This window comes from Cebus imitator, unplaced genomic scaffold, assembly GCF_001604975.1.
Source record: "Cebus imitator isolate Cc_AM_T3 unplaced genomic scaffold, Cebus_imitator-1.0 Scaffold501, whole genome shotgun sequence".
In the NCBI taxonomy this organism is placed as follows: domain Eukaryota; kingdom Metazoa; phylum Chordata; class Mammalia; order Primates; family Cebidae; genus Cebus; species Cebus imitator.
Window position 1 is genome coordinate 1,154,254 of NW_016107816.1, and position 131,735 is coordinate 1,285,988.

Genomic DNA, 131,735 nt, shown 5'->3' on the forward strand with positions numbered 1-131,735 from the left:
TTAACAGACCAGAAAATGGCCCAACCTATGTAGAATCTTGAACTAGGCAGAGTCCTCTGAGAATGGACAGAGGTGGAGCTAAAAAAGAATTTGTTGAAAGTTTGTATATGAAACAGTTCAATGTCCGTAGATCCTCTCCGTTCTCCGAGTAGAACACATTTCTTCTCTGGAGCTGCTGGTTTTGGGCAGCGGCATAGCTGAGGACAGGGTATCGTGCTGCATCAGGGATTGAGTGAGTCTATGTGCTGAATGGTGAGATCACTGGCCTCCTCCCCCAGCCCAGCTCCAAGAGCATTGGCAGCCAGGTTGATCTCTTCCAAGCAGGAGCCTCGAGGATTCCTTTCTAGGGAAGATGCCTGGCAGCTCAGGGCAAAGAACTTGAAATATGTTGAGGGTTGGGAGTTCCTTGGTGAAATTGCCTAGTGGGTTACCCTCTGGTGAATTCCATAATTGATGAATGCTACCCCCACACAAATGGCAGCCCATCAACTGTTGAGTGCCTCACTCTGAAATATGAGGGAACAGTTAAGAGTCAGCATTTGAGAGAAATCTCTAATATCAAAGACATAGACAAAAACAAAGAAAAAGCAAACAAAAATAAAAAACAAACAAAAACCCCAAGGAACCTTGGAAGAAACAAGCAATCTCGGCAGCAGAAATAAACCACTACCATAGCAACAACCACAAAGTCCTATGATTGATTAATCCTCAGAGATTATATACACAAGCACAGGAGGTTAGCATAAGGGAGCTCTCAGAGAAATGAAATGATCCTTGAAACTTCAAAGTTGAGAGCAGAAAGAAAAATGAAATGAAATGGTTAGAAAATGAGGGGAGTTAAAGTAATCATCCAGAAAGCTGAGTAATAACATAAATGAGATGAAAAGCAAGAGAGGAAACATCATAAAATTGAAGGATCAGTCCAAGGAGTTCCATAGACAGGGAACAGAAAACACGCAAGTGAGAAGGACTCAATTCAAGAAATTTCTCCATTTCTGAAAGATGTGAATGTATAGATGTAAAAGGTCCGCAGAGTGCCAAGCATAGGGCATGAAAAACGCCCACACCAATGCATGTGTGCAGCTCCCCTTTATCCCTGGGAAATGTGTCCCACGACCCCCAGTGGTGACCTGAAACCTCGGATAGTACCTGCTGTAGTTTGGAGGTTTGACCGCTCAAAATCTCATGTTAAAATTTGATCCCCAATGCTGGAGGTGGGGCCTATGGGAGATGTTTTGGCCATGGGGACAGATTACCCATGTGTAGATTAATTCCCTTCCTTGGGGGTGAGTGAGTGTTTACTCTATTAGTTCTTAATAGAGCTGGTTGTGAGAAAGAGCCTGGTACCTCCCCTCCTCTCTCTTGCTTCCTCTCTCGCTGTGTGATCTCTGCACGCGCCTGATCCCCTTCACCTTCCATTATGAGTGGAAGCAGCCTGAGGCCCTCACCAGAAGCAGTTTGCTGGTGCCAAGCTTGCACAGCTTCAAGGATCATGAACCAAATAAGCCTATTTTATTTATAAATTACCCAGTCTCAGGCATTACTTTCTGGCAACACAAAATGGACCAAGAGAATATAAAAACCTATATATACAATGTTTTTCCTATATGTACAAACCTATGGTAAAGTTTAATTTATAAATCAGACACAGTAAGAGACCAACAACAATAATAAAGTAGAATAAGTCTAACAATATGCCAGCATCACTACTCTTGTGCGTTGGGGCCATTACTAAGTAAAATAAGGGTTCCTTGAACACTAGCACTGAGACACTGTGATCATTAAATTGATAAGGGAGATGCTACTAGGTGACTAATGAGCAGGTAGCATACAGAGCTGGACAAAAGCATGACTCATGTCCTGGGCCGGTTGGAGTGGGACAGTCGGGATTTCATCATGCTACTGAGAATGGCATGCAATTTAAACTTGTGAGTTGTTTATTTCTGGAATTTTCCACTTATTATTTTTGAGCTGTGGTTGACCATAGGTAACAGAAACGGTAGATAAGAGGGACTACCATAGTTGTGAAACCTCAGACCGCTAGAGACAAAGAAAAGACCCGAAAATCCCCAGGACGAGGCAAGGAGAGATCAGGAATTGGGATGGTATCAGACTTCTTAAGAAAAGCAACATTAGATGCTAAAAATCCATGCAGCAATGCCTTCCAAATTCTGAGAGAGAATTACTTCTCCATCCCTAGAATCCTGTACATGTCCAAACTATCAATCAGGACAGTTTCAGAAATGCAATGTCTTGAAATCCTTAATTCCTATTTACCTTGGGTATGTTCCTCCAAAATGAGGGAATTATCCCAAAAAAGGACAGCATGAGATCACGGAAACAGGTGACCCATCCCAGGAGACAATGTCCAGAGGACCCCCAGGATGATGGCAAGCGAAGCCCCAGGATGGCACCATGGGGCTGGCTGGAGACCCATCAGTCCAGGCTGGAGCAGGAGTTTAGAGAGCTCTTCCAGGAAGTTGGGGTGGAGGCTGTCCCAGAAAAAAAAAAAACCACTGTTGACATATGACCAGATGAGTTTGCTCATGTCACTTCTGAAAGAAAGCTAGCGATAAGTTAGTAGCAAGTATTAAGACTTAAAAAGCTAAATAAATGGAGAAAGGGTGATAGTTGGTAGCTTCAGGAAAAACAAAAAGTTGTATAAGAAAGAAAATATTATTATAAAATGGACTTCATGGCCTGTGACTGATAATCATGTGGTCATAGGGTATAAGCACTGAATTTTGATTTAACCAAAATTATGGTATAGCTGTATTTGAAGAAACGGGGGGTAAAGGAGAGGGAGATTGAAGGGACCCAATCCTCAGTTTCCATTTTGAGCATCACTAGATAGGATCTAAAATTTATACAAAATCTAGATATGGCCGTGTAAGTGTGTAGATGAAATATATGGTGAATAAATACCAGAAGAAATAACTAAAAGGTTTAAAGGAGGTTGTGACTACACAGTGGGAATCAAGGGCCAAGAAGGTGCTAATTTTCATTATAAAGTTATAGAACCACTGGACTTTTAAAACCACGTATAATTTTGTCTTCTTTTTATTAAATGTTAACAGGTAATCGTTGTAGAATCAGCATTTGAACCCAGATTCTGGTCTGAATCCAAACCTTATTCTAGTATCTCAATTTTGCCTCTCAAAATAATTGCTTAATATTTGTTTACCTTTAGATTTTAATTTTTTTGGTCAATTTCTGATGTGTGCAGTTGACTCAACAATCTACAAACTCCTCATGTGTATGGTCTGTGGTTGTTTTGCTGACCATTGTATTCCCAGTGCCCAGTGGAGCACCTGGAAACAGCTAGGCTCTCAAAAAACATTTATTTGTCATTAGGCCCATTTTCTGAGTGTCTAAATTTAAATTTTTGAATATCCACATCCCTCTTAAATGCTGTTTCTGGGCCAGATGCGGTGGCTCACACCTGTAACCTCAGCACTTTGGGAGGGCAAGGGAAGCAGATTGCTTGAGCTCAGGAGTTTGAGGCCAGCCTGGGCAGCATGGTGAAACCCCATCTCTGCAAAAATTACAAGTATTAGTCAGGCATGGTGGTGTGTGCCTGTAGTCTCAGCTACACTGGAGGCTGAGGCAGGAGGATCACCTGAGCCTGGGGAGGTCAAGGCTGCAGTGAGCCGTGATTGAGCCACTGCACTGCTGCCTGGGCAACAGAGTGAGATCCCATCTCAAAACAAACAAACAAAAAACAGAACAAAAAAAGACTGTTTCTGGGCTGCTCTCAGATGTGGATGCCGTAATATATGCATATGCAGAAGTGAATTGTAGTTGCACGATCCCCTTAGAGCATTCAGGATCTGAATGATGGGAGCTCACTGCTTAAGCCCTTTTAATTTCCCCGAAAAAGGTGCCATTCCATGAAGGCTGCAATTCCCTTGCTGCCTGGCTCCCCTTGGTGAGGTTCTGCTGCCGGCAGTCTGGTCTAAAATTGAATTAGACTACATGTTAAGTTGCTTTAACCAACTGACTGAAGGGTCTTGTTCTTCCTCCCTTCACTTAACACATGTTGAGCACCTACTGCTTAGTAGGTACAAGGAAGGAGATGTATGGGAAGCAGCCTGAGAAAATAAAAGATGATTAATATTGTCCTTACCCACAACCAAGTGAGGAAGCTGGCCATGTAATCAGCTTTCCAGTGACAGTGAGGACAGAAGGAAATGGGAGCTTAACAGCTAAGCCTGGGATGCCTTAAGCGGTGTGGGGATGCCAAAGGAGCATGTGTTTCAACTGGAAATCAGAGAAAACTTGATGGGCAGCTTGGGGCTCACAGGAAGAGTCAGGACTGTGAATGTGGGGTAGACAGGACAGAGGCCCACAGGGGCCTTAGGTCCTTGATGGCAGGACCCCAATAAACTTGTAATGCAACTTAACAAAATCCTCAGAAATGCTGATGGAATGTGGGGTCAAACTGGGGTGGCCCTAATGCCATCTAGAAGAGAATGCAGAGATAAGGCCTCAGGCTTCTGCTCAACTAGAGCCCACTCCTGTTAGGCCCAATTGGCTGCCATCATCCAAAACTCAGTGAGATGACCTTAAGTGGCAGAAGGAACTTGTTCTATGGTTAAAGGGATGTCTCACAGAGCCCACAGGCAGGGCGTTTGAATAAGGGATGGCAGCATTGAAAGATCCTGCAAGCTCTTTCTCCCACTGGTTCCTCTGCTTCCCCTTCCTGTGTCAGGTTCTCCTCTGAATCCCAGTCTACATGGTAGAAAATAGCCGCTGAGTTTGCATCTGAATAGAGCAGCTAGACAGGAACGTGGGGAAGGAATAAGATACACCTATATTGAGTGCCAAGTTCTGGCTGGTCAGAGGGGAGGTCCTAGTGGGAAACATATGCTGCTTATGGTGCCAGAACTTGTCTAATTGAGTTGGAGTTTGTGAAACCCCGTCTCTGCTAAAAATACAAAAGCCCAGTATGATGGTATATGCCTGTAGTCCCAGCTACTTGGGAGGCTCAGGCAAGAGAATCACCTGATCCCAGGAAGGTCGAGTATGCATGAGCTGTGATTGAGCCACTGCGCTCTAGCCTGGGCGACAGAGTGAGTAGCCCTGATGTCTGTCATCTTGGCCCTGATGTCTTCCTTGAGCCACTTTATCTCGTGCTATGACGTTCCTGTGAACTCCAGGCCACATCAATAGGCCCTTCCACCTTGGGTGGGTGGGTGGCTGGCCTGGGTGACCTTTAAGGGTGTCTTCAGAGAAGCCATTTACTTGTGTTGGAACAAAAATAGGTCTTGTATAGCAGCAGGGACAGAACTGACTTGGAGGTCTGAACAGGGTCCCAATTCCCCCTTGAGGGGGTCCCAATTCCAGCTTCTCTTCTTATAAGCTTTGCAGCCACTAACCCCCTGCAGCTGTGGAGCACTCACATTGTTGCCAGTCCAAACTGAAGTGACTTGTGAGTGTAAAATACACAATGAATTTTGAAGATTTAGTACAAGCAAATGTAAAATATCTCATTACTATGTTAATAATAACATAATATTAATGTTAAATGATAATATTTCAATATGTTAGGTAAAATATGTGAGTAAAATTAAATTTACCTTATTCCTTTTACTGTCAATGAATATGGCTGTTGGGAAAATCAAAATAACAAGAATGGCTCACTTTCTTTTTCCACTGGTTATCACCTCCAGTCTCGGCACCTAATGGATTGCCTTTACTGAAAAGAACAAATCACACAGGCTTGGCACCACTTTAGAAAGTTGGGGAAAGATGTGTGTGAAAGCTCAATGCCTTAGCCTGTTTCATGTTAATTATCATGTTGACCTTCAGGGACCCAAATCCTGGCCCAACCCATAGCTGCCCGTCCCTCTGCTCTGCCTGCTGGCCATGGGAGAAAAGATGAGGCCAATGATTCCTGACACGAGGCTCTGTGCACCCTTTGGGTCTGGCGATGTTCTCATGGGGACCTACAGGCCATTCCACTACTCTGAAAAGCTTGACAAAAAGAAAATATACAGCTTCCCAAGCACTGTTGGCTTGGCTGATGGGGTCATTGCTTCTTGGCTTGAGGCCAATAGCAATCCCACCACGCAAGGTTGGTGGTCTTATCTCATTAGAAGCTCTAGTTGACAATTGTTAATCTCCTTGATTAATAGCAATGTTGAAAACAAAGTAATTACTCATTAAAATGCAATTGGGTAGACAAAAACTTTCCAAATATGTTTTTTTTTTTTTTTTTTTTTTGAGACAGAATCTCACTCTGTCACCAGGTGTCAGGCTGGAATGCAGTGGTGTGATCTCGGCTCACTGCAACCTCTGCCTTCCCTGTTCAAGCAATTCTCCTGCCTCAGCCTCCCAAGTAGCTGAGACTACAGGTGTGCACCACCATGCCAAGATAATTTTTATATTTTTTAGTAGAGACGGGGTTTCACCATGTTGGCCAGGATGGTTTTGATCTCTTGACCTCGTAATCTGCCCGCCTCAGCCTCCCAAAGTGCTGGGATTACAGGTGTGAGCCACCATGCCCGGCACCAAATGTGCTATTCTTAGCAAGTGTGACTGAAAGACGCCCTTGGTGATGGAAGGTTTGGGACCCCCTGACAGAAGCAATTGTATTCGTCAGGGTCCTGGTTCTTATGTGTTGCGTATCCACATTTGGTTGGTAGGTGACGGAGTTCCCCTTAACTTTCCTTCAGGGATGTATCCTTGACATGTACATACCCCTGAAATTCATAGAATTTTGAGATTTTGAAGACTTCCATCGTGTTGCCATTCGGGATGATGAGCAACCTATCATGGCTTGTCACAGCCCTGGGACCAAACTCCACACTCTGTCCAGCCCCATTTCTTCCACGCCTTGGAGGGCACCACGCTTCAAACTATCCCATCTCTGAGAAATCACAGTCAGAGTGGGAACCACTAATTCCTCAGCTTATGTGCAGCTCTGCAAGCCACTGCCCCACTCACAGAACCAGTTCTTCACCCTCCCTGAGACCACAGGTGCCTGGGTCCCTCCCTGCACATTAACATATCACTCTCCCTGACCTCTACTCAAGCCTCTGGCTCTAGCTCTTACACTTAGGGAGGCAACATTGACTTTATGAGAGGACCTACCTCGTTGGGAAGGATACAATAGAATATACATGTATATATGTACATAGACATTTGTAATGTAGACATAATGAGTTAATGTGGGGAAAGCTTTCTATAGTGCCTGGTCTATAGATGTTCTCAGCAACTGTTAACTCTTGTTGGTTGTTACTGACTTGTTCTTTTCACCTGCTCTTTCTCTTCAACCATTGAGACTCAGAGAAAACCAGAAGATCAGACTGATGGGCTGCACTACAAAGTCATGATACTTACTCCCCTGCTGGACTCCCCATGACCTGGCAATCATTGTGTGTGTGCGTGTGTGTGCGTGTGCGTGTGTGTGTGTGTGTAAAAGTTTTATCTACAAATATGTGTATCACTGTGTCTTTTTTTTGGTAACAGCTTTACTGAGCTGTAGTTCACATACACTACAATTCACTCATTTAAAATGTACAAACCAATGGTTTTTAGAAATTTTCAGAATTGTGCAACCATTACCACAATCAATTTTAGATCATGAATATGTATTCATGATTCTAAGAAGAAATTTCATACTTTTTAAGAGTCTTTCCAGACCTGGGCAACCACTAATATACTTTTTTTTCCTCTTTGGATCTGCCTATTACAGACAGTTTACGCAAGTGAAACCATGCAATATATAGTATTTTGTGACTGGCTTTTCTTTACTTAGCATAATGTTTTCAAGGTTCACCCATGTTGTAGAATGTATCAGTATTTCATTTCATAACTAAATGCCTTGGCGTTTTGTGAATATATTACATGTTGCTTATTCATTGATTAGTCAATGGGCTTTTGGGTTGTGTCTTCTTTTAGACCGTTGTGAATAATGCTGCTATGAGCATTTGTGTACAAATTTCTGAGGACCTATGTTTTTATTTCCTTTGGATATATATCTGGGAGTAAAAGTGCTGGTCCTATGTTAAGTCTACATGTAACCATTTCAGGAACTGCCACACTGTTTTCCAAAGTGGTTGGAATGTTTTATGTTCCCACTAGCACAAAGGAAGGTTCTTCTTCCTCCCTGATTTCTCCATATCTCACCAACACTTGTTATTATCTTTCTGATTATAGCTGTTAGTGTATGTAAAGTAGCGTTTCATTGTAGTTTTGATCTGCATATCCCTGATGACCAATAATGTTGATCAGCTTGGCAATCATTTCATCCATCATTTTCTTATTATCTGTTGAATTCTCATTGTGGTTGTTACAAACTTTTTTCAGACTTCAGAAGGTTCCACTCCCTCCTATCCTCTCATCTCTGGAAATTACATCTCCTCTGCTACTCTGAAACATCTTCATGCATTCTTTCATTCTTCAACAAATGTTTATGGAGACTTTGGTGCATGTTGATGCCTGGGTTATAAACTGGATAGACCATATTCTTTGCCTTCACCCCTTATTCATTCACAGTTTGGTGATACCACGTACAGTCTTGTCTCATGGGACTCTTCTGCTTAAAATGCTTCAGCGGCTTCCCAGCACTTTCGGGATAAAACGTAATGGCAAAATTCATGGCAACCGTAACTATGAGTGTGGGGCTAGCCCAACCCCGTCCCTGCCATTCTCTTTGCCTCACATTCTCTACTACACTCTTAGGTCTGCAAACACACAATTCTTTCATGTAGCCCTACCCCTCTTCCCAACGGGCCCCACCTCTGCCTCCGGCCCCCACCGGCCCCCACTCCCAACTCTAAGCTTCTCCAGGGCAGGGGGTGATTCTTACACATCCTTATATTTCCTACAGCCCTGGGACAGTGCTGGGCACATTGAAAGTACTCAGTAATTGGATGCCCATTGAGTTAGTAAATGAAGAGATGGACAAGTAAATGAATGAAGGAAGGAAGAGATGGGAATCTGCCAGTTAGTGCAATTTATTTCCCTGACTCCTTCTCCCCTTCCCATTCCTGGAAAAGAATAATCAGATCTTCCCTAATAGGCCAGTGAGAAAGGCTACAACTTTTTAGTTGGCTGAAGTTAGGGTCTATCCTGATACTGTCTGTCTATGATATGTGATATCTCTCACTTCAGACTGTCCAGACAGAATGATATGCCAAGCCAGCTGAACCGAGGAGGTTTGATCTTAGTCAAGTATTTATGACAAATGCTGCTACTCTCAGAAGTTTTAACTCATGGCATGTATGTATCTATTTGAGGCTCTTAAGCAAAATATCGTAACCTTTTAATATAAAATGAACTCATTCTGAACATAAATATAATCATGTTAAACAGATTGTGGAGGCTTCATTGTAATTTTCGAGGAAGGCTGAAGGGTTAGAAGGGCCCAGTCACAGGGTGTCTTTCCCTTTCACCATCATGTAGGCAGGACAAAGGCCTCTCTCCACTCCCAACAGGAAAATGTTTCTCTTCTGGATAGTTTTGTTGAGGAAGGGAATGGAGGAAGTGGAAGTGGGCTTGTAGTGGGGTGTCCAGCCACATAGGAGACAGGATGCAGGCTCCCGGGCTCCCTAGCCCCTTGAATGCAGGCTGTTTTCTATTTTCAGAAGTATATGTGGTGGCCCATATGATAAAATAGTGATAAATGCATTGTCCTGAAATCTAAATGGGAGAGGGAGGAAACGCCTGGCATTTATGATATGTCTGTCTGCTTATTCACGGAGAACGTTGTTTGGGGAGGATAATAAACACCGTGGAGAGAGAGTGTTCAGAGATCTTTGTGAAGATAATGTCTGATGAAGGGCAAAGACGATGATAACGTTCTAAAACAGGACACGGGCTCATGGCCAGGACTGATCCTGCCCTCAGGTCTTCCGTCAACTTCCCTCCCTCCCATGTTCAGATCTTCCCAGCTGTCCATTGTCAGGTGATCACACTCCCAGCCTATACTCCCCCGGGGGATTGGCCTCATTTCTCCCCCTGGCCCTACACTGCTAAGGACCCATGACTCCCCCAGGATGGCCATTCATGGTCATAGCTACCCACAGCTTCTTCCTCCCTGACTCCTCCTCCCCTTCCAGATCTTCCCTAATAGGCCACTGAGAAAAGGCTACAGGAGACAGCCTCTCTGCTCCTCTTCTTAATTAAGCACTTAATGTGCCAGGTGTCTAACTTATACCATTAATTTAATTCTAACCACCCTCAAAGACTGTGAAAATGACAATTTCCCCTATCTTACAGATTGAGAAACTGAGGCTCCGCAAAGGAAATTGATTACTCTCATAATGAGTAGCCATGGGACTTGAACCCATAGTCTGAGGCAGAGACCTCACCCCTATTCAGTATATTCAGTGTCCCTCTTGCTGCTTTCCAGATATAGAAGTCTGGTGCAACAGAGATGCATAAGACAGTCCTATCCGTGAGGACTTCCTGGTTGCACAAAAATAAGTGAAATGCTAGGAGAGGCACAACAGCAGTGACAGGAGGAAAAAGCAGCTGGGCATGGTGGAGGCAGGAGATGAGCAAAGACACTGCAATGGATGCTGCTGCATGTCGCCCACACCCCCTCTCCCAGCCACAGGGAGTGACAGAGGATGCCGATGGTCCGCAGGAATTGCCCTTGAGTGGAGTAAGCTGCCTCCCCAATCTTAGATCCCTTATCCAGGGCAAGCCTGATTGGTTAATAGGTGCGTACAAAGGCTTAGCTCCCTTCCCTGCATTGAGGAAAACTCGGAAGAGCCATCCAGCTTCAGAGCTCCCTGTGGGACTGGCCGAGGCCTCTGGTGTGGCTGCATCACAGTGCAGCTCCTCCCTCACTCCAGGACAGGGAGTCTCCCAAGAGTACTCCCCAGAAACCCTTCTGTACACAGGTCCCCACCGCAGAGTCTGTGTTCCAGGGAATGTGAGCCAAGACAGGCATGGAGACCCATCGCGCATTCTGGAAAGTCACAATCGTCCCAGTTGCTGGGGTGTAGGATGGAGATCCAGGTGGCTCCTCCTGTCTTTTGATGTGAACATCCAATACAGACCCTTTATCTAGCTTCCTCAGGAACCTAACCTGTACCTCTGCCCAGTGGCAGAAGCTTGACCTGTAATAAGAATAAACTGCTTAAGATTTGGTGGAAATAACAGTTAATAGATTGGCAAAGAAGAAATGTTTGGGAATCACTTTGTTTAGCAATGCTTTGGGAATGTCAAAGCTAAAAGGTAGCCTTGAAGAGCATCTGCTCCAAAGGCCCTCAGTTATCACAGGGGAGTGTAAAGCCCCAGAGAGGTGACGTGACTTTGGGTCAACACAGCTATGCCAGAGCCCAGGCTTCCTGCATTTGATGCTCTTTCCACTGCTCCTCGGTAGGTCTATAGGTCATGCCTGCTGAGAACAGTAACCCTAAGCCCTTGATGACCTTATCCATCTTTGTTCTCCTGCAGTGGCTTGTCTCTAGGCACACAAATCTGCTCTTGAAGAGGCTGCCATGCAGCTTCCCCAAAAGGCTCCAGCAACTCTCCTCGAGGTCCCACACTCAGTGAGCTAGCGCCTGGCGCTGGGCATGTCAAAGTTCAGTGTTGTTCCAGAATCCTCTGCGTCCTCTGTCTCCCCACCAGATCAGATCCAGCTGCTTCCCTCCAATTGAGATGATGATAAATGCAGAAGCCACAGAAATCACTATGAGGGCAGCACACCCTCTTCCTGCACCCATTCAGAGTTAATGCCAGCATGGGCTGGGGAAAATTACTTCTCCTAATCCCACTCCTGGGTTAGTTGGGCCCCTCCTTTCTCTGAATAGAGGGTCACCAGGTAAGCCGATGTTCAGTTGAGGCGTTTGGTATGACAATGACAGTCCTTAGCCTCAGTACTTCAATCTAAGATAAATGGGTGACTCCAGACCCGTCCCTCTGTTGGAGGCTGCACTGCTCCACTTTGGCCATGAGGTCTGAAATGGAGACTTTGTCCTTCCATCTGGCTCTCTAGCTTGACAATTATTAACCCAGCTAATCAGTCTCCGTGTGAATGAACTTCTCCTTCCAGATAAGGCACATTCCTGAAAGGCAGCTTTAGATCAGTGTCTCTCCCCATCTGGGCTTGCGTTTTGCTGGCTTCCTATGGGCTCTACTCTAGCAGATATTTCATGGGTTGGGAGGGCCCTGTGGTCAGATAAGTTGGAGAAACCATAATAGTTATTCTACTTTTGCAGACGCTCCATGCACGTTTGGGCAGTACGTCCTGTCTTAAACCTGCCTAGTTTTGTTTAACCTAGATTTTACCAATTTTGTTTGACTACAGAATTTTAAAAAAAGTAAATGGAATGCCTTTTAACCTTCTTGAAAGGACTTAATCTCTCCTCTTTTTAAGTCTAGTTCTGTGCTCTATCCTGTCCTCATACCTCGGCTTTCTGTCTGGGCCACTCTTCTGGAGTCAGTGTTCTGTATGTGTCCCCAGCGTCCCTTCTTCATATCGGAGTCTGGTCTTGCTCCTGTAGCTTTGCTCTCTGCTCTGATGTGGGGTGACCAACCATTCTGGTTTGCCTGGGACTGATGGGGTTTCCTGAGACACAGGACCCAGTACTAAAATAGAAAATCCAGGCAAACCGGACCGTGTTGGCCATCCTATCCTGAATCCTGCTCCATGCCTGAAGTCCCGCAGCTCCCTGGGAGCCCACCCTGGACTTCTTGGTGTCTCTTCTTGCTCTGTTGCAGGGCTCAGCCCACCTGTCAGAATTTGCAGCTGTTTAATCTTAAACTCCCTGTTCCTGGATGATGGTTGGAACTGTGGGAGTTGCTTAACTTTCTCTCTCCCATTTCTTAGCTAAACTCAGTTTCCCCATCAGCCTCCACAGCTGGGGTAGACCTTGAAGTTCCCTTCCTGCCTCTCTGAGCAGACCCTGGCCCTGTTCTATCTGTTCTGATGGGAGTAATCATAACACTAGGGTATCTTCCCTGCCTGACAGGAACAATGGGAGCTGAGTGGCTATCAGAAGAGGTCACAGTGAAGTGATGCTAGCTGAGAGGGTGCTGATGGGGTGTTTTCATGGTAAGACAGGGACAGAGCATGTATCTAGGAGACAGAAGCATACAGCCTCCCAGTCCCTCCTTCCACTCCTGCTCTGAGGTTTCAGTGAAGCAGGGTTTGGGGATTGGCACCTGGCAGTGATGACTGTGTGTCTCTGGCTGTACATGTGTTTGCTCTGATTAATGTGTAGTTCTAACATCAAGCATTCATTCAAATTAGAGGAGGGTGATGGGGACATGGGAATGAATGACTGCAATATAGTGTTAAGGTGTGTCACAACACAACTGATGGAGAGATTAAGGGGTCCCTTGTTTTTACTGCTGTAGATATTTTTCCCTACTCCTCTGTCTTTCTCCAAGCCATTCTGTTCCCTTGCTCCAGGGCCTTTTATGCAGGTCCAAATCAACAGTTCCTTTTGCTTTTTTTGAAACCCCCTTACTGAGAGATTTATGACGTTTGTTCTTGAAGAAGAAAGGATGAGATGACCTGCTGTTGAGTGAGGGAGGCAGAAATAGTTCGGTTAGAGGGAGGTTTGCACCAGAAGTAGATTTTTTTTCAGGTCTGGTGAGTAGTGAAGCCCATACAACCCCCTATGCAGAGGTGCTGGGATCTTGGATGGACTGATGTGAACATGCTGCAATACTGGGCATGTGGCAAAAGAACACTCATTCATTCATCCAAGAATGATTTACTGCATGTCCTGTGCCAGGCACTGACTGTTGCAGATGTTGATACTAGAGCAATGAACAAAACACACTAAAACCCTGTCTCATGCAACTTAGGTCTCACTTAGTGGATATAAACATAAACAAATGTCCAAGACTTGGGCTTTTGTATGAAGAGCTGTGAAGCCACTGGAGACTTTGGGCAGATCAGTGTGGGTTAACCTCTGTGTAGTGAATGGACTTTGGCGGGTAAGGGCAGAAGCCGTTGGATCAGTTAGGATTGCAAGGATCTAGGGCAGAGGTAATGGTGGCTTAAGCCCCCATGATTGAAAGGGCTTAGGTTCTGAATATATTTTGAAGGTAAAACAAATTGATAGTATGTAGAGTAAGAGAGTAATAGGAGGAAGCAAGAGTGATTCCAGGGATTTGGACCTAAAGAAAGGAGTCCCACTAACTGAGCTGGGGAAGGCTATGAGCAGGAACAGGATATTTTGTGTGAGGGGATCTTGCACAAAAATAACATAGCCCCACACATCCAGGGCAGGACCACCACCAGCCCCTATGACTTCGTGTGAATTAGAAATAGCATCCCTTCCTCTAGTGAGCATAGACCCAAGCTGGGGGTATTAAAGGACCAGCAAGTTCATATACTCACTGTAAAGTAGTAGACCAATATGCTGAGACAGCAGAGTTTGCAGCAGAGAAAGAGTTTAATGATTACAATGTTGAGTGAGGAGACGGGAAGAGACCCTCAAATCCATCTCCCTGAAGAGTTCTGGGCTGGGGCTTTTAAGGGGACCACGGAAGGTGAGGGGCTGGAAAATTGGGGTCATTGATGGGTTGGAGTAAGGGGGATGAAATCATCAGGACATGGAAACCACATTCTTTATGGGGTCCTTCAGACCAGCTGATGTCCATAGTCTCACTGGCATGCAGGACCTGAAGAATATCTCTAATGGAAAACTTAAGGTTGAATAATGTTCAGGTTATTATCTAGAGAGTCATGAGGAGGGACCATAATCTTGGAACAGGATCTACATGATTTTGAGGCCATAGGCACCAAACAACCATGAGGAAGCAGGTCAGACAGTGAGCTGGGCTCATGATGAATGCTGAGTGTGGTGTAAGCTTGGCTTATTCGTGTTCCTTCCCCTCCCTTCTTCCCAGATTAGTTTTATGGAGTTTATAGGGGTGGTGTGAGTGGCACAATTTGTCAGTGGGAACATTAGCTCTTATAGGCTGAAGGCTTTGTGGTATGAACAACCTTCATAGCCACAAGCAGAGGCCCTGCTGAGGCCACGACTGGCATATCAGGAAGACCCTTGTCAGCTGAAGTGGGGCCAGATAGGATCTTAGGACAGAGTAAATTGAACTTAGAGAAAAATGGTTCATATTCTGTTTTTTGGTAAACTTTATACTTGTTACAGAAGCTACAACGAAAACCTGTTTACATGAGTTCATTAGAGGCCTAAAGGCAGAAAAAATAATGTTAGGGAGGATTATTGGTCTTCTTAGGATGAAAAAACACATGCTGTTTTGTTTAAAAGTTATATGATTTTCTTCTTACTTGCTAAGAATAGATAGGTTCTCTGTATTAATTTGTCTTAATAGAGCAAACCAAGTAGAGGAAAAGAACGACTTTTATTCTTTTCCAAATGTCTTATATTAACACTGGTATGGAACACTCAATATTTTTGCTTTGAAGAAATTATTCCAAACTTAAAAGAGTATTCTGATTCTGTTATCTTTCATACTCAGCATTACCAAATAAATGCGCAGACAATTCCCGGTTTTCTTTAGAAGAGATTTCAGTTTTGCTGAGGACTATGACTTACTGGAGTCATACGGTTTATATTTTATGATCTCCTTCCAGCCTCACAACAGCCTTAGGAGGCACTACTGTTATCTCCCATTTCACAAGTGAGAAGATTCAGACTTGGAGAATGAAAAGAACTTGCCCAAGATTCCTCAGCCTGAATGTAAACCCAGGTTAGTATACCTCAAAAGCCCATGCTCTCTGTTACGCAGTATTCATCAGATGGACTCCTCTGGTGTGACAGCTAGAATCCCACAATCCCAGGGCCCCAGACCTCTGGAATGTGAAGGGAATAAATGTGTCTACTCTATGCCCCCTTCTCCACCTCAGCTGAGTCCTTTCTAGTCATCCTTGCTGAGTTGTCTTCTCTCTAGCCTGGTCTCACTCTGTTGCCCAGACTAGAGTGACATGACAGAATTATGGCTTACTGTAGCCTCAGCCTCCTGGCCTCAAGCAGTCCTCCCACCGTAGTCTCCTGAGTAGCTGGGACCACAGGTGCATGCCACCATGCAAGACTAATTTTTTAAATTTTTTTGCAGAAATGGGGGTCTTACTATGTTGCCCAGGCTGGTCTTGAACCCCTGAGCTCAAATGATTCACCAGCCTCAACCTCTCCTAGTGCTGGGATTACATGTGAACCACTGTGACGGGCCAGCATCTACATTTATATCTTGATTTGTATATAGAAATAACATATAGCTATAGGGGACAGAGTTGGTAGCCATGCATATCTCCTTGGCCATCTTTTGCCTGCTCTGTGTGTTCATTCCCTAGCTGTTGCATCCTTGGAGGCTAAATGTATGTACCTGTGACCTTCAGAGGATTTTCCAAGGATGTACAGGTTCCTTGCCCCTGTGGAGTGCTACAAGTACCTAAGAGTTTGTATACTTCCCTCACCCTCCACCCCCATATCCAGAGAACCTTTAGCCAATGATGGACTAGGATAGAGTACAAATGCCCCAATTCTTTTGTCTTGAGGCAGAAGTAGCTCTGAGGTGCAATTTATACTTCAGAGCTGCCCGTGGATCAGGCTGAGTCTGAAACTTTACCTAAGGTTGCATCCTTGCTTGTTTCTTCCCCTCCCTGGGTCCCTCACTCCCTTCCTGGTTTCTCCTGGGAGCACCTCCTTAGTGATCACCTACATAGGAGTCCTTGGCTCAGAAGCTGCTTCTAGGAGAGGGTGACCTAAGATGATAGTCATTGTATAAATAGACATATCACGTGCTCAACTGGAGTATGCACACACAAACATTTCAGGACTTTTTATTTTTAAAGAAAAGAGGAAAAAAGAATTTCCCGTTTATAGATTATTTCTTTTTTGGTATAGATTTAAATATGGTTACTACTCATATTTTAATTTGCCTAAATGACAATTACTGACCACACACTAGCTTTTGGGGTAAATTACTCAAGGAAGCACATGGGCTGCAAAAAAGAGACGCTTCTTGCTCCGTGCTGCTCAGGAAGACCTCAAATTCTTTTCACATGTCTCACCTGGCCGACTCCTTCCTTTTTGTTATTACTATTTTTTGACATTGGGTGGAGTCTACTTCCTCTTAAAGACAGTCATCAGTATATCTTCCTGAGAAAATAAATACATAAGCTTTCCGCCTTTGTAACGAAAGGTTTTCTCCGAGCTCGCAGTTGTAGCCACTCGGAAAAGTAAGAATTATGCAGCTGCCTTCTAGGTTTTGAGGTTTGTCCCGGTGGGTTTCACGCATGGTGAAGTCCCAAGGCTGAGAAGGAAATCACTCATCCTTTATTTCAACCATTTTCTTAGCTGATTCCCCATCCCTCAGGATACGTAGAGATATTTGATCACTCACTGGGGTGATCTACAATTCAAGAAAATTCTCCAGCTTCTGGTTGGTCATGAAGGTCTGTTGATTTTCTGCATTTTGAACCTATCCCCTCCTTTCCATGGCCACTGACTGCCCTAGTGCAGAGCCTCCTGATGTCATGGCAACACTTCCAGTGCACTCCAAAGCACTTGCCTCGCCGCCTCCGTCTTCCATCCCTACTCCTCTCTTCGCTGACTGCCACCTGTCTTAATACAAATCTGATCATATCACTATGCTAATTTCAAAACTTTAATAGCTCATCATCTGCTATGAAGTCTCAGCTTTATTCAAGACCATTTGCAATCTAACCCCACCCTTCTTGTCTCTGGCCATTTCCTCCTGCCCTGATGTTCAAGCTGGACTGGCTAACATGCGTTTCCCACACCCTCTGACCCACTATTTCTTCCAGCTCCTCTGCCTGGAAAGCGCTTACCTTTTCCTCCTCATTCTTCATGGAAAACTCCTATGCCACCTGGCCTGGGAAGCCTTTACTGATCTCTGCCCCAGCAGCTTCCCTGCTGCCCACCATAAGTGCTTTGACACCCCAAATCTGGCCCATATCCCAGTAGAGGAGGTGAGTTGTCAAGTACACAGAAGCTGGAGCCATCTTGCCTGGGGTTGAAGCTTAGCTCAACCACTTACTAGTGCTGGTACCATGGGCAAATCACTTAACTTCCCTGTCACTCCATTTTCTCATCTGCAAAGTAAAGGACATAATAACACTTTCCTCATTGAGTTGCTGTGACAGCTAAACGTGTTGATGCATTTTAAGCTTTGTGAGCACAGGAAGTGCAATATAAAAGGGTTAGCTACCATTTTATTTGCTTAGTGCTTATCTCCCTTCCCAGTTTGATTGTGAACTCCTAGAAGACAGGGGCTGGCTTACTTATCTGAGTCCCCAGTGCTCAGCACATAGTAGGTGCTTGGTACATATTTGTTCCGTGAATTGGCTTATGAGTACTCTGTCAGTTGCTTGTGTGTTCATTGGGTTAACTGGTGAGCCAACAAATGATTTCCAATGAGCTTGTATGCCCCAGGGTGGATCAGCAACTGGTTCCAGCCCTTGTGTCTAGACAGGCTTATAAATGCTGTGTATTTGGGTTACTTGGCTGGGGTTTTGGGTTCCTCTCTGTCTGCCTTCCTTATCTCTAGGCCCCGTTCCCTGTTTCTCAGACTCCCTGTGAATACGGGGTGTTTCTTGTTCTACTTTATCCAAAGGGGCTTTGTAGTTTATTATGCTTGTCCTTGGTTGGAAATGTGTCCTTTTTCTATTGTGAAAGTTTGGTCTGTTTGGCATGCAGAATGAGAGAATATGCCAGGACTTTGGGATGCTGTCACAGATGAGTGGGAGAGAAAGAAAGGAAAGCTTCAGAGACATGAGTGAAGAGAGCATAGAACATCAGGAAGGCCGCCTTTGCTTGGATTCTTCTACCATGTCCTCTTGTCCAGGGATTTAACTCTTGATCATTTCTGCAATGAGTCATTGCTGCTCAGGACTTTGCTGGACAAAAGGGTCCTATCATAAGCCTCTCAACTAAAGATGCCAGTGGCATTTGGAGAGGGTTTAGCAGAAAACAACAAAGACAGTTCAGAAAGCAGACACCTAGAGGATGTGAAAGAATTCTAGGAACTGAGATGGGAGAAGGAGGTAAAATTCAGTAACTGATTACAAGAAAATGAAGGGTGCTTATACAAACATCTGGAATTTTCTACACACCTGTGCTTTAGCAGAGAAACTTAGGACTGCTCTTAGGCATTTGTGGCTATTTCTGTGGATAGAAAAGGATGACAGCTAAGACAGTTTTGTCATAGCTTCTGTTCTCTCCAGCCAAAACACTGGCAGCCCCTCATCACCAGTGCCCACTGGAGTAGATGAGGCATGTTGCAAGGGATGTGGAGACCTTCCACTCCACACCCTTATCCCTGTCCCCCTCCCTTTGGCCCTCCTCCCCACTCTCTGTTCTGTAGTCTCCAGAGGACTCCTGGCTGGGCAGAAGTTCTGAGCTTTTGATTCCTCTTTTTAAGAGTTAATCCTTTTTTAAAAAGTATCTTCTTATAGAACTATTCATAGAAGCCAGTGACTGACTTCATTTTTCGCTTTTTTGTCTCCACTCTAGACCCACTTTCCCACTGCTTTCTTTCCTACTTGTCCTTGTCCTCCCATTTTCTTCTTTCCCCTTCTTTCCCACTTTTTGGGCTCCCCACTCTCCTCTCTCTTGCAGCTCCTTACGACCCCAGGTTCCCACTGCTGTCCTGGTAGTCAGGAGCTGTGGCATAAGCCAGGGCCTGGCATCTGCCTGGACATGCCACCCACAGCCCTTAGCAATTGTCAGCCAGCTTTGGAGAAATGGCCTGGCTGGGACAACCCTGGGGCTCTGATTGTTCCAGCTGCCAAATTGCTTGGAGTCCCTGACCCATGCTAGGAGCTGGGTTGGCAAGGATCTTAGTTTCTGTTTTGTGTGATCATGAGTGACTTGAAATCTTGCTTGTAATATCATTTCTTCAATCATTCCACATTTACTGTGCACTACCACATGTCAATTTCCTGCTCTAGACATTGGACAGGCAGAGATGTAAATGAAATCCAGTTCTTACACAGAGCTCACAAGCTGGTGAGCCATCTGTTGATTTTGTAAAGAACTGTAACACAGTGTGAAAAGGATTAAGTTAACAATATGAAAGAGACTTGGGTGGATGGAGGAAAAATGGATCCATGGACCATCCTTCCTCTCAAATGTTGACTCCATCTGTGTGGCCATTTGGGAGGTTTCCATGATGTAAATAAATATTGATGATGACAGTTTCTTTGACTCTGTCTGAACAACGGCCCATTTCCTTTCCACGCAGGGCAACATAAAGCAACAATCATCATTAGCCTCTTTCTACTGGGGTAACCATGCAGATGTCTCTCACCCATGGTGGCTTTCAACAGCCACATTTTGACAACTTTTTATTGAAAAGCAGACCCAGCTTTCAGTCTTATAAAATTCTCCCAAGATTAGAGGGCTTCATGGACGTGGAATGGGACGGAACCTTTCATGAATAATTCTCTTTTTGGAAGGGGTAGGTGGATGGGAGAAGGCAGAGAGGAGTGTAGCAAAAAAACAGAAGGACTTGGGTTAGAAGACTACATGTGTAGTCCTAGCTGTTTACCAGTTAACCTAATGTCTCTGGCTTCAGTTTCCTTATTTGCAAAACAGAGGTGATAACTATATCTACTTTGTGGGGCATTGTGAGAATTGGTCGAGAAAATGCATATGAAGCACCTAGGACACAGGCACAGGTGCTGTGAGGATGAGGATGGGAATGGTGAAGAACAGGCTGTGCAACTTTGGGAAAGTCACTTGTATACACTGGCCTCAGTTTCCTCATCTGCAAATGGAATGAGGTCCACAGGATCATCTGTACTTCTGTATGGCAACATTTTTTTTTTCCAGCATCTTCTCTGTTGGTGCCATTGGGCATTCAGAGAGGGTCAAGGCCTAGCTTCTGCCCTCCAGAGGAAAGGGGGACAGACACACACATAGATAACTCTAACAGAAGACATGGGCCCACCAAGCTGCTAAGTTCCTGAGCATGAGTGTTTGGGGCAGGAGTTTCTGAATAACTCAGTGGGGAGGTAGCACTTGACCTGGGCTTTAAAGGACCAGTAGACAGAGATTGTGTCTTTCCTTGCTGAAAAGCACTTTGTCCTCAGGATAAAGGCCAAATTTCCAGCTAAGCACACAGGTTCCTCATGATGTCCTCAGCCCCCTTCTGCTGCTTCTGCGCTGTTTTCCCTGTGCATGAATACTTCCAGTACTTGAAATATATTTTATACCTTCCCTTGCTTTCCTTCCATCTTTGTGCATGCTAGTTCTTTTGGCCTGGGACTCCCTCCTCCCTCTGCTAAGGGACAAGCAAAGCACTAGGTTTGGACTGGGGGATCCATATCCTGCCTTTGCCACTGACTGGCCAGTGGGGCCCCTGCTGTGTTGCTCAATCTTTTGGTGAGTCAACATCTTCATGTGCAAAATGGGGATACAGGATAACAATAGCGCCTCCCTCAAAGGGCACTCTTGAGGATTAAATGAAGTAACACATGTAAAGTACTCTCCAAGTAGGCCCACAGTAATCATTGAATAAATATGGGCACTTTGGCTCACTCCTATTTGCATTTCAGGTCTTAGCTTAGTCATCACCTCCTGAGACTGGCTGTGTGCTCCTGTAGTACACAGTGTCTCCTCTTCTACCATATCCCGATACCTGTCATCCCCACCAGACTGCAAACTCCTTGAGGCCAAGAGCCATTCTACTGTGTTGGCTGCCGGTGGGAACGCATAATAGACACTCAGGAAATGCTGAATGAATGACACGAGGTGAAGGTCCCAGTGATCCGAGGGCGTGCAGAGGCTGTAGGGGTCAACCCGGGCTGGGGGTCCGTCATGTGGACCTCAACAGGCAGGTGGACCTCAACTCTGCTGAGGACAGAGAGGGCTTGGGCTTCCAGGCTCCTTCTTCCTCCGGGACTGACCCTGGTAGGGCGTAGCGCCCTGGGAGTGGATGGTGTTCAACTTTAACCAGGTTGACGCACTCGGGAGAAAATGCAGCCTGACAGGTCGGGTGAGCCCGCCCCGCCCACGCCCCGCCCCTCCCCGGCCCCGCCCCCCAGGCCTTGTCTCCGGCCCCGCCCCCCGGGCCTCCGAGGTGCTGCCGGAGCTGCAAGCAGCCTGCGCCCGTTTCGCGTCGCCCCCGCTCAGGGCGGGTCCCGCGTGCTTATTCCGCCCGGGACGAGCGCCGGCGTCCAGCCCGCTACCGACCGCCACTGCGGGATGCTGCGCTCCACGTCCACCGTCACCCTGCTCTCGGGCGGCGCCGCCAGGACGCCCGGGGCGCCCAGCAGGAGGGTGAGTAGCTGGAGGCGGGAGCCGCGCCATCCTGTTCCCCCATCCCGGCTGCCCCCTCTAGAGGGGACTAGGGATGGGAACGCTCAGGAGCCTGCCCCTGGGCCCGACGCTGCACCCTGGGCTCAACTCCCCGGTCCTGTGCCGGCTCCGGCAGTGACCCTCCTCCTCAAGGTTTCAGGGGGCCGACCAGCTGGCAGGAGAGGGCTTAGGGGACTTTATGGAATTCCCAGAGATTTCCTCTCCTTCCTGCCTCTTCTGTCAAGCCAAGTTTATTGGTGGTACCAGTTTAAAAAGCAAGGAAGACATTTCTGCAGTGTCCCTACCTTGGGACCCAAAAGTAATGAATGTATTTAAAACTCAAACTTTCCTTTTCCACTGATCAAAAGAAAGACGGGGTCACTGTGTCCACTAGTTAGAGGGTAACACTAATTCTGGAGTGGGATTAGCTAAGGTGGGCACCGCTGTGCAAACCAGAACAGCAGCCAGCCGTCCAGGAGCCCAACTGTGTGGGACTTCGGTTTATACAAATCACTTTCTTCTTTCTGATTTAAATATTAGCACAGTGACAACAGTGGCAACGCTGAAAGCCGGAACACCATCTCCAGGGAAGGTTTCCCTTTGGAAGTGCTATTTCTCTTTGATCTTTGTGGCATCTCTTCCCACCTCTCCAGATGCTCTGTAAGAGAAGTGTTCCATCTTTCTAACAGGGTCGGCGCCTCAGGGCAACTGCCAGGGGCTTGGTTTGTGGCTTTTTAGTTCTTCCATTCATCATGGTATTCAATACTTATCATTTGGTACCCCTTTACTCTGATTAAGACTTTTGTAATCATGTTTCCTCAAGATTTAAACGGGTGGTTAAGCCCAAAGCACAACCCCCACTGGTCCTCCTGTCTTCATGCAGGCCTTGGACCTGCTTGTTTGCTTTTACATGCCTTAAGCAAGTGACAGTGGTCACTTTATACGCTGCCTTTCTTTAACTCTAGAAGAAAGATGTGTTACTCTTGGGCATGGGCCAACTGATGGATTCTGGTGTGTGTGTGTGTGTGTGTGTGTGTGTGTGTGTGTGTATATGTGTATGCACTCACCAGACACTTGTGGTTGTGTGTGTACATCCCCCATCCCTCCGGAATCCATCAGTTGGCTGACTCCCAAAGTTGACAGAACTCCAGTTATCCAATCATTAGCATCACAGAATAAAATCCACATTGGGCCCAAGGGGATTTCCAACCACAGTCCTGGCTTTGCTCTAAGTTGGATATTTGTATTTTTCTATGGAAATCTTTCTCAATTTGAACACAATTGCAATTGAGAAAGAATGAAGTCACTGAAAAGCTAACCCTGAGCCCTGACAGGATCATATATGTGACCAGATTGCATGAAATTCTCTGCAACTTCCCTTCCAGAGGTGGGGATTAGTTGGGGTACCTAACCTCATACGGTGAGTTGATACAAATGTGACTAGTATACTAGATAACATTTCTGAAGATTTCTGGTCAAGCATTTCCATTGGAGTATTTCTTTAGTTGTAGGTGCTTTGGCGTCAGACACATTGTGACACACTGTTGAAAATACTTTGCCTTTTGAATAAGATGGAAGACATGTTTTGGACTGGAGGACTCAGGGCTCAGGATCAGGCCATGCAGGGCTGCTCTGGGCACACTAGCACTTGTTTCTGGAAAGAAGCTATCTGAACCATAAACCTATCTTTATGGTTTCTAGCTCTGCTCAGGATTTGCATATGTCACGGGTACTATCTATGTGTGTGCTGAGGATTGTGTGCATGGTGGGAAGCTGTGAGATGTTGATTAATTGATTTATTGAACATTCATAGACCTTTTCCTGTGTGGTACAGGGCTGGCATTGGGGTCCACTCTACCTGTAGAGGCAGACATTATCAAACAAAGTGGTGATGGTTATAGTGGGGTGAAGAGTTTGCAAAGTTCTGTAGAAGCAAAATAAAGGTTCTTCCTGAGGCATCAGGGGAAGGCCTCTCGCTGTGGTGGTTTTTTTGAGATGGAGTCTCTCTCTGTCACCCAGGCTGGAGTGCAGTTATGTGATCTTGGCTCACTGCAGCCTCCAACTTCCGAGTTCAAACAATCCTCCTGCCTCAGCCTCCTGAGAATCTGTCACTACAGGCATGCACCACCATGCCCAGCTAATTTTTGTATTTTTAGTGGAGACGGGGTTTCATTATGTTGGCCAGGCTGGTCTCGAACTCCTGATCTCAAATGATCCACCTGCCTCAGCCTCCCAAGCTGCTGGGATTATAGGCATGAGCCACCCCACCCGGCCTACAAGTGATGTTTGAGTTTAATCTTGCAAGATGAGTAGAATTTGCAGGGGATTCAACATTATTGGGATACTGAAAGGGGCAATAATCATCTAAATGGAATACTTGGCATATATAGTCATGTACTGCATTACCACATTTCGGTCAACAACAGTCAGCATGTATGATGGTGGTTGGAACAGTAGGCTCTATCATATTGCCTAGGCGTGTGGTAGGCTATACCAGCTAGGTTTGTGTAAGTGCACTCTATGATGTTTCCGCAATGATAAAATCATCAAATGATGTATTTCTCAGAATGCATCTCCATGGTTAAGTGACACATGACTACTTTATGATGTTGGCAAATTGGACCTACTTTGGGACAAAATACCTATTTTTTAGAAAAACAGGAACAGGATGTCCTGAAAATAAAATTGTAGACAAAACAAATAATCCTGGGAAGTGTTCCTGCAGTTGAAAGTTGTTCGGTAAATACCGCATTGTTCTGTTATTCCTCTCTGATGGTGGACAAGTCATGGTCTTGAACAGTAACATGTTAGCCATCAAAATTGTATTTCTGTTTCATCCAAAGAGCTCATCATATTTGGGACTGCAGGGGAAACAAGGCTATGTAGGTCCAGATAATCAAGCCAATGAGAAGTGGTGGTGATAGCTGACACTGAGCAGGGACTCCTGTGAGTCTGCTGCCAAGGGTGATATGGCTGGCTGGATTGTCACCCGTTAGCCTTTGTTCAGTGGCTGCCACCTGTAATTTGTATTTCCTTCTTATCTGAAGTCATCTCTCAAGAAAAAAGAAAAAATGGAGAGAAAAATTTTTGTCATCTGATAAACAAAGCTCTGAAAGGCATTTATGGGTGTCAATCAGCAGAAGTTGTGAAATTAAAAAACTCCCTTCAAACCAGTTGTGCGCTAAAAATAGTTTTATCTATGGCAACAGCAGGAAGGCAAATTGGCTGGAGAATAACCACAGCCAGAAGATGACCTTAGGGAATGGGGGGAGAGAATTTTAAAAATATTGATCTTGCTTCATGCTTTTGAAAGGAACTTTATAACTGCCAGTTAGTTCTGCTAAATGGGCCTTTGAAATGAAAGGTTAGTTGTGTGGCTAGGTTGCGTGCTTTGCAGGGAAGGCATTATGTTGCTTTGTGTCTTCCCCCTAAAGCACACAACCTGGTCATACAACTGACCTTGCGGCACAATACTTTGTGCCGAGTATTTTTGGCTGAGCTGTTCAGCTCCCGAGCTGTGAGATAGATCTGTCAAGGATCTTCTCCAGCACCTTGCTCTCTTGATAATAAGAGACTGTTGGCTGTGTTGCTGGTATCGTGACCCCTCACTGGCACAGAATAAAACAAAACAAAACCCAACAAGGTCACAGGAACTATCTCTTAGCCTGCCGTTGCTGCTATTTCCTTCTATTTGGCAAAGGCTTCCTCTGTTAAACACTGGAATGGGCCTGCCAGCCATTGCTCCCTGACTAATACACCCCTCTCGTATGTCCCACTGCTGTCTGACTGGCTGAAAGTAAAGAATTCTCCTTAGCGGGCCTGTGAATGATCAGACAGGTGTTTACCGCACTTCCCTTTCCCAGGAGACAGGAACATCTGTGCACATAAGCTCTCTATCATCCCACGGGTTCTGTGGAAGGGAAACAGATGTTGTGGCACCCTTGGCATCAGGTGGAAGGAGGCTGGCTGCAGCATCCACTGGAGAAGGGGAAGTGGATTCTGCTGCACCCAGAAAACAGGCTGGCTGCTCACAGGGCCCTCCTGAGTGAGCCCCTGATGGGCTAAATTGTGAGGGTTTGGAACCATGGTGTCCTTTGGGCTAAGGGCAGGGCCGAAACCTCTGCTGCTTAAAAATGATGGTTGTAGGCTCAGAAAAAATGTGGCCAGCTCTATGCTTTTGTTCTTTCACCTTGCCTTGTTTGATAAAGGATGAACAGACCTGAATTCTGGAGACTCGTAAGGAAACTTGATTTCCCCTGGACATTTATGGAGATCGCATGGCTTTTCTACAAAGGGTATGGAGTGATTTTTGACTCATCTGTCTCTGGGGGCACTGTAGGAGTGCTGCAGATGAGGTCCCTGTTGTAGTTTATCTATGCTGTGGATCCACATCTGAACAAGAGTCCTGGAGGCTGGTGCCAGCAAGCCCTGGTCACTGGGGAAGCCCTTTCAAATCAGTTAGCCACAGATGTTTTTGTCTAATTGCGTTCAAGGAGTTGTGGGCCCAGGACTAACTAGAGACCATGTTAAATGTCTCAACCTAAGATACTTCTTAGCAGTTACCATGCCTTCTGCTCTTACGGAGTTCCAGTACTTTTCCAGCACACAGAAGAGCGATACAGTGGTGTTTACCTCTTTCTTTCTTTGGTGAGTGATAGTTCCTAAATGTCAGTCACACTCCTGACTTTTTTGTTTTTAAAGGCTAGAGAGATCTTTCCAAAATGCTAAATCTAGTCTCCTGACTCCTCTGCTTTAAGAGCCACCTCGGTACTGCCAGGAAAAGGTTCACACTCCTTAGTGCAGCATCCAGGCCCTCTGGTCTGGCCCGTGCCTGTCCTGTTTCCCCTCCCTACATGGACTCTTCTCAGCTTTTCCAAATGGTTTGCCATTCCCCCGAGTTTTTGACGCTGCTCCTTGCCTTTTTGCTTTTCTTCAGGTTTCTCGCCTGTTGAGGGTTGTCTTCTCCAGGAATCCTGCTCTGAACCTTAGACCCTCCTTCTCACGTTCCCCTAGAGGCCTGTGCATGCCACCATTACTTGCATCATCCATGATGACCTTCTGGAAGAGAGGGCTTAGGAACCACCCCTTCCCAGGCCTGGTGGAATAGGCATTTAAAAAGAGAAATCTCACCAGGTCCTACAGGAGTCATAATTAACATAGAATTGGCAAGTGGGAAAACAGGAAGTGAAGCCTTGGGTTAAAGCCATCCCATCACCTCTGACCCACCTGGGCAGGAAACAGCTGACGAATACATGGGAATGCTAGCCCAGGTGAGGAGTTTGACATTTCTGGGAAGTCCTCCAAATATTCGCGTTGCCTTGTCCTGCTGCATGGTTGGAGCCTCATCCCTTTGGTTCAGTCAGTGATACTCAGCTGGCTACACACAGATTCACTGGGAGGCTTAAAATAGCCACGCCCAGGCCTCATCCCAAACCAATTAAATGGGCACCTCTGAAAGTACACAATAGCGTGAGTATTTTTTTGGGAAGCTTCCTAGGCGATTCTAATGTGCAGCAAGGCTAAGAATGTTTCTTTAAGCACGACTCCCTTCTATAGCTTTCTTGGAAAAAAAAGCAGACATTCCTGGGACAGGAGTGCAGAACGTACAGGAGTGTAGAAAGATCCCTTGGGCCTGGTGGGATGAGGGGCAGGGTAGTGGTGGGGCGGGTTGGGGGAGTCCTCACACTCCAAGTCACACTGGTATCTTTGTGTGCTTTCATCCACCTGCGTTTTCTTTCTGGATCTTGGCATTTAAGGCACATTGTGTGCCTGCTAGAGAACACGGCCACAGAAAGCAGGAATGTTTTGTATGCCTCTGAGCTAAGAATGGTTTTTACAGGGGCCTGCAAAACCTAAATATTTACTGGGTGGCTCTCTACAGAAAAAGTTTGCCCCACCCTGATGTAGATAATTGGGCTGCAAGTTCAGGGCCAGGGCAGAGCCAAGAGGTCTAATCTAGATGGGGCATGCTCCGTTCCACACCCAACCTGCTTCAGACTCCTGGGATTTGATACTTGTGCTTAGCAGAGAGTGTGGGGTCTGTTCCCCAACCAGCCGCACCACAAGAGTCCCATTTTTTGTCACTAAGGGGACCTGGGCAGGGACCCACAATCACAAAGTGGAACAGGCCTGAGAGAAATGTAAATGCACTTGGCTAATTTCCTTAGGGAAATCCATCTTTGTAAACTCTTTAGCAAACTCCTGTCACCTCCTTGAGTCATCTTCTCCATCCCCTTTTTATTTGAGATGGATATTTTTCCCCTGGGTGAGCCCAGGTGCCTGAAGTTGAGAGCATGATGATACTGGATCTCATTTAGAGTACCCCCTAAATGAGACCCAGGCCCTCTGTCTCCACAAAAGGGGTCAGAAACAAGGCCTGAGGGGAACCATGTAGCTCCCCAGGGGCCCTGAGTTGCCAAAAAGGGTTTTGTTGTGCTTTTTCTTGTCGAGGAAACCTGAATGCTACCTTCCCCTCCCTTGCTGTCCCTCCCTGGGGTGCTGGTTTCAAGAAAGTGCAAGGCACTCCAGGAAGTTTCAGGTATATTCTTACTTTGTTTTAGTTCAGCCTAAAAGAACTATAAAACCCAGTACTGAGTGAGAACCCATAATGTGTTGATACTGTGCTAAGTACCATAGAAACTATAAAAGTGGTGACGGTACAAAGCTCGCTTGATCACTCCCCCTGTGTTTTCCCTTTCATCCATTTTCTGGTGCATGGAACACAGGAGGCACTGAAAAATAACCAGCTGCATTATTGAAATGAGCTCAGATTTGAATGTTAGTCTCTTCCTCCAAAGATTTGAATGGCTCTTCATTGTCTTCTGACTACAGCTAGTGCTTCTCCATCATGCATTTGTAGATTGATAGTTTGGGCCCTACCTATTTGTCCATTTTCCTGTCCTACCTAGGCTAGTCTACAGGTTCACTTATTCTCGGAACATGCTGACATATGTGCATTTGGCACGGACTAGAACGTGTTCCTGATAGCTTTCTGTTGTTGTTCTGGTGGGTTCTCCAGACCTCACTGACCCGAAAAGTCCTGTCTGTCCTTCTATACCCAGCTCAAATGTCATCCTGAGGGACCTTCCCATATACTCCCACCTCCCATTAGGGCTAGTGTTCTTCTTCCTATATTCCTATGATAATAAAGAATGCTTACAGAGTGCTTAATGTGTGCCAGAAACTGTCCTAAGCTCTTTACACACATTAGCTAATTTAATCCTCACAATATTCCTAAGAGGGTACAGTATTGTTAGCTCTGTTTTACAACTAAGGTAATGGAAGCCCTGAAGACTAAGTGGCTCTCCAAAGGTCTCAAAGCTAGTAGGTGTCAGAACCAATAGTGGAAGCCAGGAAGTGCATTTCCACCATGCTTTAATCACAAAGCTATCCTGGCTCTCTACACCTCATATTGGTTATTCCAAGTGTTTTTGGTTGCCTTGTTTTGGAGTTTTTCTAGATTATGCACTCCTGTGTGGTACAGCTGTTTCTTTGTCATCGTGGTACCCTCATAGCCCCTAAAGAGTATTTCGCAAGTAGTGGGTGCTTAGTAACTGAGTAATAAAGTATGGCTCAGTGTGAGAGCTTCATGTATAAGGTGTGCCCATCTCATCATAGGAAGTATGTTGAAGATTATAAAAACTCTACATGGGCAGCTGAAGAATGGACTCAAGCCAGGGGAGGGACCAACTCACTTTTGAGTGATTGGACCCATAGGGCCTCCTTTCTGAAAATTATGACTGTTAAGGATTATCCCTCTAGAATAATCAGCCAAACGAAAGTCATCACTTACAGTGTTAGCGTCTCTGATTCATTGACCAAATTGTTATTTTCCTGGAAACAGGGCTGTGAGGCTAAGCAGGTCTGATTATGAAGCATATAGGATAATGATAATATATAGATAACAGTAAAAATATCTGGCTGGGTGCAGTAGCTCATGCCTGTAATCCCAACACATTTGGAGGCTGAGACAGGAGGATCTCTTGAGCCCAGGATTCTGAGACCCACATGGGCAACATAGTAAGACTGTGTCTACAAAAAAATAAAAAAAACTTAGCCAGATTTGGTGATGTATGCCCGTGGTTCCAGCTACTTGGCGGGGCTGAGCTTGGAGAATCACTTGAGCCCAGGAGATTGATACTGCAGTGCTATGATTGCACCACTATACTCCAGCGTGGGTGACAGAGCAACACTCGGTCTCAAAATAAATAAATGATAAAAATAAAATATCTAATATTCATAGAGGCTTACTATGTGACACTTTCCTTTTATCCCATTTTACCCTTGAGATTCAGTGAGACTGACTTTCTCATAGACACACAGCTAGATGTTGTAACCTGTGTGTGTGCCTAGGCATATATGTACGTGTGTGCACTCGTGTGTATGATATGTGAAGCAGGAGAAAAGCACTTCCTTTTCCTTGTACAATTCTGCATGGACTAGACCCAGTGTAACAGGAGATTGTTGAGCACCACAATTTGGATTGTCTATGTGGTCTGAGTTATACTTTGATGCTTGTGCAAATGTCAGACTTCTTTCAACCAGTCTGAGGGGCCTGGAGCCAGAGGGTTACTTTTCTCAGGAGGGACTCAAGATTTCTATCAGTGTTGTTGCCTATCAGGAAAGAGAGCTACTGGTAGTATGGCTTGATTTTTTTTTGGCCAACATGATTGATGGTGAGCTTTGAAGGTTGCTTGCAAAGTTAGCCGCAGAAGAGGCAATGATAGCCCTGGGGGTCAGGCCACATCTGATTCTGGGGTCCTTGGGGGAAGATGCTTGACCAGAGGAGAATGATGATGGAGAGAGGTCTTGAAGCAAAGTCATGGGACTTAAAGAACTGGAGTTGTTTGGTTTGGAAGAAAGGAGGTTCAAGGGACAGGAGGACTGTCTAGAGAAAGGGGAATTCTTTTGCAGTCCGAGGACAACCCTGACTCCATTAGGTAGACATTCTGGTGTAAGCTCAGATCAGGAAGTTAGAGGTGCCTGGTGGCAAAATGGAATGCCTTGGAAGGAGGCAGTGATATATGTGGAAGTGGCTAATATCATTCCCAAACCTGGGCCCCCTAACCTGTTCATGGAAAATGAACAGGCTGGTGCCTACCTGTCAGGTGCATTTTGGGTGTCGGGTTCCTTCATAGTTGGGCAGGTTGAACCCAAGAGGTTTTTGACAATCCTGTCTAGATAGCCCTGGGCTTCCAGGCTGCAGGGTAGTGTTCCTCAGAGCCACCCTGTGAACCAGTGCACATTTGTGACCCCACCAACCAGACTGGGGTGAGGTGGAAAGGATTTTTTTCTAGGGCTGCCGTGAAAACTACCACAATGCCAGTGGCTTAGTAGAAATTCCTTGTCTCACTGTTCTGGAGGTTAGTGGCCCAAAATTAAGGTGTTGGCAAGGTTGGTTTCTTCCGAGGTCTCTGAAGGAACTATCTGTTCCAGGCACTTCTCCTTGGCTGTTGATGGGTCATCTTAATGTTCATATGACGTTCACCCTGTATATGTGTCTGTCCCCAATTTTCCCACTCTTATAAGTACAATAGTCATTTTGGATTAGAGCCACTCTTATGATCTCATTTTTACTTAATTACCTCTGTAACGACCCTGTCTCCAAATAAGGTCACATTCTGAGATGCCAGGGGTTAGGATTTTAACAGATGATTTTTAGGGGGATGCAATTCAACCCATACTAGGGAGCAAACAGCACTCCTGTGAATTGAGCCCATGTGGCACCTCAGGCATGTGGTGAGGGCCATGAGTATAAGAGCTAAGAATGCACGCCCTGGAGACTGCCTGGATTCAAACCTGAGCTCTGCCATTTCCCAGCCATGTAACCCTTCAGAGGCCTAGCTTCCTTACCTGTAAAATCGGGCAGGTTAGGGAACCTATTACCATAAGTTTGTGGGGAGAATTAAATGAATAAATACCCATAAAACACTTAGAAGGTGCCTGGCATACAGGAAGTGCTAAATACATGGTTAGCTATTACTATTATTACTGTTACTGTCCCCTCATACTGCAGATTACAGTAGTCTATTTTTCTCTCTGTTGGGTAGGAAAATGACTTTGCGCATCGTCAGCTTTTGTTAACAGAATATGATAAATCATACAAGTTGCAGCTTCTCTCACTGAATGCTGTAATGCTTTTTTGTTTTTAAAAGAAATGGTGCAGGCCGAGCGCGGTGGCTTATGCCTGTAATCCCAGCACTTTGGGAGGCTGAGGCAGGTGGATCATGAGGTCAGGAGTTCGAGACCAGCCTGGGCAACATGGTGAAACCCCATCGCTACTAACGGTACAAAAAATTAGTTGGGGTTGGTGGTGCATGCCTGTAATCCCAGCTCCTTGGGAGGCTGAGGCAGGAGAATTGCTTGAACCTGGGAGGCAAAGGTTGCAGTGAGCTGAAATCACGCCATTGCACTCCAGCCTGGGCAAGACTCCATCTCAAAAAAAAACAAAAAAAAAAAAAAGTGCAATTTAGACTTTAAAAGATCATTTAGGAACCTGTATTCCAATATTTCAATGAAGCTTGTTGGCAGCCTTTGATAAACTGACATGAGAATCTCAGTGGCTAGTGACAAAATATTCATGGTGGTATAGCTAATTAAGGAGTCAGCTGTCTTACTAACTCATAAGCATGATATTTTTTTATCCTATGCCTTTCTAGCTGTCTTACTTTTAGTCCGTATTCAGCAAACAGGGAGAGCTTTTTTGTTTTGCATTTAAATTGTAGCAATGTACTCATAAAATTTACTGTTTTAACCCTTTTTAAGTGTATAGTTCAGTGGCGTTAAGTGCATCCAGTCTGCTGTGCAGCTGGCACCAGCATCCATCTCTAGGACTTCTTCATCTTCCAAAACGGGGATCCCATGCCCATTAAATACAAACTTTCCCCATAAGCTTACCCCCTGGCAACCACAGTTCCACTTTCTGTCTCATGATTTTTCTTACTCCTGGTACCTCATCTAAGTACAATCGTACAATATTTGTCTTTTTTTGCCACTGGCTTATTTCACTTAGCATAGTGTCCTCAAGGTTTATCCATGTTGTAGAGTGTCAGAATTTCCTTCCTTTTTAATGTTGGGTAGTATTCCATTGTATGTATAAATTTATAAATTATGTTTTGTTTATCCGTTCATCTGACCGTGGACATTTGGGTTGCTTCCTTTTGGCTATTATGAATAATGCAGCTGTGAACATGAGTATATGGACTTTTTTGAAAAAACAGTTGCGATTAAGCATGTACATGTGTATTTGGAAAATTAAATACATAGGCAAGTAGAAAGCATCCTCCCATTTAAATAGAGATATTCACTGTGTATATTTTGGCTTCTGTCCCGCTAGCTATATTTTTGCCTGTACTTGTGAAATGAGATCTTTCCATATATATTGTTATGGAACCTGAGCCACTGGTAAAGAAATGTTTGAAATTGATCAAGTTGTTTGATAGTTTCCTTCTCTGAGCACCAGGGTGGTAGGTGCCTGTGCTGTACCAGGCTGGCCTGGGACTGTGAAGATAAGGCTGGCCATATCTTCAGAGGCCCCTGTGTGATCGGGGCAGTGGCCCCCACTGGAAGTAGGGGAAACAGGCTGTGAGAAGTCCAAGGTCACCTGGCTCCTTCTGCCCCAAATGCTGGCTCCTAACCGGCCTCTCTTTTCCCTTTCTTCTAGGCAAATGTTTGCAGACTACGGCTGACTGTACCTCCTGAGAATCCAGTTCCTGGGCAGAGTGAAAAAAAGATAGAGAGAAAAGAGCAGGTAAGATATCTCTGAGGCAAAGCCCCGATAAGTTCCAGTCTTTGTACCCTTAACCCACTCTCCCATCCCCTAACCAGGCCCTTCCCAGAAGCTGAGTGTCAGCACCTCTGTTGAGGAAAAGGCCCTCTCAACCTTCCCACCTCATCTCCCGTCTTTCCAGAAGACAGAGAGCTCTCCCTAGCTGGCTCTGCCAGCGACGTGCCCTGCTCTTGTTTCTTGGTGAACAGTGTGGCTCTGTGTTACCTTGAAGCTGCAGGGACACGGGCCTTAGTGACAGGTGCTGTGGCGGGGAACGTGGATTTTCCTGAAACGGCCTAATCCAGTTGCATCAAAGGGCCTATTGTGAGCGGTTGGCAGGGTTGGAACGTTTCTCAGCAGCTTGGAGTGGCCGCTGGGGCCCCTGCTCCCGCAGGAGACCGGAAAGCCTGGCAGGCAGCATGGTGTGGGGAAAGGGCACTTTCGTGGCTGGGGGTAGGAGGCATTCAGCAAACATTTTTATGCCAGCTCCTGTGCTAAGTGCTGAGGCCATGAAGATAAGTACGTCCTTACCCTGAAGGAATTTGCAGTTTTCTGGGTGAGACAATGATGATGCGATATTTTAGGTGTTAGGATCCAGCCCTGTAAGAAGGAATCTGGGAATACAGAGAAGGGAATAACTGACTGCTTGGGAGGTGACAGTGAAGTTGGAGCCTTGAAGGATAAAGAGGGGGTCCTTCTGACCTCTAGGCTTGTGGTCTTGGCTAACCTATTTGACTCACTCACGATGACGGAGCACCTACTGTATTCCAGGCACTGTTCTAGGCAGTAGGAATATAGTAGTGAACAAAGTAGTAAACCAATCCATGGAACTTCCATTCTAGTGGGACAAGAATGAAAGTAAGTGAAATAATTAAGTACATTTTATAGAGGTTAGGAGGTGGTAAGTGCTGATGGAGACAAAGCAAGAGGAGGGGATGGGGTGCCAGGAAGCAGGCAGTACTTTTTCTTGTGTACATATTTCATAGGATTATAAAATAAAATAAAATGGTATGATATTAGTTTCACAATTGGAATCATGACATAGTGTCCTCTTGAAATACGAGCTTTGCTTTGGAGTTAACCGCTAATATTGTCAACTATAAAAAAGAAAGCTTCTCATCGCTGCTACGTGTTTGATAATGTCCCTCCGTTTACCGTAGGTCTCTATCTCTCCTTGCCTTCTCCTCCCCACTTTCTCCCAAGGACAGAGAGCTCCCTGTGCTAATGCAAATGATGAGTGACAGGGAAGGGAAGTAGGGAGAAAGGAAATGAAGTTCGGACTAGAGAAAGGTGAGAAGATGTAAAATTGCCGATCTGCCTACAAAAAGTAGATGAGTTCCACTAAAAAGGATTCAGAAAAACAGCTGGTTCTGGGTTGGAGCAGGGAAAAGATGAGGTGGATCTGGGACCTCTGGAAAATAAAGTGTCACTCAGAGATGGATGGAGTCCTAGTAAAGGACGTGGCAGCCAGTTTAAAGGGCTTTCATTGGCCAAAATTGGAACAACGGGAGCATCAAAAAGAATAATGATAGTCATGGGTTATTACGCATCGAATATTAAAAAGATTCATATGTTTATAGTGATAATTGGAGAAGAAGAGGCATGAGATGAGAGGATAAAAAAGAGAAGGCTCTTTTTTATAGAACACTGGCTAATAAGTTTAGAAAATCTCTATTTTGTAACCTCCAGGTATATTCATCAATAGATGCAAAAATAAGTTGGGGAAGGATTATTATAGGATATTCATGTGGTCTCAAAGTATCACCCTAACGAATTACTGATTCTAAAGAGACAGTACCTTCACAGTGGAACAGTCAGGCAGCCAGCATTTCAACTGAGTGATGCAACCTAACTACATCAATGGTGGGACAAGCTGATGTTATGTAACTTCTGAGGTGATTCAGCTAAGAGGTGCACAACATCACATATGTAATACTCATGCCAAACTTGTTTAACTGAATCTAATAATAAGGAAACAGAAACCACCCACACAACAATTGGCCTGAATTTCTCAATACATTCAATGTTATTTTTAAAAAAGATGAGACTCTGTTGCAGACAAGAGACAAAAGAGACTTAATGTGAAATGTAATGGGTGAACCTGGATTAGATCTTGGCCAAAAAAAAAGCCTATAAAAGATACACTGGGATGACTATACAATTTTGTATATGAACGATACATGAAATATTATTGAATAAATGTTAATTTTCTTGTGATAATGATACTATGGTTATGTAGTTGAAGGCTCTTTCAGCTTCTCTGTAGCTTTGAACATTCTCCCAAGACAAAGTTAGGGAGTAAAGCTCCTGAACAGAGAGTGGGTGTGACCAGGCTTCCGCCGCTGCATCCCTGCTAATGAGCAGGCGTGAGTGGGGCTGTCTGTCACTAGGGATTGTCCTCATGTGTCCTCACTGCTCCTCTCCCTGCCAGTCCCTTCTAGAGCTGACGCCTTGGTCCGAGACATGGGGCTGGGCTGTGTCCAGGTGCTCAGACTGCTTAGAACACTTTTTGAAGAAGGGACCTAAGCTGGAGTGAGGGATAAGACAGGAGCCTGGTGGCTGTGCCTGTTGGTACAGATGGTAGAGGGACTGGGGAAATACAGTCTTTTGGAGTTAGACCCAAAGCTGCGTGGCTTGGGAGATGTTTGGGAAAGGTTTCTGAGTCCCAACACTGGGGAGGTAGATGCTGGAGGGCCCTGGAAGGTCTGTCACCATAGAAGAAGAATCAAGTATTCCCAAGGAAGGAGCCTCATGTGTTTATCTGTGTCAAGTAGAATCAATAACCAAATTGTGTGCCAATTTGCCTACTTGTCTTGAATAGTGCTTTTCAAACTTGTTAAGTCAACAGGAACCTCTTTTTTTTAAAAAAAAAAAAAAATCAAAATGTTTTACTGAACTCTCACATGCAAACCAAGCAAAAGTGGTGCTAATGGGGGCCCGAGTCTTCCCAGTCTCCCTTTACTCCTTAGCCCCCAGACACCCTCCTGTGGAAGGTTGAGAACTCCAAGGCCCTGAGGAGCACAGGACAGGCACTGCTGGGATAGTGTAGGCACCACAATAGTTCTTACACCAGGTGGACCAGGTGCAGTCTAAGTGCCTGTCTGTGACGTGTTGGTGACTCATTGCAGAAGAACTGGGGTAGAGGAGAGGAGGGTGGGACTGTTGTTTCCCCAGGGATGAAGTCTTGGGTGTTGGCAGCCCTTGAAGGATCTGGGGGTAAGTGGGAGGCTGCTCTGAGTGATTTCATCACCATGTCCTGGCCACATTCCTTGCATGAGTCACCGAGAGCCAGGGCCATGCACCAGTGAGGAAACTCTGGAGGGACCACTTCTTTGGATGTGGTTTCATCGTGGCTTCCCTTCCTTGGAACCCATGGAATTGCAAGATGTCAAAACTCTCGATGACCTTCCTTGGTCATATAACTTTGGTTCCTTTGAAGGGGGGTCTTTTGTGTGCAAAGGCCATGGGATTGGAGCTGGCTCAGATGTGTGAGTAGAAAGATGTAAATGGCCCGATTGACTTCTCTTGAAGTGAGACTTCTCAAAAATTTCCAGGGTCCTGTTAGAGCTGCAGGTGACTGAGGGCAGCCTGGGCCTTCCTTAGTCTTTCACACTGTTGTGGGAGGTGTTTAATGTTGCGGGGATGCCATGATGCCATGAGACAGCTGGCCAGGCATGGAGGCTGCCGCCTGGTGGGCCGTTCTTCAATCCACTGTCTCCAATCATAGAGAGAGGAATTACTGAAAATGGAGGTGGTTTGAGGATGGCCCGTTTTGCCCAGTTCCACCAAAGTGTGTTTGGAAGCTGCTGGATGCAATTACAACAGAGTCAGCACCATTTTATGGAGTCAAGGGTCTGTGGGGTGTATTTGGAGGTTTCCCACCCCTAAGACAGATGCCTTGGCACCTGTTCCTTTTAGTCCTTCAGAAGACATCAACTGCCTGGAGACTACTTTCTGCAGACCACAGATGAGCTCCCAAGTGCACAGCTTCCTCCTCTTTAAAGTAGACACAGCCATGCCTGGTTTCAAAGAGTAAATGAGCTAATATATCAAAGTGCCCCCCACAGTGTCTGGTTTTTAATATGGATTAGAGAGGTAATGAGGAAATGCTGAATTTCTTCCCTTTGAAAGCCAAGCCCAGTGGCCCTGGGTCATTGTTTTTACCCCCTTAGAGCTTCCTGGCATCATTCTCCTGCCTGAAGCTGCCTGTCCTGCCTCTCCTCCTTCCTGCCTTTATTTTTCAAACATATGACATCTCTTCCCTCTTCATAACCCTTGCTGAGGCCCTAGCCATGCTTGGAGGCCCTTACCTGCCATGTCTCAGTTTATCCAAGTCTTATGTGTCCTTCAGGGCTCAGCTCAGGGCCCACTTCCCTTCTGATAACTTCCCTGACTTCCATGTGCTGTGGTGGTCACTCCTGTCTTGACCTGCAGGACATCCAGGCTGCCCCTTTCACTTGGGACCTAGACATCTGCTGCTAAGAACTTCACGTAGGTATAAATATATATTTTTGCAAAATTTGTATAACATATAGGCACATCCACAGACACATAGAGAAATGAGGTTGAGTCTTTTTATTCTTTCTTCCCAAAGCCTAGGTCTCTGCCTTGAACATAGTAGGTGCTTAATGAATGCTTGCTGATTATGATGATTGAGTTTTATATTAGCTTCCTAGGGCTGCCACAGCAAAGAGTGAAAAATGAGATGGGTTCAAGAACTGAATGTATTCCATCACAGTTCTGGAGTCCAGACATCTGGGATGAAGTTACTGGCGGTGCCCCCTCTGAAGGCTCTGGGGGAGAATCCCTTTTGCCTCTTCCAGCTGCTGGTAGCTCTTGGTAATCCTTGCCTTGTGGCAGCATCATTCCAGTCTTTACATGGCATTTTTATGTCTCTGTGTCCAGATTTTCTGCTGTTTATAAGGATACCAATAGGGCCCAGTCTACTGACCTTCTCTTAACTTGATCTGCTCTCCATGTAAGGTCAGATTCCTGGGTACTGAGGCATAGGACTCTAGCATATCTTTTTTGGGGACACCATTCAATCCATAACAAGTTTCTCTGAAGAAATCACTTTAAATTATATTAACAACCCAGATGAATTAGCCATGGGCTTTTATGTGAGTATTAAAAATCAGTAATAATATGGGAGGGAGGATGCTGGTTGGTTTGTGGGCAGAAATTACATGTTGAGAAATTGATAAATGTAGAACACAATGTTTATAAACATGCCATTCAAATCAGAGTTGGTAATAAATAGTTCTGAAATTAGGTACCTGTTGTTTTCAAAGAACTCTGTGACTTTATGTATCCATATTCTTATCATAGTCATGTGCAACAGATTTCTGTGTGTATATGCAGGAACACACACACACACACACACACACACACATACACACACGCACACACACACAGAGAAATAGAGACAGAACCCACACCAGCTACTGCAGACTTAGCACACTAAATCAGGGCCTCACTGCACAGTTGAATTTTAGGCAATTTGAGTTGATTCTGAGTCTTTATGATGGCAAATTCCTTTGCAAATAGATAAAAAAGAGATAAAATAGCTTGAAGCAGATACTCTTTGAAAGAGCTATTAACGTCCCAGCTTCCAGCTTCGGAGGTGTCCTTCAGTGACCTGCTGTTTTTAGAGAAGCTGTTTTCTCTCCAGACCTTTGAGAATGTTGAGTGAGAGAGAGCAGATGCGTGGGTATGGATGTAGAATTGGAAACTTTCATAACCCAGTAAAATGCTGAAAAGAAGGAAGTCCTTGCCAGTAGGTTTTATAGCCCTCTTTCCTTTAAAAGCCCTGGATGAATAAGCCTGCTGGGTTCTCATCCTTGGTGTGACTGTTTATACAACATCACAGGCTGTTGCCAAGTGAGAGAGTGTGGTGCCATGATTCAGAGCTTCAGGTGGGGGCTGGGCCGCCCTTTGTGACGGCACACCAGGGACTCTGTCCTTCTCAGAGATAACAGCCCCTGGAGGATGGGGAGAGACCTCGGGTTTGAGTCCCAGCTTCTTCATGAGCCCCTGTGGTGGTTGGGCCAATCAGATCATCTCTAGTGGCCTTAGTTCCTTCTTCTAGCAAATGGAAATGAGCCAGTGTTTTTCCAAACATTTCTGTATTCATGTTAATAAATGTGGAAATGCTATTGGTAAAGCAGCCAAGGTTTAGTGGGTGGAGCTGAAATAAGATGAGGCCTATGTTGGCTGCCTCCAGCAGGCCCCCAGCTCTTCACCCCACAACCTTATCAGACACTGAGGAGGAGCTGGGAATCGTGCCTGCAAACCAACTGGACTGTACAACTCTTTTCAGTTTTTGTAACCTTCTGAGACCTTGTGATTCGCTCCCTGTGAAGAAAAACCAAGGCCAGTTTGGGGGTAACTAATTCTCTGTCAGAGCCAATTTGATGACTGTAATGAGAACAGCAAAAAGACGAAGAAGAGAGGGTGGACAGACAGACAGACTGATTCAGATGGACATGTAGAGTTGAGTAGGAACCCAGATACTCAAAAATGTAAGGAAACCACACCAGCGATTCTAAAATCTCCTAGTATCTACTAGTATGTTGTCAGGACGCTAGGTGTTTTGTGTATTTCATTTTGTATATTCCTTAGGCTGCCCATTGGAATTGGTGGTGGTTTTCCCATTTTATTGTTAAGGACCCTGAAGATCTGTAAAGTACAGTAAATAACTTTCCTAGGGCCACACAGCTAGTAGATAGTGGATTTGTAATTCCAACTCAGGTCTGAGATGGGCCATGCTGCCATGGGAACATTGACTTGTGTGCTTCCTCCTATCAGAGAAACTCTGTTTAGGATATTTACATTTTATCGGTCAAGGTTACCTAAGGTGTGTACTGTACCCTTGGGTTCCAGAAAAGCAGTTCCTGATTTTTTTTCCTCCCATGTATTCTTCCTTTTTCCACTGGGGTTATTGGGCCTAAGCAACTATTGCCTGCACTGAAGCTGCACAGTAGCACTCCTGTCAGGGTGCTGGCATCACAAACGACGCTCTCTCTGGCCCTTCTGCTTGGCTAGAAGTTTTCCTTCTCCCTCTCATCTTAAGCATTTAAAGTGATCTTTTCTCCTGAGTTTATTTGGGAAGTGGGCCCTATTCAGTTCGTGAGATGGTCAGAAACAACTAATTCAGGGTTATTTTTTAGAAACGGGGTCTCACTACGTCATCCAGGAAGGAGTGCAGTAGCTATTCACAGGTGCGATCATAGCACACGATTGCCTTGAACTGCTGGGCTCAAGTATTGCCTCTGTCTCAGCCTCTCAAGTAGCTGGGACTACAAGCATACACCACTGCACCTGGCCAAGTATTTTGATGAGCCAAAGGTTTCAGTTTTTCTGAGAATATGGGGCTGCTCATTTCTCCCTGTTTCTTTTCCAGGCTGTGGAAAGGCTCAGGGGTAATATTCACTTTTGTCAAAGAAAGCAAAACAGTGTCAAGTATGAGTGATGACTTGGGACAAATAATTTGCTGAGTTAGACACACAGGTTGGACAAGCCAGAGCACATTCCTGAAGTGCCAGCCTCTGCCTGCAAGACGGACAGGGAACCCAGTGGCCCTGTGCCTAGCAGTCCCGGGTTGGCTGCTGCCCTCTGGCTGGAGAAAAGAGGCCTGAAGTAAGAAGTTTTGGACATATCTTGGCTTCTAGTCTGCAAGTCACACAAGTCACATTATGGCCCTTCTCAATCGTATTGGCAGCCAGGATGTGTGCCCAGCTGCGCTTCCTGGCTGGTGGGGCAGTGAACTGGCTGTGGCAGTCTGCTATTGTCAGTTCTGACGTATGTTGAGAAAATCCAAGGGATTTTCTTTTTTTTGCACAGGTTAATCCTCAGTGTCAAATACTCTAAATATTCCATCTTTCTTTTTCCCTTCAAAATGTATTTTTGGAACCTTTATTTATGCTGGGTACCAGAGATAGAGCAGTGGATAAGGCAGATGTAGTCCTGCCTTTGTGGAGCTTGTTGCATTGTAGGATCCTATATTCTTATCTAAGATTTGGACAGTATCATTGGCCTTGTTAATCTAGACTTTCCGATGGCCAGTAAATCCCTTAGGACGGGAATTTAGGCTAAGTTAGTTTTCTGAAGTTGCTCTTTCTTTCTTTCTAAGAAAGAGATGTCACATGTATCTATAGGGAGGTCAGCCATAGTATGGACCTGTAGGTAGATTTGTGAGTATTCACAGCGAACAGCTTAATCCAGAGATTCTCTGTATGTGTTGGGAGTATGGAATGTCCTTTCAGTCAATTTTCCTTCTTTGTAATAACTTTCTTTTTATTCTGCACATTTATTAGGCCTTTTATGTTCAAGCGGACTTTGTCTAGTATTGTTTCATACCCAGGAGGCTTTTAATAGATTTAGAGTGTATTTTTTAAAACTCTATTTTTAATCCCAAGTAGCATTAGAAGGAGGCTTTTAATTTTTTAATTTAAATTTATTTTAATTTAATTTTCTTGAGACAGGGTCTTGCTCCGTTGCCCAGGTTGAAGTGTAGTGATGTGATCACAGCTCACTGCAGCCTCAACCTCCTCGGCTCAAGCGATCCTCCTACCTTAGCCTCCCAAGTAGCTGGGACTACAGACACACACCACCACATCCAGCTAATTTTTGCATTTTTTGCAGGCAGAGTTTCACCATGTTGCCCAGGCTGGTCTCAAACTCTTGGGGTCAAGCGATCTGCTTGCCTTGGCCTCCCAAAGTGCTAGGATTATAAGCATGAGCCAGTGTGCCTGGCCATGCGGAGGCTTTAAAAAACTTAATTTTGGAGAGTTTCAAACATACAGAATGAGACTGGATCATGTAATGTGTCATTGGCCCTTTCACCAGCACTAGCAACCTCAATACATGGCCAGTCCTGCCTCATCTGCATCCACCGTGTATAAGGAAATAAATACACGTCATCAGTATCTCAGCATGTTTCTCTAAAAGAGACTGTTTCTTAATATCATCATGATGCTCTTCTGCCTAAAAATTAATATTTATCTTATTGGGAGGTATTTTAAAGGATACAGGAGGAAAGAAATTTAGCCACAAACATCTTGCTTAACATGTCAACTTTTTTCTTTTTTTCCTGTGTTCAGGTTTTGACCGAAAGCATACTGACATTCAGTAAAAATGTTAGCCATCTCTGCTCCTAAGCTTTTCTGGGTATACATGTTGTGATTGGGGTAAACATCGACTCTCTGTTCCTCCATCTAAGAGGAATAATAGGTGTTCCCTTCATTTGGACCGTATTTGTGTACCCTGAGTAATTTCCAGACCTCTCCCAGCTTCTAAAGTTCCCAGTTCATTCAGCAAATATTTATTGAGAGACTCACTGATGTCAGTCACCATTAGAACTGGGAGTTATGGTGGAAAAGAAGACAAGCTAGGCGCCGGACTTGTTGGAATTCACAGTTGTTAGGGAAGTGGGCCTTCCCCACACAAAGATGCTGACATATGCCAACAGTCGCTGGGCTGCAGCTGTGGCGAGTGTTGTGGGGAAGGGCTGGGAGAGTGGACCAAGAAGACCTCAGGGGTCTGAAGGGTCAGGAAACGTGTTCTTGACTCCTGAGGAAGCGACATTTCAGCCCAGCAGTGCAGACTGAGGGAACAGCACGTGTGACTACCTTGAAACAAGGAGATTGGTCCCTAAAGGAACAGAAGGGAGGCAGTGATGCAGGTGTGGGGTTGGGGATGGGCTGGGGAAGTAGAAGGAGCCCCACATCCTGGGCCTGCCTCTTCCAAATGGCCCTGGGACCTGAGGGCAGGCCCTTGGCTTCCCTACAGCTGGAGACCCTGGGATGCCACATGGAGATATGAGTTCTACATCCTCTCCTGACTGTAGCCTTGTAGTTAAGGAAAGAACTCCAATTTGTAAAGACGTAAGCAGGTACTTGCAGGCTATCACCCTGGAAGAAGAGAAGTCATACTATTTACGCAGTAGGGTCATTTTGAGGATTAAAGAAAATATTATATATCACATAATCAAATCACCTGAGACCAAATCTCTTCCCCTCCTCTTGCTTCATTAACTTTCTTCTTCACTTTTTCTGTCAGGGCCCAGTAGCTCCTCGGCTGCCGCAGGAGTCCTCTCCCCTGGAGTGGCTGGTGCTGATGGCCCTGCTCCCCCAAGAGTAGAGTCTGGGGTTGTGCCCCTCCCATGGGCCTTTTATTTAGACCCTGACATTTACACACCTGATCAGTTCAAAAATAATGCTTTTCTCTTTTTGCCAAAAAATTTCAAAGTCTACAAAAGGACATAAAGGAAAAAGTAAAATCTCATTTTCCTGAGGAAACTGTCGTTAGAGATCTGGATTCCATCTTTCTAGATGTTTTCCACAGACAAACACACAGCCTGAAAACAAAAAATGAACATGTGAGATTTATGGTTATTCACTTAGTGTATCTTGATCTGTTTTTGTGTGTAGAGCTTTGAGACCCAGGCCCCTCAGCCATAGACCTCATTCTTCCTGGCATTGCTTGTGTTTTCCTCACTCCATGGCTGCCCAATCTCCCTCCCTGGGCCAGGGGCAGAATCCTCTGTGTCCGGCCACCTGAGTTTTCCTGCAAGCCAGTCCACCTCTGAAAGGCTTTGCTTTGCAGAAAGGCATTTCACCAAAGCCTTATGTTGTTGTCGGCTCATTTTTTAGGAAGTGGGTGGAGTCCGTGACTGAAAGATTTTGCTTTTGTTTCCTGGTATGTGGGGAGTTTCATTAGAGCTTTTCCTCTTCCTGGTCATGTGTCCAGTAAACTGGGGATAACTTAATGCCCGTTCATGACTCTACTGCGCACTGTTTAACTGCTCAGTTGCCCAAACTTAAGCACAAATTTCAGGGTAGCATCAGTGCCTTTGGGCCCAGCTGTAAGGGACTCAGGGGAAGCATTTGCTAGAAGCAAATACAAACAATCACAGCCCCTTGCATCCCATCTCTTCCCTAATGTGTGAGGAAGGGTGAGAAGCAATGGATGTTGTGTTTTCTTACTTTTTAAAAAGCTTGCATTGAAACAAAACAAAACAAAACAAAAACAAGCAATACAGAAAGGGATAAAGGAAAAAGCAAAAGTCATACTGATCCCCAGCGCCCCTACCCCACACATGGTTCCCCTCTTAGTAACCTGTAAGATTAATCATCATCATGTACCTTTCTAGACGTTCCTTTGATTTTGCAGACTTTGAATGAATAGGATCATAAAGTACTTACCGTTCTGCCGCAATGAACGATTTTCAAATGCAAATTAAATTTTTATGTGTTAAAAAATATTTTGTGGGCTGAGCACTGTGGTTCACTCCTGTAATCCCAGCGCTTTGGAAGGCCGAGGCAGGCAAGTCACCTAAGGTCAGGAATTCAAGACCAGCCTGACCAACATGGTGAAACCCCGTCTCTACCAAAAATTAAAAAAATTAGCTAGGTGTGGTGGCAGGTATCTGTAATCTCAGCTACTTGGGAGGCTGAGGCAGGAGAATCACTTGAACCTGGGAGGCGGAGGTTGCAGTGAGCCGAGATTATGCCACTGCACTCCTGCCTGGGTGACAAGAGCGACACTCTACCTCAAAAAAAAAAAAAAATTATATGTGTGTGTGTGTGTGTGTATTTATATATATATATAATATATTGGGCTGGCATATATTACAAGCATAGCATGGTGGCTCATGCTTGTAATCCCAGCACTTTGGGAGGCTAAGGCAAGCAGATCACTTGAGGTCAGGAATTCGAGACTAACCTGGCCAAGATGGTGAAACCTCATCTCTACTAAAAATACAAAAATTAGCTGGGTGCGGGGGTAGACACTTGCAATTCCAATTGCTAGGAAGACTGAGGCAGGAGAATCACTTGAACCGGGGAGGTAGAGGTTGCAATGAGCCAATGTCCAGTACACTCCACTCCACTCCAGCCTGGATGACAGAGTAAGACTTTGTCTGAAAAAAAATTTGTATGTGTGTGTGTGAATACATCAAAGGCAGTTGAAAAATGAGCAGGAGAGCAGAGTTACCCTTTATAGAATTTGGGTTTCTGTGTCTTGAGGTTGTCGAGGTACCAGTGTCAGCCCCATGGAAAATTGGGAGAAGGCCAGTTTGTCTGAAGTCTTAGTCCTTGACCTTGGCTTTTTTCCTTGCTTCTGTCCCTTCCATGTTGTGGAGGCTCCTACTCTGTCCCCCTACCTCTAAATAGAGCCTGCAATATGGGGAGGGACTTAATGAAAGACAGAACCACAGAGCCAGGCTTGATGTAGATGTGTGTCCATAAAAAAGTTGCCTAACCTCTCTGAACTTGTTTTCTTAGCTTTGAACTGGAGAGGACAGAAAGGACAATTGCTATGTCACAGAGTGGTTGTAGTTTAGGTGCTTAACAAATCAAGTTCCCCCTTTCCTGCTTGCTAAACCTTCGTTCTATAAAAGTGCGGTAAGACATGTTACTCTTTCTCAAGCGGATTTGCATTTCAACAATGACCAAAGCTTTAACTGAAGGATTTAAGAACCAGCCAACAGGACGGGGAGCATCCTTTTGGGCTGAGGTCACGCCACCTCTGCCTGGCTTTTCAGAAATATTTTATGAATGGTCACAACAGGTTGTATACTAACGCCACCCCCTTTTCTCAGAACTTGGCCGTGGGACTAGCCCTGCCCTCAGAGGACAGTTTAGCTGCCAGATGACCACCAATCTCAACCTCGTGCATTTTAGGCCATATATGTAGGGATGAGGTTGAAGTCGTACGGAGAAGCTGGAATAAGAGGAAAGACGGCATTACTAAGAGCATGAAGTTCCAAAACCTTGTTCTTGTTACCAGAAACAAAACAAGTCCATCTGGTATCTTTGTGGGAATTATTGCTAGGTGAGTAGACCGGTCCTTATAGACATTAGCAAAAGGTGCTCTTTCTCCAGGGTAAATGCAGCTCAAGCCTATGCCAAATGCAACTTGGTGAACAGAGACCAGGTGGGGAGTCTGCTCCCTCCATCTTCACTGCCAGGCAACAAATGCTGGGCACAAGTTGCATCATCATACATATGGGCCCGTTATTACAACTGTTCGCGTGAGGCCTAAAGAGTCATTATTCTTTTTCTCTTTTCCTACCTTCTTGTAGCATCTTGACCTGAGCAATGGAGAACCTACCAGGAAGCTTCCTCAGGGTGTTGTTTATGGTGTGGTGCGAAGATCAGATCAAAATCAGCAGAAAGAAATGGTGGTGTATGGGTGGTCCACCAGTCAGCTGAAAGAAGAGATGAACTACATCAAAGATGTGAGCCATTTAAGAGTTTTTGCTCCTCATCTGTATTCGTTTTGTAGCATGTAAAAGGATGGAGTTGGAAGCATTGAATTGAATGTATTAAGGGATTTTGAAAGAATTCTTAGCGTTATCACTTTGACTGGAAATGTTTCTGTGCATCTTCATGGTACTGTTGAAGTCCAGATGTAAATCTGTAAGGAAGGAAGGGTTGAACTTCTGCTGGCTGGATGTTACTAGGTAAGTATACTCGGGAGAGCAGATGACTTCTTTCCAGGTAGGATTTGGAGGCTCTTGTGTGGTCTTTATTACACTTACTAGTCCCAAATCCATCCCTGGCAAGGGGAATAGGAAGACTGTGGCTGGTTCAGATCAATCAGTTGGGTTGAAACAAATGCTAGGAAGTCAACCATAATAGACGCTGTCCAACCAAGCCAATCAGTGCCATTTCCTTGTATTTAATAGTTTATTTCCTATCTTTTAAATTACATGTTCTTTTGAGAAAATTTGGGGAAGACAAAAATATATAAAGAATAAAATAAAATCACTCATAACCTCGCCATTCAACGAGAGCAATTGTTAACATTTTGGAGTGTTTTCTTCTTCTTCTATCTCTCTTTTTGTCTCTCCATTTCTTTTTGTTCCATCCTGCGTTTCCCCAGATTGACTGATTCCACTGTTGCCCAAACCACCCAGATTATGTGGAAGAGGAAATGAGCTGCTCTGACATTGATGGGCTCACGGGACAGACCAGTGGCTTCGAAAATGCTTGTCAGAAGCCGAGGCAGCGTGGGGCCAGGGAGTCACCCAGGCCTGTCAGCTCACAGACCTTGCTTCACTCTCCAGCTCTGTCTCTGACCCAGCAAGTCACTTTTGTCCTGCACTGGCTTCAGTTCTCATGTTGAGATTATGGGGGACTGGGCTTTGATACATAAGGTTAAAACCACAGCTCTGTGAGCCCTGTTTTCTTTTGTGGGTTTTCAGATAAGGTGCAAACTCGTGATGTCTTAGCTTTTGTGTGAGTTTTTAAAAGGAACATTTCTTGTTGAATTTAAATAAGAATAAATGCTTAGCAGAAGATAGAAAAACTAACACACATATACATAATGTATATGACAGCAACCGACCTCAAACTCCTGGATCTCACCTTTCAAACATGATTATTAAAATTTATTTTATTACATAATTTTGAGGCAGGGTCTCATTCTGTCATCCAAGCTGGAGCACAGTGGCCCAGTCACAGCTCACTGCAGCCTCCACCTCCGCAGCCTCATGTCATCCTCCTGCCTTAGCCTCCCAAGTAACTGGGACTGCAGGTGTGTGCCAGTACCTGCAGATAATTTTTTGTAGAGACGGGGCTTTGCCATGATGCCCAGGCTGGTCTTGAACTCCTGGACTCAAGTGAACCTCCCACCTCAGCTTCCCAAAGTGCTGCTATTACAGGTATGAGCCACCGTGCCCAGCCTCCAAACATACTTTTTAACCATTCAGAATATTCAATTGCTGAATTTCCTGTTCAGAATAGTTCAGACATTCTAAGTTTCTTGTGTTTTTTTTTCTCAAGGAAATACATGGACCTTCCTCATTTAAATACTCCAGAGGTATGGCTCCTCCCTTAGTAACCTTCTAAACAGAGTCCAGAGTTCCAAATTGCCTAACACAAGGACAGGAGGAAATGTTGGCTAATCCTGAGCCCTGGATGAGATGTGGCAAAGTCACATGACTTGGAGTTACCACCCTCCACTGTGATGTGCAACTTCAGGAGGGACCTGAAATTAGTTTCCCTCCTTGCCGTAGTAGCTTCAGTTCCATCCCCGGCCTGGTCATTGCAGTGTTTGCCTTTGGGAGGGACATGCAGCTCTAGATTCCACCCACTCACCACTGGGAGCAGCACAAGAGCCAGCTCAGGGCCACACGTGAAAGCCATTCTGCCTGCCTAGAATGAAAAGTTGTACTTTTAACCTCATTTTCCCCAAATGTTTGAGCTTAATGGCAAGAAAGTAGACTCTATTCTTAGAATTCATATGGGGAAGTCTTGGGGTCTTGATTCTCCCTTCCCCCAAATCTCCACCAATATCCAGTAACCCCTAATAAACATGCTATCTAATTTAAAACAGTGTGCTTCAAAATTAAGACTTCCAATACTATGTCCTAAACTCGTAAATTCTAACCAAACTGCTGCCTTTAGGCCCTTCGTAAAGCTGAAATTCTAGAGTGTGCTGGGGAAAACTCCCTTGAGACTTCCTGTCCTACGGTATTTGAGGATTCCTGAGTACTTTGCCCATCCTAGGGACACCAGAAGAAGGGAGGAGACAGGGACTGTTTGTTAGGTTTTTTGTTGTGTTTTTAGAGTTTTTAAGGTCCTGTTATTCCTCTGAAAGTAGTACCACAGAGAAACTTTAACAGCATTTGTGTAAACGAGTGCTTTGCGGAATCACTTGAACTTCTGTTGCATTTACTGCCTTGTGTACTATTGGTGATTACTTAGGAACTGACTTTCAAATTTATGGGCTCTCCAGGGTTCATATTTTACTTCCTTCGATTCTAGACCTTTAATTGCTCTTTGGCAGTCAGGGCAGATAGAGGGAAAAGCAGAGGTTGGTTTTTGGTTTTTCGGTCTTTTTAGCCATGAGTCTGTTAAAACACATTCTACTTGTTAAAATATGTGACTGGAAAAGGGCAAAACCTTGCCCAAATGTAATTTGAGGGTGATAGGTAGATTTCAACACCATTTTCTCTTCACTGTTTATTTGGCTAGTTAATATTTATTATTATGATTATGTGTAATTGCTATATATATAATTATATGTAATTAATATATTAACCCATATTTTATTATATTCTATATTAATATATGCCTATTTTATTACATACAAAATATATACACAATAAAATTATATATAAATTATTTGGATAATTCCTAACTAGTTTTTAACTACTTGTTGGGGGTGACCTTCTCCCTTAATTTCCTGTCTTGTTCTTAAGGTTATTTTTATGTAGCGTCCTTCTTTCTTTAGAATTTCTTAAAAGTTTTGGAAATCTTATATGAACATGTCATAGCTTGATCTCTAACTAGAATATTTGTGGGCTGCAGGTAAGAGCCACTTTGGAAAAAGTGAGGAAGCGAATGTATGGAGACTATGATGAGATGAGACAGAAGATTCGGCAGCTCACCCAGGAGCTATCCGTAAGTCATTATCTCAGTTGCTTGGAGATAGGGAGGCATGGCAGAGCTCAGGGTGGTCTCTCAGTGGCTAGTGGCTGAAGAGAGTATACAGTGTTCTTTATGAACAAAATCATATTTAAATAAACTGAAGCGATTTTATTACAGAATGAAATGTATTACCTAAAGGTAAGTTTTTGTGGCAAGATAACCTCTTCTTTATATTCAAAGCGTTCCCACCAAAGTCAGGAAGAAAACAAGGATGTCGGCTATCAGCATTATTATTTAACACTGTTCTTGACATACTAGCCAAACAAGAGAAATAAGCATATTGGTTTAAAAATGGGATAGGTAGATATAAAACTGTCACTGTTTACAAACTATATGATTGTATATCTGGAAAGCCCGAGTGAACGTGAGCTTAGAAAGAAAAACTACTACAAACAAACAAAAGATTTGTTCTTTGTAGCAGGGTATAAGATTATATATGCACACACACATAAACATACACAGGATATAAAATTAATATATACAAATAGGTTTCAATATACAAAAACCTCTAAAATATTATCAACTGAAAAATACTAGCTACCTAGGAGTCAACTATAGTAAGTGAAAAGAAATAGCATGTGCTTAGAAAGGAAGATTCAGCATCATAAGATCCAAGTGACTGTACCAATTTAATATGACCCAATAAAAAAGACCTATAGATTTTGTTTTTTATAAGTGGAGTAGGTGATTCTAAGGTTTATATAGAAAATAAATAAAAAGAGTTGGGAAAATAATGGGAAAAGAGCAGTGAGAGGGACTAGCCTTATTAAATGTTAAAAGAAAGTGAAAAAGCCTCAGAGATTAACGCAGTCTAGTAATGGCACATAAATAGGCAAACATCAATAAAAAATAGTCCAGAAATGTACCCCAATACATGACAAATGTAGCATCTCACATAAAGTACGGAAAATGGACTAGTCAGTATGTGCTGTTGGGAAAACTCATGTGCTGTTGGAAATCTTACACCTGGATAAATTCCAAATGGATCAAACATTTAAACGCGAAAAACAAAACCCAAAAGTGCCAGAAGAAAATGTGCGAATTTGTTTATACCCATGGGGTAAGGGAATGCCTTTTCTTATTATGACATAAAATCCCAAAACCATGAAAGGAAAGGCTGATAACTTTGAGAACTTTAAAATGAGAAACTCCTGCTGCTAACAATGTCAAAGTCAAATGACTGGGAAAAATCATTTGTCCTTCATATCATAGATAAGAGGCTCATTTTCTGAATATTGAAAGATCCCCTATGAATCAAGAAGAAAAAGGCCACAACTCATAAAAACAGGCAAAAGGTTTCTAACAGACTGTAATGTATACTAAAGGAAAGACTGGGAGCTCTTATGTGTGTGCCAGGATGCTCTGCCTCACCTCATAGTAAGAGAAATGCAGGTTAAAACTACCCTGCGGGCTGGGTGTGGTGGCTCATGCCTGTAATCCCAGGACTTTGGGAGGCCGAGGCGGGTGGATCACGAGGTCAAGAGATCGAGACCATCCTGGTCAACATGGTGAAACCCTGTCTCTACTAAAAAATACAAAAAATCAGCTGGGCATGGTGGCGCGTGCCTGTAATCCCAGCTACTCAGGAGGCTGAGGCAGGAGAATTGCCTGAACCCAGGAGGCGGAGGTTGCGGTGAGCCGAGATTGCGCCATTGCACTCCAGCCTGGATAACAAGAGCGAAACTCGTCTCAAAGAAAAAAAAGAAAAAAAAAAAACCTACCCCGTGATATAATTTTTATCTATTAGACCCGCCAAAGTACAAGAGTAGTGCAGGACATCGTTCACAGGCCTGTGGGCAAACAGGGGGTTGCTGATGAAAATAAAATTTGGTATTACTCTTAGAGAGAGCAATTTGGCATTATCTGTCAAAATTACAGATGCTTAGATCCTTTGACCCAGCCCGTCTATTCCTAGCATTTATTCTACAGACAGACTCTTACATATGAGGAATGACATATGGATGGACTTATTTATTGCAGCATTGTTTGTAATAGTAAAGTGATTAGAAACCTAAATGTCCATCATGAAGGGGAAAGCGGCCAGGTGCAGTGGCTTACACTTGTAATCCCAGCACTTTGGGAAGCCGAGGCAGGTGGATCATTTGAGGTCAGGAGTTCAAGACCAGCCTGGCCAGCATGGTGAAACCCTGTCTCTACTAAAAATACAAAAATTGGCCGACCGTGATGGCACAGGCCTGTAATTCCAGCTACTCAGGAGGCTGAGGCAGGAGCATTGCTTGAGCCTGGGAGGCGGAGGTTGCAGTGATCCAAGATGGTGCCACTGCATTCCAGTCTAGGTGACAGAGTGAGAGCCTGTCTCAAAAAGAGAAAAGGAAAGTAAACTAAATTATGTATTTCTACAATAGAATACATGCATTTGTAAAAGAAAAAAAAAAAAGCAAGTAAGTCCTTGAAGGGGAGACCCAGAAAGATGTAGATGGTGAAAAAAAACCAAGATGCAGGAAAATACATAGGAAAATTTTGCTGCCGTTTGTATAAAACAGGAAGAGAAAATAAACACATCAGGGTTGTTGTGTGTATGTGCACAAAAAATTACTAGAAGGTTAGTCCAGAGGATAATTAACAACTGTTTCTAATAGGGAGGCAGGGATGGGCAGGGTGGTAATTGAGCAGCATGGTAATATTTTATAAAAGTATAAAAGTAACTTTATACTTTTTAAATGTTTGCACCATGTGAGTGTATTACATACTCAAAACTTGAAGAAAAATAACTTTCCTCTAGTTTAGTCAAGCTAATGCTTGAGGACATTTTAAAAATTTATTAATAATCCCAAAGATAAAAACCCCTCTCTGTATGACACAGCTTCCATAAGAGTTAATATCGGCAGGAAAGAAGGGCAGTTCCAACAGACGAACAGACAGGCATTGGAGTTCAGTTTATGGCAGAGCTGTGAGATTAACTGCTTAAGCAACACCTACTACCTTGATTACAGGAGTGGGGCTATGCCAATGTATCCACCTAGCCCATTCCTTGATTATAGGGGTAGGGCTATATAAACATATCTACCCAGCCCATTCCCACTGGCATGTCAATGTGTGAAATTCTCACCTGCTTATGGAAAGTTATTCTGCCATGACTGTCAGACACTAATAACTGTTGTCAAAGCCAAAGAATTGGATTTGCAATAGATGCATAAACAAGACTCTGCTCCTCGCTTTCCATCACCATCTCCTACACACCCTCATTTTCTCATGCTAGAACCGTCCCAGAAACCCTGCCTACAAGTCTCCTCCTTCTCCAAGTCATCCTACGTACTGCAGCCAGATTAAGATCGCTAAATTACTGCTATTGAGACACAGTGAGGAACACAAAGCTGCCACATACTCCTGCGCCTGGCCTGCTTTAATTCGCTCTCCACTCCCCAGAGCGTGCCTCCTGCTCTGTGGCTCCCAGAGGCCACCTGGGGAGCCTTCCTGGGGACTTCTATCTCCAATCCTACCTGTATCTAGCCTCTTGCCAATATCTAGGTGAAGACTGGCCTCTGATGAAACTTTCTTAGACATGTTGAACACACACACCCAACAAAGACAGCAGCAAGAACAACAGCGACAAAACAACTCTTGAGAATTGAGTGAGCCCTAAGTATATTCTCTGTATGGTGAGTGCAAAGAGCAAGGTGGCTGCAGAAGTGATTTCAATTGAGTTCTAGTTCTAGGCATGCCACTTCTGAGCTGTTTGACTGTGAGCAAATCACATAACGTCTCTGATGGTTTTTTCCTCGTAAAGCACAACGTTCTGACTCTGCACATTGTTGTTGAGAGGACTAAGCCAGGGTTTGTGAGTAAACACTATCCAAAGGAAGACAATTCCTGCCTTCCACTCTCTGGGTCACGCAGATGTTGACTCTTAAAATTAAAGCTTTACTTTAGATATTGAAGTAGAAATGGCTTCTAACAAAAGAAAGTTCCAGCCTAACTGAAGATTGTTGAGAGCGTGTAGGTATTGATTTTGTGTGTCTGTCTCCTCAATCTGTCCAGGTTTCCCATGCTCAGCAGGAGTATCTGGAGAATCACATCCAAACCCAGTCATCTGCTTTGGATAGTTTCAATGCCATGAACTCGGCCTTGGCATCAGACTCCATTGGCCTGCAGGTACGCGTCTCTTTACTGGTATGACAGGGCAACCCAGCTTAATCAAGAGTGGGGCCTGTCCCTTTGTAGAAAAATAAGTCACAGAACATTCTCAGCCCATCATTCAGGATCTTTAAGCAGAACCACTGCAAAGACTTTGCCCAGAAGACGGTCAAGAAAACTAAAGGAAGCATTTCCAAGCTGAGACTCTAAGGCTTTGTTTTTGCTTTAACTGAAAAGGGAATTGAGACCCTGAGTTTAGCGTGAGAGATGTCGCTTTCTCCGCTAGATACTCGAGTGGTCCTCAGCATCAGTGCCTAACCCCATGCATCGGCCCTCTCCCTCCAGCCCCAGTGCCACTGGAAGTGCCACCTAATCACAGGTTAACACAGATGTCACCAAAGACAACCTGTACTCTTTCACAACAAGCAATATAAAAAAAGCTTGTAAACAGTTTTTTATACTTGGAAATTATTTTGTATCAGAAAGAATCATGGGGCTGGGTGCAGTGGCTCACGCCTATAATCCCAGCACTTTGGGAGGCTGAGGTGGGTGGATCACAGCGTCAGGAGATTGAGACCAGCCTGGCTAACATGGTGAAACCCTTTTTCTACTAAGAATACAAAAAATTAGCCAGGCATGTTGGCACATACCTGTAGTCCGAGCTATTTGGGAGGCTGAGGCAGGAGAATCATTTGAATCCCAGAGGCAGGGGTTGCAGTGAGCCAAGACTGTGCCACTGCACTCTGGCCTGGGCGACAGAGTGAGACTATTTAAAAAAAAAAAAAAGTATATTCATGTCTTGTAGTAGCAGAGAAGGAAGCAGAAAGACCCAGTATCTTATATTTGTGAAAATGCATGTTGTTAACTCACTTTGAGGGATTGTTTTCTTGGTTGATTTGGTTTACTAGGAGCTAACCATTCACGTGCTTCCCATTCTTATCTTACAAGTCCTTTAACATGCAAATTAACTTGAAGACGTTCAAAACAAATAATTACATATATTTGAAATAAGTTCCCATAGTCTTCATTTCCAATAAATGAACAATAGTTTTTACTCTTCCTCCAACTTTATTTGGGTCATTTTATCCTCTTCTCAAAAGTTCCCAAAGCTATTTCAAATCCTTTCTAGTCCTATATGAGTAATTAATTAGATAAACAAACAAATGTTCATGCTGGGATTCTCCACTTCCCCTAATTCTCTGATAACAGCTGGTATGGCAGCAGTGACAACAGCAAAGCTCAGCCACTGTCCTGGAGTGGGTCCAGGCGGCCTCAGGTTTGGGTTTGGGTTTTTCCGGGATGCCCATTTCTGGTGGGCCTCTGAGTCCCACCCTTTTCCTGGCTCCCTTGAGTGTATACCAGCTTTCCCCTGGCCTCAGGCCAAGCCCCACTCTGGGTCTGGTTTGCCTCGTGGCCTTTGTTTTCCCTTCCTCCTGTGGTCAGAGGGGATTGCCAAGGCTTCTTTTCCTCCCTTTTCCGATGCCGTCTTATTCCCAGCCCACCAGGAAGGGCTTTGTCTCCCCTGAATTCAGGCTTAGTTGGCATTTGTACTACATCTCTGGTTTTTGTTACCAGAAAAAAAATGTATTTGCAAGTATTTTCTGGAAATTCTTCTGCTTTGCCATCTAGCCAGCACTCTGGCATTTATTGCAGGGGTCAGCTGTTCTAGTTGGGCCAGCCCTAACCCAGGCACCTTGACTGATTCCTACTTATCGTGCAGGCTATTAGTCCTGGACAGCCGAAGGAGCCTTATAGCTAAAACATTAAACAGGAGAGAGACAGAGAGAAGAAGAAGAAGGAGGAGAAGGAGGAGAAGGAGGAGGAGGAGGAGGAGGAGAAGGAGGAGGAGGGGGGAGGAGGGAGAGGATCGGGAGGAGGAGGAAGGGAGAGGGAGGAGGAGAAAGGGAGAGGGGGAAGGGGGAGGAGGAGAAAGGAAGGGGGGAGGGGGAGGAGGAGAAAGGGAGACGGGGGAGGAGGAGGAGGAGGAGGTGCCATCTCGCAGCAGGAAACTCAGCCTGCTAGAGGAAGAGGACTGACTTACTGTGATGTTGGGGGCCACCCGGGTACCTGGTGGACCAAATCTGAAGGTAGCTGGCTTCTTCCTTATGCAGAATCCCAGCCCCTTCCACTGGCCTACTCTACCCAATTTCATTATTACTGACAGGGAGACCAGACCCTTGGTTTGATTCCATAGAATATCAGAGCTAGAAAGAATTGAGAGGATCTCTAATCCCTTTGTTTTATGGATAAACAAACTGAGACCAACAGACAGAAATGATATAAACAAGATACTTACCTAGTGGCAGAGCTAGGATTAGAAGAATCCTAGTCTCTTGGGCCAGAGTGTAGGTTTTTATATAGATACGAGAGTAGAATCTGTGAAGCCCGTGGGGCTGGGGGAGTGGGTGGTTGGCCTAGGTAGTTTCTAAAGCCCCTTGAAACTCGTGTTCTGTGACCCCATCTTCCAGAGGGCTTCAGTATTTTCTTTAATAGCGAGTGACCTCCTTCAAAAATTCCTTTTCTGGATTCAAGTAGGTTTAGGAGTGAGCAGCTTATTATTATCCAAAGTAGAGGCTGAGGAATTGAAGAAGCTTCAGAGATGGATCATCTGTTCCTAACAGAGGTGTTAGAAACGGTGCCCACCACCAGGGTTTCCATATCTCCTAATGTGAAGCTGTAGATGATTGGGGCCATAAGAGAATGTGCCTTTCCAACGGCAGGGATTCTGTGGAGGCCATTTATCTTTAAGGAGAGTTAACCAAGTAGAAACCAAATCGGTAAATAGCAAAACCATTTTTTTTCCTTCTTTTTTTTTTTGAGTCGGAGTCTCACTCTGTCCCCCAGGCTGGAGTATGCAGTGGCGTAATCTTGCGTCACTCTAACCTCTGTATCCTGGGTTCAAGCAATTCTCTGCCTCAGCCTCCCGAATAGCTGAAATTACAGCCACCTGCCACCATGCCCGGCTAATTTTTTTTTGTATTTTTAGTAGAGACGGGGTTTCGCCATGTTGGCCAGGCTGGTCTTGAATTTCTGAGGTTGTGATCCAGCCACCTCGGCCTTCCAAAGTGCTGGGATTACAGGAATGCACCACTGTGCCAGGCCTTTTTCTTCTTCTTTTTGATTATTTTTTTAGAGATGGGGTCTTGCTCTATTGCCCAGGCTAGGGTGCAGTGGTGTGATCATAGTTCACTGCATCCTCAACCTCCTAGGGTCAAGTCATCCTGCTGCCTCAGCCTCCTGAGTAACTGGGACGACAGGCACACACCACCATGTCTAGTTTTTTATAGTTGCCCCAGGCTGGTCTTGAACTCCTGGCTCAAGTGCTCTTCCCACCTTGGCCTCCCAAAGTGCTGGAATTACAGCCATGAGCCACCATGCCTGGCCAACACTATTGATTTAAACATCCTTGCCTCAGTGTGGCCTGGTGCAAAAATCAATAGGCTTTTGACATTTCTCTACATTACCAAATTCTGTTCCTTAGTACTTCTTTATTACTTCTCTGCCTAAGGGAAGAAGGTGAAGCATTTGCAGGCAGGGGAGTATTCTCAGTCATGTTGTCACTATTATCTTGGTGGGCAATCTAGAAACACAGAAGGGACAGCTCTTTAAGAAAAAGAGGAATATCTCTATTCTAGAAAGCTAGTATTTTGTTTACTGATTTCATTATGGGAATTTGGAAAATATAGAAAAAACAAAGAAGAAAATAGACATCCATAGCCCTACCACATAGTGAAAACTCTATTTGGATTTCCTCCTAGCCTTTTTTCTCCCTGTGCATAAACATATATTTGAACCAATGTTTACACATATTTTTCAAAATGGGATTGTACTGTACTTAATGATTTTCAAAAGCTGTTTTTTTTTCCATGTGAAATGATGTGTTAGGAACACTTTAGCTCGGAAGGACTCCATTTTAATTCATTTCCATCCATCATAAGCAGAGGCAAGTGGTGTTGGCAGCAGCTATGGGATGGTATGGGAAAGGCTTTCTGTCCTACCAAACTACAGGGGCAGACCTCTCGGCCACCATGGGGGACCTGCAGTCCCTCACAGCACAGGGTCCCAGACTGGTAGCTGCTGTGACCTGACACCTACCTCAGTGGCTAATGATAAGGGGATGTCCCAGGGCTTGGTGCAGCCCATGTGTTTTCACACCACCAGATATGGTTTTGTTTTTATTTTCATCCTAACAGAAAACCCTTGTGGATGTGACTTTGGAAAACAGCAACATTAAGGATCAAATCAGAAATCTGCAGCAGACGTATGAAGCATCCATGGACAAGCTGAGAGAGAAGCAGAGGCAGTTGGAGGTAGCACAAGTTGAAAACCAGCTGCTGAAAATGAAGGTGGAGTATACGAGCCTAGGTTTATTTTCCACAAACCTTTCTCCTCTCTTCTCACCTTCGTTGTCCCATCCTCAACTTTAACATTTCCTTTTCTCCATTCTCTTCTTCATTGGATATATATTTTTTGAGACAGAGTCTTGCTCTGTTACCCAGGCTAGAGTGCAGTGGCGTGATCATGGCTCACTGCAACCTCCGCCTCCCAGTTTCAAGCAATTCTCATGCCTCAGTCTCTTCCCTCAGTAGCTGGAATTACAGGTGTGTGCCACCATGCCCAGCTAATTTTTGTATTTTTAGTAGAGAAGGGGTTTCACCATGTTGGCCAGGCTGGTCTCGACCTCCTGACCTCAGATGATTTGCCTGCCTTGGCCTCCCAAAGTGCTGGGATTATAGGCATGAGCCATAGCACTCAGCCCAGATTGAGAGTGCTCCATAAACGCCTCCATCAGGCATGCCTTTCTTGGCCCCAAGTAGCCTCAAGGGCTCTGTAGACACTCACCATGGTGCTACCGTTAAGTTACTAAGGAGACACTTGGGATGTCCATAGATCTGGGACTTCAGAGGCCTTGGACATCTCTCCCTTCACTGTTTAAATTTTCTTTGAGGTCACAAGGCCTTTCTGTTTGGCTTGACAATAAAGAGCTGAGGGGCACACAGTTAGCCAGTACCTGGGCTGTGACCCCTTCTCAAGAAGAAAATTGGTGGGTGACTAAATTGGAAATGTCCCATTTGGCTCCCTAGGGTGGGTGCATTCCTTAGCTGGACTTCTAAACTTCTAATGCCCTAGATACATTAGTGTCCCTCCCAAATGTAAACCGTGAATAGACTTCCTACCCAGTGATAGAAGTTCCATGAATGACTCCTGGAAGGCACTTAATAAATTATATCCTGGATGAATTCCTTTTATGTAAGTCTGTAGTTTTAAAATTTTGCTCAGCACAGATTTAGGCAGCCTTCTTTCCTCCCTCCCCTCCCCTCTCTCTCTTCTTTCTTTCCTTTCTCTCTCTCTTTCTGTCTTTTCTTTTCTTTGCAATGGAGTTTTGCTCTTGTTGCCCAGGCTGGAGTACCATAGTGCGATCTCGGCCCACCTCAACCTCCACCTCCTGGGTTCAGGCGATTCTCCTGCCTCAGCTGGGATTACAGGCATGCACCACCACGCCTGGCTAATTTTTGTGTTTTTAGTAGAGATGGGGTTTCTCCAGCTTGGTCAGACTGCTCTCAAACTCCCAACCTCAAGTGATCCAGCTGCCTCAACCTTGCAAAGTGCTGGGATTACAGGTGTGAGCCACTGCACCTGGCTGACTTAGGCTTTCTTACGGGGAGCGTATCCACATAGTTTATTGCTCAACCAGAATATGTGAGGGAGTGAAAGGTGGTACTATTGGTAATTAAGTTGGGGAGACAAACTGGGACGGGTGGGCCCCTCCATGAAGGCTGCAACAGGCGTGGGCTGGGTGGGGCGGAGGGACTGCCAGTGCACTGCCCGGTCTCTGTATTGCTGCCCTGGGGCTCTGCTGCCAGTTCACCTGGCCTGCCACAGCCAAGGAACAGATCTCCTCTCTACGTTCACTTCTAATAGGCAGCTCTTCTTTTCCATATATTGTCTTTCTGAGTAAGTGCTACTTTGAGGGGGAAAAGGTTTGTATTGCCAAAAAAGCCCGAAATTACTGACTTAGGTCTTTTTTCTCAGCTTAGGAGCTTTATTCTATCATTCATTCCACAAATACTCATTGAGTGTCTACTCTACGTGTGTGTCCTGTTCAGTCCTGTTGCTTCTAGAGGTGGCCTGTCACCAGGCATCTGGGGACGTCATTAGGCTGCTTGGCAGTCTGGCTGCTTCCCTGGAGTCCAGGCCTTTAACGACGGCCCACAGTGGATTGCCTGTGGTGGAGCCTGGTGCTGGTTTTCATCCTGACAGTGGAGTTAACAAGGTTTTTCCTACACCCTCCTCTTATTTTACTCCCCAAATTGAAAAAAAAATAGCTTCAGGAACTCAGGGTATGTTACATGAACTGGATGCAGAGTGCATGGGCCTCCACGGACAGAACCCTTGCGGCAAGCTATGCATGCAAATGCAGCAATGCAGCACACGGCACATAGGGTCTCTCTCAGCTGGTGATAAGCTCTGCTCAGGATTTCCCACTTTGGGACTTCTTGGTACCAACACTTGCCCAGTGGGGAGAAGGGAGAAGTCAAGGGCATCAAGAGAGACTTGTCACATCTTGGAAATACACATCATCTAACCTACTGAGGTTGAAAAATGCCTCCCTTTTCCAGAGTTTGGGTATGCAGCAAACTTGGCTCTCTGGAATAGGCAATAACCTGGAAGGCGGGGAGGAGAGCAAACCTTCTGCAGCGTAAAATCAACGGCGGGAAGTCTGTGTGTGAGGACGCAGCCTGGCAAACAGGAGGCCCCAGCCGCCCCCAACCTAAGCCCTGCCCACCCACAACTCCACTGACTTTTTCTCACCTCCTAAGCCAGGCCTGCTTCAGCACTAGGGGTGCCAGCTTAGTGTTCCCCACGCTAGGCTGGAATGTTTCCAAAAGCAGCATTTAGGAAAGCACAAAGGTGTGGAAAGGGTGAGATTTCTTGTTTGAGCTTAGCTGGTCTTACCTAAAAACTGGCTTGGCCAATGCACCTAATGAGATTGCTTAGAGAAGTAAGTTTCTACCTTTTGAAAAAGAAGTCACTCATGTGAATCAAAACTTTGTCCTGATAATGCCCCCAAAACTCGTGGGAAATGCCGCTTTTTATTTTTCTGTGGCTCTGCTCGCCCCTCTTCCTCCCTTGCCCTATAAGTTTCTGCTGCTTCTGTCTGCCGCAGGACCCAGTGGATGGGCTCACTATCTCTGCGAGTCCCCACATGAGATGGCACGGAGTGGAAGCTGCCAGCTCCCCGGGCCCTGCGAAAGCTGTCATTCTGAAATGAGTCTCTTTGTAGGTGGAATCGTCCCAAGAAGCCAATGCCGAGGTGATGCGAGAGATGACCAAGAAGCTGTACAGCCAGTACCAAGAGAAGCTGCAGGAAGAACAGAGGAAGCACAGTGCCGAGAAGGAGGCACTTCTGGTGTGTATGTTGCAGCTGCTGTAAACTAACCGGGAATTGTTGGTTCATTATTTTTGGTGATGCTTACATGGTAGTTTCTTCTTAGAGGTGGGTTAGTGGGCTCAGCCATAGGTAAGGAATCAAGGATTTATTCCCTCTACTTTTATTCATCCTCCTCCCACTCAGAATAGCCCTTGGTTCCTGTCTGTTAATACACACGTTTTTCTAGCTCATCTGACAGTTTCCCAGCATCTAAGCAGATCCTGGGCTTGCCTGCAGCTGTGCCCTCCCTTCCATTTGCTTCTCTCTACCTGAAATTTCCTCCTTTCCTGTCCTTGATCCTGCCTAAGCTCCGTAAAAGCCTGAAATGCCACTTTCTCCATGCATGAAGTCTCTCTCAGTCACGGAACCAGAGTATTATCTGTCTTTAGGAAGCTCACTCTCTCTACCTCTGCTTTTACTGTGGAATTCTTTTATACCTGCCATTTGACTGGGGCTGTGCTTCTCACATCTTAGCTTTTCCAGGAGATTATAAGTTCCTGAAGGCAGGGACTCCATTTCTGGCTCATCTGTGTCCTTAGAAGCTTAATACATGCGCCGATGATTGACTGGGTTTTCTTCTTAGTAGTGAGCTGATGCATTGCATTATGGGAGAAGAATCTGGGAAGTCTGCATTCAATTCCAAATCTGGTCCTAATTGCCTTTACACTTCTGGCAAATGGAGTGACATTCTGAGTACTTACTCGATGTTATTAAATGTTTTTAGGCCTCTTTTATACCTTTTGGACATAAAGTCAAGGGAAAAAAGAAAACTAGTGAGGCGCATTAACAAGCCACGCCATATATCTTTATTCATAGGTAAGAATCAGAATCATGGAGGTTGAGTTCATGATCTGTGAGACACTGTCAGGTTCCAAAGTCAGGTTTTAAAGAGAAATAATGATACGGCAAGGCCAGAGCTGCTTGGAGGCTGGTGAGTAGCCTAGGTACCCCATGCTTGTACTTAGGAGAGTCTATTTCTTTTGCAGGAAGAAACCAATAGTTTTCTGAAAGCCATTGAAGAAGCCAATAAAAAGATGCAAGCGGCAGAGATCAGCCTAGAGGAGAAGGACCAGAGGATCGGGGAGCTGGACAGGCTGATTGAGCGCATGGAAAAGGTAGGACATAGTGTCGGGCCTGTTGCCCACTTGCCCAAACTTTTCCCTGCAGGCCCATCTGAAGATACGAGAAGCCCTGAATATGGATCCCTCTCACCTCCCACATTTGCGATTAAACAAACAAAAAGACAAAGCTATAAAATAAACTATAAGAAAGCTCAACAAAGTTCTAATTTTTCCCATGGTCACGATTTTGATGCTTTAAAAAATATTTCTTGTGAAATTCTGTAGAAAAAATTAATATTTTAGTAGCCTTGCTCTGCTGGTGCCCCAGGCGTGAACTTAGTTTATCCATTGAATGGTCAAGCTCTATTTAGTTGTTGCATCAGTACCACAGTCCTGTTGTTTCTGGGTCATGTGTCCCAAGGGTTGGCTTTTCCTTGACACGCCAGGGACTTGGGGGAATGGAGGCCCCATTTCTCTGGGTGTGGTAAGCAGGCCGATGAGTGGAGTGGAGGGACATGGGAAAGGCAGGATCTCAGCTGGGATAATGAAGCCTGTTTAGAGAAAGGGAAGAGGCCAAGAATTATGTAGGAAATAGAGGAAAAGGAGGAAGTGGTGGGAGAAGGGAAAGAGGAAAGGAGGGAAGGGAAGGAAGAGAAAGGATGGGCGACCTTTAGCAGGTGACGGCTGACTTCTTGGCCTAGGAGTTCAGGGCGAAGGCTCTGGCTGGCTTCTGGAAATGGCTCCCTGGCTGCATCTGAATTTGGAGAGAGTGGTGACCTGCCAAGACCGTAACATTATTAGCACCTTGTGACTCATTCAGGATGCCAAGAATCTCCAATCTGATCATGGAGACAGAGAAGGGACAGGGAAAGCAAGGTCGCTGTCAGGCTTCATGTGATTCTGAGAAGAGGTCTCTTAACCCCATGGATTTTGCAGCATAAGCTCCTCTGCTGTCCCCTAACAAGGTGAGGTGTCACCACCATGGGAACTGCATTAAGTTCAGTGCTTTGGAGCTTCAGAGCTTACCAGGTGCTTCTTTTTTAGCTCTTTAGCTTTTTACTTGGGAGAGAATTGGACAAACTAAAGAGTCAATTGCAATCTCACTTCTCCCCCCTGGGAAAACAGAATCCCATCTTTTATTGAAGAATAGATGATTGGCTTAATCAGGACTAACTTTAGTACTGACCAGAGGGGATGGTGGTGAAGATTGGGCAACAAGGGGGCTTTCTAGAACTAGATGAGCTTCCTCCCACATTACTATTCTCCTACAACAGCAGAAGATGCCAGTTAACTCAAATGCTCTTTCTCTGGGTGGCAGGTTTTCCTGCAGCATAAAGAAGCAAGGTGAGCAGGCAGCATAGCAGGTGGTTTGGGCGAGAGGCTGTCCTAGAGAGACCGTGTGTAGTAGTTACCGACATAGGCTTTGGAATCACACAGCCTGGGGGGTTGAATCTTGTGTCTCTTCCTAGCTGTTTGCAGTTGCTTGATTTTTCCAAACTCTGTCTCCACTTTTGTAAAATGCTGGTTATGGTACTCCTTATTCTTAGAGCTTTTGTGAGCAATGAATGAGAAAAATCCATGCCAAGTGCTAAGCATGGTTCCTCGTGTGTAGTAAGGGTTCAGTCATTTGTGGCTGTGACTTTTACTTTGTTCCAAGGTTGCCTGTGTCTACTCTCACAGTCAGCTTGTTTTTACCCCGACCCATTTTCACGCTTATCTTCACTGTACTCTTGAGGTTCGGAAAGTTTCTTGTCTTTCCCCACGGATTTTCATATGGAGCCCTCATGTGGGGTGAATGGGTGGGGCCTAGGAGCTGGTAAGTCCTGCCCTCCCTGACAGCATTTAGGAAAGCACAAAACCTCCCCCAAGTGGTGTTGGCGTCCTCTTTAGTGATTGGAAATTTATGGTCCTTTCTCTAAATCTCCCTTTCCATTTGGCTAGAGAAAGGCTGTATTTATTTAGATGAGATTAGATAGACGAATTTCCACTGTTTCCTTTTCAGGGATAAATCTTTGAGAGCAGGAATCTGGCCAAATCCCCGTCTCACACTACGTGAACGGCATGTCCCTCGCCAGGGCTGTGGCAGCATCTGTATCCCGCTCTCTGTTTTGGATTTTGCTCAAGGACAAACCATGTGCTTTTGACCGGCTTCTCTGCCGTATATCTTAGTTTACTGTCTCTCTTGTTGAGCATTGTATTTGAAACACCTTTTTTTCTCATCGGTAAAAATCTTTCAAGGAGTGTTCTCTACCAGGGACCCTACTGGGAACAGGTAACAGTCTATGCCTTAATCTGGGCAGGGATCTCACAGGTACTTACAAATGTAAGAAATAATTAAGCAGTGTACACTTAAGATTTATTGTACCTCAATTTAAAAAAACTGAATTTTAAAAGTGTGCTGTAAGTTAGTTAGACCTTGCTCTACTTTATGACAGCTTTTTTTTTTTTTTTTTTTTTTTTTTTTGAGGTGTGTTTTTTTTTTTTTTTTTATTTTTTTTTTTTTTTTTTTTTTTTTTTTTTTTTTTGAGGGAGGCATTCACTTGTGAAAGCTTTTATCACTGTTATGTCAGGGCTAATGTGAAACTTTCAACCACATGGGGGAGGAAGGAACGTTCAGCTCAGGCCAGGCCATAAGATTGTGCGTTTGCTATAGACGTTTAAAAACAGTAACAAAACCCCAGTCAAAGTTTGTCTACATTTGCTGTTATACATTTTTCTGTGATAATATACTCTTCCTGTTTGAGGTAGACTGCTTCCGCATGCCTTTGGCCTACCTCTTGGTATACCACAGCTTACAGCTTCAAAAGTTGTGGCAGTTAAATTTTCAAATATTTGCTTTTAATAATTTGGTAGAAAAGAGGTTTGGAATCTATGTAATTAGTAAGAACTTGCTGGGTAGAATTTCTGAACATGAAGATGAGGAACATTAGTTCTCAGAAAAGCACCTAAAGTAAAATAATCTCAGTTAGTGAGCAGGATTTGATCAACATCCATTTTAAGGAAATTTATTACACTCATGTCTGTAATATATTTTTAGTGCAATTTCAGTTATGATGGGCACCATGTTTTTATGAACATTCTTCAGCTTTGTCCACAGAAATGATTCCTGACTCCTCCTTTTTTGGGTAAACTTATAAATGTCCATATGTATATAGCAGAGTGTACAAAATGCACAGCTTGATGTATGTATGTTTCCTATTGCTGCCATAGCAAATTTCCACAAGGTTAGTGGCTTAAAACAACACAAATGTATTATTTTACATTCCTAGAGGTCAGAAGTCCTAAAATCCAGGTGTTGGCAGGGCTGGATTCCTTTTGGAAGCTCTAGAAGGGAATGCATTTCCCTGCATTCTCTAACTTCTGAAGACCACCTGCACTCCTCAGCTTGTAGTCCCCTCCTGCAGCTTCAGAGGCAGTAGCAGAGCATCTTCCAGGCTCTTTCCCTCTGATTCTCACCCCACTGCCTCCTCCTTATAAGGGCCCAACTCTATAACCTGGGAACTCCCCATTTTGAGATCCTTAATTTAATCACATCTGCAGAGTTCCTTTCTCCATGTAAGATAACACATAGGTTTCAGGAATTAGGACATGGACATTTTTGGAGGACCATTATTCTGACCACAACACATTTTTACAAGTGAATACACTTGTATAAACACCACTCAGGTTAGAAAAGAGGATATAGCCAGAATTCCAGAGCCTCTTTTCTTGATGATTTGGAAAATAACAAAGAATTTTGCAGTATCACAAGCTACCAATTTAAAGTATTGATTATCATTATTTGGAACTATTAATTTTCTCTGAGCCTGGGCTGATGGAATACTTTTGGAAAATAAATCTTGAATGGTTTCATTTGGGATGTTTGTCTCTGATCTGTAAATGTTTCTATAAATACACAACAACAGATTTGGCGGTTTTGAGCCTTGTTTGGGGTTTGCTGAGCCCAAAAAAGGGTTTTACACACTTGGACTTCCTAGTGCTAGAATTGTTAAATAGACATTTTCTGTTGAACTTGGGACCCATTGATTAAAATATCAGTTTCCGTTTGTTTTAGGAACGTCATCAACTGCAACTTGAACTCCTAGAACATGAAACAGAAATGTCTGGGGAGATAACTGGTTCTGACAAGGAAAGGTAAGATGTAATGCCTTTCGTCATGTAATGGGTTTAGGTTGTAGACACACTGTGTTTTTATGGCCTCATTTGACCCTTGCCTTTTCATTTGTGTGATTGTCCCTTATTACGGACTTAAGCATGTATAACATTGGGCTGAGAGCTTCCAATATGGAGCAAGTTTCCTTGGAAGCCTCCAGCCACATCTTGCAGACCATGGCTGGTCATTAGTGTAGTGACACATCAAATACTTTCACAAGTGCAAAAGTCCAGTCTATTAATGATGTCCAACACCTTGAATGCCACAGGATACGCCTTGTTGATGAGAAAACTCATCAACTGTGACTGATACCCTTTGCTTTGCAAACCAATTTTGAAACATCTTTCTTTGTTTCCAAACGTTGCTGAGTAAAACCTTCCGTGTCCCTTGGCTATAAGTACATTAAACCCTGCATGGAAAACACAGTATATACACCGTCTCTTCTAAAAATTAAAAGGCACAGAGGCCATTCGGGGGTCTCTAGTGATGGAAAACACAGTTGAGATGATTTGAGTGTTTTGGCAAGTGACTTAACCTCCCTGAGAATTGCTTGTGCAACATGGAAATTCATCTTTAAAGGGGGAGAGGATTATGATGGTGATAACAGTGCCCATCTCACTAGGTTACTATTGTTAAGAGGACCGTTGGGCTTGCTGCTTGCCAAATAGTATGTGCTGAAAGAATACCCATTTTTCCTTCCTCATTTGCAATTTCAGAGTGTTCAGAGCTATAGGAAGCTTACTAGTCTTTAACATAATGCTGAGGCAAAGATGGGGTGCGGGAAATAGACCACCAGACCCTTCCTCCAGTGTCCAGCCCCAGCGGCCCCAGAGAACTGGAGAGTGTAAGCAACGTCGGAGAATAATTTGTGCTGTTTTAAAACAAAAGTATGAAATGTTTTGTGATGTGGCTTCCTCTATTTTGATGTTGAGAAGGTCTTTCAACTTTTCCCCATTTGCCAAAATTAAAGGATATGTAGAGCGACTGTAATTCCAGACTTTTCGGTACTCTGCCATTGATTTCAGATATTTTGTGTTGCTGGACCCCTTCTTCCCTGTCCCCCCATCAAAGTAATTTACTGAATCTTCCAGTATTTTATTAACCCCAAAACAGAGAGCTTCTCATATCTGTAAATGGTGCAAAAAATTCTCTCTGAGTCCCTGGAAAAGAACTGTCCTTATATGGGATAAAACTTGGAAATGGGAATGTAAAAACGAGTCCTGTGCTCCTCTGGTTTGGTCGTTTGTTGGTAATCACTGAGGTGGTTTGCTGGTAAACACACCTCTTTGTGTGGTCATCATACAAAGCAAAAAGAACGCATCCTGGGATTTGATTTCTTGTTCTTGGCAGAATTTTTTTATTTTTTAAAATTTACATTTATTTTTTTACCAACGCTTCCCCCAAAGATGCATTCTTTCTATTTTTATTTTATTTTTGTGGATATGGGGATCTCACCATGCTGCCCAGGCTGGTCTCAAACTCCCGGCTTCAAGCAGTCCTCCTGCCTTGGCCTCTCTCAGAGTGTTGGGGTTACAGGCATGAGCCGCCATGCCTGGCCCTCTTGGCAATATTCTTTAAAGCTGTGGCCTGTTGCTACTGCTGTTGCTGCTTTGCTTCAGGGCTCATTTCCTTTTTTCTCCTATTCGTGTTAGGTATCAGCAGTTGGAGGAGGCATCAGCCAGCCTACGTGAGCGGATCAGACACCTAGATGACATGGTGCATTGCCAGCAGAAGAAAGTCAAGCAGATGGTTGAGGAGGTAAGCATCTGGAAAAGGCCACAGGCCTGGGATTGCTTCTTGTGGTGAGGAAACAGCCCCAGAACAAATCCTGTGGCCCACAAGCCAAGGTGCTCAGGCCACTGCCATTTAGACCCAGAGTAGGATTTCCTCCATGTCCCCCATGGGCTGATGATGATGATGCCCCTAAAAGAGGAGTTTCCCCCAGTCAAAGGGTTACAGTTAGGAAAGCTGGAAAGTGCAGTTCATAAGCTCACCCACTGTCAAAGGACAGTGATCATCTGCGTGGGAACCCACAGCTCAGGAGACCAAAGAGGGTGATGGGAAGGGTGAATTTAGCCCAGGTCCCTGCACTGCCTCCACAGCTGTCCGTTTCTCTCTCCCTGCTACCATTCTTGTCCTTTATCCTTTTCTGGGCGTGTCTTTCTTTCCCTTGTATGTTTCTCTCTTTTTTTCTCCCTCCTTCCTCATTCTCTTCTCCCACTCCTGTTTTTTCTTCCTTTTCCTTTGCCACCATCCTTTCTCTCCTGACTGTCTCTGTAACAGGAAACCAAGCTATACATTTACTGTGTGGGCATAGTTTACTATTCTCTAAATGAAAAAATGGGTAAGTTCAACATTTCCATTTCTCTAAGAGGAAAAAGAGAAATTTTTAAACTTGTGTCAATGTAATCTGCCTCTCTTGTGGTGATGTTCCAAAAAAGAAAATCCGTGCTGTGTAAAGCTAATCACTTCTTGCTCAGTTAAAAAATCTGATGGAAGAATCTGATAGAAAAAGAGCAGTTAGTACTAAGGATTATAAGAATTCCCTTGAGTCTAATTCTCTAACTTGCAAAGAAAATGTTTCAATTTAGTTAAACATTTGGTTGGCAGTGAAAAAATGAAAAAGGATTTTCCTTACATTAAGCACTACTTTAAAAAGTTATGTTTTATTAATGGATTATTACAATTAAAAGCATATCTACTTCTAATAAATAATCTATGTACATAACAGACACATGAAAGATTAAAAATATATCTATTTTATCAATCTCTAAAATACTGGGGATATTAATGTTGGGGTTAAGGTCAGGGAATTGTGAGGACGGGAAGGGACATCTTGTTTTACTATGTGTAGGATAAACACACATAGTAGATAAAATCTTGTCCGCAAGCGAGAAGTGCAGTTATACTGTGTTGAATCATGCGTATCTTATATTGGTTCACATGCAAGTTTCTGGGGAGCAATGGAATAGCAGAGGAAGCCATGCACGCACCTTTGCAATCCTTTTGTCTATGCAGGCGGGAGCACTGCCCGTGACAGTAACGGGGAGGGAGGTCCTGCCCTATCATCAACACTAGGTAGATGTCAGGAGTGTGTTGTCCAAGGACAAGCATCGCTTTGCCATGATTAGCATCCTGGGGAACTTTGGCTGTCCGGCAACAGTTTTTCTGCTTTTGAATTTCACAAACACGAAGTCTGGGTCAAGGGCATCCCTTATTTTCCCCCATGTGAGTGGCTAATTGTGGGGCATTGCATTTCTCCCACCTCACCACAGGGGGGTGTCTGTGTTGTTCTTGTGTCTGATAATAGAGAACTGTTGAACAAAACCTCTTACTGGTTGGCTTCTAATTCATTTAAATCCTTACCTGTAAGAGGTTAAGGCTATACCAGAATCAGAGACATTGTTTCTTTTTAAAAAGACACTTTCAAAAAAGTTTAGAATTCTCTTTTTCTAACCTACTTCCAGAATGTACCAAACATACCAATTTGAAGGGAGTGAAGGAATACACACACACACACACACACACACACACACACACACATGTGCATACACATACATATGTGTGTGTATAGGGATGCATATAAAGATCACTGTCCATGCTTTGCCTTTTACTATCTGTGATTTCATATCTTCCAGATAAGCTTCTCTAAGCTTTGATGTGGTTGGTCTATGGTCTGGAAGGCCCAGTCATTGGAATGAAATCATCAGCTAAAATTGAGGATGCCATTAGGGCTGGCTGGCTTTCAACAGTGAATGTAGACCACCGCCACCAACAACAACAAAAAAAGAGAGAGATACTTTTCATTCCTAATAATTTTTGCTGCCTGATTAAATAGTTTGTGTTTGCCCAGCATACTACATTAACTTATGTAAGAAAAAAATGGCAGCTAGGCATGGTGGCTCACGCCTCTTATTCCAGCGTTTTGGGAGGCCAAGGCAGGTGGACCACCTGAGGTCAGGAGTTTGAGTCCAGCCTGGACAACATGGCAAAACCCTGTCTCTACTAAAAATACAAAAATTAGCCGGGTGTGGTGGTGGGTGCCTGTAATCCCAGCTACTTGGGTGGTTGAGGCAGGAGAATCGCTTGAACTCGGGAGGCAGAAGTCGCAGTGGGCTATCATGCCATTGCACTCCAGCCTGGGCAACAAAAGTGAAACTCCATCTAAAAAAAGAAAGGTAGCTTAAAAGTTCAATTGCTAAAGCCACTTACGTGAATACGTTTTTTAAAAAATTAGAAACATGGTCCAGGAACATTGGTAGATTGACAGACGAGCACATTCAGAAGAGTAAGACCAGGTTGGAAAGGAGTTGAGAACTCGAGTAATTCAGGGAATTGGGGAAGACATGCCCAAGGAGAGAGGAGAGCTGAATTCACATCTTAGAGATTGTGAGGGAATGTGTTTTTGTTTTGTGTCGTGAAGCAAGGCCAGGCAAGAGTCACTGGGTGATAACTTTCAAAGAGGCAAATTGCCGCTCTTCATTCAAAACAAAAGATTTCTAGTACTGGCTGCACCAGTAAAGCATTTATCCCTTCATCATGGGTATATTCTGTACAAAGTACGAAGTTGATTTAGAAGTTCTCTAGTGTTCCTCCACAAATTCTGTGTTCTGTAATCTGAAAGACTGTGGAGGAAGTCTGGTAACTTTGGTTAAGTGTTCATCACATAAAGAATTCTCTGTTGTTTACTATGCTGTGCCTGTTTTTAGGAGCTCAGCCTTCTCATTATGTTGCATAATGAGCAAAATCAGCAAAATCACAACTAAGTCAGATCACTTGGAGCAAATTTTGAAAAATCTAGACTATTGAACTGGTCACTTGTGAAATGAATCTGGAACTCTGACTCTAGAAGAAAAGTATGTTTTCATCTGCAAACTCTGGGTCCCCAGGCATAGAGGCAGCCTTTAAGCATAGCGACTGTTAGGGGCCCTTTTCCTTCCCTCACGTGGGTCTGGAAGCTGGTCTTCATCACAGCCTCACAGTCCCACGGATGGGAGTCTCGTCTCCATCCATTGTTGATATCCTTTTGGCCATAATGTCTGTGAGGAAACTTAGTTTATTAAAATGATGGGCTTCTTTTGTTTTAGCCCAAAATGTCCAGGTATTACTACCAAGATCCTTGGAATCCTTAAACATTTCTTAAGAAACACGTTTCTTCCTACCTCAGTGGAATATCACTCTATCATAGTAATAATAAATAATAAAAAATAACTGGCCCAGGTTTTGTCATCCTTAGCTGAAAAATGACTTGATTTCCATGGTGTGAGACAGTAGGACTTGTACTATGTAGGAAGGGCTCATGATGGGAGTAAGCCCTTTTGACATGAAGGGTTAGTACATATCTTATGAGGTCAAGTTCAGTGAGAAAACACAGTGCAAAGTGTCTTCTGTGAAATGTGGGACCAAGTACTCCTCCCCAGGCTAGGTCTTTCTACTGAAGTAAGTCTCCTTCTTCATGGATGTCAGGGGATTCACATCCATGAACTAGTGACATCCTCATCACTGGTTCCTCCAGCTGATTCTGGCTTTGATAAAAATGAAAAACAAAACCAAAAATGCCCCACACATACCCCTTATAGCCAGAAAAACACAGAGAAATGCTGCGGGACTGGAAAGAAAAAGCCCTCAAGGGGAAATTAATTCATTCATCCATTCAGCAGATACCCACCAGCACCTGCTTCATGCTGGGGCTGGGTACACAGTGGGGGTCATGCAGATATGGGCCCTGCTGTCAAGATGTTACCCACTTGTGGGTTCCAGGGTAGTCTTGCCCTTGGGCTTTATGATCCTGTTGAAAAGCCTTGTTGGATTGGTCTTTGGTCTTGAGTCAAGCTGCATTCTTTAGATTGCCGGGAAAGGGCAACCTGGGAGAACTGGGAGGGGTAAAAAGCAAGAGAGGATCCTGAGGCCCCCACAATGCCCTCTGCTCACACATCTTTGAGTGTGACTTCTTCAGTCCGCAGTCTTTCACACCTCTTTACCTGCTCTCACCATGGCTCATCTGCTGCCAACCAAAGCAGCTCTCCTGCCAAGGGGAAAGTGGAGGAAAAAATAAATTATTTGCCCTCCAAGAGGGTGAGTTTACATTTTTGCCAATGGGCAGAGATATTGTTCAGCTGAATAAACATTAATTTCTTAAGAGGTTTTTTTTTTTTAAGAAAATCTCTTTAAATACTACTTTACCAACAATAGTTGTATATTTTTTCTCTTCTTTCTCCAATATGGAGGCTCCATAAAGTTTTACACATAAATTATTTCCCAGTGTAGCCATTAGGCATGCTTTCAATTTATCATGTCTTCCTTCTGATTTCCCATTGCCATTTGTGGATAGGAAATGTTCTTCCAACAGTGTCTGAAGGGAGTTTCTGTTCATTTGTAGAGGAGGCATTTTCTTTAGACTTCTTTTGCTTAAAGCAATTGCAATTTACCCCATTTTGCTATAAATGAGATGTTTAAAAAGTGCAAAGGTAGAAGGAATTGATTTTCTCATTAGCGTTTCTCCACCCAAGCTGGACATTAGAATCACCTGGGGAGCTTTAAGACATGCCTGAACTTGGCAGATGGCTTGGAGGCAGACTGAGCACTGGGTTTGGTTTTGTTTTTAAAAACTCTATAAGTGATTCTAATATGCAGCCCAATTGACAATTGCTGTCCTGCATTCTCAGAGCAGTGGCCTGGCTCTCCTTGCTGGGCTTCATGTTCGTGTTTTTGGCCAGTGTCCCTTGGAAACTCCTATGCCTGAGGTGGGAAGCTGGTGATGAACTCAGAATAGGCAGGGCTCAACAGAAAGCAAGCCAGGGAGATAGTCACCAGGGACAGGGGCACAGAAGTCAGAAAGCTGGTCCAAGTCTATGACTCTCTGGGCACTGTCAGGAGACCTTCACTTCTTGCCAGTGGTCCTGGGAAGATTCTGTGACAGCTCACTGTTTTTTAAATTTGATTTTAGAGGCAAAGTCTGGCTCTATTGCTCAGGCTGGAGTGCAGTGTTTCCATCATACCTTCCTGAAGCCTCCAACTTAAGTGATCCTCCCCCTTCAACCTCCCAAGTAGGTGGGACTATAGGCACATGCACCCACACCCAGCTAATTTCTTTCTTTCTTTCTTTCTTTTTTTTAATAGAGACAGGGTTTTGCTATGTTGCTCAGCTGGTCTTCCAACTCCTGGCCTCTAGCAATCTTCCCATCTTGGCCTCTTAAAGTGTTGGGATTACAGGCGTGAGCCACTGCACCTGGCCTGACAGCCTACTCTTAACAGCTGCACTGGCCTGGTGGTATCCAGATAATACCAACTTCTCAAAGGCTATTTAGACCCATCTAGAGAGATTGTTATTAAGATGGGATGAGGTACACTTGTTAAATGGATGATAGAAACTTAAAGGGACAGCATCCAATCCACCTAAGTCCTTGAAAGCTGGGAACCGACCACTAGCAGAGACTAAGAGTGATTGTCATAGATCTTCTTCCAACTGTGCATGTATGCACGTGTCTGCCTTGCCCTGGTTTAAATTATTCACTTCTGTCTACACAGAAGACGTTACACTTGGCCACACTGCACCCATTTAGAAAGAGAAGAAAAGTATATCTTGGTGAAATAATTATGTTAACAATGACCACTTCTCAAGTTCAAGACAAAGCAGAATATTACTATGATTCCTAAAGAATGATTTTAAAAGTATTTAATGGTCATCTCTTAGATTTGTTTAAAGAGTGATGCTGTAGTCATAATGCAGCAGTTCCTTGGGGAAACAAACTGGATGAGGGGGATAGAGGTGCAATACCTCTTGAGAGAGTTGAGGCTTTGAGTATCTGTCTCTTTAGCCAGTTGGCCAAACAAGGCTTCACATTACTAGTCCCTAAATCCACATGCTCCTGCAGTTAGAGACCTTTATGTGCATATGACAAAAGATGGCCTAGAAGGAGAGCAACGAGCACGGACTTTAGCATCAGACAGGACTGCATCTACTATTGTGGACCTTTGAAAAGTTATTAGTTTCCTTGTCTATAAAATGGGGTTAATATTAGTATATACCCCAGTTTTTGTAAGAGTTAAATGAGATGACATTTATAAAATACACAACATGTTAATTGGATCATAAGAAATAAATACTAATGGAGGTTATTATTACCACCAGGCAATGGGTTCCTGCTGTGTATACCTAAAGTTAAGTGAATTAAAAGCAAAGGTAGCAATGTTGATTTCCCGACCTATGCAGAGGGCTGCCCTTCATCTTTCCCTTGGGGAGTCTTGTTGGCCACATTTGATCTTTGGGTATAATTCTCTCTTCTCTTTTGTGCTCTGTGCTGTTTTCTAGCTTAGCCATCAGTCCCTTGACAAGAGTATTTACACACAAAGCAATTTTTAAAATTTAAATTCTTTTCATCCCAAGTATCTTCCATTTTTAAATGGTTCAGCCATTTGCTGGCACGCAATTTAAAACTGTTGTGTGGGGTGCTGAACTGTGCACACACACAAAAGTCCGCTTTTGCTAAATGCCCTGTGTTTAGAGGATTTCAAGTACTTCTCATGACTGGTCATTAGGCATATTGGGGGTAGGGAAAGGAGCCATAGCACTGAGCCCAGAAACCTAATCCACTCAATTGAACTGTCTCCAGATCATGTCGCACGAGCTCTTCTCCAGATTTAGTTTCCGGCTCTTTGGAAGATGATAAATTGGTAGCCTGCTCTGGGTTGGAAGCGATTCCTTTATTGTTCGTGATTAGAAGAACACTTGTACACTCTGCTGGGAAAAGGTGGTATTTATCTATGATGAGCCAATGAAGCAAACAGGAAGGACATACTTTTGAAAGGAAAATTTGACGATGTGGGGCTCTTGTTTGTGAAAACACCCACATACTGTTACCCTGACTTGTACAGCCTCAAACTGCAGAGTCAAGAGGACTCAGAGATTCACAGAGTATTTTTAGGAACTTGAGTAGACATCAAAGAAGGAGCTGCAATGAAAAAGACTACCAAAGAATCATTCAGGAAGTTCCAGGTGGAGGCTTGGAAGATGAACCCTTACCTAACGGAAAAGCTGTCAAAGACATCTGCTAAGGAGGTGGGAAGAGAGCTTGAAGAATCTTAGTGCTCTGGGAAGGAAGTGCTCCCACCAGATCACTCCCCAGAAAGTACAGAAACAGCCAGGTGTCCATGTGATTTGGTTCAATTTGCATATAAGAGGTGGCCCTGAGGGTGTCCTTTCTGAATGGACGTCAACACTGTCATCTTAGCACTCTTCTAAGAGGAGTTTAGCTTGCTTCTATCACGACTGGCATTTTGCCTGAAGTGGTTCAACCAACTTCACGAAGTGTGTCTGATAAAGAGAAATCTATTTGGCTGACATGTGTTGAACTGAAATATCCTCATGTATGCTTTATTTTTATAGAGATCTTTGTTAAGATTGCTGTAGGCACTGGTGTTTCATTAGAACATGACAGTTTTGCTGACAAGTAGCAGTAGTAGCCGCGGTCATAGCAATGGGTGGCATGAGTCTACATGAGCTAAGAGACTGGGCTCATGGAGTGAGTGTGCTCAGAGGCCCTGTGTCCCTCAGACGTTGGCTAGTTCTCCACTTCTACCACTCCTTCATGGCAAAGCGGGCATGGGGATGCTTTTTTGTTAATATTTGACTTTGCTTTCATTTAGATGCTTCTGCCCAGCTTAAGCAAGGAGAGTGGGATGGGAACGAAGCAGATGAATACTTTTCCATATCGGTAATTAACTGTTAATATTGTCGACCTGTGCACGGTGCTGTTTAGACACAGATCCCCAGACACTATGCTGGGTATTCCGATTTCCACTAAGGAGACAGGCAGATTTGAGAATCTCATCTGGATGTTAGCTTAGTGTTGTTACCTACCCTGTTGTTTAGGGATACCTTTATTGCTCTAATGTTTTTCCAAGTCTCTGGTGGAAAAGTCACTGGCATTTGTTTTAGCAGCACTGATTCATTACCAAGTTTTAAAAAATGGAATAATTAAGAGAATGCAGTGACCTTTAGAGAAAGTGGGTCACCCATGTGAGTTCCACTTTAAGGGTGGTGTGCTTTCTTCTGCTTTTGGAGTTTCTTCTCTCTTCCGGGCTGTGGATGGTATCTGGAGGCCAGGCAGGCCTTATTCTGGAGCAGTTAGTGAGTGAGGTTCCTATAATACTGCATGACCTGAGAGTGCCACCTAGGTGGATGCCCTTGATGTCTCCTGCACTTGGCCCTGGCCCTGGGTCCTAGGCTCACTGCTGATCTCCCTAGATCTGGTTCTTTGCATCCCAGACCTACTTCAAACTACTCTTTTCTGCCTTTGCTGGTGCCCCTCAATTCACCTCTTTCTTGCCTGGACTGTGATAAGGTGCGAACTTGGCTTACTGCTTGTCAAACCTGAGTCATGTGCTCAAATGCTGCCCTGCCACGCCATTCCCTCCTTTAACTGGATCCTTCGTCTTGGACTCCAAGACTCTGTCTCATAGCCACTCACGCCCCACCCAAAGGAGGGGCTACTCGAAAGTTTAAGGCAGGAGTTATTTATCGTAAATGACAATGTAATGGTTTCTAATTCTAGTGTTTAATGTGGTATTATTCACTTGTTTATTTCAAAATCTTAGATACTTTATCTAACATGTCAATTTTTGGAAGGTATCAGAAAGAGCACAATTGTGGCAGCCTTTTTTCTGTATGTATTATATGTATTATTTAAAAAAAGCAGGTTCATTCTATGACAGGTGTTGCTTACTATATTCACAATGTAAATTGTCTTTTCAAGGGAAAAGATCGTTTTCTTTGGAAATGTTGAACCTATGCTCTGTTTATTGAAATTGTTCTTATTGACTTGGAACTGTTTCTCAGAGACCTGGTGCCCAGTTTCTGGCCATAGGAAGTATGTGAGGCTAAGGAATTCATGTTCCAGGTCACTACCGGTCACAAATGCTTCTCTTATTCCAAGGCTATGCATATGGATGTCACATTCCCATGTCAGTCATCTCTGGAAGCTATTATTTGCCCAATTTTTTAAGCATGGGAAACTGAGGTTTTGAGTCTTATACAATAAGTAGCTGGCAGTCTCTCAGCACATTATAATGGTGTCACACTCCATGCACAGATGTGTGCTGCAAAGCCGGCCTTTGTTCTTTTCTTCCTGTTACTTTTTAATTAGAAAAAAACTCAAATTGCAAACAGTTATAGAAAATGATGGCAAAACCCATGTACCCTCTTCTAGAATTAACAAATGTTGTCATTGGGGCACATTTGTTTCTGATTTTTTTTAAAACACAAGAACACATCACAGATGAAGAAGAGATTCTCTTTTTACCCCTCCCCCATTCTGTTCCTTTTCCTCCTTTCACCCTGTCTTCTTCTTCAGAGGCAATTTGCTCTCCATCTAGGCCATGCCTTGTATGTTTATATATATTTATATATAAGGTATGGCCTCGATAGAGACCAAATATGTATATAAATATAGTAAAATCATAAGTATGTGGCTTAGCTTGTATTTTAAATTTTATATAAATTTTAATTTATAATATTAAAATAAATTTTATTGTACATATTTTGCAACTTATTTCTCAGTTTTGTTTATTTGCTGTTATTCCATATAGATCTAGATTATTTATTTCAAGGCTGTGTAATATCCTTTTATTTGAATATATTGTAACTTATTTATTCTATTGAAATTTTTATCCTTTTGCAAATAATACCTTCTGTAACTAGGAAGTATACTTAGAGGAGGAAATGCTAGTGCATGGGATTGGCGCAATTTCATCTTTTTAAGATATTGTCCAGTCACTGCCTACAGTGCCCATACATTTCCACCAGTCACGTATGAGAGGCGAGATTTTCCAAATGCTCACCACCACTTGGCACTGTGTGGACTATAATTTTGGCCAGTTAGGAAATGGCATCTCAGTGTTTTAATTTGTGTCAGCTTGATTATTACTCATTGCAACTTGTGAGGTTGAGAAACTTTTCTTGAATGACTTAATGACCATTCAGGTTTCTTCCTTTATGATACGGTTGTTCATATCATTTGGTCATTTTTACATTAGGTTGTTTTTCTTTTTTCTCCAGCTGACTTGTAGGAATTCTACATCTTATCAATATTAATCATTTATCAAAAATTATTTGGGTGCCATTGTCTTCTAGTCGACGTTTTTTGTTTGTGGTATCTTTTATAATATGTAAGATTTTAATGTTGATAGAAGTTAATCTTTTTGGCTATGTCATGTGTCTTGTTTGTCATATAGATAGTTTCCGTAACAGTTTTGAAGCTTGATTGCTCATCTTTAGGTCTTCAATTACAACCTGCACATCCGTCCCCTCTAGCCTCTTCCTTACTCTGTTTTTCTCCACAGCACTTATCATCCAATAATATGTCTTGCACTTTATTTGTCTGTTTTGTATGTTTATTTTGTCTGTTGCCTGTTTCCTTCCACTAGAATGTAAGTCCCATGAGGGCAGGGACTTGCATCTATTTCGTTTGTGGCTGTATATCTCTAACACCTGGGATAGTCACTGGGAAATGATAGTTGCTCAATAAATATTTCTTGGCCAAATAAAGAATAATCCATGTAGAATTTATTTTTGTGTGTGATATGAATAGGACTCCTGTTATTTTTGACTCACGGAAAGCTTGTTGCTCTAATAGCATTGCCATACTGATTTTTTTCATGTCACCTTCGTCAAGCTGGAGTTATTTCTCCCGTCCCATTGTCTTTGAATATTCTTGCTTTCCTTTCCTTCTGCTGAAGACCGAAGGAAACCCACTCCTTGGGCTTAAGAGTGGGAGTGAGGATGAGCAGGAGCCAGGTACAATTTATGAGGAGCTCTTCTCTGATGGGACAGTTGGTAAACATTTAAGAAGAGCTTCTTAGGATCATGAGTGCAAAAATGGGCATGAGTTCCTGCTCTAAAAGGACCTTTTGGCTGACATTTAAACTCATTAGAACTTGAGGCAAAATGTCATAAGTGGTGGGAACACAGAGGCTGGAAAACTTAGTGGTTCAGTTCATAGGCTTTGAGTAAATCATGTCTGGTTTTGCATACTGCCTCTGCTCCTGACGAGGCTTTGTATCTTGAGCAAATTACCCTCTCCAAGATTTGGTTTCCTTATCAATAATATGGTACCGTTATGACAGTACCTCCTCCAGAGGTGGTTGTAAGGATTGACTGATATGACACCTGCTAAATGCCTAGCGCAGTTCCTGCCAGTACAAATTAATTCTGGTGTGGGTGGAGAGTCTTTACGGAGGAGGTAGTATTTGACCAGGCCTTGCAGGACAGGTTGGATTTTTCTAGGCAGGAATTGAATGGGTGGACATGTCAGACAAGAGCTAGAATAAGTAAAAGCAAAAACATGGAGACCAGTAAGTATAGGGTGAGTTCACAGAGCATTCATCTAGTTTGGATGGTATGAGGGAGTGAGAAATGAAGAGGCTAGAAATACAGGTTGACACCAGTTGTGATGGTTTATTAGCACCAAGCCAGGAAGGATGTCCTCCATCACTCTGCTCCTAATTCTTCAATGGCGTCCCATTGCCTGATCCGATCTGAGCCCGAATGGTGCCTCTGGCCAGTGGGTGCTGGAGGAATAGGAGGGGAGAGGAGCAGGGAGGACAGCAAGAAAGCTTCAAGGAGAGACCTGGCTAGTGCTGGAGAGTGTTCACTTTCCAGGCACTTGAACTTTAGGAAGAGCTTTTAAAATGCAATTTTGTTTTAGCACCAGCAATGTGCCAGGTGTGGAGCTAGAGGCGTCCATATAGATGTATTACATGATTTTGAAACAGTTCTCTCCCTGGACACTCCTGTTCAGGATTTGGTGTTTTGTCTCTGAAACTGAATTCATCAAGAAAAGCACAGGGGTATATAAGCTTCTTCACCATCTCCATTCCACCGGCCTCCTCTTGAATCATAGAGGGGAAAAAACGAACAGCCTAAAGAATCAAGCCCCCGACAGATCCTTTGTGGCAGAAGATATCATGTGTCAGCCCTCTTCCCAGCCCTGCCTACTCTCCAGGGCAGCTTTGCAGCCGTAGGTTGTCATCACAGGGAGGATGGAAGCAGGCAAACCTCTGAACACGGTGTGGTGTGAATAGGACAGCCTGGGCCTTGGCCTCACAGACACTTACTTGGGTCTTCATCTCAGCCCTATCAGCATCCAGATGATTGTAAAGAGAATGAATGAATGATGAAGTATTGGAACCTCAGTTTCCTGGTATGGTAGAGATAACCACCTAAGGTGGTTTCTGAGAATTGTGAGCTAACCCAGCAAAGTTCCTTGTAGATTGCACGTTCCTTTTTTTCTTCCTTCTGAGCAAAGGTACTCAGATTGGGAAGGAGTTTAACCGTCCTTCCCTGACATTTGTACAGCCAAGTCATGCTTAGGAACCAGAGTGGTCCTTCTCTCTTTCAGGAGAAGTTGGGTTATCTTTAATATAAGATAGAAATCAAACCAAATTACATTATTTTACCTCAGAAGCCAGTTGCAACCGATCCTTTTGAATGGTATAGTTCTATTATTATATATTACTTCAAACTTAATAGGAAAAAATTGATTAAAATATGTGCCATGTTCATATCCAGCCTGGCTGAATGCCACAAGACACATTAATTGAAAATGAATTTCCACAAACCCAATCAAGCATCAAGAAGATGAAAAATGTACCTTTTTTCGTCCATTCCTTCATTGATTTTTCATTTTCCCCACTCAGTGCTTCATTTAGCAATTTTTCAGTTTCTTTTTGTTGTGGCCTTAATTCATTCCCTTTAGTCTCCTCCAAATGAGATAATGTACCATTTTCTTCATCCTGATTAAACTCTTCTTTCATGCTGCATTAGTGCAGGGCAGATTCTGATCTTGTCATATTTCTCTAGCATTATTTTTTTTTTTTGTTAAAAAGAGGCTGCGCTTTTTTATTTTTACATTTTGTGGTGGCTTTTATCAAAGAGAATGCACTTTAAAAAATACAGTAACTATAAAATTACATTGTTACAGGACTTCCAAAATAGAATTAAGGGATGCTATAGCAAAAATAAAAAACTTTTTCAGAGGAAGAGTGTAGAATATCAATTATTCTCATATTCACAGTGGGTATATGGGGATCAAACACTATTTCTCTTTTGTTGAGGGAAATGGAAACAAGGGTTTGCCACATCACAGAGGGGTCAAGAGGTTGGGTTAAAGACATGGCACTGTCAGGAAAAAAAAGGAGGCAGAGATAGACAGTGGCTGAAGCCCAAGTGAGCTCTAGAAGGTTCCATCCCTGACCCAGGCGGTTCACCATTTCCCTGGATTTCTAGAGGTTTTAAAAATGATAATGGGGATCTTCAAGCTATTTCTTTGTAAAATTTTCAAATTTTCAAATAATGTAATGGCATAAATTTCCCCTGAAAAGGCTGTAAGAACTCACAGTGAAGTATCATGTTGCGTTATTTTGACCTAGAATTCATAACCCTAGTAATCTCATTTTGATGAGATGCTTTGATTGGCAGTTATGCATCGTTGATAATATTTTCAATGTGACATTCTTTTGCAGAAGCTGTCTTAAGCAGAATGTTTGTAAATGAGGCCCACGAGAAGGAATAACAAAGCAGGGGTGTTGGGGATGGTGGCTGGGAGCTTTGGTGTGTTTATTAACCAGTGGTTGAGTTTTGTGACGTGTGCAAGTACACACAGCCCTAACACGCTGATTCTGAACACAATGAAATGAAACAGTATAAACAAATTTCAAATAAACAACTTAAAATGTTTACTTCAGGAGAAATTTATGCCATTATATTATTTGAAAATTTGAAAATTTCACAAGAAAATAGCTAGAAGATCCCCATTATTGTTTTCGAAACTCTTAGAAATCCAGGGAAATGGTGAACTGACTGGGTCAGGGATGGAATTTTCAAGAGCTCACTCAGGCTTCATTCATGTAAAATGAAAATAAAACAAATTTTAAATAAAATAAATAGTAATGTCCAATAAATGTTCAAATAGAATTAACTTAATGTGGATTTAAAATATTGAATTCGATTTTCCTTACAAGATTTAAACAGTTTGGTTAAATGGGACCATCAGTTTTGTTTTCTGTTTTTAAAGGGTTCATTTGAGCAAGCAGTGATTCATGAATCAGGCCCAGATCACAAGCAATTGAGGACTTCACCAAGGGGTCATGAGGGAAAAACTTTTATAGGTGTTTATGGAAGCACGACAAGGAAAATATTTGATTGATTAAAGCAGAAAGTCCCTACTTTGGCCACACCTGTAATCCCAGAGCTTTGGGAGGCTGAGGCAAGAGGATTGCTTGAGCCCGTGGATTTGAGAACAGCCTGGGCAACATAGCAAGACCCTATCTCTACAAAAAATTAAAAAATTAGCCAGACACAGTTCGTCATTCCTGTAATCCTAGCTACTTGGGAGGCTTAGGTAGGAGGACCCCTTGAGCCCAAGAGTTTTAGGCTGCAGTGAGCTGTGGTTGTACCAATAGACTACAGACTAGGTTACAGAGGTAGACTTTGTCTCCAAAAAAAAAGAAAAAAAGTCCCTATTTATAGGTTAGTTGGTGTTTTCTGATTGGTTAAATTTAAATGTCATTTTCCTAAGCTATGACCATTCACTCTGAGATGGATTAAAGTTTGCTTAGGTCAGAACCCAAGCCTCTGGAGCCACCTCAGCCTAATGGCCTTCCAGTTAATTATTTTAATGGTTCACCTCTTTTCACTAGCCTTTCATTTGTGAGAGATTGATCAAGGTTTGGTGTGACACCTTCTGTTACCAACATGGCTGGTTTGTCTTTTTCTCAGCTTGAAACGCCTAAGTGTGACGTCAGTTTTAACCTACCTCCTAGTATCAGTAAAGAGGGGTGAGGGGGGAGTTGATCATACATGACGCTCCCAGTACATAATAAAAGTGATGTGCACTGTTTCCATGCTCTGCTTGGTGTGTTTCCTGTTTTACACAAGGTATTTTTTGTGTATATTATCCTTTGCCAGCTGGTGAAAGAAAATACCCCAAAGCACAATTTCTGAACAGCCTATGTCAAGTGCTGTGTGGTATTTAATACTTACTGGCTGCTGTGTTTCTTCATTAATTTCTGTTCACAGTCCCCGAATTCAATATTGAATTATGCTTCATGAGCCTTGCACATTTGGGTGCTACTCACATGACTCCAACTCTAGAGCCGTCTCATTTCTATCCTCTGATGTGAAATGGACTGTGTCCTACTTGTTACTAATGGGAAGAAATTCCAGGAAGCTGAGAAGCCTCACAACTTCCAGCTGCGGATTCCTCACTGAATCTGTAACAACCGTACTAAATTTTTGTACAGTTTCATTTTGGTCTGGTTGACATATGAGCTCTTTTCAAAACATATTAGGAGGATGCTTTTTTTTTTTTTTTGACCGTAGCAACCTGTTTGTAAAGCAGTTTTTGTTAAAATGTGTGGCTTGGCAAGGGTAATTTCAGCTCCTGAGAGAAGTGATCTTTTATATGAGATAATTGATACACTAACCACTTGTTCCCTGTGCATTTGGGGTCTAGTACAAGGGCAGGAAGTCAAGAAAGGATGGCAGTAACAGTGATGTGTTCTAACAGGGGTAGGCTCAAAGGCTGACGTATCTGTCACAGAGGAGCCGGGACACAAAGCCAGCCTGGAGGACGTGGAAAGCACTGGTCTGGGAGGTGACTGTGGGTAGACTGTGACAGCTGCAGTTTTTCTGGCGGAAAAGGGGATGGAGGGTGGGGAAGCATTCCTAATGGAGCCACCAGCCTGTGTGTGCAGAGGCCAGGGGCAGGACCGTAGTGTATTCATAGAGTGCTCAGAGGGTGGAGTGTCTTACATGTAGGTTCATTGAAGGGACAGGATGAGCATGAAATCAAAGTGGGGAAACAGGGAGCACAGCAGAAGGGCCTTCCGTACCATGCTAGTGAGTTTCAACATTGAAAGCCTGGGGGGTTTTAAGTGGGAGAGTGAGATACTCTGCATTTCTGGTGCCAGAGTGTTTGTGTTTTGTAAAAGCTCCCTCCATGGGACTCCAGCGTGTGGCCATGCTTAAGGATGATTACTTAGCTCAAACCACCTATGATCAGTTTTGAGAAACTAGAAGAACTTTTATTCCCCCTCCCTCCTTAAATATCAAATTGGCCTATAGTCTTAGAGACTGACATCCTGCATGATTGATCAGGCTGCAAGGCATCTATTCAGTTGGTGTTACAAAGAAACGTACGAATCAAAACAAAAATGAAGAAAAATTCTATTAATATCACTTAAAAGGTCCCAGACTTTACCAAGACGTGTAAATCCTTGTTCTATAAGGGGGCCTACTATTTGATTTTTAAATTTAGCTGTTGCAAGATTATGTTCTTATATAAATCAAATAGGTGAGGTCTAGAAAATGAGTGTTTCTAATTTCTCAGTCCTTAATGCCCTGATTTGAGTCTGGTAACTTGCATCATTTACCACCACCTGGTGACAGCTAGAACTAAATGCAGCTTTGCGAAGGGTAAATTGAAGGTCAAACTTACACATTTGATGCATCAAGAAGTGAGAGCAAAGGTGCCTAATGGACTTCTTGCATACCAGCTATCTGGTACCCTGGATTTTGCAGTAGCTCCTGATTTGGAGGTTGCTCTGGGGACATGTGTTTAGTAAGATCATCTTGGCTCAACTGGACCTCCAAGCATCTGTTCCAGATGGGTTTTCCTCTGAAGTCTATGGGATGGATTGTTTAGGGATGGCTGGATGGATTTGTTGATTCGTTCATTTGTTATCTGAGAATATAAAGATGATCAAGGTCTTTACTCTTGGGAAGCTCACAATCTAGGGAAGGAGAAACATCAGTAATCACGTAATAGTAGCTACATTTTGAGTGTGCTAGGTGCTACAAGAAATATTTCAAGATTCTTTGAAGTTAGTAGTCAGAAATAACACTAGCCACACAGGTGTGTGACATAAAGATTGTGAAAAAAGAACCAAAGACTGGAGAGTAAGATGTTACTTGGAGAATATCAAACCCAGGAGGATGTGAGTCTGCTTACTTTAGAAGCTAGGGGTCTCACATGGGAGGTTCTTCAGGGCAGACCAATGTGGAGACTAAGTTGGGATTCAAGGTTGGCGCCCCTTGGGGCCGGCAATGCACTGACTCTTCCACCCTTAGCATCCTTTTTGCTCTTATCTGAACAAGTCAACTCAGATCACAGACTGTACTAGACAAGCTGCTTCTGTAAGAAATGTTCCAGGATAAAAGCAAACCTGCACAGACAGCATTCATTTAGCCCAATAGCATAATTGCTTCTTGGCACACCATTGTTGAAAACCATGATTCTTGCTAGAAGCCGCAGCATCCTCAAATCCTTCTCCTGCCCAGCTCCTTCTCCCCAGAACCAGGCTTCTCTCCTGGCTAACATCAGCCCTCTGCGCTCTCATGAGAATTCCAGAGATCTTCTTCCCACAGCACTCTGTCTAGGCGATGACTTTGACATTCATTTATTTATTTTTAAACTGCAATCTGGGGGACAGTGACCAGTAGGATCCTCTCAATATCTTACATGAGCTGCTCATTATGGTGTTTTTAAACCACTTCTCTTGCTTTCCTTGCCTCACAAACCACTTTGATTTCTTCAGAGATAGTGAAACGATTTATTTGAAATCACTTTTTACATCATTTGATTAAATACTACCCTTGACTTTCTTGGAATCTTTTAGTTCCATTTTGCCTTTCATTTAAAGATTTTAAAAGTCAACTTTAAAAATCTTAATACTATAAAAAGCGATGAAAAATGCACACCATGAGAATAATTTTTGGAAATGATTCATACAGAAATGGAAGGAAATTTACACGTAACAAACTTTAACCCTACCACAACCCCGGAAGTATTCCACTTTTCTAACTTCTCCCCCAGCTTTTACTTTCGTCATTGTAAACTTTTGTTTTTCTATCCCTTGAGGCTTTTTGTAAACTTTCCATTTTGCTGTATATTTGTTTTTACTGTTTGTGTAATATACTCCATCAAACTGATATTTTATTACCTATTCCTTTAGTGCTAGACATTAAGGTTATTTCCATTTTCCCTCTGTTATAAATAACGGGAGCAAGAACATCTTTATATATACAGCTTTTTCCTATGTTTGAATTATATCCTTAGGATAAATTCCCAGGAGTGGGATTAGTGGATCAAAGGGTATGAACAGCTTTATGGCTCTTAATATTTATTGCAAAATTGCCTTAAGGGTCATGCTAATTTACAGTGCCACCTGCAACACTGGAGACGCGCTGCCCCCCCAGCCCTGCCAGCACTCCCTTCTCCATTCAATAGTTTGGGTAAATTTAATAGGTAGTCAAGGGTAACCCATTACTGTTTTTAATTGGTAATGTCTTTAATTTTTATTAACATTGGAAATTTTCTCTTACGGGTGTTTCTGTTCTATTTTGCATGGTTTACTTGTCATGTCAGAGGATTACATTTTTTTGACACCATGTGAAATTTAAAATGTTTGATAATGAAAATGCCAAATGCACGTAGAACAGAGAGAATAATTGATGGAGCCCCTACATTACCCAGGTTCAGCAAATAGCAAGATTTGGCCATACTTGCTTTATCTACTCCTTCCCCTTTTTCCCGTCTTGTGCAGTATTTTAAAGCAAATCCCAGACATTCTACATATGTTTCCTATAGACTTCACCATGCATCTCTGAACATATGGACTTTTTCTTACATAATTATAACATCATCATCACACCTAACAAAATTAATGGTAATTCCTTGCTTTTACTTAATACCAATCTGCAATAACATTTTCCAAAGTGTCTTTTTTTCTGATGCTCTGTTCCAGTCAGCCATACATTGTGTTTACATTTAGTCATGTTTCTAAAGTCTCCTAATTTAGAACATCACTGCCCCCATCTGCCTTGACTACTTTTATTCCTACCCAAGAACTGAGTCATTTGTCTTGTTAAAATGTTCACATTCTGGGCTGGTAATCTCACGCCTGTAATACGACTTTGGGAGGCCAAGACAGGTGGATCACCTGAGGTCAGAAGATCAGGACCAGCCTGGCCAATATGGTGAAACCCTGTCTCTACTAAAAATATAAAAAATAGCTGGGTGTGGTGGCATGCCCCTATAGTCCCAGCTACTCAGGAGGCTGAGACAGGAGAATCACTTGAATCCAGGAGGCAGAGGTTGCAGTGAGCCGAGATCCTGCCACTGCACTCCAGCCTGCACAATAGAGCAAGACTCCATCTCAAACAAACAAACAAAAAATTTCACACTCTGGATTAAACTTTTTGTGTCCTTATTAGTTCTAGAAGCTTGACTGGATTAAGGTTGAACTTTTGGAAAGGCAAGAACATGTCATGGGTGATGCTGTGTGTTTCATTATATATCACTTCTGGAGTGTATGTCAAGGCTGATAATGGATTCAAGTAGTGACAACCCAAAACACGACTGAACTTTTTATCTTCAGCTTTTATATCACTGTTTAATCTACCGATGATGGATACTTGAAGACATTATTCATAGAAATTGCAGAATTGTGATTTTCTAATTCTGTCTTTCCTTTACCATTGATAAACTGGAATCATTCTGTCAAGTAAAACTTTTCGTCATACACTAGGGCCTTTTAGAATCTCAAAATGCATTTTGAACAAAGAAGCCAAGATACATGCTTTATTTTTTTCCCCAAACTGCTTTCCAAGTAAGGAGTTGATGCTTTTGTTACATCCAGTAGAGTCCAGTGAGCTGTTACTGTATTTTTTTTTTAAAGAGGTGTAATACTCATGTTCTTTAATAGCTATATATTTCATGTGTTTTACTCATTTATACTTATTATTTTTGATGTTCAGAATGTCCTATCCTTGGCCTAAGGGGAGACACCTCATGTCCTTGTTTTCAGGCATAACAAGCTATCTCAGGTTCTTCTAGTTTATTTTTTGTCCCCTGAAATGAGCTATTTCACCAAGATGTCCCGTGTTTTTTTTTTTAGTGGGGAATGCTATTTAAAGACCACAGTCTGGACATATTATGTTCTTATTGTTTCCAAGTTCTCTCATTAGGTAGAGTAGGGATACATATTTTACATAAGAAAATAAAAATTATGAATTCATGCTGATATCATCATTTCAAATTTAACAAAACTTTGTTTACTTCTTTGATTTCATACTTGTATTGCTTTCTCTTACAGTATAAATCTGGGTTCCAAACATGATGATACTACAATATGTATCAAATGGTTTCAAGATAGCATCAGTGTTACTACTAACTATCTTCCCAGTGAACGAGAGATCACTTTGCAACTCTGTTTATCTTTAAAATTCTACTAAGAATATAGAGTCAAATTACTGTATTCTAACAACACTTGGATTAATACTTCTAGCCAATTTCATGTACATTGTTTCTTCAATTCAGTTTGTTCTCAGATTTTAGGGCTTACTTTTTTCTTTTTGGTTTCATTTTATTTTTTGAATCTATAAAATATGCTTTCAAAGTTAAACCTACGTAACGAGGCTTATGTTTATTACATAATCCTATGTAATAACTTACGTTATTCTATCTCATTCACTTAAGTTTTTCCCTTTCCCTATTGGAAACTATTTATTAATAATTAGGGTTTATTTTTTCTTTGCAGTTTTTCCCTTGCAAGTATATATGCATTCATGTGTCCCCACCTGTTTTACATCAAAGCTAGTATACTGTCTACCTTACAATATGCTTTATCAGAGTGTTTGAGATCTTTTGCATTTTTTGGAAGATTATACAGACCTCTGTCATACCATGGTTTGTATAACCAGTCACTTATTGATGGAGTTCTGTTTTGTGTTTTCTAAAATAACAAAAATTCTTTTTTTATATCATTTCATATTTTGGCCAATGTGTCTTTGGAATCTTTTCCTAAAAATGGAATTGCTGAGTCAAAGGGTAAATGCATATGTGCTTTTCCTAGATACTGCTAGATTCATTTCCATAGGAATGGTGTCAGTTTGCCCTGAGAGAGATTTTAAAATTGATTTTGTTTTGTTTTGAGATAGTCTCACTTTGTCACCAGGCTGGAATACAGTAGCACCGTCGCAGCTGACTACCACCTTGACCTCTTGGGCTCAAGCAGTCCTCCCACCTCAGCCTCCTAAGTAGTTGGGACTACAGGGACACGCCACCACACCCAGCTAATTTTTTGATTTTTTGTGGAGATAGGGTCTCACTATGTTGCTCAGGCTGGTGTTGAACTCCTAAACTCAAGCAATCCTCCTCCCTTGGCCTCCCAAAATGCTGGGATCCTAGGAGTGAACTACTGTGCTTGGCCTGAGACTGATTTTTTAAAATACTTTTGGGAGCACACACATTTAATATACAGGACTTTTGGAAAGTTAATGTGTTATTAATGAACCTACATACTGTTCCCACTATTATGCATAACATGGGCTGGTATAGAGTACTCTGATTCCTGCTTTCAGGGAAGCTACGGTTTGTCTAGGGAGACATGATGTATGACTGAAAAACAGAGAGTAGTCTAAGATAGAATATATTATATAAGCAAAGATGAGTCTGTTTAGGAAGCCTTTCCTGCTTACTCCAGGCCACATGAGTCTTCAATCCTCTGAATTTCAACACTTTTAATGAGACTTCTAGTGATCCTTTTTTCTAACCAACTTTTGATGCTCGGTTGAACAAATATGAATGTATTGAATAACGCAGCCAAGTGTTTGAAATGCAGGCTGCCGCATAAATTCAAGCTGAATAATCATTTTTTGGAGACATGTGTTTGTATTTCCCAGGGCATGTTCTCTGGAAGATCTACTGGATGTTTTAAAGGGTTACACAGCAAAAGCAGTGTGGAAATGTTGAGTTAATCAAAGCTAATGAGCTGTGACTCCAAAATCATGCCTGCTGTCCCAAGCTCGCCTGTTCACGGAATCCCCCTCTCATGGAGTGTCTCATGTTAATACTGCTCCACAAAGCACAGATTCAGTATGCAGGCTGTTTCAGTGAAAACCATCCAACCCACTGGAAATGAGGAAAAATGGAAATAAAAATAAAACCAAAGACATGTATTCCGATTGATAAACTTGTACTTATACAATTGTACATTTTTGATTAATAATTTTCTATCCCTTTCTTTCTAGATTGAATCATTAAAGAAAAAGTTGCAACAGAAGCAGCTCTTAATACTGCAGCTCTTAGAAAAGATATCTTTCCTAGAAGGAGAGGTAAGAAGCTGTGTTTCTTTAAGCTGATGTCTTCTCTACCATTAAATTTTATGTTACTAAGCCTACCACCAACACTTAATTAAAAATATGGCTATTTTCCGGCCTGATAAAATTGATGGAGGGTTAACTGCCAGCCTTGAAAATGAGGTTCTGGCAGCTGCTTTTCCTTTACCATTGGACTCCGCTCATTCCAGTTGCTGCTGACTTCTGCTTTTTGGCTCTAGCATTTCTTATTCAAGAATCATCCTAGCAAGCCTGATAAGCTGTGGATTAGCACTAATAATTCCTCACATTCGTGCAGTGCTTTATAATTTGTGAGATATGTTCATATACATTCCTCACATGATTCTCTCTGCAACTTCAAGAAAGGCAAGACAAAGATTATTATCGCTGTGTTACTAAATGAGAAAGCAGAGGCACAGAGAAGACAGGTGGTCATGGTCACCCAGCTTAATAAATGCCAGAGCCAGGCTGAAAGACTCCTAATCCAGTGCTCCTCTAGCACAGCGAGTGAAGATGTTTTAGAAGAGACTTAATTTTACCTGAAACTTTCAGATGCCTAGTGATCTTGGCTTTCTGGCTTTTTGAAAGTCATTTGGGGATTTTGTACAGGTTCCAGAGAAGAAAATTATGGGGTTGGTAGAATCTTACAAGGTTAGGTATTAATAGAGGGAGAAGCCAAAATCTATTTGCTGTAAAGGCTCTTTATTAAGAGCTTGGCATTGAGCCTTTGCTTTTTGAGACTTCGTGAAAAGCTGGTTTGCCAAGAACCTGTCCTTGTCTGTGCTCCTCCTCACAGTCCTTCCCCAGTGAGACAGCCCAGCAGACAATGATGAAATAAGAAGAAAGGGAAGAGATGACTTTGATTAAGCCCTGGTGTGTGTTGGGCACTGATAGTTACTTTGGATATGTTCTGTGTCACACAGAAGTTAAGAGTGGAATCCAGCCTGCCCAAGTGTGAACCCTGGATCTGCTTCTTATCAGCTGGGTGATTTGGAAGAAGTTTCTTATAATTATAAAGGAGGGACCATAACTGTGCTATGTGTGGGTGGCAGTGAAATGAGAATGTATAGGAGGTGCCTGGCATGTACTAAGCACACAATAATTTAAAACGTATTATTATTGTTCTCTCTTTATTAAAAGGGATGCCCTCTGAGTTGGATGATATTTCCCCCCTTTTATAGATGGGGAAACTGAGGTTCAGGGACATTAGGAAATCTGCCCCAGGTTGCAGTAGAGTTGGGCAAGCCCGGATCCAAAGCTGGAGCTCTGAACCACCATGTTTGAGGGGGTAGTGAGCTAGGCCTTCATTTACTCTGTATTTGAGGGGTTCCCTTACCGAGGCCATAACCAGAAGTCCCCCGTGGCCGCAGGGGCCTGGTACCAGATTCAAGGCCCAAGAATCTCTGTCGCTTGAAGCTGAGTAAATGAGTATTTTCCCCATTTCCACTCCTGTCATCCCCTCCACAGTCACTGGGCTTGGCGCCAGCCTTGTGAATGAGCATTTCTGTTTCTAAGATTTCCTTCCAAAATTGCAGCTCCCAGTGGGAGGAAGCACACCGTTCCAGTAAGAGTCAGAAAATGAGTGCCCCGGGGGGATGTTCATGTGTCCAGAGGGCAGTCACAGGAGAGAGGAAAGAGATGCTGACAGCAGAGGCAGAAGGTCCCCCAAGATGGCGTCCCTACCCCCACCTCTGGCTGTGCTGCTAGAGCAAGCCATCCTACTGGGAGATTCTTAAATGTCCAAGGGCACATGCCACATGGGGAGTAGTCTGAGAAATAGCTATGGTTTGTTAATTAAACTCATCTCTTACCTTAGTTTGGGTTGCTCCCAGGAAGCCCCACTAGGGGAATGGGGAAATGAGACAGGGAAGGGAAGAAAGCCCGTAGCGGTGTCATATCAAGGAGGTTGCCCTGGGGACAGCTGAGGCTCGCTCGTTCGGGGGATCTCTGGGAGACAGGGTGGAAATGGCCCTGAGTTTTCCTTACTGAAAGGCCAGAAAAACCTGGGGCATTTATCCACTAACTCCCATCAGTCATTGGCCAGGGCCCGCTCAGGGAGTTTATGGCAGTTCTGGCCTCCCCTTGGCAGAGCCAGTTAGACTCGGGTGGTCACAGGAAGCCCTCAGATGAAGAATTCTCAGTGGCCTGTCAGGAAACGGGAATGCCCTGAGGATGGGGTGGGGAGAGCTGGCGAGGCAGTGTTGGCTGTGTCTATCTAATAAGCAAGACTTTGAAAACCAGGTTTTTCTTGATCATTATCAATAGTGATTATCAATTTGATAATAATGATTATCAATTTGATTGATTAAATTCCCTGAAGCTATTTAAATTCCAATACAAAATTAGTATGGCTAATTGCTTTTGGCCACTTGAGACATCCACCTTAAACAGCAGACAACATATGCAAAGTAAGTTACATAATGACAAGATTTAATAATACACTTAAACCTATTCTAAAATATTAAATATCATGGGTTTTAATTTATTTTGTCATTGTTTCTATTCTTGTTTTTTTTTTAAAACCTTCCTGAGGCCATTGTTTTACTTCTTTCAATATTTTCTTAGGGTTGATGTCATTTTGACACCTTCCAAACAGGTGCAGTCATCTTTGAGATCCAAAAGAGAAAGGATACCTTCTCCAAATTGCTAAGATTAGAGGATGTGGGTTACATAGGTTCTTGGTTGAGTCATAGGCCCCTCGGTGGCTTCTTCCAAGGTCGTTCAAACTCGGGACTCCTTATCACAGTCTTTAGCTCTATTAAAAACGTATGCATTCTTTATCAATATTTCACCATCCATAGGAGGCCATGGTGAGATCTCCTCTCCTAGGAGATCAGAGGTGACTTGCAAATACTTGGTTTTCCACTTTGGCTGTCTGACTAGTTGATCATGTTACACACACACTGCTGATGCTGTTCCATGCTAATTGTGGGTGATCGCTAATGCCGACACTTTGCTGCCACGCTGAGCAGTCCTCCTTTGGGCCCTGAAGTCCTGGGGTGACCTAACTTAGGTGTTCTTTGTTATTCTTTCTAACATAACACAGAAAACATTTAAACAGATATCTAATTAATATTTTCTAAAAGAAACCACAAAGTTTTGGTAGATAAATCTGGTAGCTCCCCATCTTAATAAATAGATACATTTATTAAGGGTGCAATTGCAGGTTACGGACTCAGACTGCCTGAGGACGAATCTCAGCTCTGCCACTTAGCAGTGATGTGGTACTGAGCAAGTTACTTATGTGTCCTGTGCCTCAGTTTACTTATTGTTCAATAGGAACCCTCTCTGTGAAATGGCAACCCCTCCACAGAGTTGTTATGATGATTAAATGTGTTAATACTTAAGTGATTAGAAAAGTGCCTGGCTCATGGTAAATGCCATATGTGTTACTGTTTCTTTAATTGCCTGGGTTCCAGGGATTCTTTCATTGTCATTGGTAAATACTTTAGATTTATAGCTATGTCCCATAATGAATCACTCTTTTTCTTTTGCTCATCCTCAAAGTTTGCGTCTGTCATCAAACTCTGCCGTGTGATAATTTAACAAAGAGTATTTCACCTTTTGGTGAACAAGAGCAGGGCTGGGACTGGTCAGGTCCCACTAGCAGGCCACAGGGCCCAGAAGTCCTTTGCCTGCAGCAACCCGAGAGGTTCATCCCGGGAAGGTGAGGCTGGACGTGAATCTAATAGGCTGGCAATATTTCAGCTTCTTTTGGCAGTTGGTCCCAGTATTTGTGGAATTCATAGGTGTTTGGGATTCATAACAGGATTTAGAGTTGGAGTGTCATAAGCTGAAGGTGTTATATGATGTCATTGCTCCCATTACTTGTTCTGGCTCCATGCCCAGGCAGTATTTGGGGATTTATTGATCATTGATCATGCCTGTGCTCCTCTTAGCCACAATGCTGTTGATCTTTCTTCTTTTTTTTTTTTGAGATGGAGTCTTGCTCTGTTGCCCAGGCTGGAGTGCGGTTCAGCTCACTGCAACCTCCGCCTCCTGGGTTCCAGTGATTCTCCTGCCTCAGCCTCCTGAGTAGCTGGGACTGTAGACACACACCACCACGCCTGGCTAATTTTTGTATTTTTAGCAGGGATGGGTTTTTAGCATGTTGGTCAGGCTGGTCTTGAACTCCAGACCTTGTTATCTGCCCACCTCTGCCTTCAAAAGTGCTGGGATTACAGGAGTGATCCACCGCACCTGGCAATGCTGTTGGTTTTAAAGAAGCAACAGTTATTTATCTTAGTTTCAGACTGAAGAGCCTTGGTTCTGACACATGTCCTCACTTAGTGCAGTTTCTAGCTGTTCCCCAAGAACATTTAAGCTCTTCTCCTTCTTGAGTTACAGGTTCAGAACTGCATGGCATATCCAGTGCTGTGCTGGAGCTGCTTCATACTGGTTAATGAAAGTGGAAGACATGCCTTGCTTCTCAGGTCTCCATTCAGGGATGTCGTGTGGGTCACTTGAAATTAGCCATGGAGGAGGTCTTTATACCATAGAAAGTGACATACATCACAATGAGAGCTTTTAACCTAGGGATTCTATTGTCTAAGATGTACTAGCACACCACTGGTATTATTTAACTCTGCAGTTGGATCTAAGGGCTTTGTGTTTTTACCCTGACACCTCTGCTTATAAGCAAAGTAACTCTGGTCAGGCAATTCTACCCCTCTGAGCATCAGTTTCAGCATTTGTGAAATGGGGATAATCACTCCTACTTGAAAGAATTTTTTATGATTACCTATTTTATACAAAACATTTAGAATTGTGCTTGGCACAGTGCAAAAGTGGACAACTGTTAATTCTTTCGTAATTACTCAGCATTTTTGAGATTTAGGTTCTGACTCACATTCTGCCATTATCTGTGCATGACCTTGGGCTAATCATGCCACCACCAAACGGGGCTCAGTCACTTCATCTTTCAAAAGGGGAGAAGGCTTAGATCAACTCTGAGATTATTATCATTTTTCTTGTATGAAAACTTGGTTGAAATGTTGGAGTCACAATCGGATACTGGACACACAGTAAGGGGAGCACCCTCTACCTGATCTTGGGCTGGGAGAAGAGGACAGGTCCTTTCCTAGGTTAAAACAGAGGATATGGATTATTTTAGTCCCTGGATTCATCATTTGTGCTTATCTATATTTAAATTCATTAGATTTTGAACTCTCTCCTCCCCCTGCCCCAAACCCAAATGACACAGCACACGCCTAAAAGCTTGCTCTGGCCTGGCCCTGTCGGACTATATTTTCATCATCCGATTTAACATCTTTCTGATCTCACTGATAAGTGATAAGATGTGGTGTTTGTGGTCATAAACATGGGAACAGTAAACATTGGGGATTACTAGAAGCGGGAGACAGGGAGGGGGACAAGGCCTGAAAAACTACCTACCAGGTAGTAGGCTTATTACCCGGGTGACGGGCTCAGTCACACCCCACACCTCAGCATCCCGCAGCACACCTTTCTCAAACCTGCACATGTGCCCTCTGATTCTAAAATAAAGGTGAAGAAGAAAATCTTCCTGATAACAAAAATATGCCCATTCTTTCCCTTTTTTTTTTTTCAAACATTTTTTAATCGGCTCAACTTCTGGAGAAGAAATATTCTCTATTTCCTGTATAGAAAATGTTCTTAAAATAACATTCCCAGCATTATAAGGTTGGTGAGCTTTCTGAAACTCTAAACAGATTCCATTACATTTTATTTTGTTGAAAATCCTACAGGTACAGCTCAATTCAAAAGTCAGAGGAAAGGAGTCAAATGTCTTGGTTTTGTCCATCCTGCGTTTGATGTATGTTGTGTGGCACCTGAGCCTCTCAGTGTGTCTGTTGTGCATACTTGGGACTATTATTAATTTTTCCTTGTAATGTTGGCGTGGCAGCACCGGGCACCACGCTTCCCACATGCATTTTATGGAACACACTCAGTGTATGTTCTACCACCCCTGGGCTGCCCACTCCCCTGGGCCTGAGGGAAATGGTGGGGGAGGTGACCGCCAAACAGTCGTGACATAATTTCCAAAAAATGCCCAGAGGCGCTACCTGCCTCCTTCCTTCATGGAAGGCATGTGCATCTCCCAAGCCATCGGGTGCTATTCATTACACATATAAACACAAGGGGGTGGTGTTTGAAAGCGGGAGAACCATGCAATTTGCTTTTCAATCCCAGAAGCAATCTTTTTTGGAACACAGTCCAGGCAGCGGTCCGAGGCTATTCTTTGTCATTCCACTGTAGTTATATTCTGCAAGACTGTGAAGCAGATAGTCTTGTATCAAGTCCATTAATTTTATTTTTTAAGGTAATTTCTTAAATCTGCCCCACTCTTTCTAATTCTTCTTTTACTGCCCATGTTCAGGCTCACCACCTTTTATTTTTTACCTTCTCAACTTAGTTATTTATTAACTTACGTAAGTAAGTGATTGTTATTTATGAACTGACATAAATAAGTGTTTCTGTTTAAGTATAAAATCCACTGAGTTTTGACAGTGTGTATACCCATGAAATAACCACTGCAGTCAAGATCTAGAACATTTCTATCACCCCACCAAAGAGTATCTGTTTTACTTTGCAACATAGCATTCCATTTGTCCCTAGGCATTCCTGTTTTTTTTTTTTTTTTTTTTTTTTTTTGGCAGTGGCGACTCACTTTTTATCACTTTGGATCACTATAGATTTCCATTTAGTGGGAATCCACTGTATGATTCGATTTATGTAAATGGAATCATACAGCATGTACTCTTCTGTGTCCAGCTTCTTTCACTCAACATAATGATTTGAGACACATTTAAGTTGTATGCATTCCCTTCTGTTGCAGAGTGGTATTCCATTGCATGAATACATTGCCGTTTATTCATTCACCTGACAAAATACATTTAAGTTGTTTCCAGCTTGGGGCTATTGTGAATAAAGCTGCAGTGAACATTACAGTACAAGTCATTATGTGGACATAGTTTTAATTCCTCTTGGGTAAATTTCTACTAGGGGAATAGCTGGGTTGTAAGAGTACATGTAAGTTTAACTTTTTAAGACACTGTCAGTCTTTCAAAGGGGTTGTAGCATTTTAATTTCCAAGCAGATTGAGTATACCAGTGTCTCCACATCCTGACCCAGACTTAGTATTGCCAGACTTTTAAATTTAGCCATTCAGTGTTGCAGCTCTTTTAGAATTTGTCTAGCAGGCTTTCTGGCTTTGAAAGCCCCCAAAATAAAAATAAAAGCAAAATAAATAAATAAATAAATTGAATGATGCTAGGGTGTGTAGAGTGCTGTCTTCTTACAGTTTTAATGTGAATTTCCTTGTCGACTGGTGATGCTGAGCATCTTTTCTTCTTTTCAAGAATCTTCTCATATACTTTTTGCCATTTATAAGTCTCATCTTTTGAAGTGTCTGTTCCAATCTTTAGTTCATTATTTTATTGAGTTTGTTTTCCTTACTATTGAGTTGGAAGAGTTCTTTATATATTCCGGATTTGAGTCCCTTGTCAGATACATGTACTGTGAACATTTTCTCCCATCCTGTGACTTGTTTTTTGTTTGCTTAGTGATATCTGTTGAAGAGATTTCTTTTTCTTTTGCTTTTTTTTTCTTTTTTGTGATGAGGTCTTGCACAGTCACCCAGGCTGGAGTACAGTGGTGAGATCTTGCCTTAATGCAGCTTCGACCTCCTGGGCTTAAGCTATCCTCCTACCTCTTAGTTTCCTTGGAAGCTGGGACTACAGGTGCATGCCACCACGCTCGGCTAATTTTTGTATTTTTAGTAGAGACGGGGTTTTACTATGTTGCCCAGGCTGGTCTCGAACTCCAGAGCTCAAGGGATCCACTCACCTCAGGCTCCCAAAGTGCTGGGATTATAGGCACGAGCCAGTGTGCCAGGCCCTGTTGAAGAGATTTTTGTTTAGGGTTTTTACTTTTTATAAAGTTCAATTAACAGTTTGTTTCTTTTATGATTTATGTGTTTTGTGTCCTAAGAAATCTTTGCCTACTACAAGCTCACAAATATTTTCTCCTGTGGTTTCCTCTAAGAATTTTATAGTTTTTCCTTTTTTGTTTAGATGATCCATTTTAAGTTGATTTTTGTGTTTTGTATGAAGTGAGGGCATTCATACTCTTTTTCTACACAGATGCTCAGTTCTTTCCTTTTAATGTCTCTTTAATTACAAATATTGATTATTTATACTCTCTCTCTCTCCCTATCTTATACACTCTCTGTTTCTCTTTCTCTTCTTTGACCAGATAGTGGGTTTCAATTTTTGCTGATTTTTAAAAATAATTTAAAAAGGTTTTGGCTTTGGTGGTTTCCTCCATGGTGTGCCTATGTTATGTTTTATTGACTTTTGCCCTGATGTTCATTACTTCCCTCCTTCTACTTATTTTGGGATTACTGTGCTCTTCTTTTTCTTGCTTCTTGAGGTAGAACTTAGGTCATTGATTTTAGGCCTTTCTTCTTTTTCAGTATAAAGCTTTAAAGCTATAAATGTCCTTTTAATGTCTGTTTCAGCTGCATCCCACAAGCTTTGATATACTGTATTTTTATTATCATCCAGTTCAAAATATTTCCTAATTTCCCTTGACATTTTTTCTTTGATTTATGGATTATTTAGAAGAAGGTTAATTTTCAAATAGTTGAAATTTTCATTGGCATCTTATTTTTTATTTCTAATTTAATACTGTTACAGTCAGGGAACACAGCTTGTATGGTTTTAATTTATTGAGACTTACTTTATGGCTCAGCATATAGTTTCAATTAAATTTTTGTGAAAAAAATATCTTGCTGTTGTATATGTTCTACAAATACCAGTTGGGTTTAGGTGGTTGATTTGTTGTTTAGATAACTGACATTTTTCTTGGATTTTGTGTAATTGTCCTATCAATTGCTGAAAAGGTGTTATAATCCCTTACCTTGGTTTTAGACTGTCTTGTTCTTTGTTTTTACTTCATGTATTTTTGAAGCTCTGTTACTAGGTACATACACATTTTTGTTATGTCTTGATGAATTGATCTTTACAATATGAAATGTTGCTCACTGCTTTTGTTAATACTGTTTATCTTAACATCTATTTTAAGTGATATTAATTGGAGCCATTCCTACCCTGTTACATTTACTGTTTACATGGTAATCTTATTCCAGCCACTTAATTTTCACCTGATTTCTATCTCTATATTTAAAGTACATCTCTTATAGACAATACTTGGACTTTTTTTTTTTTTTTTTTTTTTTTTTTTTTTTTNTTTGAGCGGAGTCTTGTTCTGTCGCCCAGGGTGGAGTGCAGTGGCTCGATCTATGCTCCCTGCAACCTCCACCTCCCTGGCTCAAGCAATTCCTCTGCCTCAGCCTCCTGAGCAGCTGGGACTACAGGTGCCTGCCACCATGCCCAGCTAATTTTTGTATTTTTAGTAGAGATGGGGTTTCACCGTGTTGGCCAGGCAGGTCTTAAACTCCTGACCTCATGATCTGCCCACCTCGGCCTCCCAAGATGCTGGGACTACAGGCATGAGCCACTGCACCCAGGTGGGAGTTGCTTTTTATGCATTGTTATAGTCTCTGCCGTTTAATTGGAATATATAGTTTACTGATATTTAATTATATTGATATGATTGGATTTAGATCTACCTTTTCAGTATTTGTTTTCTGTTTGTTCCTTCTGGTTTGTTTTGCTTATGTTGCTTGCTTGCTTTTTTGTTCTTCCTTTTTGCCTTCTTTTGGATTATTTCAATTTTTTAAAATGCCAATTTAATTTACCCATTGGCATTTTTGCTGTATCTCTTTTCTCTAATATGTTAGTGGTTACTCTGGGTATTGCAGTATACATCATTAGCTGTTCACTGTCCACCTAGAGATAATATTTTACCATTTCTTGTAAAATGTAGAAATCTCGCAATAATATAGATTCATTTACCCCTGTGCCTGTGGTTATAATTGTCATATGTATTGTATCTATATACATTATAAAACCATGATACATTGTTATCATTTTTGCTTTAACAATCGTATGGATTTTAAAGCAATTAAGAGAACCTAGATTCTTTCATATATACTCTATTTCTGACGGTCTGAGTTTTTCTCTGATGTCATCTCTCTTCAGCCTGAAGAACTTTTATTTAGAATTTTGTGCAGTGCAGGCCAGGTGGTAAAACATTCTCTTAGTTTTTCTTATTTGAAAGTAAGATCTTTATTTCACCTTCGTTATTGAAAGGTATAGAGCTCTTAGTTGACAGCTTATTTATCTCAGTACTTGTTGTTTTTGCTTTCCATGGTTTTTAATGAGATATCTGTGTAATGCAAATGATTATGCCCCTGTATGTAACAGGTTGCTTTCAAGATTTTTCTTCATTTGTGGTTTTCAGAAGTTTGACTGCGATGTGTTTCTCTTTGAATTTATCCTGTTTGGAGATTGCTGAACTTCTCGAAGTTGTAAAGTTATGTCTTTCACCAAATTTGGGGAGTTTTCAGCTACTATGTTTTAAAATAATTTTTCTGGTTTAGTTTTTTTCCCCTCTCTTTCTTTGATTCAAAAATCCTTGTTAGGTTTTTCAAGCTGTTTCACAGTTCTGCAGTGCTCCATTTATTGTTTTCAGTCTTTTATTTCTCTACGTCAATTGGATAATTTCCAGTAATGAATATTCAAGTTTAGTGACATTTTCCTTTATCATCTTCAGTCTTAAGTCCATTTACTGACTTTAAAAAAAAATTCAGGTATTGTACTTTCCTGTTCTAAAATGTCCATTTAGTTCTTTTTTATATTTTCTATTGATTTTTTTACTACTTCATTAATCGTAAGCATATTTTTCTTTGTCTCACTGATCGTTGTTATGATGGCTGCATTAAAGTCTTTGTCTGAAAATTCCAACATCTGAGTTATATCAGAATTGGTGTCTGTTGATTCTCTTTTCCCTTAGGAATGGGTAATATGTTCTTGACTCTTTATATGTCACATAATTTTGGATTGTAAGCTGGACATTGTGAGTGCTTTGTTGGGTTTTTTTCAAAAGGCAATGAATTTAGCTAGACCCAACTACATCCTGCTTGCCTGTGATAGGTGATGGCAGATCTCAGTTCAGTTCTTTAAACATTAGCTGCAAGCTTCTTTCAGTTTTCTCCAGACGTGCATGGTTCAATGGTCTACCAGAGACTTGAGCTGAGTCTATATACAAGAATTTAGTGTTTCCCCACTACTCTGACTCTCCTATTTTGCCTTCTTCCCTAATGTTAGTAACCCTGGCCTCCTCCTCCTTCTGGTTTCTTCTACCAGAAAGATGGTTTTTCTGTTAAGGTTTTACTATATCTGTACTGCCACCACCATGGCTGTGCTACTCTCAGGGCAAAGCCGATAGAAAAAGAAAAATATTAAACAAAACACAGAGAATACAGAGAACTGCTTGCCTTGTGCTTCAAGTTTCACCTCATCTCCAAAACTTGCCTGTCTTTATTCACTTCCCTAGAGACCCCTGTCTTTATTCACTTCCCATTAGTTGCTTTTAATCTGTTATCCAGAATGTATAGCTCTGACTTGCAGGAGGATCAGTATGTTGAGCGCACACTCTACTGCAAGTGCAGCCCCCACTCATTGAGCTGAATAATTGCAGTGGCCTTCCTACTGCCTTTAGTCTTATTTCCCTCCAATCCAACTTTCACTTGGGAGCCAGGTGATTAAAATAAATTCTGGTGCTGACCTTGCTATTATAAGATTGGTTTGAACTTACTGTAGTGGCATACGTAGCCTTTCGTAACTAACTTCTGCACACCTGTGTAATGCAGTAATGTGCCTTTTCTCAACCCTGTGTGTGTCCACAGTTCTGGGATACTCATCCCCTTTGCTTTTTCTTACTCTCTTTCCCTTGCCTAACTCCAGAAACCCACCCCTTCTCCCTATTTTGAGTCAGATGTCCCCTCTGAGTTCCCTCTTAATATTCTGTGGGTCCTACATAATGTTACTTAGCACATCCTTCTGTTATTTGCTTCTCAGTTATCTGTATCCCCACAAGACTGAGCTTCTCAAGGAGTGCAAATAATGCCATATTTCTTTGACTTCTAACTCTTCCCCCGCCTAATGTCATTGCCTGATACATATAGTAGATACATAGTAATTTTTCTACAGATTACATTATATTCTCATGCATATACATTTTTTATTTCTACGTTTCTTTGGGTATTTGTTGTACACTCACAGAGTCCCTGTGAAATAGAACAAAGGATTTGGGGCCTCTTGTCCACTATTCACTGTGTATCAGTTGGGACATATTTGCTAACCTTGTCTTTTAGGTCCCTTACCTATAGGTGTTAGACCCAGCATGCTGTGAAATCCTCATGATTAAAGTCTTTACACTAAGAGGGGATAAAGCGATGGGATTACTGGAGCATCCAGCAAAGGCAGGCCTCTTCTGCCTTTCTCTTTCTTTATAAATTTGAGAGTTCAAATGTTGATGGAGAAGCACTCTGTTTCACGTGTACATGCTCTCTCTCTCTCTCTCCCCCCACCCCCGTGTGTGTGTGTGTGTGTGCGTGCGTGCGTGTGTGTGTGTGTGTATGCTGATGACTCTGGCAAAAAGCCAGCACCATTCTTCCATACTGGGGATCAGGTGATAGATTCAGAGCCCATCAATTTGTCATAGCGTGTCATCTGCTGAGGAATCTGGAAAGCATTCTCTTCTTTTACACCATTTCTTATTTATTGGAAGGGATTCATAGTCCTTTACATTGTACAGAACATGGGTTTTCACAAGAACTGATACTTTGCTCCTTGGTATCAACCTTTCAAAGCAGGTGCTCCTGAATGTGTAACCCACATTCTTTCTTTCAAAATAAATGAGCTTCTGTTTCTATAGAACTTTGAAACTTTCTCGTGTTATCTAATGTCTTGGAATACTGCCTCAGCTTCAGCTCCAACTTGAAGAAGAACAAATGCTTTCATTTCTAGTTACGCAAATAAAATGTTCATTGTAAAACCATTTATAAATTTATTTATTCAGCAAATATTTATCCTGCATCAGCTGCATGCCACGCTTTGAGAATACAACTAGGAAGATAGATATGAGCATTGTTTCATGAACATTTACTCTAGCATTACTAGAAAATATGTAGAAAGACTTTTTAAAAAAGTATTTCAAAATCTTAATACACAGAGATAACTGCTGTAACTACTTTCTGAATTTTTTTTTTTTTTGGTGTTTTTGCACTTCAGATTTCAGGCACCAGCACTTCATCTGTTTTTATTTCAGTATCTTCAACTTCTTTATCTATTTTCATTTCAGTATCTCTTGCTTCCTTGTCCTTCATTTCCCTCATGAGGCAAATTTCCAGTTGCTGAGGATCTAATCTTTAACCCATGTAATGTATGGCTCTGGCCCGAAAGGAAAAAAACTATTCAGAATGCTAATTTTAATCCCAAGGAGCCTGTTCTACTTTATATGTGTGAGATTCTGAATTTTCCACACCTACAAAATACTAATTAAGTTATAGAGGTATTTCCCACTAAATTAAATTAACAGAATTACTCATTTTATAGTTTAATAAGGAGGTGTTAAAAGTTGGGCTGCACCTTATTTATGATGGCAAAAACATGATAAATATCTAAATGCCCATCAATAAGGGACTAGTTAAATAAATAATGTATCCATACAATGAAATACTATTAATGAATTAAAATAGTTTGTTGACACAAAAAGAAAACAAATGAAAATGGAAAAATAGCTATAACGAATTGGTGGCTGAAAAAAGCAGGTTATAACATAGATCACAATGTTTTGTTTTCGTTTATGTAAAATTGGATGCACGTCTGTACATGCATAGAAAGCCATTTATATGGATTCGATCAATCTATTTCTTCAACACCTATTGTGTAAGTGATGCTCTATAAATACATTGTGATAGTTGACCATATCATGGGGCGAAATCAGATAATACATATAAATTGTATCGTGCATATTTGTGGGGGAACATATTTGACTTACTGAAAGTACTTTTTTTTTCTTGTCTCCAGAATAATGAACTACAAAGTAGGCTGGACTATTTAATAGAAACCCAGGCCAAGACCGAAGTGGAAACCCGAGAGATTGGAGTGGGCTGTGATCTTCTACCCAGGTAATTAGGAATTTCCTGGGGATTTTTTATTCAAATTCCTCTTTGGCTGGAGAAAATACTTTACTGGGCTGTTCTTAACAGAATTGCATTCTTCCTATCAAAAATATTTCTGCAAAGCCAAGTGGTGGCTGTTGAGGGGGTTGAGTAGTTTCTGTAGGAACGGGGGCATTGTGCAGGGTGGAGGGGGCAGCAAAGGAGAGACCTGGCGAAGCCATTCAGAGAGAGATGGGCCCTGTCAGTGAGTGCATGCATGTGTTTCGTCCTTCCTTCCTTCATTCAATAAATGCTGTTAGTACCTTCACTGTGCCTGACAGTTATGATAGAGAGAGCAATAAGATTTGGTTCCCACCCCAGAGTACAGTCTGGAGGGAGAGACAGGTATGTGGGCAGACATATAGAACAGTGTGAAAGGGGCATCCAAGGTGCTTTAGTGATATGCAAGAGGGAGGATCTAAACCTTGAACAAAACTGATCTGTTCCTCAGTACGGTAACAGGGCACTGTCAAGCATTGGATTCGGTTCATAAACACCTGATCTGCTTGAGTCATCAGCAAATATGTGATAACTCTAACCTGGTTTGCTCAGTTGCATTCCTGAGCTAAAAAACTGACCTGTTCATTGTTAGGCTGCTCCTGTGCCTGTGTCTCTTCCTGGTGACATTACAGCCTGTAATCCAGTAACCTGCCTTTGATAACTAACTCACCATTTCCAGGTGCTTACAACTGTGCCCAGCCTAAAGAGGGCTTAAAACAAGTTGACAGCAAAGATGCTAATGACATGTGACTTGTGATTTAGGTAATCAAAGCCAAAAGATGCCTCGTGTCCTGTGTGCAGGAGTGTGGATTCTTGTGTGAACAGGGGCACTTGTGTGTGCTTTGCTGGACAGAGTAGTCTAGCAAGATGTTGAATCCTGGAAACTTGAGTGGTTACAGCTGGTGGGAAGCAGTGAAGAGCCGATCGCTAAGCCGGGGTGTGGGATACCTGGTTCTTGTCCTACCGGCCAGCAGCAGGATGCCTTCAGACAGGTTCTTCACTGGGGCCTGAGTTTCTCGACTTGTAAAGTCAGTGATTTGACTCTTTTTTTTTTTTTTTTTTTACGGGTATTGTCATTTTTGTTAATTAAAATGAATCACTTGCCATTCTCGAAGAATTTTCCAAAAGCAGCATTAGGCTCTTTCTTTGACAGTGTCCTCATTTACATTACTTGCCTTTTAGTAAAAAGGCATTTTTATCATTCTGATATAATTAACAGAAAATATGAAATATATGTATAAATAGACTCCGGATCTCATCATCATGTGGTACAAAGTACATGATGAAAATATAACCAAAAAAAATGATCAATTGTGTTCAGAGACCTTTTTGAAATATAAATAGTTTGGCCATTTTCCCCCTTTTTTTATTTTTCAAAGCCAAGTGGCCTAGTCCACTCTAATTGCCCAAATAATAAATCTTGTTTGGCTAAGACATGTACAAAACTATGTCTGAAACCAATAAATTGTTTGTTTTCTATTTCCCACATTTTGGCTTAAAACAAGCTTTTCAATTTGTATGCCCAAATATAGCCTGAAGCAAACTTTTATGGCTAAGTTATGAAACCACAAAGCGGTTTTCATAATGGAAGTGCTGACAGACCCTTAACTTATGGCCATGGTGAACTTGGAAGCCACTTCAGTATCTAAAAGCAGCTTTTCCATAAATGTAACATTTGGTTTCCCCCAGGATCCATCTTAGCAGTTTAACTACCTGGGTCAATCAGCAGAGGAAATGAAAACTACATATTCGTGTTTCCGAAAAGGCAGAATAATATTTCATTCGTTTCCTCACAAATATTTATTAAGTGCCTACTATGTGACAGGCGCCAGGCAAGTCTGGGTGGGGAGGAGCCCGGGACCTTTAGGTAACTCAGGGCCGTGGCCTTCCACCTGCGCTTCCTGGAACTGCCTTACTCTGAGCTGGGGCTCCTGGAGAGGCCTCAGGATGCCCAGGGGGTGAGGATGGTTAGTGAGGGGATGGCTCCTGGGACCCTGCTTCCTCCCCAAAACAACCTGAGAAAATCAGCTTTTAGTCTGTTTTGTCGGTTGGATTCCAAGTAAGATTCTGTTTGAATAAAATCTCTATGGGCAAAAACAAATTGGAACTCCCAATCTAGTTAATCCCCATATTTTATGAATACCAGAATTGAGACTCAGAGAGACCAAGTGATTCTCTAGAAGCCACAGAGCCAGAATTAGAAACAGGTTTTCTTCAGTCTTGGTGCAGTACATGTGGAGTTTGAGATTATGTAATAAATAGAAAGTTACTAAACAGTGGTGTGTACGTTCTAACAAAATTCCTGGTTCGTACTTAGACTTCAAATGTATATCTAATAAAAGAGTCCAGGTTATTGCCCAGAACATTTTTTAGATTTTTTTTCTCTAGAATATTTTACACCAAAACAAGCATCGAATTGAGCCTCAATTACGCAGAAGTGTTTTGTTTTTGCTCCCTGCTCATCTCCTACAATGAATTCATCAGTGTGGGACGGTGAGGGAGGCTCAGGCTGCCCAGTTCCCTGACCAGCCAGTTGCTAGCTGAGCACAGCCTTGGGCAAGTTATTTCATCTTCCTAAAGCCTTAACTCTTTCATCTTTAATGGGAATGAAGAGGATGATATCAAACCTCATTGGGTTGCTTTGAAGATTCAATGAAAACATGTATATAAAGCATTTAGGGGTTGGGCATGGTGGGTCATGCCTGCATTCCCAGCACTTTGGGAGGCCAAGGTGGGAGGATCACTTGAAGCTAGGAGTTTGAGACCAGCCTAAGCAACATAGCAAGAACTTCTCTCTCTAAAAAAAAAAGAAAAGAAAAGAAAAGAAAGGAAATAAAAAGTAGGCCGGGCATGGTGGCTCACACCTGTAATCCTAGCACTTTGGGAGGCCAAGGCGGATGGATTGCCTGAGCTTAGGCGTTTGAGACCAGCCTGAACAACTTGGTGAAACCCCATCTCTATCAAAAAAAATTTGATGGGCATGGCAGCATGCACCTGTAATCCCAGCTACTCAGGAGGCTGAGAGAGAATTGCTTGAACCCAGGAGGTGGAGGTTGCAGTGAGCCAAGATCACACCATTGTACTCCAGCCTGGGCCTGGGCAACAGGGCAAGACTCTGTCTCAAAATAAATAAATAAATAGAAATAAAAAATAAAGCCTTTTAGTGTGGTAATTGGACTGGAGTTAAGCACTTAATAACTAATAGCTATTATTATTAACATTACTAAACCCAAACTCTGATTTTCTATGTAGAACACTGTATGAAATATAAATAAATTTGAGTATGCTAAGTGCTAAGATAATTTCATTAACTTAATTTTTTCTTTTCCTTTTTTTTTTTTTTTTTTACAGCATGCTATGTCACTCAGGCTGGCGTGCAGTGGCACAATCTTGGCTAATGGCCACCTCGGCCTCCCGGGTTCAAGCAATGAATCTCAGCCTCCCTGGTAGCTGGGATTGTAGGCACCTGCCACCATGCCTGGCTAATTTTTGTATTTTTAGTGGAGATGGGGTTTCACCATGTTGGCCTGGCTGGTCTTTAACTCCTGACCTCGTGATCCATCCGCCTTGGCCTCCCAAAGTGCTGGGATTACAGGCGTGAGCCACCGTGCCCAGCCTAACTTAGTTTTTATTGGTGGTAATTATTGATTTTATGAAACGGATTGCTAGCCTAATCAAGTATACAGTGTTTCAGTATGCATTGGGCTCTTCAGTGAAACTCTCAGTGGTTTGAAATGCCCTCTAGACACTGCATAAAACTCTGGAAGGCCCAGTGATTGATAAGGTCTCTGTCAGCTAAGACCTGAGCGTGTTGCAGGCATGGGGCACTTACCTCATTACAGAATAGCATGGCATCTCCTACCCACTCATCTGTACAACTGCAAGTGTTACATGCTGTGCTACTGCTAATAACGTTTGACTTGGAGCTACTCTAGTTTTTTTGTCTTGCATGAAAAAAAATGCATTTAGTTGATGCTCAATAAACATTTGTCGGGTGAATAAGTGAAAGATACATACTAAATGAGGAACATAGGCAGGTGCTCAGATAATCATATTATCATGATTCATTTATTTAATAAAGGCCTTGGATGAAGTGATTTCTGCTTATGTTTTACGTGTGTGCGTGTGTGTGTGTGTGTGTGTGTATGTGTGTTTCTCTCTCTCCTCACTAGAATGTGAGCTCCATGAGGGCAGGGATTCTCCTCTATTTCACTAATTGCATTCTCCCTGGGACCTCCTTAGAGCAGTACTTGGCACATACTAGGTGCTCAACATTTGTTGACTGGAGCTATCTCCCTGTAGCATTTGACAATCCTTCCTAAGAAGAAGGGAAGGATTCCTCAGCCTGCTTCTTACTCTTGCAGGACTTTCTTTCCTGGTTCTCCTCCTATCTCCAGCTTCTCCAGCTTCTTTGATGGCTAATTTTCCTTTTCCAAGATCCTCACCATGGTAGTCCACATGGCTCTATCTTGGTTCCTTGGTCCAGTACTTCCTGCAAAGATTGTATGCAGTCTCATAGTTTCACCTCTCCTCTCTGTGGCTCTGGGGAACAAGGATTTGTATTCAAGAGAAAGGAAGTGTGAACCGTTCTCTTGAATACAAGTCCTTGTTCCCCATGGCCTTCTGGGCACTCCCAACTGGTGTCCGCTTGGTCTTCACGCTTGCCATTGTGTGGCTGAGTGCGCCATCGCTTTCTTCAAAGTCACTCCTCTGAGGAGTGAGTAAGAATACTGGCTTGGAAGTTAGACCTGGATTTGGATCCTGGGTCTGCCTCCTGCTGCATCTGCAACTTTGGCAAATTCCTACCCTCCTTGATTTTCAAGGAGGGTCAGAACCTTCCTTCTCATCTTGAAAAGGAAGATTTTGGTGGCAGTCCCCTTGGAAGCTTGTTGAAAGGATTAAGTGCAGTAACAGGCATAGAATGTCCAGTTTAAGTGCCCGCATTTTCATATTTCTGTTGTTACAGCCACTGCTCTCCCAGTTACCTAAGCTCAGTATATTGCAGTCACTTCTGAGCCAGAGAATTACTTTGCTCCTTGACTCACTCACTCAAACTGCTGTTCTTCTCCTTCATGCCTTGCCTCATGCTTTCCCATTCCCCCTGCTGCCAGCCTGCCTGAGACTGCCTAATCTACTCAGTACCATCTCTCTGCCTCGCTTTTTCCTCCTCAAATCCTTCCCCTCCTTCATCTAATCTTTGTGTTCCATATATTTCTAGTGACCAAGGATCTCCTCATAAAGAGAGAGGGAAAGGGAAATGGTGAGAGGGTACTCACTGTGAGGTCAGGGGTTTTCAAACACACACATGTATGTACGTATTTAAAGACTCAGGATTTTGGTTTGAAAAGTTTGATATACGTTATTGAAAGCCATTGAGAACAAGTGCAAGTCATCTAGCCTTCATTTACAAAGAAGAGTAAGAAGAAACCAAAAGAAAAGTGATTTTTCTTTCTCCTGCCCTGTGGTGAAACTTGGTTTCCTGCAAACTCATCAACTAAGTCTTAATAGGTGCAATTTGATGAAAAATATCCCCCGGGTCATAAGTGCTCAGCACATAGTAAGTGCTTTAAAATGCTTGTGTTTTCGTATTTCTGTTGCAAAGACCAGAACACAAAGTAGCTTTTTGTCAAAGCGTTATTTGCTGATTCTGCCGTTTCCCCCAGGGGAACTACCCCTGTATGAATTAATAAAAGGTTAACAATAGCCTAAATGTGTTAAGGCAGATGGTTGGGTTTCAGTTTTGTGGTTGAGGTTATTTGTGTTCTTGAAATCCTGTTGTTTCCTAGTGATCAACTAAATAAAATATCCCACTTCTTTTTTAAAAGATTGGGATATGAGAGCCTGTTTTTGAACTCTACAAGGTTCACCTTTATAAATATTTCTGCATTTTACGGGCTTTCAGGATATTGTCACTAGGGACTGTTTCTGTTATGTGGAATTTTCACAGGAGTTGGCACAAATTGCCATCTGGCTTCTGCCCCTGGCACTCCACTAAACTGCCTGGTCAAGTCACTGGGGACTCCTGGATCACCGGGTCCCATGGATTGCTCTCTGTGGCAGTTGACACTGGGGCCACTTCCTTCTTGAAACTCCTCCAACCTTTGGTTTCCTTTGTAATCCAAAGTAATAGCTCTGTAGGGTAATGGCTCTGTGGCTAGCCTCCATGAGCTGCTGGATTCATGGAGATGATGGAGATGTGGTTTTCACCCTTAAAGAAATTATACCTAGCAGTGGACACAAATGTATAGACCAACAAGCACAACAAAATACTACAGAGACTGGGCGCTGTGGCTCATGCCTATTATCCCAGCACTTTGGGAGACCAAGTCAGGTGGATCCTTTGAGGTCAGGAGTTCAAGACCAGCCTGGTGAGCATGGTGAACTCCATCTCTACTAAAAACACAATAATTAGCCGGGTGGTAGTGGCATACACCTGTAATCCCAGCTACTTGGGTGGCTGAGGCAGGAGAATTGCTTGAGCCTGGGAGGTGAAGGTTGCAATGGGTCGAGATCATGCCACTGTACTCCAGCCTGGGCAATAGAGAGAGACTTGGTCTAACAAAAACAAACAAAACAAAACAAAAAGATGCTACGGAGGTGTCAGAAGCCTCTGTAATGGTAATGTTCATGGTGTATATGGGGATTGGGTGAAGAACATGGAGAATCTCTTGAGGGGAGATATGCAAAGTTTAAAATATACCCCCTGCCATGCTTTTGATACATCCTCTATCACCTGGTGAATGATTGGATGTGGGAAGTTAGGGGAAAGGGTTTGACTCTTAGGCTTCATTTACACATTTTGTTATTGCGTTGGTTAGGATAAGGAATGTAGCTGCTGTTTGAAAGAACCCGCACATCTCCGTGGCTTAGCATGGCAAAGATTAATTTCTCTTGTCATGGTTTAGGGCAGTTTGGTATATGTTCCACTCCATACAGTCTTTCAGGAACCCAGGAATTCCTCCATCCAGAGACGCTGCCTGAGCTTTGGAGTCCTCCTGAGTTCTCCAGCTGTATGCTGTACATAAAAGGGAATTGAGAGAGAACGCATGGGGGATTATGTAGAACATTTTAATGGGTTAAACCTGGAAGTAGTAGAAGTCATTTTTGCCTGTTTGGTCACATGGCCCACCTAATGGCAAGAGAAGCTGGGAAATGTAGTTGAGTTATGTGTCCAGGAGGAAAAAGAAATAGGATGTCTTAGTCACCCAATCCTGTTAATTATACCTCCCAAATATCTCTCTAACCTTTCCCTGCCACTTCCTTTCCAGTGCTTCCATTAGAGTTCAAGTTCTCATGATCTCTCTTTCACCTCCTAAAGAGCAAGAATTTTTAACTGACCTGCCTTCAGAATAATCCTTCCCTAGTCAACGCTCAATGGTATCAGTGGAATCTTGCTAGAATAAAAATATGAGCAGATCATGGCTCTCCTTAAAAACCTTCTCTAGTTCCCTGCTCACTTCTGAGCTCCTTAGCCAGGCCCATGGGACCCTTCTCCACCAGGCCTCATCTTCTGCCACTCTCCATTGTGAACTCTTTGTTCCAGTCATTCTAAAGGAGCACAGTTTGCATTTCCACATCCGTAAACTGTGTGCTCTCCCATCTCTGCCTTGCACATACTGTCCCTTCCTCCTGGAGTTCTCATCCCCTCTTTGCCCACTTGATGAAGGCCAGGCATCCCTCAGGATTCACCTTCACTGTGTGAATCTCCAGTCATGAATTTCTCGGTGGTGCTACATTGTTCTGCCCTCAGTTTTCCCATCACGTGTCCATGCGTATATTGTTCAGGTCATGGCGGGAAGGGAGGCTTGAGAGCTAAATGAAGGGACTGTTGTGGATGGTTGGGCAACTTTAAGGGAAGTAAACAAAAGACAGTGGCCAGCTCTGGAGCTAGCAACATTGGAAGCTGTTACCGCCCTTCCCTGAGGAGGCAGGGGAGAAAGCCAGGGGAAGAGAGCAAGCGGGGGAGCTGTAGCTATGGGCCCTGGGAGAGGGATGCCCCCAGCTACCAAACTGCACCCTGTCTGGGAAGGGACAAATATTCTGACCTATTTGTCCTCTCATTCCCTGATCTCCTGCAGTAAGCCAAAAGGAACTGAATTTGAAGGGCAAGGGAGTCCCTTGATGCTGACCTTCCTGGGCACAGAGTGCGGTGGAGAAGGGGGACAGTAGGTCTGAATGGCAGACGAAGAATACCCCAGCGCAGCTTTTATGTCTTTGTTACAGTTCCTAACACAGTACATGAAAATTATTTGTGTGCATATCTTTCCCACCAGGTGATGAGGCCCGTGAATGCGTGTTTCATATTTTTCTGAACCCTGGGTGCCTGGTACAACCTTGACAGAGTGCTAAAAATAACTTTTTATTTTTAATCTGTCATAGTCTCTTCAGGCTGCCATCATAAAGTGCCATAAACTAGTTAGCTTATAAACAACAGAAATTTATTTCTCACAGTTCTGGAGGCTGGGATGTCTAAGACCAAGGCGCCAGCAGATCCAGTGTCTGGTGAGGGCTCACTTTCTGGTTCATGGATGGTGTCTTCTTGCTGTGTCCTCACATAGCAGAAGGGATGATGAATCTTTCTGGGGCCTCTCTTATAAGGGCACTAATCCCATTAATGAGGGCTTCACCCTCATGACCCAATCACCTCCCAAAGACCCCATCTCCTAATATATCACCTTGGGGGTGAGGATTTCAACCTATGAATTTGGGGGAACATTAAGTCCATTGCAGGGCTCGTTTGTAATGTTTACATGAAATATTAAGGTGCGTTATTATAGTCTTTTTAAGTGCTTAAACACCATTTTCTAGAGTTTTCTTACCATGTGAAGCATATGGGGGTTTTGTTTAATTTTCCTGACCTGACTTTTCTCATTTCTCAGCCAAACAGGCAGCACTCGTGAAATTGTGATGCCTTCTAGGAACTACACCCCATACACAAGAGTACTGGAGTTAACTATGAAGAAAACTCTAACTTAGGCACTCAGAGACATGCACTTTTTACAGATGGACAAATGCTCTGGAACCCTGTGGCTTGAAATCCTTTGGGAAGGGTGACTGTTGTTTCCCCTATACACAGTGTAAGCCAGAATGGAAATCACTGAGGCTCTGATCCGCTTCTAAGACAGGAAGGAAAGTGAAGGCGGAGGGGCAGGTAAGAGACAAGGTCACAATTGAATCACCCACCCAGCATACCCTGCTATACTGTGTCATCATTTGTTTTCTTTGTAGACACTGAAATCCTATCAGGAGGATTCCCTCACTATTTATTTTACTTGCTAGACTTTGGTTGGGAGGGAAAAGGACATTAATTTGAAGTTTCATGTTATTCATGCCAGGATCGTTTGATAGGGCATGAAGGTTTTGTTTACCCATAAAAGTATTAGAGGCAGCGTTTCTCTGGTACAGAGAGGCCTGTCCACAAGGAGCATGGGCACCCAGCCAAACTTGAACCTGGAGGGGAGGGTCCCCGGCCTGCAAACGCTCTTTCCTCCGGGTCCCAAGCATCTGTGCAGGGCCGTGGGAGCTGCAGTTAGAGACTTGTGTGGGCCAGACAAGCTTCATTCCCATGCATTAGTCCCTTGGTTTAATTTGTGCCTTATGCCTTCATTGGACCAGCTGAAATCACTGTATTTATTCAACTTGTGATTGTTTTTTTCTTTTCACATTAAGAGAATTTTTATGTCACGGACATTTAATCATTTAATGTTTTCAGTATCGATTGATGTTTTTGTTCAATGAATGAATAATCTGTTCATGCATGCTCTACTTTGATATTATAAACTATGTCACATATGTTTAATAAATACCATATATTTTGTTCTACTAATGTTGGCTCTGTGTTTCATCCATGACCATGTAGAATGAGTGTCAAAGTCAGATCACATGATCTTTCAGTCAGTACAATCCATAGAAGCATCTGTAAGCCATAAGATTGACTCTGTGTGTGTGTGTGTGTGTGTGTGTGTGTGTGTGTGTGTGTGTGCAGGGGGTAAGAAGCCTGTCTTTTTAATTCCTGAAATTTATTTAGTTAATCCACCATGTGGAAAAGGTAAGATACATTAACGATCACAAAGTACAAAAATAGACTTTACTTTTAAAACATTCCTCAAACCTCCCACCCCTTACTGTCTCCACTTTCAAAAACAAAGAAAAAAGAAAGAAGGAAAGCAAAGCAACTCAGGAAGATAAATCACTGTGAATCAGAAAATAGTGCTAAGAGGAGAATGTGCATTTGGGAGCCTAATTTGTGTTTAAACACTGTCTGCGGGATGTTGGGCAAGTCATCAAAGCTCTCTGAATATTAGCTTCATCCTTTAAAAACCTGGAATCATCACACCTACTTGATAGGCTGCTGTGAGTGCCACATGAGGTCATTCCCAAAGAGGGACTGGGCACTGCCAGGCACATAGCAGCGTTTGCTGTCATTCTGGAGGTTTGTTTTAGTGCACTGCCGATTGCTGGTTGACTGTCCCCATTGGAGGTGTTCTAGCAGCAAGAAACCATGCTCTTTGGCAGCCATCAAGGAGGAGCGCTTAGGGAAAAAGCTGTCCTTAGGACTAGGAGATAGGGAAGCTGGACTCAGAGAGAGGCAGAAGGCCCTGGGAGCCCATCCCCCTGGAGAAACTGGTCTGGAAGAAGTTTCTAAGTGAAATGCAATGACTTAAAAAATGTCAGTTTTCATGAGACCAAGGTAGAAATGTTACTCTGCCAACACTTCCACATTCACTTCTTTCTCTCACTCTTAAAAGAAGCACAGAAAAGAAAAACTGAGCAATTTTAAATTTAAAGAATGCCAGGGATCGTTCTACAGCTTGGGCCTTTGTATTTTAAAATATATTCTCAACATATGGAAAATTCTAAACATGATTTGAGGTACTCAAGAAGACTATTACAGAGAGTTCCTAAATTATACAGACTGAAACTGAAAGAAACTGAGAGACGATCCTTCCAGATCCTTTGTAAACATCAACTCTAGTGCACCCCAACCCTCCATCTAAAAGAGTGAACTTCATCAATCTCTTCGTGAGCAGGGATATTATGTAAAATGGGGCGAATGAACTCTAACATTTCCTAGTAAATTTATCTGACTGAAATGGAAAGCAGCAGTGTATGTAAAGGATTTTTTAAAAGTAAAAATAATATCCTATAATAATGCTTCCAGTTAATATTTTCATTCCAGTCCTTCCAGGCTTTTAAAACACACACACACACACACACATACACACCCCACTTATTATTTTGTTTTTCAAACAAATATGACCCTATACTGACAAGCAAAATCATGTGATTTTTAAGAATGTGGGAACACTCAACTACCTGACCTTAGTACAAGTATGCATGTGGGTAAGTCACAAACCTGTAAAATGGGAACTGTGAGAGTTCTTTCCTAATGGTGTCGGTGTGAAGGTAAATAATGCCTGCACAGTTCTTAGAATAGTGCTTGGCACATAAGAAGCACTTAATAGATGGTACCTATTATCATTACACACTTTTGTAGCCACTTTTTGCTTACTTTATATGTGTGTGTGTGTATATATATATATATATATATATATTTATTTTATAAATATAGTAAGTTTGCTTACTTTATATATATTTACTTTATAATATTTGCTTACTTTATATATATATACATATAAAATAAGCAAAAGTATATATATGTATTATATACATAAACACATAAAGTAAGCAAAAAGTATATATATATGCTATATATATAATCTACATTGCTTCTTATAGGTAATTGCTCCTTATAGGTAATTGGATTCCATTTTTTGATATGCCATGATTTATTTGACCCATGCCTTAGTGTTGGAATTTTGACATTGTCTTTACTTTTTTTCAGCAGTCCTCTGATGAACAATCTTGTGCACACGCTTTTGTATGCTTGCCTGATTATTTTCTCAGGATAAATTCCTAGAAGAGGAATTGGTCAGTCCAAAGGTATGCACACTTTAAGCCTTTTGGTGCATATGGCCCACTATGGCCTGTGGAAATGTGAATCCATTGAAATCTCACTAACAGGCTGAGAATGTGACTTCCTGACCCCTTTGCCAACATGAGGAATGAGAAATGAGAACTAGGCAGACCCGTCCCCAAAGCAGGTGGTGAACAAAGTTCTTTCAGCATATGACCTGTGGATGGGAGAACTCATGGACATGCAGGTGTGAGCTGTGGGCCTGGAGGTGTCCCTAGGGCCCAGAGAGTACCTGGCAGCCGACAGGAAACAGGGTGGGCTTGGAAGGAGCAAGTGTCCTTCAGGATCCGGGATTCAGAGAAAGCCTGCTGCATAGTGAGCTATCACCAAGAGCCTGTCACTCAGGCCACATGACTAAGCTGTGGTTCGACTGTGGGTGGGGCATGCCCTCTATTTCAGGGATAGCCTGGGAGAGAGAGTCAACATTTGGGAAGTGCTTGGAGGGTGCACCAACCAAGGCTGAACGCGGAGTTGGTCCATGTGTCCACTGTAAACACTCTCCTTCTCCCCAGCGAATGCCATCTGCCTGCTCTAGGAACCCTAGGGTGGTCACCTGGGCAAGGAGTGAGGGTGACAGGAAGGGCAGGATTCCTGGCTCAGGCCCCACTGGGCGATGGTGCTCTTGACAGCCAGACTGAGAGGGCTAGGTCAGTGCACCCAGTACATGACTGGTGCTGGGAAGACAAAGATATGCACCTCGAGACCCTCACCCTCTCCAAAATCTTTTCCAGCAAGTCCAGGCCTTCCTGATCTGTCTGTCCCATCTCTGAATCCCAGGGGAACTTATTTTCAGCCCCTTCTTTATTCTTACATCTCATGACCAATCTTCCTGTCCATTTGTTGTCTCTCTGGTGACCTAAACTCCTCAGGAGTAGTTTCCCATAAGAGGCACACTAGTCTTTTGCAGGGAAGCCACTGCAAACCTTGATAAACATGAAATCTACAAATGAAGAGTATTCCAGAAAGAGCCTCGGCTTGGGGGAAGTAAAGGATACCAGGAGTTACTGAGCTGGACACAGCACACAGATATTGAGTCTTTACAACAGTCCTGCCTGGAAGATGTTATTACCACCATTTCACGGATAAGGAAATTGAAACTCAAAAAGATGTGAAAATTGTCTGAAACCATCCAGACCTCTCTGATTTCAGAACACAGGTGGGAGGCCTGGAGTCAGTCGCAGGTCTGCCATTAAATCACAATACCCCCTTGGTCAGGTCACTGCAGCACTCTGCGGCTCCATGCCCCTGGATGCAGCTTTGCCTATGAAGTAAATGGAATTGCAACCCCCACCCCACCCCCAGCACCCACAGGCTTCCTGCACAGATCACAGGACAGCATGGAAAAAACTTCCTAGCAGTGCATCAGAGACATGTCAATAACTGATACCTGCTACTATTACTAGTAATTATTGGAAGGCAAAATTGCACCAAGAATATTTGCAAACCCAGGAATTTCTTCTTATTGGACACAGACTTAATGAATGCTAGTGAGCGGGATTGTGCAGAGTGGGGGAAATGTCACTGGATAAACAGGAGATTAAATAAACTACCTCCTTTTCTTTAGATGTGAATTTAAGAATGATCTATTTTACTTTGTCACAGAAGGAGAGACCTAAAAGGGAGACTAAAGATGCGTTTCTAAAAAGAGAGAACAGAAGCAAAGAGACCAGAAGGAGACTGCTGCTAAAGCTTAAGGTAAATCATTAGGCAGGATTAGATAAGTAATACATGGTGTGAAAAATATAGTTGCTTTTTGTTTTTGCATGAGGATATCTCATTGTTTTAGCAACATTTGTTGAAAAGACTACCCATTTTCCACTGAATTGCCCTTGTACCATTGTTGAAAATCAATTGGCCGTATGTGCATGAATCTATTTCTGTACTCTCTATACTGTTATATTGATCTAATTACTTGACACTAGTACTAGCTGTCTTGATTGCTGTAGCTTTATCATCGACCATGAAGTCAGGTAGTATAGGCTCCCTAATTATGTGTTTCAAAATGCGTTGGGCTATTCCAGGTCCTTTGCGTTTCTATATGAATTTTATAGTCTGTGGATTTCTACAAAAGGACTGTTGGGATTTTCCTTGGGGCTGCATTGCATTGAATAGACAGGTCACCAAGGATAACACCAAACTCTTTCTGTGTCAGGCCATCTCCTAGCAACACTACAGCCCATGCTGGGCACACCTAGGTTGGTTTCTGGATGTCGCTGACTGCTCTTCTCTTCCTTAGCTGGAAAGGTACTGGGAAAACTTCCATAGTGTATCTCAGTAAAGGTATAGTATAATCTTTGTGGAATTCCGAACAAAATATTATAAGAAACATTCATTTGTGCCCAAGGGCCATAAACTTGATGTAATCTGAATGCAATAAATTATAAATAAATGGCAAACAGTTCATGACGGTTTTCTCTTAATTTTTCAGGTTTTAACATAGAGTGTTTACAGGATTCACCTTCCTGATTTAGGGGTGGGAGGGGGGTTGAGAAATAATTAGTAGGCAATTTTTTGGCCCTGGGACTTTTCTTGTAAATGTTTTCTTTGGCAGCTATACTCTTGAGAACAGGAAGTTACTCTCTTGTTACAGATTTAAGACTTTTCTGAGCCAAATAACAGAAAGCTGGATTAGTTCTGAAATGAAGTAGGGGGGAAAAAAAACAACTCTAGGCTCTTGCTGGAGATTAATGACATCTTGCAAATATTTTAATTCTCCCCTTTCCTCTTAACTTGCTACCTCCCAAACAAAACACACTCAGACCGAAAAAAACAAAACAAAACAAAACAAAACTTAACTGATCCTTTTGTAGCCCAAACTTAAAATATCTTTATGGTACCCACAAATTTATGTAAACATTTTTGTGTGGCTAAAGGGAAGGAAAATAGGGCTGTCTCAAGTTGATCCTTTTTTTGTTACAAAATTCCCAATATCAAATTTAGAGCATAAAATATAGTTGTAAAGATGCTAATTTTTCTATGATAATCATAAAATTCATAATTTTTTGGTTGCAAACAATTCTTTAGGAATTGTTTCAAATGGCAGGATAATAACATTTGACTAGAGCACCTATTAGTCTGACTATAACACAAAGAAATTATTTCCTCCAAAAAGACTGAGTCTTTATAAAAGGTTTGTGCTAAGGTAGAAATGAAAATAAAATTTAATTTTTACACTTGATACTAAAAAAAGTTGTAATTTTGATGTAGTTTATAATCTGGAGGAACACTGATTCCGTGAATTATCTGAGAACCGTTTGTGAGGATTCTTTTTAAAATTGTTTTAAATTTGAAAGTTTTTATTTTTTGCAAGGATTCTTAAAACACAGCAGGCCCTATAAAAACTTTGAGATTTAGCGGTAAAGAATGCTTTCCTATATATAGTATGTATCTTCTACTAGTATGTATAGTATATATCTTCTACTATTATATACAAGTATATATACAAGTATATATCTATAGTATATAGATTCTGTATATAGTGGTATATATAGTATACTAGTGTATACAGGTGTGTATCTTCTACCAGTAATCTAGGAAGTGTCCATGGTATTAATTGCAGCCTCAGAAAAAAAGAGTTGGGCTCAGTGTTTGCCTTCCATGCCCAAACTCAAATGCCCTGGTACCCAAGAAGTTTGCCTACAGGTGAGAAGGGTAGGATAATGGGGCCAGTAGCTGGTGGGAGCAGATGAAGAGGATGCTTTCCTGGGCTATAAGAACATGCCGATCCTAAAGTCACTCAAATTTGTTAGTTTGCAAAACACTGTGCTGCTAAGCATACCCATCTGTAGTTTGAATATAGCCAGAGACCCACAATTTGCTCCCCCGATTTATGTTACCTAATGTTTTTCTCTGTATATTATGAAGAAGATATTTATTCCTTCAGACTAACTCTTTCTTTGGTCTGCTTGAGGTGATGCCCTTTCCACATCATTCATAATAGTTTGCTTATCTTCTACTATTTTGACAACTTCACTTTTTTAAACCTTATAAACAATTTTAAATTACTTAGAGCTGTCATCCATTAGATATAAAAATTAAATGAAGCCCAAGAAATCTAGGTGATGGGAAACATTATCCAGGGCTGTAAGATATGCACATCTATGGGAGTCCGGCAAAGGCTGATAAGCCTGGAGCTCCAGCAGTGTTGGGTGAGCATTTATTTAAAGGGAGCTACTTGCTTCCTGGTTTGACTGCATACCAAATATTTCTTCTCAGCATTTATGAGCTTAAATAGATGCAGATGTTGCCAAAGAATGTATTATAACATTCATCATCCTAGAATCATATAATTTAAGTGTTGAGAGGCCTCTTGGACTTTGGTTCAATACTCTCATTTTGAGCAGGAGGAAGCTGAGGTTCAGAAGAGTTAACTGACTTGCCACAAAGTTAGTGGTACATAAACCCTGCCCCATAAAAACATTGTTGAGGGCTGACGAATTTTGCCACCACCACCTTCATTATCTGATCTGGATTACCGTTATTATCCTATACACTATGCTTGACTATTCTCTCCTCCTAATTTTTGGGAAGAAAATTAAGGAGGAATTTTTTTTTTCTGAGTAAGTCTTCTAACTATATATTTCATAGGCATCCCGTACTCCTCTCCATCTCCCCGCTGTTGATAATTTTCAGAGCTGTGTTCTCTTTCATGTAAGATGGAAATTAAAGGTGACCAGACACTGACTCTGGCTAGGTCTAGTGAGAGGGGAGGGGTTTGTTGGTTTTCTCTCACTCTAGCCTGCTCCTGATTACTGCTTTCTTTCATTCATGGGCTCTGAATGTGAGAGCCATGGTGTGCTGACGCTGTAGCAGAAATCGGTTCTTTCCCTCCACTAAAGGGACAACTACCTCCCTGGTGAAACCTGAAAGGATCTTATGAAATCTTATCCTGTAGTGACTTTGCAAATTACCTCCCTCACTCCTTTGTTGTTTTCTCATAAATATATGTTCAAACTGTCTTTTCTCAAGCACAAAGGAAGTGTAAACACAGTTTATCTGATATTTTATGAATTGAATAATTTTTATAACCAGACTTATATGTTGTACTGAATATTCTATGAAAAATCTTCAGCGAGGCCCATTTAAGTGTAGGACACTCTGGCCTCCAGCATAGAATTTGAATCAATTCTAAGCAAAGTTTGGCTTTGATATCTTCCGACTTTCCTGCCCTACCTGCTTTCCAAATCCTGGAGATAAGGTAGTCTGGGGTCTTCCCAGTATCCTAAACTCAGTGATATAGTAGGCTCTCTCATGTGTTCTTCTTCTCAGGTTACTCAAAATTCTCTCCATTTTCTCCCTTTCCCTTCTTAACAAATTTCACTCTTTGAGTGTAGGTCATCTCCTCAGCTAGGCTGTTAGGAGGAAGCCTTTTGGAACCAATTAATACTCACATGTAAATGACTAATCGATCATTTCTGTTCTCAAAGGAAGATCCTGTTCACCAAATAATCTTATTGGTGGAATTTTACTCACTGTGTAAAAGGGAAGGAAAATAAGGGGAGGGGAAAGTATTTTTAATCTTGTCTAAGATTTTATGTCTTAAACTGAGAGGTGAGGCCTTAGCTACAATGTCTATATCGTCTGTGCCAAAGATCATGTGCTCTTTCAAGGACTTCTTTTTACCAGTTTGTGAGTTTATTCATATTAAAAAATCTTGTGAAGTTTTATTATTCAATCACAATTCAGTTGGTCACATATCTAACCAACAATCTTTATTAAATTTGCTAATTAAAAAGTAAACGTACATGAAATTTCAGAGTACCAAACATTTAATAAATTATGTCTTCCCACAGTATCAAGATCATAAAACACAGTGGTGACCTGAAATGGGAGATTCATCACTAAACAACATTTCAGCCATGTGACGGTATTAAGAGAACATGGTTCTTTTCCTTCAACTTGAATCTTACTTGGTTGAGATTTTCTCACCACAGTCTTTGTATTTTTTTTTTTTTCCCATGGGCAACTGCCCCCTTGATTAATCCCATTTCCCTTAGTCCTAGTTTTTCCAGGCAGCTGAGCAAACAAAGATGCAGGCAGCCATTTTAACATGCTTCCTCCCTCAAGCCCTCTGGGATGGGCCGTCTGTTCATCCTGTTCATAAACCGATGGCCTGAATGGGCTTGGAGAAAGCAGCAAGGATCTTCTGTCAGGATTAATTTTAATAGGCCATAGTCTGTCACCCGGGAACCATAGCCAGGGCAAATGGCTTTAAATTACTATTTGCTGATAAAAAGGGAGATATGAGCTGAAAATGTGGTTCCTCATTTCAAACAACTTGGATAACTAATGCAAGAATTTACTTTTACTGTGTAGTGAAGGCACTTTACAGCCTAAACCCTTGGGTAGCTGAGGAAAATCTTTTGTTGCCATGGGATCACAGTGAAATATAAAGAGGGGAAATGTGGCATTTTGTAGAAGTATAGAATTTTAGAGCTGAAAGGGAAACACGACATGTATCTGTGAATTCCTAAGGACTTATATTTAGAGCTTTATGTTTCTGATTTCTGTGCAGAGAAACGTGATTCCTCTTACTGCTCCTTTCACTTTTTCATCTTTCTCTTTACCAGTTCCTTTCTCTTTCCTTTTTTCTACTGTTTTTCTCATACCCAACTCCAGTTCCTTCTTCCTTCCCTGGCTTCCTCATCCCTCACCAGCCAGCCTCCTGTCATTTCTCTGTGAAGCTGTTAACTGAGTGGCACATGGGGTACTGTGGTGAATGGAGCCCCTAGGTGAACAAGTCAGGAGGACCTAGCTCTTGTCTCTTCCCCTTTAAATTGTGAGAAAGCAGTTTGGGGGACTGACTAGAGGGAATGGTTTTGTAAAATGGCACACAGATGTCAGCCATTATTGTTCAATAAAGTCCTTGGTGGACCATTCCTAAGTAATTTTTCATTAGCTGTGGCCATTGTTTTGGATTGTTTAAAAATGCATAATGTCACTGCACATGGAGGCTTACACGTGTAATATCAGCACTTTGAGGGGCCAAGATGGGAGGATCATATGAACCCAGGGGTTCCAGACCAGCCCTGGGCAATATAGCCAGACCCCATCTCTCTACACACACACACACACACACACACACACACACACACACACATAAATCAGCTGGGCATGGTAGCATGCACCAGTAGTCCCAGCTACTTGGAGGGTTGACGCAGGAGTATCCTTTGAGCCCAGGATTTCGAGGCTGCAGTGAGCACTTTAGCCTGGGCGACAGAGGGAGACCCTGTCTCAAAAAAGATAAAAAAAATCAACACATTTCATTCTCAAATGGATGCTTCAAAAAAAAAATCATGAACGAAAATAGAATTTGCTTCATACTTACTTATGATCCTTGGTTCCCATCTCTTTCTTTTCATCCAACTCCCCTCAACTTTCATGGATCATATCTCTTGTTCATGGAGAAAATGTCCACATTCCTTTACACACGTGATTGACACCATAAAAAAATGTTTGGTGCAAGTTCTGTATCTTTCTTAAATAGCCCAGCTTGAGCACTTGAGCAAGAAGCCTGGTGACTAAAATTAAACAAAACATAACAAAACTAAAAACAGGCTGGGTGCAGTGGCTTACGCCTCTAATCTCAGCACTTTGGGAGGCTGAGGCGTGCAGATCCTTCGAGGTCAGGAGTTTGACACCAGCCTAGCCAACATGGCAAAACCCTGTCTCTACTAAAAATAGAAAAAATTAGCTGGTTGTGGTGGCACCTGCCTATAGTCCTAGCTACTCTAGAGGCTGAGGCAGGAGAATCGCTTGAACCTGGGAAGTAGAGGTTGCAGTGAGCTCAGATCACGCCACTGCACTCCAGACTAGGTGACAGAGCAAGACTACTTCTCGAAAAAACAAAAACAAAAACCAAGTGTCAATGACGATGTCAAGCAACTGGTACCCTCAGACATTGCTGGGGGAGTGCAAAATGGTACAGATACTTTGTAAACAATTTGATGATTCTTAGAAACGTTTATGTGCCATATGACCTAGTTATACCATTCCCAAGAGAAATGGAAGCCTATATTCACACAAAAACCTATACACAAGATTTATAGAGACTTGATTCATAATCAGCAATAACTTAAAGCAACTCAAATATCCTTCAACTGTTAAATGTATAAACAAACTCATACAATAGAATACCACACCCATAGAATACAATACTATTTAGCAATAAAAAGGAGCAGGCTACGATACCTGCAGTGGCATAGATGAATGTGAAAACCGTTATGCAGAGTCAAAGAAGCCAGATTCAAAAGGCTACTGTATGATTCTACTTATATGACATGCTGGAAAAGGCAAAACTCTAGGACAGTAGACAGACTAGTAGTTTCCAGGGGTAGGGGTACAGTGGTGAGGCTGAGTACATTTTGGGGGCCATGATAGAACTGTTCTATATCATAATTATGGTGGTCATCGCAGAGCTGTATACATTTGTCAAAACTCAGACTTGTCCACTAAAATGGGGGTATTTTACTACATGTAAATTATACCTCAATACATCTGACAAAATACAGTATTAATTTGCATGTTATTCATCTTAAAATAAATGGTATTGTTCTGCAACTTGCTTTTTTCACTTAACCTTAACTTTTATAGATTCAACGTTGTTGATATCTGTAGATTTAATTATTTTAATTGATGTAGTTTTCAATTTTTGCTACCACTATAAACAACGTGGCAATGAATCCTCTGACACACATCTTTAGTACATACACAGAGTTTCCTGAGGAAGGTTGTGTACATAAAGGCTGTGTGTTGGATTGTAGAGTATGCACGCCTTCCAATTTGCTAGATTTGGCTGCATACCTTTTCTAAGTGTTTCTGCCAGTTCATTCTCTGCAACACATGAGCTCCTATTTCTCCAATCAGAAAGAGTTTGGGATTTTTCAGATTTTCGTTTTACTTTCCATTTCCCTAAAGTTAAGGATCTTTTTTTAAGTATGTTTTCTGGTTTTTCCAGTTTCCTCTTCTGTGGACTATTTGTATTTTTCCTTTTTTTTCTGCTGACTTGTTTTGCTTATTGATGTATAAGAATTCTTTTTGTAAAATGTGAGTTTTTGTATTCTAGATGTCACTTTGCTGATTATATATATAATAGCCTTGCCACCGTAAATCAAAAATAAAATGTGAAGGTCCCTCTCAACCTTCTGGACCTCCTCCTATAGGCCAGGGTCCTCCAAATTAACCTAAAAAACTGACTTAGGCCATGACAGGAAGGGGCATCAGACATGCCTCGTTATGCTGTCCTTTCTTTTGGAATCCAGAAAAAGCTGCCCAGCATTTAATATCAACATGGACTTTAAGTCTTATAAGAAACATTTTCATCTTACTCTTTCTGAAGCCTGCTAACTGGAGGCTTCATCTGCATGATAAAACTTTGGTCGCCGGGCGCGGTGGCTCAAACCTGTAATCCCAGCACTTTGGGAGGCCGAGGCGGGTGGATCACGAGGTCAAGAGATCGAGACCATCCTGGTCAACATGGTGAAACCCCGTCTCTACTAAAAATACAAAAAATTAGCTGGGCATGGTGGCACGTGCCTGTAATCCCAGCTACTCAGGAGGCTGAGGCAGGAGAATTGCCTGAACCCAGGAGGCGGAGGTTGCGGTGAGCCGAGATCGCGCCATTGCACTCCAGCCTGGGTAACATGAGTGAAACTCCGTCTCAAAAAAAAAAAAAAAAAAAAAAAATTTGGTCTCCACAACCTCTTATGGTAACCCAGACATTCCTTTCAATTAATTGTGGATCAGAAAAAAAATTAAATCTACCTATAACCTGGAAGCCCACCTTCCTGCACACTCCCTCTGCTTTGAGTTGTCCCACCTTTCTGGATTAAGCCAATGTTCATTTTAAATGTGTTTGATTGATGTCTCAGATCTCCCTAAAATGTATAAAATGAAGCTGTGCACCAACCACCTGGAGCACGTGTTCTTAGGATCTCCTGAGGGCTGTGTCATGGGCCATGGTCACTCATATTTGGCACAGAACAAATCTCTTCAATATTTTACAGAGTTCGATTTTTTTTTTTTTTTGGTCAACACCACCAACACCACAATCACCTGATTCAAGGAACTTACTCACCTATTTCTCATTCAGCCAATGCTGGAGCAGGTTTAAACGTCCTTTAAAGGAAGTCTTATCCTGAGAAAATTTATTTTGATATGTTAATGAGTCTGATCAGAATGGACCAGATTTTGGGGATAGAGAAATGGTTGCAATCGTGCTCCCTGGAATAGCTTTGGATTTTGCCTAGATTGTCTGTCTCTTTGGGACGGAGCTGTTTGTGTTTATGTAGCATCTTACATAGGATTGACACAACTTCAATTTTCTATATCAAAAAATTGGGGGACGGCGTGGTTTTGGAGGTTATGGGGTGTTCAAACCTCCCAAGTGACATCTGCTGTGACTGCACGTCTTCCAACTCTTTCCGTTGGGATGCACCTCTGGTAGAGGAACTATAAGAAGGTAAAAGCTGGGTCCCATACTAACCTGCCTTCTTCTCAACAGCTGTAAAAAAAAGTCTTTTCAACCATTTTACACATTTGGAAATAGGTCTAAGTGAAGAAGGGGATTTTCAAACTGGTATGTTGGAAAAGCATCTGGGCTTTTGGGTTTGAAATCAGGTGCTGTCACTGGTTTTGTGCCCTGGGAATATTTATTTCAGTTTTCGTGACTCTGTTTTTCTATTGGCAAAGTAGGAAATTAGAAAAGGTCCTCAAGCAGTTTGTACAGCCGCTTCCCCTCCTCATCTCTTGAGGGCCTTTGGACGTGTATGTTGGGGGAGAAGTTCTGGATTGTTGCAATGATTTGGGAGTGCCATAGCACCTAGCAGCCAGAAGCCAGAGACACCTAAAGTCTCAACAATGCCTGAGGCGGTGCCGCAAATGAAGTCCTGCTCCAAATGCCGTTGAGCCCCAAGAAGAAGGAACCTTCCAACTTTAACGTTTCTGGACGTCACTAAGCCGAGCTAGGAGGCACCACACACAGGCCAGAGTCTCCCAAATCTTGTCTCACACTCTCCCCTACCTCATTAATGGCCAGCTCATCCTTAAGGTTTCCACTTGAATTTCACTTCTCAGAGATATCTTCCGAGGTGTCTAACCCAACGTTACTATTATATTATTATTTGATTGTCCCTCTCACCTCCCCACTCCGTAAACTCCAACTATAACAGAGGACGTGGCTATTTGTTGACGAATAGTGCTTGGTGAGGTCACACTGGCGCAGAATATTTTCTGTATAAACCGATGCACTACTGACGACGGGACAAACGCGCACAGGAGGAGAAAGGGCGCCAAACCGAGGCGCCGGCGTCATCCGACGTAACTTCCGCCCTTTAGCTATCCTCCGGACGCCCCCTTCTCCCGGTCCGTGTTTGTTTCCGGCATTTCAATAAAGCTCGATTCGGCTCGAAGAAGATCCCGTTCTTCCGGGAAAATGGCGACTCCCGCTCGTGCCCCGGAGTCACCGGCGGCCGCGGATCCGGCGCTAGCTGCGGGGCCTGTTGAGGAAGCCGAGTGCCCGCCGCCACGCCAGCCTCAGCCTGCGCAGAATGTCCTCCCTGCCCCGCGGCTTCGAGCCCCAAGCACCCGAGGACTTGGGGCAGCGGAGTTTGGTGGAGCTGCGGGAAATGTTGAAGCGCCAGGAGAGACTTTTGCGCAACGTGTAAGCTGGGGTCCCGCGGAGTCACTGCCAGGCTCCTTCAGCTCGAGCTCCCTGGGCGCTCCCCTTCCCTCCCCCACTCCATGCACTTCCCTGGAAGGTGACCTTGCCTCAGTCACATTCGCCTCAGCCCTCCGGGCAAGTGGACAGAGAGCTTGCTGCCGCAGAGCCGTCCCTTTTCCTGGGCAGGCACGTTTGCCTGCGAGGATGACTCGGACTGGACGGCTCCTTAGCGTTGCAGTGAGTTAATAGCTCCTCGCTGGTTTTATTTTCCCGGGCACTCTGTTGGTTCCATGAAGCGAGAGTCTGCATTCTAAACCATTTTGCCGCCCGCGCCCCTAACCCATAACGAATTGTCAGCTTCATCTCTGGATTCTATGCTTACAGGAACCGTAGGAAATGGGAAGAGTGGGATGTGACGAGGGGTTTATTAGGCCGAGAAAGTTCGACCCCCATTCAGTTGGCTAATTTAAAGGATTTTAGCAGGGGAGCCACGTGATAAAAGTGATTTTGTGTTTTAGGCAGTTTTGTTTAGCAGCCTGGTGCAAAGGTGGTTTGAAGGAATGAAAAGCAGAAGACAGTAGAAGGATATTTGCAGAGAGGCTCCCCACGAGAGAGTTGTAAGAAAGCGAACTAGGAAGGAATTGGGAAAACTTTAAGCATGGACTAATTTAAATGTGGTTGACAGAGATGGCTGAAGTTTCCGATATATATGGAACACCAGTAGCAAAAAAATAGGAAAATTCGGGGAGACGAATAGATCCAAGGTTGATTTTACTTAGGGTGTGAAGAGTTGGGAGGAGAGCAGGCCAGACATTTGGTTAATTGAAAACCAAACAAAAGCTGGAGTAGTCATGAGGCTCAAGAAAGAAGTCTGGAAAATGTAGAAAACAGAGGAATTTCAGCTGTAAGAGTGTTGTCAATTGTGAGAATGAATGCATTGTCAAAAAGAACAGAGGACCTAAGGTTTAATTTTTTCTCTCCATTTGTTGTATAAAGAAAAGGGAATCAGAAAAGGAACTCTGTTATCCAACAAAAGGGATAAATACTTGATTGGGTCAAGACAGGTGTTTTGACCTTGTGAGAATAGGTTTTTAATCTATAGCAATGAATTAACTTTCTAGTCTCAGGACTCCTTTATACTTTAAGAATTATTGACATCCCATGGAGTAATTTTATGTGTTATATCTAGCAAAATTTATTTACTTGTCAGAAATACAGCTGAAGTCTTTAAAACATAAGTATACACAAGCGCACATTCTGTTCTAGAACAATGATGTCATCACATGTCATGTAGCCTGTGGAAAACTCCATTGTACCCATGTGAGAAAATGAGAGGGAAATAACATCTTGGTATTATGATGAAAGTAGTTTTGACCTAATAGACCCATCCCCATGCTCTACCCCATCCTCAAATTTTGGAGATTTAATGACTGCTGGCTGTTGGAATGCCTTATGTGATTATTATATGCCTAAAGTACTTTTGCTGAAATTCTAATTTGCTGAGACAAATGAGGCATATATTCCCTGTTCCTGCATTCCCTTGTTTTTTGGGGTCTTTGGATGATGACCATTTTATTTATTTAATTCCTGTTTTGGAGAAATTAGAAATCAGATATTTGACTTAAAAATTGCCTTTTCTTTCTTAGAAGTTAATGCTTAGCCTCTTTAATGTTGTAAGTCAAGTCTAAAAACATGGCTGTAATATATATGTATTCTTTTCCATTTGACAGAAAATTCATTTGCAAATTGCCCGACAAAGGTAAAAAGATTTTTGACTCTGTTGCCAAACTGAAAGCTGCCATTGCAGAACGTGAAGAAGTTAGAAGAAAAAGTGAACTGTTTCATCCTGTTAGTTTAGACTGTAAGCTAAGGCAAAAAGCAACTGCAGAAGTTGATGTCGATACAGATAAGGCCCAGAATTCTGACCAGATACTTGATACTTCATCACTAGTTCCTGGCTGTTCCTCTGTAGATAACATTGAGTCATCTGAAACAACCTCACAAAACCAGGGACTTGGACATCCTACTCATGAAGGTGATGAAGAGACTCCAGAGGCTGAGTACACAGTGAGTAAGGGCCCAGCTTCCAGCAACAGAGACAGAGTGCCGCCTTCATCTGAAGCTAGTGAGCATCACCGGCAGCATCGTGTTTCAAGTCAAGCAGAAAATACTTCCAGCAGCTTTGACAACCTGTTGATTGACAGGTTACAGAGGATTGCCATTGCAGACCAAGGTGAACAACAGTCAGGAGAAAACACAAGTGCTACGAACTTGACAGGCCTTTCTAATGGGACTCAGAAGAAGCCTCATTACATGGAAGTGCTAGAAATGCGAGCCAAAAACCCAGTGCCCCAGCTGCATAAATTTAAGACCAATGTGTAAGTACCATCGGAAACAGGCCTGTAACAGGAACACAATATTTGTTAAACTCAAAAAGTTACGAGAAGCTGGGTGTGATGGTGCTTGTCTGTAGTCCCAGGCTACTCAGGAGGCTGAGGTGGGAAGATAGCTTTAGTACAGGGTTTGGAGACCAGGTTGGGCAACATAATAAGACCTTTTCTCTTAAAAAAAAATAATAATACAAATAAAATAGGTGTGGTGGTGCATACCTGTAGTCCCAGCTACTTGGGAGGCTGAGGTGGAA

General features: G+C 42.8%; 2 protein-coding genes and 1 pseudogene across 4 annotated transcripts in view; all 3 read left to right on the forward strand.

Moving 5' to 3' along the window:
• Positions 1-21,992: 21,992 nt before the first annotated feature.
• On the forward strand, positions 21,993-115,281 carry LOC108292725 (myocardial zonula adherens protein). Of its 3 annotated transcripts, XM_017513801.2 has the most exons (13): positions 21,993-22,202; positions 33,883-33,969; positions 47,072-47,227; positions 50,307-50,399; positions 54,426-54,539; positions 58,715-58,867; positions 61,807-61,932; positions 62,940-63,068; positions 67,069-67,148; positions 68,820-68,925; positions 91,256-91,339; positions 105,322-105,422; positions 114,335-115,281. In XM_017513801.2, exons 1-13 carry the CDS (start codon positions 22,128-22,130, stop codon positions 114,429-114,431), a joined length of 1,401 nt encoding a protein of 466 aa, XP_017369290.1. In that variant the 5' UTR covers positions 21,993-22,127; the 3' UTR covers positions 114,432-115,281. The 3 variants fall into 3 exon arrangements, with proteins under 3 accessions (XP_017369290.1, XP_017369292.1, XP_017369294.1); XM_017513805.1 differs by lacking the exons at positions 21,993-22,202; positions 33,883-33,969 and adding an exon at positions 34,825-34,845; XM_017513803.2 differs by lacking the exons at positions 91,256-91,339; positions 105,322-105,422; positions 114,335-115,281 and adding an exon at positions 75,780-78,512.
• On the forward strand, positions 98,490-98,546 carry LOC119468836 (annotated as a pseudogene).
• Positions 115,282-128,658: 13,377 nt separating the features above from the next.
• POLR2M (RNA polymerase II subunit M) overlaps positions 128,659-131,735 on the forward strand; it is a 10,061-nt gene continuing 6,984 nt past the window's right edge. The window contains exons 1-2 of the mRNA XM_017513806.2: positions 128,659-129,091; positions 130,822-131,469. Of these exons, the coding sequence (XP_017369295.1) occupies positions 128,979-129,091; positions 130,822-131,469 (761 nt within the window). The 5' untranslated portion in view covers positions 128,659-128,978. The remainder of the gene's footprint in view (positions 129,092-130,821; positions 131,470-131,735) is intronic.

Bases quoted from the DNA above. Each gene is read 5' to 3' on its own strand.
- LOC108292725 (XM_017513801.2), top strand. From the start codon at position 22,128: ATGCTGCGCTCCACGTCCACCGTCACCCTGCTCTCGGGCGGCGCCGCC. The intron at 50,400-54,425 runs GTAAGTCATTAT...CAATCTGTCCAG, and splicing joins AGCTCACCCAGGAGCTATCC to GTTTCCCATGCTCAGCAGGA. The intron at 91,340-105,321 runs GTAAGAAGCTGT...TCTTGTCTCCAG, and splicing joins TATCTTTCCTAGAAGGAGAG to AATAATGAACTACAAAGTAG.